At 42.2% G+C, this 144,179-nt stretch overlaps 2 protein-coding genes across 2 annotated transcripts; both read right to left on the bottom strand.

The window, feature by feature from the left end:
- Window positions 1-7,250: 7,250 nt before the first annotated feature.
- Window positions 7,251-21,074, bottom strand: LOC111953733 (nuclease EXOG, mitochondrial). Its single transcript, XM_023973193.2, has 6 exons — window positions 20,824-21,074; window positions 20,434-20,583; window positions 20,150-20,289; window positions 19,700-19,776; window positions 19,363-19,477; window positions 7,251-10,097 (listed from the first exon to the last, which is right to left on the bottom strand). Exons 1-6 carry the CDS (start codon window positions 21,068-21,070, stop codon window positions 9,612-9,614), a joined length of 1,215 nt encoding a protein of 404 aa, XP_023828961.1. The 5' UTR covers window positions 21,071-21,074; the 3' UTR covers window positions 7,251-9,611.
- Window positions 21,075-25,880: 4,806 nt separating this feature from the next.
- Window positions 25,881-94,715, bottom strand: LOC111953775 (activin receptor type-2B). Its single transcript, XM_023973265.1, has 11 exons — window positions 94,278-94,715; window positions 45,846-46,053; window positions 43,494-43,600; window positions 42,104-42,252; window positions 41,243-41,389; window positions 41,012-41,155; window positions 40,317-40,465; window positions 38,892-39,006; window positions 38,481-38,619; window positions 38,152-38,282; window positions 25,881-32,009 (listed from the first exon to the last, which is right to left on the bottom strand). Exons 1-11 carry the CDS (start codon window positions 94,324-94,326, stop codon window positions 31,815-31,817), a joined length of 1,533 nt encoding a protein of 510 aa, XP_023829033.1. The 5' UTR covers window positions 94,327-94,715; the 3' UTR covers window positions 25,881-31,814.
- Window positions 94,716-144,179: the final 49,464 nt, after the last annotated feature.

A 144,179-nucleotide genomic window follows, 5' to 3' on the forward strand; every position in this document is an offset into this window, starting at 1 on the left:
GGGCATCCCTTACTTTCAGAATCAAGGTTAGGAAAAGTAGCATTTCAAACTTCTGCAAACTGACTCATTGGTGACACCGTGATTGGCCTCGGACTCATTTGGGCTGACATTTTGACGATGCAAAAAAGCTGTGCAGTTGTCACAACAGACATCATCACTTCACTTCAGCATGGCTTATATTAAAAAATTCAACAGTTGTGCAAATACATTTTTGTGCATCAACTGTCAACTGTCACATTCTGAACCTAAATGAATGACTACCACTCTTGGAGTGAGTGACATCACAAGGAGTACTGTATTTTGAAATACCCTGCTACTGGTGCTTGAAGTGATAGATTCTATTTTAACGCTACCCCTTCCTTATTTAGCTAATACTGCTTATTTTGACGCTAACACTACTTATTTTGACGCTAACACTACTTATTTTGACGCTAACACTGCCTATTTTGACGCTAACACTGCCTATTTTGACGCTAACACTACTTATTTTGACGCTAACACTACTTATTTTGACGCTAACACTACTTATTTTGACGCTAACACTACTTATTTTGACGCTAACACTGCCTATTTTGACAGTAACACTGCTTATTATGGCACTAACACTGCCTATTTTGACAGTAACACTGCTTATTATGGCACTAACACTGCATATTTTGGTCTTAACACTACTTAATTGGGTTGTCAAAATGAGACCCTGGGTGATTGTTTCTGGAGGACCAAAACTTTAGGCCCGAAAGATGTGAAAAGAAGAGGGACAGTTTGATCATACACTCTGGGTGGATGGGACAGTCAGTCCACTTTGGTGCGCTTATCCTATGTGTTCTTCTCAGTGTTGAATAGTGTTCAAGTGTTGAATAGTGTTCAAGTGTTGAATAGTGTTCAAGTGTTGAATAGTGTTCAAGTGTTGAATAGTGTTCAAGTGCTGAATAGTATTCAAGTGTTGAATAGTATTCAAGTGTTGAATAGTATTCAAGTGTTGAATAGTATTCAAGTGTTGAATAGTGTTCAAGTGTTGAATAGTGTTCAAGTGCTGAATAGTATTCAAGTGTTGAATAGTATTCAAGTGTTGAATAGTGTTCAAGTGCTGAATAGTATTCAAGTGTTGAAAAGTATTCAAGTGTTGAATAGTATTCAAGTGTTGAATAGTGTTCACGTGTTGAAAAGTGTTCACGTGTTGAATAATCACCTTTCTCAAAGACCATCCCACATACCCCCCTGAAGTTTAACAAGATCTAGAGTAAACAATTCAAGCCGCTACCAAATCGTGTGGCAAGTGCCTCTCCTTGACGAGCTTCCAGGAAAGTCAAGCCAGCAAACAGTGAGTAGGGCCTAGGAGGGCCACAAATACAACAATACCGGAAGCCCCTCCGACAGCATATCGGCTGCAGCCCTCCTCAATCAGACTTAATGCGAGTGGTCCTTGGAGCCGAGCGTGTTGTGCTGTCCTCTAGAATGCCTGACCTCAGAGCGTCTCTGTGTTTTCCAAATCTTTCAGGGTGGCGTTGTCGTGCTAATTCAACGTGACAGCTCGTCAGGGGAAAGAGAGAAAGAAAGAGAGAAAGAGGAAGAGAGAAAGAGAGAGAGCAACTGAAGTTCATTATGTCGACTTGCAAGTGTCAAGGGAAAGAAAGAGAGAGGGAGAGAAAGATAGACAGAGAGAGAAAAAGAGAGAGAGACCGAGAGAGAGACTCTTCACGAAGTCCATTACGTTGACTATTATCAGCTGGCCTAAACTTCTACACAAAGCATAATATTATCCGGCCTACTTCACAGCACTTAAAAAAGTTAATTGTTTCTATTTTTGATAGGTCTAGTTTTAAGAATAAGACGAAGGAGGCAAAAGTGGCCTAAAAAAATTGAGATTCGTATTACAGTAAGCAGAACAAGTCCATTGTACAGGGCTAAGCTATAAATATTAATCAACTGTTTAAGTCTGTGTGGACAGACATGCCTGGGTCGTATTCATTAAGGCACCAAACAGAAGAAAACAGACTGAAACAGGGAGGGTCTAGATGAACTAGAAATGCTTGTTTTCGTTTTAAATTGCAAAACGTTTTTCTACAGTGCGCCCTAAACGACACTAACATTAGTAAACCAGGAACCAGTTATTCTTACCTATGTGGTTCTTGAAGCACCTTTAGGATGATGATATTAAGGAACAGGGCAAAGGTCAGTGTAATTTACATGAATGGGAGAAAAGGCTAGTCTTAATCACAGATCCTTTGACCTCAATCCCCTCAAGGAGTCTGGGCTTGTTCCCCCCTCTCTCTCCTTCTCTCCATCTCCCTCCATCTCTGCCACTCCTGTATCCTCTGTATCAACACATGCACGCACGCACAACACACACACTACTACACACACACCACACACACACACACACACACAATTCAAGACTTCTGTGCTCCAGAGCAAGATCCTAAACCTGCTGGTATTAAACTGCACTGTTAATACCATCAACTCTAAAGACGTGTGGTAATCAACTCACTAATAATATAGCACTGATACTGTCAGTGCATGGTCTAACATCTCCCCCTGCTGGCTTCTACAGGTAGGAACCAAGAGTGTCCTGAACACAGATGACCTGCTCTCGGCTGAAGGAGACACACCCTCGAAGGAATTACCAACAGTTTCCCTTATATCTGTTTTGACTGAGCGGAGATAGAGTCAGTAGTACTCATTGTCAGTATCCAGTGTTTACAGATCTGAGCAGATGATGGGAAGGAGATGAGGAGAGGAAGTTGTGTTGATGTCACATTCACAGCAACTTTGAGCTTGGTCTATGAAGGGACACAGAGGGAGTGAGGGACAATGTGAGAGTGAAATGTATTTTTTCCCTCCCAGAAGTGTGTAGGCCTACATACATAGCAATGTTGATTATAAGTCAACACAGTAGCCTTGTGCAAGCCAGATCAGCCCTCCTACTGTGCTGTAAACCAGAGGACGGGCAGAGCATAGATGGACTAATTGCTTACATGGCATGTTGTTCTGAGGGGGAATTCACTCCGACACCGTGGCAGACTGGGGCAGCTAATTACAGCCTTGGGTTGGCCAACGCAGCTGCTCCACACACAGTAACAGCACAGGTCTGCATGGGGAGGAGAAACACTGCAACATCACACATATATACACGCATGTGCATGTGTGCAAACACACACACATGCATGCATGAAAGCCTACACAGACACACACTTTCACATGCACGCAGGTACACACACTCACTTGCAGATATGACACACTCACAGGACTCACAGACGCTACTCAAAACCGCCCATGCCAGTCAAAACCGCCCATGCCAGTCAAAACCGCCCATGCCAGTCAAAACCGCCCATGCCACAGTCAAAACCGCCCATGCCAGTCAAAACCGCCCATGCCAGTCAAAACCGCCCATGCCAGTGCTCGCTCCCACTATTTCCTGCTTTTGGAGATTTGAAGTCCTGTGGAGGTCGTGGGCAGCAACTAGTAGTTTCTGCATTAACTTTCTGAATGCTCTCAAAGACACCCGATAGTGCTCGTGTCAGTAGTAGTTTCTGATGACTTAAGCTGCACTGTGAAAAATAGTTCATTTTATGTTTAATGCACACGTGCAAAAGTAACCTGCATGCCTTATGGGGGGTATGCCTTATGATTAACGAGAAGTGGTGTGACCATCATAATAACACACAAGAACTCAAGTCGTTCTGTTCACCTGATCTAGAACTCCTCACAATCAAATGTCGACCGCATTATCTACCAAGGGAATTCTCGTCAATCATAATCACAGCCGTATACATTCCCCCCCAAGCAGACACATCGATGGCCCTGAACGAACTTTATCTGACTCTTTGTAAACTGGAAACCACACACCCTGAGGCTGCATTCATCGTAGCTGGGGATTTTAACAAGGCTAATCTAAAAACAAAAATCCTAAATTCTATCAGCAATCGATGTTGCTACCAGGGCTGGAAAAACACTGGACCATTGCTACACTAATTTCCGACGACGCTTACAAGGCCCTCCCCCGCCCCTCCCTTTCGGAAAAGCTGACCACGACTCCATTTGTTGATTCCTGCTACAAACAGAAACTCAACAAACAAGCTCCCGCGCTAGGTCTTTCAACGCTGGTCCGACAATCTGAATCCACGCTTCAAGACTGCTTCGATCACGGGATGGAAATATAGTTCCGCATCGCGTCCAACAACAATATTGACGAATTGCTGATTCGGTGAGCGAGTTCATTAGAAGTGCATTGACGAGTCGTACCCACAGCAACGATAAAAACATCCCAAACCAGAAAACGGTGGATTGACGCAGCATTCGCGTGAAACTGAAAGCGCGAACCACTGCTTTTAACCGAGGCAAGGTGACCGGAAGCAATGACCATACAAACAGTGAGCTATCTCTCCGCAAGGCAATACAAACAGGCTAAGTCTCAGTACAGAGACAAAATCGAGTCGAAATTCAACAGCTTCAGACACAAGAGGTATGTGGCAGGGTCTACAGTCAATCACGGATTACAAAAAAAAACCAGCCCCGTCGAGGACCAGGATGTCTTGCTCCCAGACAGGCTAAACAACTTTTTTGCCCGCTTTGAGGACAACACAGTGCCACTGACACGCCCCCTACCAAAACCTGCGGGCTCTCCTTCACTGTCAGCCGAGGTGAGTAAAACATTTAAACGTGTTAACCCTCGCAAGGCTGCAGGCCCAGACGGCATTCCCAGCCGCGTCCTCAGACATGCGCAGACCAGCTGGCTGGTGTGTTTACGGACATATTCAATCAATCCTTATCCCAGTCTGCTGTTCCCACATGCTTCAAGAGGGCCACCATTGTTTCCTGTCCAAGAAAGCTAGTAAACTGAGCTAAACGACTATCCCCCGTAGCACTCACTTCCGTCATCATGAAGTGCTTTGAGAGACTAGCAAGGACCATATCACCTCCACCCTACCGGACACCCTAGCACCCATCCAATTGCTTACCGACCCAAATAGTCCACAGACGACGCAATCGCAACCACACTGCACACTGCCCTAACACCATCTGGACAAGAGGAATACCCATGTGAGAATGCTGTTCATCGATTACAGCTCAGCATTTAACACCATAGTACCCTCCAAACTCGTCATCAAGCTCGAGACCCTGGGTCTCGACCCCGCCCTGTGCAACTGGGTCCTGGACTTCCTGACGGCCGCCCCAGGTGGTGAGGGTAGTAACAACATCTCCAACCCGCTGATCCTCAACACTGGGCCCCACAAGGGTGCGTTCTGAGCCCTCCTGTACTCCCTGTTCACCCACGACTGCGTGGCATGCACGCCTCCAACTCGATCATCAAGTTTGCGATGACACTACAGTGGTAGGCTTGATCACCCAACAACGACGAGACGGCACAGGGAGGAGGTGAGGGCCTCGGAGTGGTGTCAGGAAAATACCTCATACTCAACGTCAACAAAACAAAGGAGATGATTGTGGACTTCAGGAAACAGCAGAGGAGCACCCCCCATACCACATCGACGGGTCAGTAGTGGAGAAGGTGGAAAGTTTTAAGTTCCTCGGTGTACACATCACGGACAACTGAATTGGTCCACCCACACAGACAGCGTTGTGAAGAAGGCGCAGCAGCGCCTCTTCAACCTCAGGAGGCTGAAGAAATTCGGCTTGTCACCAAAAGCACTCACAAACTTCTACAGATGCACAATCGAGAGCATCCTGTCGGGCTGTATCACCGCCTGGTACGGCAACTGCTCCGCCCACAACCGTAAGGCTCTCCAGAGGGTAGTGAGGTCTGCAGAACGCATCACCAGGGGCAAACTACCTGCCCTCCAGGACACCTACACCACCCGATGTCACAGAAGGCCATAAAGATCATCAAGGACAACAACCACCCAAGCCACTGCCTGTTCACCCCGCTATCATCCAGAAGGCGAGGTCAGTACAGGTGCATCAAGCAGGGACCGAGAGACTGAAAAACAGCTTCTATCTCAAGGCCATCAGACGTTAAACAGCCACCACTAACATTTAGCGGCCGCTGCCAACATACTGACTCAACTCCAGCCACTTTAAAAATGGGAATTGATGGAAATTATGAAAAATGTACCACTAGCCACTTTAAGCAATGCCACTTAATACAATGTTTACATACCCTACATTACCCATCTCATATGTATATACTGTACTCTATATCATCTACTGCATCTTGCCATCTTTATGCAATACATGTACCACTAGCCACTTTAAAACTATGCCACTTTATGTTTACATACCCTACAGTACTCATCTCATATGTATACCGTACTCTATACCATCTACTGCATCTGCCATGCCGTTCTGTACCACCACTCATCCATATATCTTTATGTACATATTCTTTATCCCTTCACACTTGTGTTGTGTGTGTAAGGTAGTAGCGTGGAATTGTTAGGTTAGATTACTGTTGTTATTACTGCATAGTCGGAACTAGAAGCACAAGCATTTCGCTACACTCGCATTAACATCTGCTAACCATGTGTATGTGACTAATAAAATTTGATTTGATTTGATTTGCAATGCTTGATAGAGCCCTGTGAGTTGTAAAATCTGGTCTAATATGGATAACAATGCCTCCAAACAGGGCAGTAATATATTTAAGCTTCATTTTTGGGCGGTGCAAATAGCAGGCCTACATGAATTCAGCCTAGCCTCAAATATTAGACGTAAAATAGTAAACGTAAGTCTGTGACACTCAAATTAGTATGATATGTTACGTTTGGTATGGTTACATAAGACAGAAGGTTACTTAAGCCAAAAACCAAAGGAGGGAGGTTGGTCAGGGAGGTGTAGAATGCAAAAGTCTAGCAACCCGAAGGTTGCGGGTTCGAATCACATCACAGACAACTTTAGCTAATTAGCAACTACTTACTACTTTTTTGCAACTACCTAGCATGCTAGCTAACCCTTCCCCTAACCCTAACGTTAAGCCTTAACCCTTAACCCTAACCCATAACCTTCACCTTAACCCCTAACCTAGCTAATGTTAGCCACCTAGCTAATGTTAAACACAACAAATTGCAATTAATAACATATCATACAAAATGGGTGATGGACATTCACAAATTAATACATACCATATGAAACATAACATTTCATACTAAATATAGGGAGACAAGAGTTACACTTGCTATGTTACATTTACCCCTGAGTCCAGCTTGGAATTAAACATACCCTTTTCCACGCCATGGTTCTTGTAACCATGCTGGAAAGGAGAATGTGAAATGAAAACAACCGAGCCAGCACAATACGGTTTGGATCTGCCTTTATTGTGTGTATCAAGTATTTCTCTTACTAGCCTATTCAGAGTCCATTCAAATTTTTAACACCTGTAGCCAACACCTTTGAAAATATTATGATATCTCCCAAAGGCCATGTGAAGGTATGAACTCTCTCATGTAATTTACAATGTAATGACCTGGATTACACAAAAAATTTGATTACATTTGAACCAGCTGCATTCAATTTCCTTTATGGTGTTTGCCTTAGTAAGGTTAAGAGGATGTAGGTGATAAAAAAGGTAAACACAGTAACATTCATCTCTCTCCATATAGATGTCCCATGCAAATTGATCAGTTTGTGTTAAGCACACATACAGTTCCTGAATCACTGTAAATGGGAAAGCCTCTCTTTACCTTCAGGGTCATTTACCTTGGAAGGTGAAAATGACAGCATTTTACCATATAGAGTAGGATTACAATTACAGTAAAAGCACCAATTTGCAGTGTGACTGGTTAGAAAATCATGTTCTCGGGTGAGGAAAATCTACTTTAAATGGGTCCCATATTCCAAATGAGAACTTCTCTGCTCTCCATATTTATTAGCTGTTGGGAGAAGTTGATATTAATGTACAGTTGATTATTAATAAAACCATGCCATACATTGGAAAAGTAACAACGTATTTCTACATAATATATCATCACATGGTTCCCAGTGCCACCCTTGCTCCTGACCTTCCCTGGCTGGTGATCCCTGACAAACACGGTGGCACAGTGGGACTCTAACCGGTAAAGCAGTGCCAGCTGAGCTCAGAGTGGATTACTGTCACCCCAACCTACTGTAAAGTGGCATCAAATCATTTAAGCTAGACGAATGACAAATATAGCAGCTCAATAGTTGAAAATGGCCACCTATCTAGCCCCTGTATCCTGTCATTCACCTTTAGTAATCTTTAAAAACATTTTTTTTTTTTTTACTTATACTCCCTTTTCTCCCCAATTTCATGGTATCCAATTGGTAGTTACAGTCTTGTCTCATCGCTGCATCTCCCATACGGACTCGGAAGAGGCGAAGGTCGAGAGCCATGCGTCCTCCGAAACACAACTCAGCCAAGCCGCACTGCTTCTTGACACAATGCCCACTTAACCCGGAAGCCAGCCACACCAATGTGTCGGAGGAAACACCGTGCACCGGGCGACCGTGTCAGCGTGCACTGCGCCCGGGCCGCCACAGGAGTCGCTAGTGTGCAATGGGACAAGGACATCCCTGCCAGCCAAACCCTCCCCTAACCCGGACGACGCTGGGCCAATTGTGCGCAGCCCCATGGGTCTCCCAGTCGCGGCCGGCTACGACAGAGGCTGCACCTTTAGTAATCTCACAAGACTGGAGAGGTCCAAGCAAATTCCTGGTAGGCATCAAGTATGAGAATTTCAAGGAGAGAACACAAGCAGAGGAAACTGCTTCGTAATATTGAGGTGCAGCTCTGGTCTGCCAGACAGTGTGTGTACAGTAGACAGAGTGTGTGTTCATGTGTTCTCATTTGTCAATTACACTGCATTAGGCCTAATAGTTCTCATCCTGATTCCAATAGGCTATGGTTGATAAAAATTTAAAAAAATCGCTGAGTAGGATCCTGTGTGTGTGTGTGTTTGTGTGTGTAAGGTGGATGATGGGTGAGTGATGGGGTCTAGGCTAGTCTTTAGTGATGTGATACTACTGTATATCTGATATCCGCCTGGTCCATTTGGCGGATGGCAGTGGTTGAGTGGTAATGTCCTGAAGTCAGCTATGAGGTAATACAAACAATAAAGCGACCCATAGTGCTTCTCGGTAACAAACTGATCCATTACACTGGTGATACATGTGCCCTTCTTTTCCTGCGGTCCAATTGAAATGTCTCAATGCAATTAGTAGGTACAGAAAACGCATGATTCCGCCTGGGTCTCTATTAACGATTAGTACCCATAAAAGCCTGATAAGCTGATTGAGTTAGACGGGGGGACAATACATTTATTTAAATTGACTGAAATCCTTATATGAACTGTAACTCAGTAAAATGCTGAAATTGTTGCATGTTGCGTTTATATTTTTGTTCAGGGCAAATAAAAAAACTATCACATTTTTAAAAAAACTTTTTTGAAATTCTGGCATGGGAAATACACTTTCCAATGGGAAAAAAAACATTAAGAAATATACAGAAAAATCTGTTCAATAAACAATCTAACAAACTATGTAACCCATAGCAAAACAGCCACTTGACCAGTTGCTCGTTTCACAGAGGTTGTGTTCATTAGGCACCAAACCAATGAAAACGGGAGGGACTATGTGGACTTGTCCAATTAGAAACCCTAATTTTCTTATTCTGCGACAAAACGTTTTCTCTTAATGCCCTAAGGAAGATGAGCCAGGTTATGCTCTTTGTTTTCCAGCTCCTTCTTCTTCTCCTGGTACAGTTTGAGTACGTAGTCGTCCGGGGCGATGCCCTGCTCTTTCAGCTCCGCCATGCTCTTCTCCAGCTTCACCGTGGTGCGGGCACTGCCCACCTTCCTGGCCGTGAGGTACAAGGTGAAATCCTTAAAGTCCATCAGCTGGCAGGAATCCCTATCGCACAAGTTGGGGAGGCTCGGAGTTGTCCGCTCCACTTTGGGAAAGAAGGTCAGGCCCGAGATTTTCTCTAGTTCCGATAGACTCACCTGGAAGTCCGTCAGTGGGCGCTTGAAGCCGATTGGCTGGTTGGGTACGACAAAGGCTCCGAGGGCCAAGGTTATTGATGCCGATTGGTTGTTAGTCAAATTGCCCGATGCCGATTGGTCCTTCCCGACGAGGATGACTTTGAAGAGGTGGGTGGGGACGGCCACGTCGTCTTTGCCTATGACCTGCACAAATAACGACACATTACGTTAAATCATGTTAAAACGCAATTTTTTGGCCATTTTGCATATTTTGGTCTATTCGTGCCTCGATAGATTGTGGACTAGGCGGTTCCGAGATACGACAGTGTTAGTTCATGGAGGCCTCGTAAAGAACAGATGGACTTATGCCTTCAGCGCCCTGAGATCTCAAGGAGAGGTCCACGCTGATTTATGGTAAAGGTTGTTTGATCTAGATTAAAGTAGCCTCTAATGGCCACATCAAATAATCCAGGAGCCAGGCAGATCCGCTTCAGCCGACATCCGCATATCTGTAGCGGTTGTTTTGATGGTGTCTGAGGTGGAACTGCATTAGAGCTGTCAAATCCACAAGCGGCACCTAAACAGGACAGTGCCATTGCTTTGTTAGAGGGGCAATAACCATTCAGTTAAAGGGAGAATCATTCACCACACCTGCCCAGTGCCCGGGGCTCCAACTAAGGCCTTGACAAATCAGGGAGACCTCTCAATCGGTTACATTACTCGAATAAACGGGAGTGCAGACTGTACACTAAGATCACATTTCCCTTCACAAGGTCATAAAATAAAATTGGGGTTGTGAAGGAAAGTACCGAAAATAGAACACATACAGTATATAGGCTTAGACATAGTATCAAGGGTGGCTACTTTGAAGAACCTAAAATATATTTGGATTTGTTTAACACTTTTTTCGTTACTACATGATTCCATATGTGTTATTTCATTGTTTTGATGTCTTCACTATTATTCTACAATGTAGAAAATAGTAAAATAAAGAAAAACCCTTTTAATGAGTAGCCGTGTCCAAACTTTCGTATATAAGTCGGAAGTTTACATACACTTAGGTTGGAGTCAACAAACTATGCAGTACCTGTCGAAAGTTTGGACACGGCTACTCATTAAAAGGGTTTTTCTTTATTTTACTATTTTCTACATTGTACAGTCAACAAACTATACTTTTGGCAAGTTGGTTAGGATATCTACCTTGAGCATGACACAATTTATTTTTTCAACAATTGTTTACAGACAGATTATTTCACTGTATCACAATTCCAGTGGGTCAGAAGTTTACATAAACTAAGTTGACTGTGCCTTTAAACAGTTTGGAAAATTCCAGAAAATTATGTCATGGCTTTAGAAGCTTCTGATAGGCTAATTGACATCATTAAGGTCAATTGGAGGTGTACCTGTGGATGTATTTCAAGGCCTACCTTCAAACTCAGTGCCTCTTTGCTTGACATCATGGAAAATTTTTAAGAAATCAGCCAAGACCTTAGAAACAAAATTGTAGACCTCCACAAGTCTGGTTCATCCTTGGGAGCAATTTCCAAACACCTGAAGGTACGACGTTCATCTGTACAAACAATAGTACACAAGCAGAAACACCATGGGACCACGCAGCCGTCATACCGCTCAGGAAGGAAACGCGTTCTGTCTCCTAGAGATGAACGTACTTTGGTGCGAAAAGTGCAAATCAATCCCAGAACAACAGCAAAGGAGCTTATGAAGATGCTGGAGGAAACAGGTACAAAAGTATCTATATCCACAGTAAAACGAGTCCTATATCGACATAACCTGAAAGGCCGCTCAGCAAGGAAGAAGCCAGTTCTCCAAAACGGCCATAAAAAAGCCAGACTACGGTTTGCAACTGCACATGGGGACAAAGATCGTACTTTTTGGAGAAATGTCCACTGGTCTGATGAAACAAAAATAGAACTGTTTGGCCATAATGACCATCGTTATGTTTGGAGGAAAAAGGGGAATGCTTGCAAGCCGAAGAACACCATCCCAACCGTGAAGCACGGGGGTGGCAGCATCATGTTGTGGGGGTGCTTTGCTGCAGGAGGGACTGGTGCACTTCACAAAATAGATGGCATCATGAGGTAGGAAAATTATGTGGATATATTGAAGCAACATCTCAAGACATCAGTCAGGAAGTTAAAGATTGGTCGCAAATGGGTCTTCCAAATGGGCAACGACCCCAAGCACACTTTCAAAGTTATGGCAAAATCCAGAAAATCACATTGTATGATTTTTAAGTAATTCATTTGCATTTTATTGCATGACATAAGTATTTGATCACCTACCAACCAGTAAGAATTCCAGCTCTCACAGACCTGTTAGTTTTTCTTTAAGAAGCCCTCCTGTTCTCCACTCATTACCTGTATTAACTGCACCTGTTTGAACTCGTTACCTGTATAAAAGACACCTGTCCACACACTCAATCAAATAGACTCCAACCTCTCCAAAATGGCCAAGACCAGAGAGCTATGTAAGGACATCAGGGATAAAATTGTAGACCTGCACAAGGCTGGGATGGGCTACAGGACAATAGGCAAGCAGCTTGGTGAGAAGGCTGATGGGGGGACAGTGTGTTGGCCCCTGATAAACCACAGGGAGACCCCACTCCAGGTGAGTTCATCTGGGATGAAGACACTGCACTCCAGGCCTCTCCACCGCGGATGTTAGAGGCTGGCACTACCAACCTAAGGCGGGCATCCCCGGAGGCCTCTAAACCTCTCAATCCCTCACAGGAAACAAGGACCGCCTGGCAATACCCAGGGGGCACTGCCATGGCAACTGGAGAGGTAGCAAAAGAAAATAATAAACTGTGGGTGTGTCGTGTGTGTTTAATCCCCACTGCTGCAGCTCAGGCCCCAGGTGGGTTTGGTGTTTCAATGGGTGGAACACGGCCCCTGTCGCAGATGATCTGGGTGTCTAGGTAACAGCCCTAGGGCTAGGTTCCCCAACTGGCGGGGAACCCATACACCTGTCACTGTGACTTTATTTGGCTCCCGAAAAAGTGTTATTTTATTTATTATCATTTTTTATTGGTAGACATAAGACTGTAAAAACACCAGCAAATCAGCTCCCAAGTTATTTTGATGTAAAAAATCTGTTCCAAAGTATTCCCACGAACAATAGAGATATGTGACCGTATACAAATGTAAGCAAGGTTTGAAATTATATTTTAGTTTTAGTCAAATACGATATTTGTTTGGGCGTCTTGCGGTCAATTTGCAGTCTACAAATTATTTGAAATGATGTTCTGGCCCCCTGACCATCGACTCAAGAAAAAATCTGCCTGCGGCTGAATCTAGTCGATGATCCCTGCCCTAGGGCAACCGTCTGTCCTTGTGGGTTTACACTCTGGGCCTCACTGGAGGACAAAGAAACACTCATAGCACACTTTCTCTGATAGAATAGCCACAGGGGGGCAAAGCTTCGATGCAAACGTAACTAACGCAGAGGAAAACAAACACTAACCTAACCAGCCGACAGCATCCAGATATTCACAAAAAAAAAAAAAATGGAGCTACTAAAAGGCCACTGTCAGAATCTAGCGAGTGTTGTTTGACGTTGAGTAAGACTAATATTACGAGAGAGTTGGCATATTTTATTAATGACAATATGGGCAGTGTACAAAAGTCTCCGTGAATAAATAACAACAGTACTTGTGTGCTTTGTGTGGGTTGGACTTGAAAAGAAGATGGGCTTCATCGACAAGAGGGATTTTTTGTGCAACAGTGACATCTAGTGGCCATGAGGCAGCACAGTGATATGTCCAGAAAATAACCATCATGTTACCTCCCTCATTGTATACGTAAGGGATAATCAACGAGGTGCTATGCGTTCTCGGGGAGACAAAATGTATGACGTGAAGGTGTGTTCCACGACGTGTTTGTTACATTATTTTCCAAAGAACTCATAGAGCCCCGAGTTCATTATCTATTTTATACCATGGCTACAATTTAACACATTTATAGCTGGAAATGTGTTCATTTGCAGGTAGAAAGAAATGTGTTCAACATCCACTGAAGTAGCTAACAAGTTCACTAGATAGCTACAGTAGTTGCCTTGGTAACCAAACAAACAGACTTACTAGTTTAGCTAACCAAACCATTAGTCCTATCTTGCTATTATGAAAGTCGAATTCAGTAATGCCAATAATGTTTTCAATTTGACTTTTGCTTTCAAAATCAGCTCAAACATAGAACATGTAAGAATTCAATGAACTATAGCCATTGAATTCTACTGCTGATATACTGTGCGTTACTTAAGCAATAAGGCTGATCTACCACGGTCTGATCTACCACTTTTAGCATTCTTGGCTCGAACTACCCAGTTTATAATTCCCTTTATAAACTGGGTGGTTCAAGCCCTAAATGCTGACTGGCTGATAGCCGCGGTAGACCAGACCATATACCACAGGTATGACAAAACATTTATTTTTACTGGTCTTATTAAGTTGGTAACAAGTTTATAATAGCAATAAGGCACCGAGGGGGTTTGTGGTAGCTGGCCAATAGACCACCGCTAAGGGCTGTATCCAGGCACTCCACATTGTGTCGTGCGAAGAGCAGCCCTTAGCAGTGGTATATTGGCCATATACCACACCCCCTCGTGCCTTATTGCTTAAATAATGCACAGTATATCAGCAATACAATTCATTGGCTATAGTTCATTGAATTCTTACATGTTCTATGTTTGAGCTGCATTTGGAAGCAAAGGTCAAATTGAAGTTATTGGCATTGCTGAATTCTATTTTCATAATAGCAAGCTAGGACTAATGGGTTGGTTAGCTAAACTAGTAAATCTGTTTGTTTGGTTACCAAGGCAACTACTGTAGCTATCTAGTGAACTTGCTAATTCCTTCAGTAGATGTTGAACACATTTCTTCCTGCAAATGAACACATTTCTAGCTGCAAATGTGTTAAATTATAGCCATGGTATAAAAAAGATAATCAACTTGGGGCTCTATGTGTTCTCTGGAAAATAATGTAACTCCTTGGAAGGTTAGTTCCACTCCCCTAGCGTGTCATGGAACACACCTTCCACATCATACATTTTTTCTCCAGAGAACGCATAGCTCCTCGTTGATTATCCCTTATTTATAAACTGGGTGGTTCGAGCCCTGAATGCTGATTGGCTGACAGCCGTGGTATATCAGACCGTACCACGGGTATGACAAAACATTTATTTTTACTGCTCTTATTAAGTTGCTAACAAGTTTATAATAGCAATAAGGTACCTAGGGGGTTTGTGGTAGATGGCCAATAGACCACAGCTACGGGCTGTATCCAGGCACTCCACGTTGTGTCGTGCTAAGAACAGCCCTTAGCCGTGGTATATTATCCATATACCACACACCCTCGTGCATTATTTCTTAAATAATGCACTCTAAAATGCCCTTCAAGCCAATTAGAAACGAGTATTCAACAATGTCATGGTATAATTAAGAGATGATGCCCGAGAAGCCGGTGTTTCGAGGATATATAACCAATTTCTAATAGCAATAAGGCACCTTGGGGGTTTGTGGTATATGCCATTGGAGAATATATTGGCACGGTTTGCCAATATATCCTATATCCCGGCTTCGAGGGCATTATCACTTTTATAGGTTAACAATAGGTTAACAACATATTCAAATAATGATTGACATATTTTCATTAAAAACATTATTTTGATGAATTTATTCATGCCTGTTCATCCTTCCACAAGATATAGTCCCGACACAAATCTAGGGTTAGGGTTGCTACACAAGCCGGCTGGTCGTTCGTTCTATCGGTTCGGTTGCCAGAGACGCAACCCAGTCGTTCAGTCTTTTTATTCTGTATCCAAATGTTCCATTGCCATACTGGCTGGCAACATTCTTATCCCTTGCTTGCTAGCTAGCCAACTACGGCTAACTTACTGTCACATCAAACAGTGCAGCCAGAATAACAATTTAGCATTTGCATTTGTTTAAGTTGTTTTGTAGTGACAGTCACTTGGATACATCCATAACAATGAGCTAATGCAGCGAGATTTCGCCTGGCATAGAAAACGTGCTCTCGTCAGGACACTGTTGTTCAGAGGAACTAGCCAACAACACAGCTAACACAATCACTTCAAACTGAAGCTGGAAAGACTGCAAACTAGCAGCATTTAGTTTCGTTTTACCTTTTTTTAATTGACATTTCTTTGTTTATATCCATAAGAATTATGTCAGCTKATTCATAATTTCGACTGGCTGAGAAACGCTGCCTGCCTGTCTGTCTCGTCCCGACTCCCGACACGTTCATTACTATGGGACAGCTGGAGATCAAATTTTAATATTGAAACAATGTTGCAAATGTCGGAGAGAGACGGCAAGGTTTATACAAATCTCCGCTGTTGAAAACGAAATGTTAGTCTAAAAGAAATGTGAAATAATGTCTAGATGCTTTTTATAGTGGAGATCAAGTTTAAAAATTGCCTGGCTGGGCTGATGAGACAGTGGATTGCTCAGTCAGATGGAACAGAGTAAATATGCATTTTAGCCGGTGGTGACCTGTGGAATAGACACCGGCTGGAATGCAATTTTAACCAATCAGCATTCAGGATTAGACCCACCCGTTGTATAATTAAGTGATAACGCCAGAGAAGCTGGTGTTTGGAGGATATATTGGCATGGGTGTTGTTAGGCCCGAAACAAACCGTGCCAATATATCCTACAAACACCGGCTTTGTCGGCATTATCACTTTTATACAACGGGTTGCCAACATATTCAAATAATGATTGACCTATTTTCATTAAAAACATAATTTATTCATACTTCCATATAGTTCAGACACAAATCTAGGGCTACCCAAGCCGGCTGGTTGCTCCTTCTCTCGGTTCTAAATCTATGGATTTAGAACTAAAATCTATGGATTTAGTCAAGTCAAACAGTACAGACAGAATAACAACAAAGTAGCTGCATTTGTTTATTTAAGCTGTTTTCCGGTGATTTTTTGGGGATACATCCATAACAATGAGCTAATGATGTGCGATTTAGCCTGGCATAGAACATTTGCTCGCTTGCCAGGCCACTGTTCAGAAGAGACAGCTAACACAATCACTTCAAACTAAAGCCGGAATGACAGCAAACTAGTTGCATTTCTTGTTTTTCTATTGACATATATTTGTATATATCCATAACAATTATGCTGATTCAGGATTGACTGGCTGAGAAAAACTGCCAGCCTGTCTGTCTCGTCCCGACAACCGGCATTACCATAGGACAGCTGGAGATTTAATTTCAACATTGAAACAATGTTGCAAATGTCGGAGAGACAGATCTAGTATATAAATAAGCTGAGCTGATGAGACAGTGGATTGCGCAGTCAGATGGAATAGAGTAAATAGTCATTTTAACATCATAGTTTTAGCCGGTGGTAACTCGTGGAATAGACACCGGCTGGAATGCTGTGTTTTAACCAATCAGCATCCAGGTTTAGACCCACCCGTTGTATAATGTACGGTAGTATATAGATCAGGGGTATTCAACTCTTACCCCACGAGGTCTGGAACCTGCTGGTTTTGTGTTCTACCTGATAATTAATTGCACCCACCTGGTGTCCCAGGTCTAAATCAGTCCCTGATTATAGGGGAACAATGACAAAATGCATTGGAACTGTCTTCGAGATCCAGAATTGAGTTAGAGGGGTATAGATTATAACAATTATACACAGTGCCTTCGGAAACTATTCAGACCCCTTGACTTTTCCCCCATTTTGTTACGTTACAGCCTTATTCTAAAATTGATTAAATTGATGTTTTTCCTCATCAATCTACACACAATACCCCATAACGATAAAGCGAAAATAGTTTTTTCAAATTTTTGGCTAATTTATAAAAACTGTAAATCTGAAATACCTTATTTACATAGGTATTCAGACCCTTTCCTATGAGACTCGAAATTGAGATCATGTGCATCCTGTTTACATTGATCATCCTTGAGATGTTTCTACAACTTGATTGGAGTCCACCTGTAGTAAATTAAATTGATTGGACATGATTTGGAAAAGCACACACCTGTCTATATAAGGTCCCACAGTTGACAGTGCATGTCAGAGAAAAAAATCAAGACACGAGGTCGAAGGAATTGTCGGTAGAGCTCCAAGACACGATTGTGTCGAAGCACAGATCTGGGGAAGGGTACTAAAAAAGTACACAGCATTGAAGGTCCCCAAGAACACAGTGGCCGCACTCCTTCTTAAATGTAAGAAGTTTGGAACCACCAACTCTTCCTAGAGCTGGCCTCCCGGCCAAACTGAGCAATCGGGGAAGAAGGGCCTTGGTCAGGGAGGTGACCAAGAACCCGATGGTCACTCTGATAGAGCTCCAGAGTTCCTCTGTGGAGATGGGAGAACCTTCCAGAAGGACAGGTTCTGCAGCACTCCACCAATCAGGTCTTTATGGTAGAGTGGCCAGACAGAAGCCAGTAAAAGGCACAGTAAAAGGCACATCACAGCCCACTTGGAGTTTGCAAAAAGGCACCTAAAGACTCTCAGACCACGAAAAACAAGATTCTCTGGTCTGATGAAACGAAGATTGAACTCTTTGGCCAAAATGCCAAGCGTCACATCTGGAGGAAACCTGGCACCATCCCTACTGTGAAGCATGGTGGTGGCAGCATCATCCTGTGGGGATGTCTTTCAGCGGCAGGGACTGGGAAACTAGTCTGGATCAAGGGAAAGATGAACAAAGCAAAGTACAGCGAGATCCTTGATGAAAACCTGCTCCAGAGCGCTCAGGACCTCAGACTCGAAGGTTCACCTTCCAACAGGACAATGACCCTAAGCACACAGCCAAGACAACGCAGGAGTGGCTTCATGGACAAGTCTCTGAATGTCCTTGAGTGACCCAGCCAGAGCCCGGACTTGAACCGGACGTCTCTGGAGAGACCTGAAAATAGCTGTGCAGCAACGCTCCCCATCCAACCTGACAAAGCTTGAGAGGATCTACAGAGAAGAATGGGAGAAGCTCCCAAAATATAGGTGTGCCAAGCTTGTAGCGTCATACCCAAGAAGACTCGAGGCTGTAATCATTGCCAAAGGTGCTTCAACAAAGTACTGAGCAAAGGGTCTGAATACTTATGGAAATGTGATATTTCCATATATTTTTTTATAAATTTGCAAACATTTCCCCCAAAAAAACAGTTTTTGATTTGTCATTATGGTGTATTGTGTGTAGATCGATGAGGATGTTTTCTTTTTAATCAATTTTAGAATAAGACTTTAACGTAACAATGTGGAAAAAGTCAAGGGGTCTAAATACTTTACGAGTGCATTTCTTTTTGGAGCTCTCAGACAAACCACTGACATTGAGTGAACACTGTACAGTTGCCCCTAGTCGCATTTCCCCCATTAATGGTTAAGGTTAGGATTTGGGGAGATCCTAGATCTGTACCTAGGGAAAACTTCACCCTGGACTGTACAGTGTGGTCCGCCTAACAGCTTCAGTTACCTGGTAGGACACTGTCTTTTTCCCATCAGCCCCCTCTTCAGAAAGGACCAGAGGTCCCGATATGACCCACACGTCATCAAAGCGCTTGGCTAGGTCCCTGCAGTACATCTCCAGTCTGAAATACAAAACAGTCTATTATACTGGGGCTGTTCACAGACTTCAAAATGATCATTCCATTGATCAGAAGTAAAGTTTGGCTTCAAGGTACAATAGCTTAGATTAAGAGAGAGTTTTATTTCAGCATAGGTCATTCCATGTATATACAGTACTAGGACCAAGTAGTATCACCTAACTTGTGGAACAAATGCAATGAATATCACTGGGGTTTCCCATATACCTGTTCCAGTATCCAGCGTTGTTTTCATAGTTCTGGGGCACAATGTTGGATAGGTAAAAGGTTTCAGCCATTGACTGCTGTTAATAGGAACAGAAAGGAGAGAATTCTGTAAGACCAGTTCACCTCACATACCATCAAAACAAGAAAAGGTCTTAACAAACCACTGGTGTAAACCACATCAACTAAGGACAAGACATTACCCCACCTCTTTAAGGAATACCTAGGATAAAGTAATCCTCCTAACCCCACCCCTCCCCCTTAAAAGAGTTAGATGCACTATTGTAAAGTGGTTGTTCCACTGGATTTCATAAGGTGAATGCACCAATTTGTAAGTCGCTCTGGATAAGAGCGTCTGCTAAATGACTTAAATGTAAATGTAAAATTACTCCAAGCTCAACCTACGAAACTAAATGTCACCAATATGTTGGATAGGTGTGATGTGCTGGGTACCTCTGAGGTCTTGTTGTCTCCTGCGGGGGCCATATGGCCCCTGGACCAGCCACTGCCAAGGTAGTCAGCATTGTGTGCAGTGAAGGGTTCTGGGATACTGGGGTCTGGCTTGAATTTACAGTGCTTTCTGTCGGCTTTCCCTGCGGCAGCAAGAAGAAGAGAATTAGCCTATATCTAGGATGTCTGTATAACAGCTGCCTATGACTATCCCAGTGAGCACAATACATTTTTGCTCATAGGGATATTATGACTACATTATTAGATTAACATTACAAAATTGTTACCCAATAGTTTCTCATGTGACAGGTGCTCTGCGACCCATCTTGGTGTTTTCATGGCTTGGTTGTAGGACAATGTGTGGTTGGCGTAGTATCGTATCTCAGCTCCTGTCAAGGGGAAGCCATACCGCCCTATGTCCTGCTGTGCCTGAGGAACTGTAACAAAGCATTGATGTTATTTACATAGGCAGAACTCACAAATATTGCAAAATTATACCACATTTGGCTTGCTTCTGAAGTGGTTAAGTTTAATATGAATCATTGGGTACTTGTGGATCAGCTTTGATAATTGTTCATTAAGTAATCATTACGTATCATCTGTGTATACTGGCTAATTTCATTACAGGTGATGGCTAACTTAAACTAAGCTAGCTAAATACTAACTTAAAAGCAAACCTTTCTCGGGCTCTCTCTGGTCCTCTGTGTCCTCATCCTTGTAAAGTTTCATCACTGCAACACATGATCCAGTGGTGACGGCGGCGCCGCACACAAAACCACCGACAAATCTAAAGAATTTAACATTCCCTGACATCTTTATAATATTCAACAGATAAAATACTTTGAAATAATGTGTCTTGTTGCTTTGTGTTTTTAGGTAGAAGTTATCACCAGCGTCTCGTGGGCAACACAAAGAAAAGTACATCCGGGTCACAAAATTTCGAAACTTTTCAAAATAAAAGTCCCCTACGTTCACGATATGTGAAAATGACTAGTCTAAATATGAACAATGATCCATATTTGTTTATATTTAAGTGACATTTGCACTTTTATGGGTGTCAAATAAATGCCCCAATGAAATACACTGTATATGCAATACAGTACATATTGGCTTATTATATTATTATGATGTTATTATATTGACTTACGTATTGGCTTAGAAAACTACTCCAGGTGCTGAAGTAAAAGTGGGGTTGAGGTTACTCACTAGAGAATGTAGAATCTATATATGTTATTTAATGGGGCACTGAGGTCTATGTGCCCAGCAGCACTTTCTACTCCCCCACTCCATTCGTCCCAATGTAGTCTCGTCTTGCCATACCTCCCAAATCACGTCGTTGTCATATCTCCCTTGGAAGTCTGGAGAACGTTCTATAGCAAAAACGGTTTGAATGGTCCGCTGGCTCCCAGCCGCAAGATTTTGATTGGATGTTACATTTCAAGAACCCTCCCCTTACACGCCCGTAGAAGGGGGTGCTGTATGTCATGTGAGTCAATGTTCCGTCCATGTAGTTGTTGCCTCTGCTAGATTCCAGCAGTGTTGCCATGTCCGCGGTTTTCCTGTTAAATGGGCTACTTTGAAAACGATGTCGCGTGTGAATGTTTTTTTGTCGCAGGTTTTTTGTTGTTTTCTCTTAAACATGTATATATTTCACTGTGACCTGCTGCTGACTGCCAGGCTGTTGTTGAGTGAGTGGTGGGGAGGGCCGGAGGGTGTTGAGAGAGCAGTAGAGCTATCGGCTGAGTAACGTGAGCGAGAGGAGAGAGCAGTACGCGGGCACGTTCTAAACTGCTCTGGTGACAAACACACATTTCTCCCCCCATTCCATTAGTCCACATTGCTGCGCTTTGCTGCCACCAAAAATATTGTGAAGGTTGAACATTATTTTGTTTTTGTAAGGACACAAAAACCAGGCAGTGGGAGAATGCATTTTTTAAAGTAAAAAAAACGGATGTATTATTAGCTAGCTGGCTACAGTAGGCCACGTCGTAGGCTAACTCAACTGAGCTGGTAGCTCTAAAATTTGCAAAGTGAATTAAGTGTCATCAGCTAGCTAACTTCTTATTAGCTAGCTATCTTGATGTAATCATTGTAAATTAAAAATACAGACTCCAAATGCATTTGTAGATAACAGCCATGGGAGAGGGTGAAATTGCAGCTCCATCTGTCAGTAAAGGGAGTGTACAGTAGACCTGGATAGGGTGAGTTAATTACGTTGGAGGACATTATGACAATATTCTCCAGTTCCAGTCTATGTAAAGTCTATGTCCTCAGATACGTAAAGCCTGATTGCAATGAAGAGAGAAGTCCCAATGAATGTCCTAAGAGATTAAGGGTATATCCTATATGCCATGTGTAGGCCTACCTATGTTAGCAAATATTGTATGCATAAATACAGTTAAACATCACACAAAATGTATAAACATATTGCAATTGGAGCAGGCCAACCCTGCTGGAGGTTTGCTGGATATGCAGGGTTTTCTTTCAGCCCAGCAATAATACACCTGATAATCAAGCAGGCTGTTGCTAGGCTGGAATATAAATCTGCTAACCCAGTAGATCAGGGAACAGTGGAGCAAGGTTAGCCACCACTGGTATGGAGTTTTTTTGGTTCACCTTAAATGATGCTTTTGTAATAATAGCCTACTTGTTACTACTCAAGTACCTATTGTTGTTTAGACTAAGATGTCTAATCTTTACATATGATCTTATTTGTACATGTTGAAATCATGAGAAGAATCATGAAGTGTTGATTCTTTGAAGATCTCCAATCTGTTTTATTTGATTGTCACTCTCTCTCTCAGTATATCTGTTATGTGAATACATTTTTCAGCTTTTCACATGGCATGCGTTGCCAATGCAGCCATAAACCTAGATAGAGTATGATGGCATTATTGACCTTATGGACATCTGTCATCTGAAGCAGAGAATAGCGAACCTCACACATTGTTTACATGTTGAGCTATATGCTCAATGTAAAATGATACCAGTAGACAATGAATATGAGGCAAAACATATACCAGATTTGGCCTTTTAAGTGCTGACATAAAATTGTTTAGTGCAAATCCATCCCTTGTAATTTAGGTACAGTGGGAAAATAAGGAGATGACAATTAAACTACATGAGATGGGCATTACAGGTAACATTTTATTTATTTCATTTTAGCAATGTTGCTAGTGTAACGGATGTGAAATGGCTAGTTAGTTAGCGGTGGTGTGCGCTAATAGCATTTCAATCGGTTACGTCACGTGCTCTGAGACTTGAAGTAGGGTTTCCGCTTGCTCTGCAAGGGCCGCGGCCTTTGTGGAGTGATGGGTAACGATGCTTCGTGGGCGACCGTTGTTGATGTGTGCAGAGAGTCCCTGGTTCGCGCCCGGGTCGGGGCGAGGGGACGGTCTAAAGTTATACTGTTACACTAGTAGCTAGCTAGCTAGCTAGTTATACCCTAGGTAGTTTAAAAGTTAACTGACTTCTCAAAATGAACGTCATTGTGGCTAGCTACTTATTGTCCCTCATATTTACCTTAACAGCCAAATATCAATTCAGAAATGTAAAAAAAAAAAAAAAATGTTGATATGGCCAGCATTGTTGACCATTTCTCCCCTCTTGTTGCAGCTTTAGCTCATCTCTAACAGAGTAATGCTTTGAAAACCAGCGCGCTGCAAACGTTCTAAAATGTTGTGTCACCAGTGCTTGTTTTGTTGAAATAAAAAGAGTTGAGGTCTATATTCCCAGCAACACTTTCTACTCCACCCACTCCATTGGTCCCAATGCAATACACTATAGGCCTATAAATTACATATTAGTTTATATATAGAACAAAAACACGTAACAATTTCAAAGATTTTACCGAGTTACAGTTTATAAGGAAATCAGTCAATTGAAATAAATTCATTAGGCCCTAATCTATGGATTTCACATGACTGGGCAGGGGTGCAGCCCTGGGTGGGCACAGGCCCACCCACTTGGCATCCAGGCCCACCCAATCAGAATGAGTTTTTCCCTACAAAAGGCCTTTATTAGACAGAAATACCCCCCCAGATGATCCCGCAGGTGAAGAAGCCGGATGTGGAGGTCCTGAGCTGGCGTGTTTCCATCCGGTCTGCAGTTGTCATGCCGGTTGGACGCACTGCCAAATTCTCTAAAACAACGTTGGAGGCGGCTTATGGTAGGTAAATGAACATTACATTTTCCTGCAGTCAGCATGCCAATTGCAGGCTCCCTCCAAACTTGAGAAATCTGTTGCATTGTTGTGTGACAAAACCACACATTTTAAAGTGGCCTTTTACTGTCCCCAGCGCAAGGTACACCTGTGTAATGATCATGTTGTTTAATCAGCTTCTTGATATGCCACACCTGTCAGGTGGACGGATTATCTTGGCAAAGGAAAAATGCTCACTAACAGGGATGTAAACAAATGTGTGCACCACATTTTAGAGAAATAAGCTCTTTGTGCGTATGGAACATTTCTGGAATCTTTTATTTCAGCTCATGAAACATGGGACCAACACTTTACATGTTGCATTTATATTTTTGTTCAGTGTAGAAAGAAAACTATTCTAGGTGCTGAAGTAAAAGTGGGGTTGGGATTACTCAATAGGGTCTGTAGAATCTTATGTTCTTTACATTCATTTAACCATTTATCAATGTATAATATTATATATATTTTATAAAGTAGTAATCTGTTTAGATTTTTAGTTTAGATTTTTCACGATGTAGTTATAATTTGGGGTAGTGCATAATATTAAAATGATGTTACAAAGCTGCAAAATATATTTTGTATCTAACACTTAAGGCAAAATAGGAAAACCGGAAGTCTATATGTTGCTGCCATGACGCTAATCAAGTTGCCGGTTGGTTTTGTTTTCCAATGAGCTTTCTTTGAAACTATTGAACTTGAAACACGTGTGGTCAACAACAACGTATGCTTAGTGAAGGAAGTACTAGAAATATAAACATTGCCCTCTGGTGGCAGGGGTATAAACAGAGTGGCAGTAAAGGAATTTACTGGTCTTGGATTTCTGGATAAAAGTTTATTGAATTTCTATCAACACGTTTTGCATTTCATTGAAACTACAATCAAGCACTAAAGAATGCCCTTTTCATCACCGATCAATAGATTTAGCCTATCACATAACCAAACCACAGGGTGTGTTTGTATGGAGCGCCTAGATTCAAAGTCAAAATAAAAAAATTATGTATAGATTTTCAGCGTATCATGACACAATAACATGTTATATTTATGTGGTAGCAACTGAGCCTGGGGACAAGGTTAGCACAAAGCACTTGAATAGGCTACACTACCTCAAGCAAGAACAAATTGAGAATAGTCAAAGAAATCACTAAATTGCTGCTGTGCTTTAATATAAAGTTCCTTTAGGACATTCCATAGAAGAGCCTTGGAGAGTTCACATATTTCATTTGCATATATGCTAGAATGTGCAGTAATCTTGTGTAAGTATCAATAGTTGAGGCATTTAGCCCACTCCTGCATGGTAGTTCACTGCAGGTAGAGCATTTTAGAATTCCAGAGAATAAACATTGTCAGCTCCCTTCAAGGCCACTGTGGCTACACAAACACACGCAACATTATCACAAACTTGTGATTGATAGAATGTCTCTTTCTATTATGGTGTGATGATTAACATCCTAGCACATTAGAAAACATCATTCTGATGAACGGTCATTCTAAATGGACAACACATATACAATAAAGTAGGAACATGCAATCAAATGCTTTAACAGTATTTTATTGTTTACTTTCATATACAAAAAGATACAATTGAAATAATCCATTCTAGTATTTTTTCTCTAACAGTCAGGGTGTAGTTGTTTCACACTGGGCAAATACTACATTCATACTGGTTTATTCTGGCACCAAGTGCAGAGTAGAAACAACCACACCCCAACAACTAGGCAAATCTACTTGGATAATGAGTTCTAAAATTACCACAGTAAAAAGGAACAATGATCCACTGCAAATTAAAGAACTATGTTACACTGATCGTTCAAAAATTCCTCATGTCATTACGGCAATACAATGGATGTTGGATTTTTCCAGGGCATTTCATATACATAAAACTTTTAAACATATTCTTCAATCCAAAAGAGGGGTTACAGCAACAATCTCAACTCTCCGTATACATTTTATCTTATACAGATTTATTTGAGTATATTTATGTTAAAATCAGTAGTACAAGCCATCTCTGTTCTACAATTTAGCTACAATAGTGAAACATAACCTACAACATTTACATTTCACGTATCCTGGTATAGAAACATCACTTTTAAATAAGACCCCTTGACAAAACAAGAAACCCCCCTTGACCCGTTTGCCGAATCCTGCACCCTTGTTTTGGTGGGTCTTGGAAGAAAGACATTGTGAATCAGGCCTTTGCAGTGGAATAGTTTTTCAGATTTGTTTGAACACTTCCATGTGCAAAGAGCCACTGATGAGCTCTTATGAGTGAGAAAAGAAAAAAAAATCCACATTGACATTGTTTACCAACAGCAATTCCACCTGGTTTTAAAGGAGCGAAAGAAACTGGCACTGTATGGAAGTGGCTTTTTAAAGCATAGAGTAGCAAGCTCTACTAACCCAGAGGCTACAAATATATTGGACGTTCTTAGCGTTTAGTCATTGGCATTTAGAATCAATAGTTCTCCCCTGCTGGGGAAGGTCTTAATACTTGAGGGTAAGTCGATTGCCCGGGCTCACAGCTCGCTGCTGCTGTTTGACACAAGACCTGAACACTGATCTCTTGGAAAACGAGGTAACGTTCACATGGCCTGAGTGACTGTCCATGCACAGTAAATAAGTAACGTAATAACACTAAAAGATGCTCATAGAGAGTTGGGTAAAGTAAAAAGAAGTAGACGTCTAAGAGGGATTGATGACCAATCTAAGGGTACAATGGTAATTAGTGTTGTTAGGGCTTTTTTAGTGAGCTAGACAGGACTATAATGAAATCTCAGCCAATTGAATGTTTTTTTCTTCTTCAGTTCTGTCAGATGACAGAGTGAGCTGTCAAACCAGTGTACACTAACAATTTCAGTTGGGAAAGTAGCAGAGGAAGCACTTGAACATGGTTTTCCATACAATACAATTTCTTTGCTGTTGAAAACTAGAGGCGAGAAGCTCGGAAAGGAAGAGGGTTTTCACATTGTCAAGGGGTGGATCATACATGTTACACCAGTACAAACGAGGTTTCCTGTTGGTATGACGAAAGTGTACATCATTTTTCTGTAGTATCGACGACTATCCAGCTAGCAACACTGTTTCACGTGAGGTCTGAGGTAATTGGTTCCTGAACAACCTGGATCTAAGACTGCATCCAGAATTACAGCTGGTCACTTTTTAAGATTTTTATATTAGATTATATATATATATATATATAGCATTTTTTTGTCAGGTACTAATAACAAATAAACAGAGGGGCGCCGCAGCAGTGGCTTCAGCAACGACGATGAGGAAAATAAAAGGCACAACATCAGAACACCTCAGGATTTTAGTCCAAAGCTCCAGCAATAGCAATGTTACTGATATTACATGCTGTTTGTATTCCAAGACTTCAGCTTTGTCATCATGAACCCAAATGTGAGTATTGGTAATAATAGATCACTGATTTTACCCTATGTCCAATGCACTAAAGCTAAAATATTCATTTGGAAAGATGTGTTAAGTCCTGCTCTCAGATAAAAGACTAAACTAGACTGACGTTAGAATCATTAAAATGGCACCAGAGTAAAAACCCAGACAATGATGAAAGACCAGAGTAATACTTGCCTTTCCCATTGTGGCTAAAACTTTAAAACCACCGATTGGTATTGCATAATTCATCATAAGTGACCCCAACATTTCTTAAAGAATTAAACCCTTAAGACCGCACGGCATATGTAATGCTGAGAGTGCAACGGGCCACTATTTGGAAAGAAACTTTAGAGCTTTCATTTTGGAAGTCTAACAACTCACTTTGTAGACCTTACTCCCTGCACTGACACTCCCTCCCCATCAAATGAATCCACTTAACTCTGGAAAAGGTTGCAAAAATCTCAAAGCAAGGAAAAAATGTCAGATTATTTTGTCTAGCGTCTCAAATCATCAAAGTCAAAGGATCATAGGACAGAAAGATTTTGTCTCCGCTGTTCCACATAAACAGAAAGTGAGAGTGGGGACACATTACAACTCTCTCAAATATAGAAAAAAATTAAGACTTTGGTTCCCCTTCTTTCAGACTTAGGTGCAAAGAATTTGGCTACATGTTTTTCATGGTCAAAGGTCTATAACAGAAGGTAAACCAATCATAACTCAACAAGCATTACGACCATGACTTGGGATCAGCAAACCCACCAACCTTCCTCTTGACAACAAAGCGCATCTTGAACAAGATGTTTTGGTTGGTCGCTAGCTCAAGGGCCTATTGCAGTACCTATGAGGTTATTCTGTCATACCAGAAACAATATGTAGGACTATTGCTGTAGATATTGCTTGCTACATTTATATCCAAACTTGCAATTTCTTGATCCCATTACATTTATAGCAGAAATACTGTAAACCATATTGTGTTACAATAAGCTTCCTGAAAAGATAGACATCAAACACTAACCTGATCATTTGACACAAACATAACCCTGATTTGCTAACAGGGCATTGAAATCAAAGCAAGAATAACTCCATCCTGGTTAATGATAAAATGGTGGGGAGTCAATCCAGAGACACTAAAAAGTGTTCATTCTACCTTGGCAGAATGAGAAATTATTTTCTTGCCATCTTGGCAAATATTACAGAAAAAGTGGGGCTCCTTGAAAAGTAGACCTAAATACATGTTAAAATTTCCTCAGCCCAAAAGCTCAAATAAAGCTAGSTGTGGTTTTCCTACTCAAAGCAGCTGGATCGCAGCGATCTGCAGGCCCACATCAATCACTGGGGTTCATGATGACAAGAGATTGAAGTCATGAGTGTCTCAATGCTCTCACTTCTCCATGGGTATCCCTAAAACACCCTGAAAGACTCTGCGCACATGGTTCCACTTACACTCATGTGGAACGCTGCTAAGCGATGTAGAACCTTAAAAGAACGTATGACACCGTGAATAATAACTTAAAGCTCTCGTCTGTAGGATGTAGTGTTAAGGTGCTGAAGCCGCCGCCACGGTGTCTCTTGTCAGTCAATGTGTGAGGAAAGGAGATGAAGGGATGAGAATCCAGGGACACTACCCCCCCCCCCCCCCCCCCNCCCCCCCGAAGGCGCTATCAAATCAATCATCAATTGAGAACAATTTCATAAAAATATGACTATGCTTTAAAAAGTTAGAACGCTATAAATCGAGAAACTAATTTGGAGATGCGTTGCTTTGTATAAGGAAATTCAATGGTATCTCATAGTTCTCAATTAGTCTTTTCTGTATAAATGCTTTCTTTTTTTTTAATAGAGGAATGGGATAAGTCATTAAAATACATTTTAAAAGCAATGACAAACCCAAGGTATATCATGGGATATGCAAAAATATTACAGGTGAGACACGGTGGTGGTGGTTGAATATTTGTTTTTTGGGAGAAAAACCAAATACAAGGTTCAATGTCCCTTTAGGTAACGGAGAGGGAAAAAATTGTTGGGGGGAGCCAGCACAAATCATGAATAATGCCTAGGTGTCATATATTGGGAGAATTCTACAACTGTATACAGCTATTTACACTATTTTCTTTCATTTATACAACATGTTGTGGTAGCACTATTTTTCCAAAACTCCCTAATCATAAAAGCCAAAAAAACTCACATTAAAATATACTTAATACAAGTCAACACAACTAACAAAATATATAACAGAACTCATACACATAGAAAAGTCTGAGGTATTTCTGGTTTGAGGTGGTCTGTGGTTCATTAATGTTTTTTGTTTTTTTTGCGTTTCGTTTTATGTTTTCTCTCTACTAGATGTTATTGTTCACCTCGGAAGCCTTGTACGTTGGTAGACATGACTTTTGCTGTTTTATGCATGTTTCCTTTACTACTGAGAGTTGCACGTGTAATGCACAGAAAAAAAGGAACAGACATATATCATCTTTGAGTTGAAACAGCAGCATTGTGGACATTCACTGTTACATTATGGCATACGGAAATGTGGTTTCTTGCGTGCCACTTTTAAGACAAAAAGAGTTCCATGTTCGTTTTCAGTTAATTTTTTTCCTTCTAATGAACGAGAATGTGTAACTAATCGTAATGAAGTTAAGTTTAAACCGCTTGTTACGCTCAGTGCCCTGTCGAAAACGGTTCTACAATGCAGGACCTACCCGGTCCAAACTAAGTTTGGTCCCTGTGTGAAAGAGGTAAATAACAAAGGGACCAGGCAGTGATGATTCAACTGTATTCCCTCCCGCTCAACACTAGTGAAGGATATAGGCTTTTGCTGAGGCCTAGGATGGGCCTCTGGAGAAGAGTGTAGGTCCTTAGCTCCCAATGTCCAATATACTGACTGAAATAAAGGAGAAGAAAAAAACGGAACAAAAATACATTTAACTCATTTTCAGATGTTTACGGCTGAAACTTTTTATGGTCTTAATCTCCATCCCTCTTCGCTACACACACACACTCAGTCACTCTCACTGCACAAGTAGTCACACGCAAACACACACACACCCAAAATGCATACATATCTTCACCAGGGTCTTGCACCGATTGTGTTTTTTGTAGTTGTTTGGGCACGTTCCGTGTTGACTCCATTTTGATCTCAGATAAAAAGGCTCTAAACCAAGTCAGAAAAGCCCCTCCCACTAAAGTTTGCCCCCTCCGATCACTCAAGGGCGGCGGTTGTGGCTCTCGCCCTACTTTATGGGACGCGTTGCGATATCACCTCAAATCAACATCTCCTGCCCCTTGAGACTGGTTACCTGAGAAGTAGTTCCATACCAAATGCACTATCCAGATGATGTGATGTCCAATCTCTGAATGTAAGCCATTTCCTTTTGAACTTTTCAACATTCACTCATAAGAATGCTGTAGCCAACCCCATCCATAGTCACCAGTCTGAACACAGAAAAAACCTAAAAGAAATGAGTCCAGTTGTTTCCCACTTTTCCCTGTGTTCTAGAGACACCCGTTAGTTCCGAAGGTTTGTATGGGACACGCTGTCGGAAAGGAAATGTTTTCTGAAAACTAAAATCCCTTGAGGAAGGTTAGTTGTGTGTAACAGTCTTAATGTTCCTACAAGGTTTTTGCAGCATTGTTGTATTGTCCAACGTGGTAGATGGTTGCTTGGTTGGTGGGTGAGTTGGTTGGTTCTGTCACAGGCAATCCTGTCCAGAAGACAGAAAAAGAGGAATAAACTAAACCCAAAGAAACTGAGAGCTGAAAACATCTGAGGTACCTGCACCGTGTCAGCATTCATAAGTCGGCACCTGAATGCGCTTTTGAGATGTCCATTTAGCTTTTTTTGTCCTTTATTGATAAAAAAAACCCAACAGTATCGAAGAAGTGTGCTGGTAATAGTGATCCGATCGGAAAAAAAATAAAATAATAATTAATAGAAAAAAAAATGTCAGGATAAAATAGCAGCTGCATTCATGTTTTTTTCTGAGATCCGCTGAGGCTTAAGAAGAAGACGACGACGGTGGTTTTGTATGCCTGCTTGTCGCTCTGCGTTGGGAGGGTTGGTGGTGGTCGGGTTGAGACTCAGATACTGGACTCTTTGGGTGGCAAGTCCACGTTGGTGACAGAGGTCACCATGGAGACCAGGCAGTCCGAGGTAGGGGGGCTGGTCAGCCGGCGGATCTGCGAGATCCGCTCCTCCACGCAGCCAGCAGAGAGGCGCGCCTCCGCGTCATGGTCCCAGCACTCCTCTATCGTCTCACACATCGACTCCAGGCCCTGGGAGACACATCAGTTAGGACAGGAACTCAGCACTTAGCAAAACCAATCTGCTTATTTAGTGTTATTTAAGTGTTTATTACATGTATTAACATCTTATTCAGTGTTTGTTAGATGTATTACATGTGTATTAACGGGACGGGGGCGTAGTTATGTCGTTGAACTGAGCGGACATGTTTTTAGTGCTCTCCTGCCAATTTCGGCTAAACTTCTTTTAATCTCTTATTTTAAATCCTCGTCACAAACAGCAATTTTCTTGGACAATGTCAGGCGTATCTACATCCATTATGAATTGACTTAAACACAGTCCTCCTAAAACAAGCAGAACATATCACATCGACAACGTGGTCCAGGTTAGACCAGTTAGCCCTGCTAATTCAGCCAGCTCTACTAACCCAGTTAGCCCTGCAAGCTCCTCACACCACGAGTCCGACATGACAACCAACAATGTAGACGACCTAAACCAGAACCAAGGGGTTTTGGAAGCAATCTTTGCCATGAGGGCAGACTTTTTAATCAAACTCGAAGGTGTCCTAACAGGGATTGGTGAGGTTAAACGTGACCATCAAGACTACTTCACGCGCATGGACGAATCAGAGGAACGCATTAGCATGGTGGAAGTTACTGTCGTCCCTTTCAAATCAATGACCGTAAAGTTGGATAAACAGGTCGCGTACCTTACTTCAAAACTAAGCTCACTCGAGAACAGGAGGTCTAATTTGAGACTGGTTAATCTACCCCAAAAAGTGGAAAAAGGTAACGTAGTTGCAAGAGAAAGAGAGAGAGAGAGAGATGGCTTACCGAGGCATTGGGGCCGGACAACTTTCCGGACCCCCTGCGCATTGAAAGAGCCCATCGCTTCAGGTTCCTACAGGCCCGAGAAACCACCCCTCTGAGTCCTTATCATTAAGTTTCTCAACTTTCAAGACAAACTCCAAGTGATGCAGAAAGCCAGGTCTATGTATGGGCAAGGTGATGTACGGGGACCAAGAGATCATGTTCTTCCCTGACCTATCCGCGGACCTGCACCAAAAAAGAAAAGGCTACGATGGGGTGAAACGCCAGCTCAGGTCCCTCAACATAGCCTTTGGAATAGCCTTCCCAGCTAAACTACGTCTGACTTACAATCGACGGTCACACGAGTTTGAATCTCCCTCTCAAGCCAAGGCGTTCATCTGTGGCATACAATGTGAATCTTCTTCCTAGTCATGTTGCCGCTGTGAAGTTTACCACCACTCTGGACTACGGAGAATTAAACCACCTTGGATTATGTCTGTTGGCAAGCTAACTAACATTAGCTAATCTATTAGTTGCTACTGTAGTACTGTAGCTAGCATAACATTTAAGTGAATAATATGGCGAGCTAGCCCACTCAGTCTACAAATAATATAAGGAAACTATGTGATCATCAGTTAGCTCAGTTTGTTCTATATGACAGGCGAGATAGCTGTCCATTGAGCATTGGACGTCATGTTAAGTTTAATTATGTTAATCACTCTCTTCCATTGGATTACATAAAACACTAAAATGTCAGACAAGATGCTTAGCTCCATGTCAACGGACACATCGGGACCTTATTCATCCTGGACCACAGAGAAGCATCGGGACTACTTTATATGATGACTTAAGTTTCAATCATATCCTTGGACTAAAATGATTGATGCTCACGTGCAAGCCTGACATCAACATCATGTGCAAGGGTCTTTTGGTAACGTAGCACATATTCAATGGTATCGCTTTATCTCAAGTATCCTGTTCATTTCTGATCTTTGATACTTTTTGGGGGTTTATAAACTTACTATGGCATACTACGTTAACGCTATATGTATGGGCCATTTTGCTACTTGGTAGCTACTAGCAGCAGACCCTACGTTGTGGATCATCTACAACTATTTTGGACTGTCCATATTGTAACGTTAGTTAGGGTTCACTAACTAGTGTTACTGTTTTAGGTGGAGCTATTTTTCGCTACTTTTCAAACAAATACTACGTGATATTTCACATATCTTCCTAGATATGCCTTTTTGTGTGATATTTCACACAACATCTTGCAAGATATGCCTTTTTTGTTCATGAGGAGTAATGGCCGAGAGAAGGCAGGAGACACTGTTTTGTTAAGCGTCACATTGGTTAGACCGCTCCCTGTAACGGATCAGTCGTCCGTTGGGTGTCTCGGTTAGGGAGACAAGGGAAGACAAGGGAATGGGGTTCAGTGTTTTCCTGTTAGGATATATTTATGTTCTTTCCAACAGATCTTTACATATTTTCCTCACTACAAAATATTAAGGTGGTCCTTGTGGTTACTAAACATATTTTAGATATGCCTTTATGCTATAGCTTTTTCCATGTTTACATCTTTGGTTAAATGACTTCAAATGTAAAACTGAAATGTACTTTGTGGAATGTCCATGGAGTAAACTATCCAAGCTTAAAAGGGTTATTACTAGGTTTAAACAACTTCATTCCTCTATTGTGTTTCTACAAGAAACTCACTTGTTGAAGGATGACCTATTTAAAGTACGCAGGAGGCGGCAAGGGCAGGTAATAGTATTCCGTTTCTCTTCTCATTCTCGTGGTGTTATGTTTTTTAAAATTCTGTTCCGTTTCAAGTGGATAATATTATAACTGATACAGCTTGTAGATACATTTTGATACAGGGAACTCTTTTGAATGATCGTATTAATCTGGTTAATGTTTATGGTCCTAATGATGATAATCCCAAATTCTTTGAGAATGTTTTTCTATTGATAGGACTTTACCAGGAAGGGAGTCTAATGGCAGGGGATTTTAATTGCACTTTTGATCATCATCTAGATCACTCCTCTTCACACTCGCAGAACTCAGAACCCGAGTAAAAAGGCGTATTCATGTTACTCGTTGACATTTAAATCATATTCTCGTATAAACAACTTTTATGTTTCTTGCTGATTGCTTCCCAATGTAGCAGGAAATGGATATGATGGTATTGTTCGGAGTGACCATTCCCCTGTGTCATTATTCTATAGGGATACAAAACTAGTAAAAGGATCTTCTAGATGACGTTTGCATCCCAGATGGTTACAGGACCAAGACTTTTACCAGTTTCAAATCAGATGGACAGCAAAATCTGAAAATTGGAGAGGGAAGCTCTTTTGGATAACTCAGAAGACGTGAACAAGCAATTATTTGTTCTTAAAGCTCAGTATGAAGAACTTCCCCCCCTCAAAGGCCACAAACAGCTTAACGAGGTTGAAGCAGTCCTATGATCAAGGTGGAAAACCTGGTAAATTGCTTGCCTGGTGCATTAAGAAGAAGTTAAATTCAGACAGAGCCATTAATGCAATTCATTATTTACAAGGACAATTATCAATGGAGCCTGTAGAAATAAACCAAACATTTGGTTCCTACTACGACACACTTTACAACTCTGAATCTCCTGAGAACTTAACTAATCAGACATAATTTTGGGATGGTCTTGATTTTCCCTCTATTTCAAAAGACACAAAATTGGATCTGGAAAAAGTAATTGGATGGTGTTGAAATATCTGATGCTATTTCAAATATGAATGGAGGTAAAATGGCAGGTCCAGATGGGCTCCCAATAGATATTTCGAAGATATTTAAGGACAAACTTCTAGGTCCACTTTTGGATATGTATGCTGAATCCTTTCAGCAAGGTTGTTTCACCTTTAATCACTCTTATGCTGAAGCGTGATAAAACCCAGACAAAACGTGAAAGTTAGACCAATTTCTCTTCTGAACTCCGACTCAAAAATGATTGCTAAAGCTTTAGCCAGGAGATTGGATAGAGTGCTCCCATATAATACACAAAGACCAAAATGGCTTCGTGAAAAACCATCAAGGTTTTCACAATGTGAGGAGAGTACTAAACATAGTGCAGTCCCCTGATACTGCCATACTCTACCTTGATGCAGAGAAGGCATTCGATAGAGTTGAGTGGTCTTATTTATTTGAAGTGCTTAAGAGATTTGGGTTTGGGAACTACTTCTGTAAATGGATTAAGATATGATATACAGACCCCACTGCAGAAGTTGACACTAACAACTTGATCTCACAACCTTTTAAGTTTTTTCAGGGGACGAGACAAGGATGTCCAGCCAGTCCAGGATTATTTCCTTTAGCTTTGAACCCTTTGCCATTGCAGTAAGGTCCCACCCGTCAATTAGTGGAATTATAAAATCGGATTTTGAACATCGAGTGGCCCTGTATGCTGATAATACTCTCTTATTCCTAGCAGATCTAAAGAATTCTCTCTTCTCTCTCCAATTTAATTTATAACTTTGGGCAGTTTTCTGGGTTGAAAGTTAGTAAAACCAAATCTTCTATCCTTTTCCTCAACAAGCAAGATAGACTGCATCCAGTTGTACAGCATCCTTTGGTGAATAGAGAACAAGGTTTCACTTATCTTGGTATTAAAATCACACCAGAAATAAGCTCCTTGAGTTCAACAAATGATGAACCCATGGTAATGAGTGCAACAGAACCCATCAACAGATGGACATCATTGCCTAGATCTATTATTGGTAGAATAAATATCATTAAGATGAATATCCTGCCCAAATGTTTTATCCATTTCAATAAATTCTTCTGGGTCCTCCACCTTTTTATTTCTCCCAAAGTTCAGAAAGATACTTCCAAATTGTATCTGGAGCAACAGAAAACCAAGGTTTAGACTTTCTCTTCTTTATTTGACCTATGACAGAGGGGGGTTGCAACTTCAAACCTACAGTGGTATTACTGGGCTGCAATGTTTTGGTTCTCCAAGAAACCATACTTACCCTGGCTGCAGACTGAAATGCTGTCCACAAAAGGCTTAACTTTGGATGGATATTTGTACTCTGCTCCATTTAAGAAGCTAAAGAAGAATACTACTAATCCCTTTTTAACAAACACCATAACTATATGGCACGAAGTACAGAAATATCTGGGCCAATCCCCTGTATTATCCAGTTTTACACCAATTTGGTGCAATGACAATTTTACACCTTAAAGAATGGGCAAGAAAAGGTATTGTTAAAGTAATGGATTTATACAATGAAAAGGGGCTCATGTTTGAAGAACTAAAAGGTAAGATTTAACTTAACACAAAAGCATTTTTTCAAATACTGACAATTGAGAAGCTTTATTCATTCCAGTCTACAACAATCTGCCCTACAACCTCCTTTGACCACTTTAGAAACGCTCTCTGTTAATATGTGTTATGGGAGAGGTCAGATGACATCATTATATGGGAAAATGGTAGCTACACATAAAGACAACTCTGATAGTAAGAGACTTCAGTGGATACAAGATATGCAGGAAGATATTTCAGCAGAGGACTGGGGTATGATATGCTCTAACGCTCAGATACAGAAACACCTGCCTGAGATTGCTGCAATACAATTGGATAATGACAACATATATCCCACCCATGTTAAGCTCCACAAAATGAACCCTAATACCCCAGACCTGTGTGTTAAATGTAACACGCATTTAGGCACCTTGTTTCATTGCCTGTGGGAATGTGCTGAGATACAAATGTTTGAGCTCAGTACTGCACTATATCTCTAAGGTTACTTCTACCCCAATACCATTAATCTCTCAACAACATCCTAAATCTTTACAGAGGGAATATCTCTTTACATAGGAGAGAGAAGAAAATGGTTGAACTCTGTCTATTACAAGCTAGATGTTCAATTTCTCTCCACTATGTCAGTTCCCCATCACTTGGTCATAATAATTAACGTCAAGCCTAGCTCTTAAAAAATGTACTTATATAGTAAAAAAGAAAGCACCAGAGTTTTTGCAAACTAGTGATATTGTAGAAGCATTGAATTATAAACCTGTATATTCTTTATTTTTTAGGTGAATATTGGCTATAGTCTAAGCGCATTCTGCGACTACATATTATACTTATGCATTTTTATTTTTGGAAATGTGATGACTTCATTTTTTTTATTTGTCTGAATGTTTGGTGGTTATGTTTTTGTCTCTTTGGGTTGGGGGGGTGTGTGTGGAAAAAAAGGCAACATGTTTACGCACTCAAGTCATGCCTTGGTGACATATTGTGGGAAATGTGAATCAAACTGTACTGCTTTAAGTACTGTACATCCCAGCATTGACCCACTGCTCTCTGCGTTGGAGACAGAGCTGGCATACTCACAGCGTGTTTGAGCCAGCAGTCCTTGAAGACCGGTCTCATCTTTTTGTGGACCACCACCTCCTGTAAGTCCTCCAGGGACGGGTGCTGGCCGATCTCCTCCTCAAACGGCAGCATGTACTCATCCACTGGGCCTGACCAATCAACACAACAGCAACGTGTCTTAGCACGGAACGCCTTATAGGCTATGCTACATCGTTACCCATAAGCTATGCGTTCTCATTTGTCTATTACACAGCATTAAAAGGTCTCATCCTGATTCCAATGTGGTATGGTTGCTGATAAATCGCAGAGTAGGATCCTGTGTGTGTGTTTGCGTGTATATGACTCACCGTCGGCCGCCTTGCAGCGCGACACCAGCTCCCACAGCACCAGGCCCATGGCGTACATGTCTATCCTGAGAAAGGCGTCCCGCTGGAAGTTGATGGCACCTTCCAGGACCTCCGGCGCCATGTAGCGCCTGGTACCCACCTGGACGACAGAGATAGACAGACAAGATACTGTCAGACTAGGTCCACTACGCACACAAACAAACAAGTGGACGTACACACACACACTTCCTTGTCGTGTGAGTATGTGGAGCTAACTTTAAAACAGTGTCTCCATGATGTTCCTTGTTCATAGTTAGTATGATACATTTTCACAGCTTAATTTTCACAGCTTAAATGGCTCCCTAATTCATGTACACTAGTCAAAAGCAGCTAACCCTTGGGACGCAACCAGACTGATGGTAGCCCACTCACCTGGCCGTGAGTGTCCCCTGGGGGCTTGCCCGGCTCGAACCGCACCGCCAGCCCAAAGTCCCCGATGATGGCCGTCAGGTCCGTCCGCAGCATCACGTTCTTACTCTTGAAGTCCCTGGAGGGGAGAAGGAAGAGAGGACGGGGGTTCATCGACAGTTTTCTTTTTTACCCAATCAATTAACATCGGTGATTGGCCTGAGAGTTTCCCCCCCTGACTTGGGATCAGTTTGCCCTTTGTCAAGCCTGAACTTATCCTGAACTACACACAAATAAAGCCCACCGAGAACGGTCCCGTCTAGACTTATGGCTCGGTTTGATTATAACTGAATTGAAGTGTATTCTCAATGGAATAAACTGTAAACAATTTTGATGTCCTGCAGAAAAATAAAATTGCAGTCCAGAGATTTGAGTGCAATAATAATAATAACAACAGACTCCCTCAGGGTTAGATGCCTCCAGATTGCAGAATGAAGACACAGGGGACCGCAGACAGAACAAAGATTCAGCATAAACATCAATACGCTATAGGATTAACCTCAACTTTACTTAGCCAGATAGGTCATTGAGAAAACAAAAAGCTGCTTGAACCAGGCCAAGTCTAATGTTTCTCTCTCTCTTTTACACACACAGATTTTTGAGTTCGGTTCAGTTTCGTTTTGATTCTTTAAAAAAGAAATCAAGTTTTCGATTTCAATTATTTGTTTAACATTAAATGCACAATGCATTATGTGGGTTGAATGCTGTAACACAGAATAAAACAATTAATGGAAGTCCCAAGATGGTAGTGACTGCTCATCCCTTATTAACCATAATTTATTCACATTACTTTAATAAAATATTTCAGTTTTGTATATTACATTTGTTTTACTTGACTATTTCATTCCAAGTCATCTCATCTCTATAGAGCTGCTGCCTATGCCGTCTGACAAAATACCCATTTTGTAGTTCTTCAACATGATTAAGGCATACTTTTTTTATGACAGCGGAATACCAACTATCAATCACTTGGATCATGTATTTTGAGATAGAGATGCCTCGAAGCAACAGCTGCTCTCTATATCCCCTCATAATCTTGCATTCTTCAGCAGCAGTCGTAAAAGAAACAGACCGGACAAGTATATGCGCAATGGATTATGGTCATTGTAGTTAATTATCACAATTTATGTGTTAAACTTCGTAGAATATTGGCCTGTTGGAAACTACAACTCCCTTCTACATCGAACAGTTCAGGCTGGATCTAATTTATCTCTAGAGAAACTGTGCAATGTCTGTATTGAGCTCACAGAAAAGTATCAAAATAAATCAAATTCAAATAATTGAGCCGACGTCGCTCAAGTAGTTAATTTTTTWAAATAAATAATCAACATTTCTGTTAATCGCTCAGCTCCAAAACACACACCTAAGTGCTGAACTCGTGTGCCTTACCTGTGAGCAATGGCCGGTTTGGGTCCCTCTCCTTTGTAGCGAGGCACGTCTTCGTGCAGGTAGGCCAGCCCGCAGGCCATGGTCTCAGCGATGTGGCACAGCTCAGTCCAGCTGATTGCATTTCCTTTCAGATAGTCCGTCAGGGAGCCCTGGAGCATAGACAGAGAGAGACACACACGCCGCGCGCATACACAGAAAAAGAGAAAGAGTGAGAAAGTGGCGCTGTTAACAACTAGCTACAGTAAGACATCCCCAGAGCACACTAAATAGCTTGTCAATGATTGAACTGGGAAAAATACAAGTGTACTCGACTGCAGAGACAGGGTTCACATCGTTTATTGTCCGAGAAATGCCAGCCAACCCACTGTGGTCAGTCAAATTGAGTGTTATTAAATTGTAGCAAACAACTTTCACGCTACTGAAAATTAAACAGCGAGGAAAATTAAAAGGCAATAGCTCTCGGAGCAACAAAACGCAGCTTCCTCCGTGCCAATAAATAAATAGTGGATCTCTGTAGAAAGCCTGATACGAAAGCCTAGAGAACATTGCTAAAGCTCAGTGGCGGGACCTTGTGAAGGCTAACTGATATAAACGTATGTCCCAGACCTACAGCTGGTTTAATACTTCTTATACCCCAAACCTAACCTCCCCACACCTCCTAACATCTCTCCCTCCACCCCAGTCTCGCTCCTCACCCTCTCGTGGAACTCAGAGATGAGCCACAGCTCCATCTCCAGGTTGGTCCCGCGCTTCTCGGCGGCGATGTAGCGCAGCAGGTTCACGTGCTTCATCCCCGGTGTTAGGAACACGTCCCGCTCGTTCGTCCACGACTGTTTATCCTGTTGGAGGACACACAAACAAAGAGGTGTTGTTACACCAAGGCTTCAGAGGACACAGACAGTTGAATCAACCTTTCAGCAACTTACCTGAATGGGGAAGACCTTGACAGCCACGTATTCGTTCATCATCTGGGCCTTCCACACACAGCCGAAGCGCCCCCTGGCCTTAATCTCCAGCAACTGCAGGGGTTTGAGACCCACCAGGGGGGAGGGAGGGAGAACTAGGCCAGGATCCTGGTAGATCAAGAGGTCAGAGGTCAGTACAGGTAAACACTGGGTCATTATATTCAACAAGGTTATGAGGATTGATTGCCACTCACAACATACTTACAACTTATATAATAACTGGATCTTTTATATCAATGTAAAATATGAATTATAATACTCCGTTTCAAAACAGTTAAAAAGAAAAACAGATAAGCCTTTATGCACAATGGCTTGTGTAAAGTAGATGTACAGATACTGACAACTGACAGTAGTAAACTAACAATGGTCCTATAGGTGGGACCTATATCACGCCAGTGGCACCCGACTACCTCTAGATGGAGCCAGTCGTTAACAGAGGTCCTGTGTGGCCTACTTGGCAGCTTTGGGGCTACTAACAAGATGGCCTCCGAAAAACAAGGGATGAAAACGGCAAGAGCGAGAGAATACAGGAGTGAGAAACCACAAACTGGAAAGAGGTAGCACCACAGAAGATAAGCAAACAGCTCTACAGACAAAGAGAGTCAACAATACTGACAGACAGGAGGACCACAGTAAGTAGTAACTTTACTTTGATTTTAATCCTCAATTATTTGTTTTCTGTGTGTATTGTTCCACTCAGCTGAGGGAAGTCTACATGCACTTTAAACATGTCAAATAAATTCAGTCATTCAAAGATGAAAACAGAAGAGTGATGGGAAGCAAAAGTGAAAGATACGTAGCTAGGGAGGGGAATTGGCCGACCTCATTGATGTCCACATGGCCATAGGGCGGCTTGCGGTGGCGGTACATCCAGAAGGCCAGCAGCAGGGCCATGGAGAGCATGGTGATGGGCAGCAGTGAGTAGACCAGCACATTGAGTAGTGTGGGCATGGGGGGAGGCGACTTGATCACTGGCGGTAGAGAGAGGGACAGAACACAGTGTTACCCAGCGGCCATCGAGGAGCAAGGGGGGGGGGGGGGGGGGGGGGGAAAAAAAAAGGGAGGGGGGGGGGGGGGAGAGCGGAGAACGGGGGGGGGGGGAAAAGAAGGGGGGGGGGGGGAAAGGGGGGGGGAGGGAGGGGGGGGGGGGGAAGGAGAGGGGGGGGGGGGAAGGGGGGAGGGAAGGATAGGGAGAGAGAGGTAGATTGAGGGAGGGTAGAAAGAGGAGAGGGAAGGATAGGGAGAGAGAGGTAGATTGAGGGAGGGTAGAAAGAGGAGAGGGGAAACTGGCAGAGATATAGGAATAGTTAGGCACACACACTATAGTTTTTTCCACCCTTCTAAGCCAAGCTTTGGCTTTAACACACACAAATACGTTTGCTGCCTGTCTGGATGTCTGTGTGCTCAAGAAAATCTGGAGAGGAAAGGGAGCTGTAAAATATAAGAGGTGCTATTCTCCTGGGCAGAATTGCCCCTAACTTTTGGAGCTTCAGTCTGCAAACAGGCGGTGTAATTCAATACTCGTGTGGCCTCTTGCACATTTCTGTCCATAGTGTTTAAGATCCTACAATACCCCACTGTGAGGACCTTTCGGGGAACAAAGTCAATACTTAACCCTGGGTGAGGCCCGTGGAGCTTCCAACTCGGTTTAAAGCTGGTATAGGTCTTACACGGATGTCAAATATAATATCAACTTACTGGGTTTCACGTCACACCAGGCAGGGTTAGAATACCAAGTTAACATACCACGATGTCACAGCAAAGCCGGTGATATTGGCTCGAGAAACAAATGGAGCGAGCAGTGATTGGGAAAACCAAATATTCCAAAATGACGACAAGCTAATTCAGATATGGGTCAATTTAACATCTACATTTGACTACCCCTTGACATCTGACCCCAGACAGAGAAGTACAGGAGTGATCAGGGGTGCGTTCCATAAACACAAATTCTACTCAGGTCTGCAAAAGACTATCAGATCTTAACAATGCCTTGAGGTGTTTTAACGTCTCAGGAACCCAATCATATATGGATCTTCTGATCTGCACAGGCTGGAGCAGAATTTGTGTAGAACATTGCAATCGAGGTGTAGCCATAGAAATGTAATTAGTAGCACAGACTTTTCCTTTCGTGCTCTGTGACGGTTGGACCTGCGGCCCCATCTACTTTCTATGGGTGTAAAACAAAGAGGTAGAGTCCTACAGGTTCACTTACTTGGTCCGTTGACATCAGGCAGGTGAGTGAACCTCTCGTTGCAGAAGTTCCCCTCGCAGCAACAGAAGAACACCTGAGGATTCTCCTCTGTCGCCACACACTCTTGCCTGAGAGAAAGAACGGGAGATTACATTTAATTGACCGTCAAAGGGGAAATGTTTTGGTCTAGGGTAGCGAAGGGAGCGCCTCCGCTTTCTATTGACTTCAGTAGTTCAGAGGGAATGTGGTTATACCCTATGACGGGTCGTGTTCAGAACGCCATGAAAAGCAGTGAAACAGGAAGGTTCTACCTGAAACTGTCCAATAAGAAACTGTTCTTAGATTTTCCATTGCCAGACGTTTTAGAAAGCTTGGCTACAGTGTGCCCTACTGAACATGACACCAGAGACAGAACTAGAGCCTATATGACCTGCTCAGACACCTAACTAACCCTTAGCTAACCACCCCCCTCTGTTCCCTTCCCTCGCCATGCAACGCTCACACTATTGGCCTTGGTCTCTGATGCGGGGCCCACAGCGAAACGACTTATTGACCTCTGTGGAGGACAGGACTGGAAGGAGGGAGAGGACTGGCGGTGTCGCCATGATTCTGCTGGCGCCAGGCACATCGGCAGCGTCGGGCCATGTCAGCAATGTGGCGGCCTGGCGGGACATTGGGCAGTGTCCTCTCTCCTCAGAGAGCCAGAGCCAATGGCGAGGCCAGCCAGTCGCCCCTGACAACACTGAAAGGAGGCCGGGATTAAGGGCTGCTTAGCCTTGTGAGAGTCTCCTCAAGCTGTCCCGATATGAACTCAAACTCCCACAAGAAACATGCTTGTAATCGTGATGGAATTTTAAGATTGACATTTGAAGACATCATTGTATGTCTAGAGAAGCAGGATCACACTGAGATAACTGTGGCCTCCAGGATCAACTTAAATGCTTTACCATTTCAATGCGTTTATATCAATACATTCGAGGAACCTGGATCTTCGATCCCGCAGGGTATTATGTACACAATTAATTCAGAGCAGGTCGGACCACCTCACTGGTGCCGGCAAAGTAACATCCCTTTACCTAAGTCTAATCTACAACAGTCGTGAGAGTTTAAAAAAAGCTTTCAGACTTAAGCCCGTCACTCAACACACTTCAGTGTTCGGTATTTCAAACATGCACCGGAGACCCTACTCGTCTGCTATTTTAACAAGTGGTGACCTCTAGTTTTAAGCAACCTCGGATTGCTGCCGTTGCGTTTCAAGATCAGTCATTGTTGCTGGCCCACTTTCACATGATGAGGGATCGGGGATTCATAGATAGCGTCCCACTATAATAAAGGCTAACACAGCTTTAGAATTGAGCTTTTAGAAAAAGGTCTGGTTAAATACCTCAAAACAAAAGCTCTTAATGCATTGGTACCTTGGCTGTTTTCATTCAACACTACAAAACGTTTTTCAGCTATTATACAAATATCCTGCCGAAACATTTTAGAGTTGATCATTCAAACCGTGTACACATCCACACAACATTTGTCTCACTCTGTAAACAATGCAGTGGATTGGTCCTAGTCAAAACTTAAGGCACTTTGCTCCTCTCTAATGTGTATCTGGGGAGAAGTGACTGTATTCAAGCTTCTTATCCGGATCCATTTATTCAATGATTTCTCTTGGTCTCGGGAGCAAGGCCGGAAATAGATTGCAATGGCAGCAGGCAAGTGGTAGAAAAATCTAACGCACCACTCCGCCTGACTTCTCCCGAGACGTTATCGAGCACCTACGGGACGCGCGCGCGGGATAATTGAATATTCCAGTTTGACGGAGAGACATTTAATATAGAGTCCAATAAAGCTTCCGATAAATGAAATGAAAACAAAAAAATGACGGTAATGCGAGCAAACGTCAGAGACAACCTTGTGTGAGTTTGCACACACATGCCAACTGTGAAGTCAATGCAGGAATGTGTGAGTGACAATTCCAACTGTGTTTTAATGTTTTATATATGGTGATATCTGATGTTTAGATTAACAGTCATTATCATACTCTAACATTTGTTGAGCCTTTGATCACACTGGGAAAATGAAAACATTTGATACCAACCATAGAGGACACAGATTCTACCTCAGCTCCACACCAGGGCCTGTTTTGATTAAGCGTCTCAGAGTAGGACTGCTGATGTAGGATCAGTTGCCACCTTTAGAACTTAATGAATACTGTTATATGGGCAGGGGGGACCTGATGCTAGATCAGCACTCCCATCCCGAGAAACTCTTTGTGAATACAAGGACCCCTAATATTTTAGGCGGAGGAAAGCAGTGTTTACCGAATGTACAATACAGATTTATTAAATAGTTGATAGGCACAATGGTAGGAGATTCTACCTGTCATAACAGTTGAAGTCATCCAGCCAGCAGCCCTTCTTCACCAGCTCTATGGTACCCGAGTTGTTTCGCCATGAGGCGTAGCAGTGCGACCGCTTGTCCTTCTCACCCTCGCAGCGCTCTACCCCACTCTGGTTGGTCTTCTCGATCTCATAGTTGATGTTATAGAACAAGCACTCCTGTGTGTCCACCTCTCCATGGCTTGGTCCTGTCACAGAGACAGAAAGACGAGGTGCGTTAGTTTGGTCAAGTATCATAGTGGCACTGTTAACCCAGGTTAAACACACCCTGTAACTAACTGATGGTTAAACACACCCTATAACTAACTGATGGTTAAACCACCCTATAATAACTGATGGTTAAACACACACCTATAATAACTTGATGGTTAAACACCCCTGAATAATAACTGATGGTTAAACACACCCTGTAACTAACTGATGGTTTAAACACACCCTGTAACTAACTGATGGTTAAACACACCCTGTAAACTGATGGTTAAACACACCCTGTAACTAACTGATGGTTAAACACACCCTGTAACTAACTGTGGTTAAACACACCTGTAACTAACTGATGGTTAAACCACCTGTAACTAACTGATGGTTAAACACACCCTGTAACTAACTGATGGTTAAACACACCCTGTAACTAACTGATGGTTAAACACACCCTGTACTAACTGATGGTTAAACACCCTGTAACTACGATGGTTAAACACACCTGTACTAACTGATGGTTAAACACCTGTAACTGATGGTTAAACACACCTGTAACTGATGGTTAAATACACCCCTGTAACTAACTGATGGTTATAATACACCCTGTAACTAACTGATGGTTAACACACCTGTAACTAACTGATGTTAAACACACCCTGTAACTAACTGATGGTTAAACACACCCTGTAACTAACTGATGGTTAAACACCCTGTAACTAACTGATGGTTAAACACACCCTGTAACTAACTGATGGTTAAACACACCTGTAACTAACTGATGGTTAAACACACCCTGTAACTAACTGATGGTTAAACACACCCTCTATGTGGTTAACACCCTGTAACTAACTGATGGTTAAACACACCTGTAACTAACTGATGGTTAAACACACGCCTGTAACTAACTGATGGTTAAACCACCCTGTAACTAACTGATGGTTAAACACCCCTGTAACTAACTGATGGTTAAACACACCTGTATAACTGATGGTTAAACACACCCTGTAACTAACTGATGGTTAACACACCCTGTAACTAACTGATGGTTAACACACCTGTAACTAACTGATGGTTAAACCAACCTGTAATAACTGATGGTTAAACACCCTGTAATAACTGATGGTTAACCACCTGTAACTAACTGATGGTTAACACACCTGTAACTACTGATGGTTAACACACCCTGTAACTAACTGATGGTTAAACACACCCTGTAACTAACTGATGGTTAAACACACCTGTACTAACTGATGGTTAAACACACCCTGTAACTAACTGATGGTTAACAACCCCTGTAACTAACTGATGGTTAAACACACCTGTAACTAACTGATGGTTAAACACACCCTGTACTAACTGATGGTTAAACACACCCTGTAACTACTGATGGTTAAAACACCCTGTACTAACTGATGGTTAAACACCCTGTAACTAACTGATGGTTAAACACACACCTGTAACTAACTGATGGTTAAACACACCCTGTAACTAACTGATGGTTAAACACACCCTGTAACTGAATGGTTTAAACACACCTGTAACTGATGGTTAAACACACCTGTAACTGATGGTTAAACACACCCTGTAACTGATGGTTAAACACACCTGTAACTGATGGTTAAACACACCTGTACTGTTAAAACTGAACTTGATGGTTAAATAACACCCTGTAACTAACTGATGGTTAACACACCTGTAACTGATGGTTAAACACACCCTGTAATGATGGTTAAACCACCCCCTGTAACTGATGGTTAACACACCCTGTAACTAACTGATGGTTAAACACACCCTGTAACTAACTGATGGTTAAACACACCCTGTACTAACTGATGGTTAAACCACCCTGTAACTAACTGATGGTTAAACACACCCTGTAACTAACTGATGGTTAAACACACCCTGTAACTAATGATGGTTAAACAACCCTGTAACTAAACTGATGGTTAAACACACCCTGTAACTAACTGATGGTTAAACACCCTGTAACTGAACTGATGGTTAAACACACCCTGTAACTAACTGATGGTTAAATACACCCTGTAACTAATGATGGTTAAATACCCCTATAACTAACTGATGGTTAACAACACCTGTAAACTGATGGTAACACCCTGTAACTAACTGATGGTTAAACCACACCTGTAACTAACTGATGGTTAAACACACCCTGTAACTAACTGATGGTTAAACACACCCTGTAACTAACTGATGGTTAAAACACAACCCTGTAAATAACTGATGGTTTAAACACACCCTGTACTAATGATGTAAACACACCTGTAACTATGATGGTTAACAACCTGTAACTAACTGATGTTAAACACACCTGTAACTAACTGATGGTTAACCACACCCTGTAACTAACTGATGGTTAACACACCCTGTAACTACTGATGGTTAAACACCCCTGTAACTAACTGATGGTTACACACCTGTAACTAACTGATGGTTAAACACACCCTGTAACTAACTGATGGTTAAAACCCCCTGTAACTAACTGATGGTTAAACACACCCTGTAACTAACTGATGGTTAAACACACCTGTAACTAACTGATGGTATAAACACACCCTGTAACTAACTGATGGTTAACACACCCTGTAACTAACTGATGGTTAAACACACCCTGTACTACTGATGGTTAAACCACCTGTAAACTGATGGTTAAACACACCCTGTACTGATGGTTAAACACACCTGTAACTGATGGTTAAACACACCCTGTAACTGATGGTTAAACACACCTGTAACTGATGGTTAACACACCCTGTAACTGATGGTTAAATACACCCTGTAACTAACTGATGGTTAAAACACCCTGTAACTACTGATGGTTAAACACATCCTGTAACTGATGGTTAAACACACCCTGTAACTGATGGTTAAACACACCCTGTAACTACTGATGGTTAAACACCTGTTAATAACTGATGGTTTAAACACACCCTGTAACTAACTGATGGTTAAACACACCCTGTAACTAACTGATGGTTTAAACACACCTGTAACTAACTGATGGTTAAACACACCCTGTAACTAACTGATGGTTAAACACACCCTGTAACTAACTGATGGTTAAACACACCTGTAACTACTGATGGTTAAACACCCCTGTAACTAACTGATGGTTAAAAACACCCTGTAACTACTATGTAACATCCTGTAATAATGATGGTTAAATACACCCTGTAACTAACTGATGGTTAAACACCCTAAACTAATGATGGTTAAACACACCCTGTAACTAACTGATGGTTAAACACACCCTGTAACTGATGTTAAACACCCTGTAACTGATGGTTAAAACACACCTGTAACTGATGGTTAACACACCTGTAACTGTGGTTAACACCTGTAACTGATGGTTAAACACTACCCTGTAACTACTGATGGTTAATACACCCTGTAACTAACTGATGGTTAAATACACCCTGTAACAACTGATGGTTAACACCCTGTAACTGATGGTTAAAACACCCTGTAATGATGGTAACATACGTGACTGATGGTTAAATACACCCTGTAACTAACTGATGGTTAAATACACCCTGTAACTAACTGATGGTTAAACACCCTGTAACTAACTGATGGTTAATACACCTGTAACTAACTGATGGTTAAAACACCCTGTAACTAATTGATGGTTAAATACAACCTGTAACTAACTGATGGTTAAACACCCTGTAACTAACTGATGGTTAAAACACACCTGTAACTAACTGATGGTTAAACACACCTGTAACTGATGGTTAACACACCTGTAACTGATGGTTAAACACACCCTGTAACTGATGGGTTAAAACACCCTGAACTACTGATGGTTAAACCACCTGTAACTAACTGATGGTTAAACACACCTGTAACTAACTGATGGTTAAACACACCTGTAACTAACTGATGGTTAACACACCCTGTAACTAACTGATGGTTAAACTGTAAACGTTAACACCCTGTAACTGATGGTTAAACACACCCTGTAACTGATGGTTACACAATCCTGTAACTGATGGTTAAACCACCTCTGTAACTGATGGTTAAACCCACCCTGTAACTGATGGTTAACACACCCTGTAACTGATGGTTAAACACACCCTGTAACTGATGGTTAAATACAACCCTGTAATAACTGATGGTTAAATACACCCTGTAAATGATGGTTAAATACACCCTGTAACTGATGGTTAAATACACCTGTAACTAACTGATGGTTAAATCCCTGTAACTATGAGGTTAAACACACCCTGTAACTACTGATGGTTAAACACACCTGTAACTAACTGATGGTTAAACACACCTGTAACTAACTGATGGTTAAACACACCCTGTAACTAACTGATGGTTAAACCCTGTATAACTGATGGTTAAATACACCTGTAACTGATGGTTAATACACTGTTAATGATGGTTACAACACCCTGTAACAACTGATGGTTAAACACCCTGTAACTAACTGATGGTTAAATACACCTGTAACTAACTGATGGTTAAATACACCTGTAACTAACTGATGGTTAATACACCTGTAACTAACTGATGGTTAAATACACCCTGTAACTAACTGATGGTTACATACACCCTGTAACTAACTGATGGTTAAAACACCCTGTAACTAACTGATGGTTAAACACACCCTGTAACTAACTGATGGTTAAACACACCCTGTAACTAGATGGTTAAACACACCCTGTAACTGATGTTAAACACACCTGTAACTGATGGTTAAACACACCCTGTAATACACTGATGTTAAAACACCCTGTAACTAACTGATGGTTAAACACACCTGTAACTAACTGATGGTTAAACACACACCTGTAACTAACTGATGGTTAAACACACCCTGTAACTAACTGATGGTTAACACACCCTGTAACTAACTGATGGTTAAACACACCCTGTAACTACTGATGTTAAACACACTGTAACTGATGGTTAAACACACCTGTACTGATGGTTAACACCCCTGTAACTGATGGTTAAACACACCCTGTAACTGATGGTTAAACACACCCTGTAACTGATGGTTAAACACACTGTAACTGATGGTTAAACACACCCTGTTAACTGATGTTAAATACACCCTGTAACTAACTGATGGTTAAATACACCCTGTAACAACTGATGTTAAATACACCCTGTAACTGATGGTTAAATACACCTGTAACTAACTGATGGTTAAATACACCCTGTAACTAACTGATGGTTAAACACACCCTGTAACTAACTGATGGTTAAACACACTGTAACTAACTGATGGTTAAAACAACCTGTAACTAACTGATGGTTAAACACACCTGTAACTAACTGATGGTTAAATACACCCATGTAACTAACTGATGTTCAATACCCCTGTAACTAACTGATGGTTAAATACACCCTGTAACTAACTGATGGTTAAATACACCCTGTAACTAACTGATGGTTAAATACACCCTGTAACTGATGGTTAAATACACCCTGTAACTGATGGTTAAATACACCCTGTAACAGGGGTAGGCCACTAGATTCAGCCGCGGGCTTATTTTTGTCAGAGAGGATGGTGGGGGGGGCATACTATAATTATAATAATTTGTACACTGCAAATTGACAACTAAACCCAAAAAGAAATCGAATTTGAAAATAATAATTTCATACTTTGATACACAACTCACTTTTGGCTGAATTCCTGGTTATTTTACAGTCCTTTTTTATACCAAAACACATTGCTGTGTTTGGTACAACCTTTTCCGAAGTTCCACATCCAGACATAAACAATCAAAAAGATGCTCTCCCTTTAAATACAACCAAATATGCAAGTCAGGATTCAGATATTATACAAAGATCAGTACCCATCAAAAATCACAGATGACCTGTAAAACCACTCAACCACTGTGTGTCAATGGGTTTTTGTTAAAAGAAAAGTTTGCTACTGAAGCACTCCAACCGAGGCAAGGGATTCTCCGGTATCACGTAGTGTGGTACAGTAGCGGTGATTTCTGTGGCGGTGGTGGGCGTGTTTGATGAGGACATGGCTCCCGGCACGGCGCCACAAATAGAAGCACTGGAGCCACCACCACCCTGCGGCGCACAGAAACTTGTCTCAATTTCCTCTTTTGTTAAAACAGCACTCGAGACGTTACTCACGCCTTATTTTCATAACGGGGCAGAGGGTTGACATTTTCTGATCATGAAAGCGGAGTACGTGCCGAAAGAGGTAACGAGAGAAGTAGAGTAGTTTAGGGGAGAGAGGAAAAGAAAGTGAGAGTACACAGTAGGCTGCAACAGACTGAAGGCAAGTGCAGCGTTTGCCAGCACACAAAGCAGCATCAACGCGCCTCAGAGAAGAGGGAGGGTTTCATCATCATCATCTAAAGCCACGGCTGTGATCATCAAAGAGCGTGGCCGGGGGAAGTGAAGGGACAGACCTTTGACCTCTGATATTCTCTGCTACCCAGAAAGTGAGGTCATTCAGATACCCTCGTCAGTACAGAAACACAGAGCTGCATTTTTCTTTGACAAAGAAACACCAGGAGAAAAGGGTCCATAATCAGGGGATATCTTTACATTACGTTTTTGATATTGTACAGGATGATTTTATGCATTTGAGTTTTTACCACATGCTCAATAATTTGACAAATATGAAATCCCTAGTTTTCTTTCATGCACTAATCATTTTTGTATTCCCTCCGGATATATTGAATCATTAGTATGTGGACATCTTATTTTCTCTATATAATGACAAATACTGACACTAAGCCTACAAGGTATAGTTTCTCAGCACATACAATGCATATGCACTTGACTGAGGTCCATATCAGGATCTTGATATGCATGTTAGAATATTCTACAAATATGTAAGAGGGTGAATGCGCATCAGGTGCGTATCTCACCCAAGATATATCCCTGCATGTAGAAACTGTCCCATTATAGAGCATATCCTAGCGCCGTATATAAAATGAAGGACATGAGTATCTGGAACATCCTTATATCCTTACTCCTTAGATCTAACAAAAGGCCAGATATCCAGACATATAAATTGAAGATACACCCTGATATTGGCCATTTACACCCAGTGAAAACTGAGCCGTTTTTCATTGATAGAAGAAACTTGCTGAAAGAAGAACACATTAAAAACCTGTTGCAAACCAAATGAGCTTGAGTGGTAAAAGCGACCTTTTTCAGCACCCAAAAGCCATTTTACCAACCTTTTGAGACCATTGTTGACAAATCTTCACTCAGCTCAAATGTTTAACAGCCAGTGGCATTAGCAGCCCATAGCAACAATTAGGGATGTGCATGAGTAATCGAGGACTCAAACAGACATCAAAGCTTGATCTTTAACCAGCAATCATATTTTTTTCACCAAATACTGTAAAACTATTTGGTGGATTGTGCTTTGAGGCTGCCTGAACGGGCAAGTGAAATTGTCTTGAAAACAACATTCCATTTGCTTGGACTCTAGTTTTCCGTTTGTATATGTGCATTTGAGGGGCACAACAAAAAAGAAACCAAGCATCACAGTTCTTCTCCCTAAATTCCCCTTTCCCCGTCTCGCATTCACGTCACTGTGTTCCGACCGTTTCCTCCACACACACACACACACGTGTGCTGATTGCGCACACAAGCTACCGTCAGGCCTACAAAAATAAATGCCTATAAAAACGTATCTGATGGGATACACAAGCTACATTCCTTGCCAAATGACGACAGTTTTATCACAAATTCAAAATGGACTGGTTGACTGAAGTAGGGAAATATGTGTTACAACAATGAGCTGCAGTTTTGGATTCATTGCGTCCGGTCTATTTTCCGCTGAAGCTACTTTGCGAACGGCTAGTGTCTTTTAGAATTGGTTAGCCTAGGCTATAACCCCCCTAAACATAGACATGCAAAAACATTAGTTTGATAAAGACAAAGAGCGTATTTTCATCAGAATCATTAAGCCTAGGCCTACTCACCAAACAGATGTCATGGTCGTAATTAATCCCCATGCAGTATTCAATGTGGAATTGTTCATCAATTTAGAAAATTCCCAGAATCAAATATCTGTATAATCGGAAAGACAGAGACTATGGTTTGTGACCCAGATTTATTTTTCTTTCAACTCGCCAAATTGAGCCCCAATTCAAAAGGTCACTGAGAATAACAGTTCCAGGCACGAGATGCTCATCACTTCTCACTGGTAACTTCTTTCATTTGGAAAACTATTCTGTTCCATTTTATTCTGTTATATTACTTATTTTAAACTATAAAATAGGTGTATCTTGACTGTGATAAGGGCTCAGAAAATGAGAGCGTCTTGTCTRCTAAATTAATAAAACAAGGCTATGCTATTGCACAGCCATAGGCTTCAACAAGCAAATGCCACTGCTGAGGTTACTACCAAATATATTTCTAACTAACCCATGATAGTTCATCTGTGTCGTTTACAGTGGGAGAAAATGAAGCATAGTGGACAGAACAAGCAAGGTGGGTAAAGCCAAGCATGAGCTCACAAGATCCTATTGGTGTGTTGTAGCATGTATTTGCATATTTCCATTTGGGAACGCCTACTCTGAAGTGCGTGTGTGCAAAAACTCAATTTGTCCTTGCACTCGATCTAAACAGAATTTTTTTTAACTCTGGCAAAGCGTCTGTGTTCGTAACAGATTTTAGTTTTGGGAAACAGAAAAATGTATTGAGATAAGATCTCAATGAGAAAATTAGCAGAATGTCGGCGCAGTGTCAACTAGGTCCATCCTCTCCCACTACCCGCAACTAGACTTATTTGGTGGTGAGAAAACATTCTAAAAGGATGCTTCAGGGCTTTGTTGCCCTTGTGATGTGTCTGGGTTACCCTTTGTCTGTGTTGCTACCTTTTTGAAGATTATATTCTATCATGGTTATACAACCAGTTGGATTTTACGGTTTCAATAAATGCACTTGCTTTTTTATTGACTGAATATATATGGCAATTTTACAATTAGGAATTGTTATCTGTACTAGTTATGATAAATTTGGCACTGTTGCGACCAGTAGGTGGGCTTGGCTCCCAAATGGGTGGGCCTATGCCCTCCCAGGCCCACCCACAGCTGTGCCCCTGCCCAGTCATGTGAAATCCATAGATTAGTGACACATTTATTTCAATTTGACTGATTTCCCTATATGAACTGTAACTCCGTAAAATCTTGAAATTATTGCGTTTATATATTTTTTCCATTATAGATAAATGTGCACATATTTGTTTCACGTGTCGGACTTGTGCTCTAAAAATATATGTATTTTTAATTTGAGTACTCAACCAAAATGTTAGTATTCAAACAGCCACAACATTTCAAATGCTCATCCCAGCAACAATCCCCACAGGCATAGAGGCCTCATCTCCGCATTTCCTGGAATATTACAATTGGCCGCTTGACAAGGGTGGCGTATCCTTGCCTTGGCAGAGGAGTGAAAGGTCATCAAGGAGACTACCCCGGTGGTGTGTGTGAATGGAGAGAAAAGAGAAAGAAAACAGTGCTCCTTCCAAAAGAAAACAGGCCAAAAGAACAGCAGGAAGGAGAGCTCCTCTTCCCCTTCCCGCTGGAGCGAGGGAGTGAGAGAGGGTGAACGAGAGAGAGGAGCAGTGTTTACTATACAACACAAATTTGGCAGCGCCGACCACGGCAGATGTTCTTGCCAATCTGTGCATTACTGTCGCTAGGCGACGGGAAATGTGGGAGCATACGACGTCGCCCCACTCCCCCAGACAAAGCCCTATTCAACCCCTCATTCACACACACACACACACAGAGAGAGAGAAACACACATACGGTGTACATAAACACTAACGGCAGAAACACACAAACCCCGGGATCAGTGTGAGACTGGAAATGGAGCTCGATGCCAATGTCCTGTTCGTGTTGCTGCACGACGGGTTGAATACTTAAAACCCCGCTGCCTCAGCAATGGACCCTCATCAACATTCAGGAGCTGAATTTACAGGGTTCCATGGGGATATTAAGGCTAATGGCAATAGCAGATGTCAGGAGCAACAAAAGGAAGTATGCACTCAAAATGCCGCTCCAGACACTGGGCCTTTGAGGTGCACGTTACAACCACTGATCTCCCCCTTTACATTATGTGGGCAATATAATTTTACTGTTACCAGTTTTTCTGGCCCGCGAACAGTGGGGCTGGCAACAGAGCTTTGAGCAGGCTAATTCACGACAGTATGACATAACCAAAAGCTAAAAAAAAACTATAATATTTAAAGTTAGTGCTGATAATCATTGGTGGTCTTAAAAAGAAGACACTGTAAAATTTGGACGCCGTAAAAGCAAAGTAAACTAAGCCCAGGCCTCACTAGAGAGAGATGCTAGAGAGAGATGCCTGCTGCTTCCTAGTCAATAGAAAAAGAACAGTGGAACATTAGAGCCAGCCAAACAGCTTCACCCTACTTCAGGAACAAAAGAGAAAACCATCTGTTCTAGCACATCTTCAAAACAGAACATCTTGTTCAGTACTGACTGCCTGAAATGGAGCGACTTAGCAAAAACAATCATTTTCCCCAGAAAGACGGTGCAATGTCAGTACAATGTTCAATCTTAGCTATACAGCAGCATTTTGAAGGGGGTTTGTGGCACCAATCTGAAATGGCCGAACCAAACACTGCTTTTTATCCACAGCAGTTGGCGAACTCTGGTGCGAAATAGCCACTGGTTATAGAGCAAAAACGCAATCAGAAACCAATTCACACTCAACTGAGGCAAATTCCCTTCAAATTCCACACAGTCATGAAGCCAAAGGAGAAGCTCTATATCCAGTTTCCCAGAACCACAGGGGACAATTGCAAAATTCTCTCAGTTAAATTCACTTATTTTCCAGTTCTCTTGTCCACATAACACACTATCAATCATCAAGGCTTGTTGAAACTTAACTACAATAACACAAACGGTTGACTCATTTATAGGTAGATGAGGCATGCCAAAAAATAGATACATAAGCTTAAATTCACCAAAGTGAATAGTGCCAAATTCAAAGATCACAGACCTAAACATTTGCCACCCATGCTTACTCGCCATCCAAAGAACTGTTAGAGGGTGAGAAGAACAGCTCAGTCTAGATATCACCACGTGAAATGAACCAAACGTGTTAATCGGAACCAAAATTCCCGAACTAAGCTGTTTCACATAGGGCTGGGAATTGCCAGGGAGACCTCACGATATTATCACGATACTTAGGCACTGATACGATATGTATTGCTATTCGATACTGTGATTTTGTTGCAATTCGATGTTCCAAACGTACTGCTCACCATATGTCTGCTGCAGAAGGACAAGTGGAGAGCCATGAGAAAACGATCATTCATGGAAATAAAAAAGTGCTGAAAACAAAATCGGCTACCTATTTAAAAAAAATGGAGAACAAGCTGACGGAAAAATACTAGAGTTTTGTTGCAGGTACAGCCAACTAACGCAAAAATAATATTGCGATAGAACGATACGATATAGAGCGTCAAAAATAATAATCCCGATATGTAACTTAAACATTTCTCTCTCATCACTAGTTTCTCAGCTACAGGCCTATTCCTAGGAACCCTGTACCATCACAGCAATTCAAAGGGGAAGAAAAAGCAGTGGGTCTCCAACGCAGACTTCCATAAAGACGACTGGGCGGTTTGTGGGGAGGAGGAAAAAAGAACAGGGAAAGTCAAACTCATTTCATATGGCTCATAAACGGCGTCATTCTGCACCACTGTGCACACACACGGGGTCAGAACAGAACGAGGCACCACTGTGCACACACACGGGGTCAGAACAGAACGAGGCACAACTGCGAGCAGTGCTCCCGCATTCCTTGCAAGTACCTCAGTGTGTAATTAGAAGCAGAATTTGGCAAACCACAAGGAGACAGCGGCAAACGCTTTATCACACAAAACATATTGAGGTCTTCTCAACTAGGCTCCGAGGCTTGTTTGCTGTATAAACAACAGAGGAATTATATTACGGTGCGTGTTCATTTTGTTGGGGACATCTGTAGCCCCGGAATGAGCTATGACTTGGACGTGGAATTTGTTGGGGGGGGGGGGTTACGATGGCTGGGTACTCGAAGCGTTCACCCTAACAGGATAGACTACATGAGTATCACAACACTTGAGACAGGGAGCTTAGGCCTACATTTCCCGAACCAACCAGATAACTTTGATAACAGACCTACAAAAAAAGATCATGCTGTATGAAAAATATACGTACAACAAAGCCTATACAAGACACTGACGCATGCTTCCAGGGAAATAGGTCTCAATATCTGTAGCAAAACAGTCATAAACACACCACTAGTTGCTACCACTAGTTGCTTCATTCTTACTTAAAATGTCAGTCTTGTTCAACAAGCAAATGTGAGTCATATGTACAAACATCTACAGTTGGACAATAAGCCTTGGGGAACTCAAACACGCTTTGGATGAAAATCTTTTATCAAGCCAATAAATTCCTACAAAGATGGTCATTACCTGCCGTTGAGTTGTTGACTGTGCTAATTGTCTTGCCTCTGGCTAATAGGGAGCCTTGTATGCAGGCCTAATCTTTACTTTTGCGAGAGAGCGAGCGAGAGAGCAGCCCTTTGAATTGAGAAAGAGAGAGAGAGAGAGACAGAGATTATGTTGGATACACAATCTGTCATCACTTCTCTTTCTCTGGCTTGGGGTTTGGCATGGTGGATGGGACCACATGAAAAGCCTGCGGTTCACCCACTATGGTTGAGACTCTTGTCTGCCCGAGTTCATTTCTAGGCCTTGAGCCCAGGCGCGTGGCTAGAGCATTGTCCTCTCACCAGCAGAACGCAAACATTCTTGCAGCTTCACTGAAATAACATTACATTACTCAACACTGTACAAGAGCCAAGGATAATAAAATGTACACAATATTGCTGAGCTAGAATATGAACAAGGTCCTGGGTATTTTGTAAATAAATAATGTATATGCCCAAATATACCCTTATAGTGCACAAGATTCCTCTACACTCTCCAATGGGCTTTAAATGTACAAATGAGGCACCTTGATTGATCTTATATAATTTCGGCAGCATTGAAGAGCACAGAATTTGCTTCTGAGGCACATTAGATTCTAACTAAAGTAGCTACAGTGGGACTAGCATAGCTCTACACAGGAATGCCTAGGGCAGGTTTATCACTAATAAGAATGCACATACGTCACAATAAGAATGAGACATTAACAAACCAAGGCGCATCCATATATTCTCATATATTCTCAGCTCAGAATTGAGCTGTGAAGCCTTGACAAAATCCTGGCAAATTCTTGGGTGCCAAAACATGACATTTATTCTCTAACACTATGCTCAAACCAGACGTTCGAAAAGCATTAAACATTTATGGCAATTTAGCTAGCTAGCTTGCAGTTGCTAACTCATTTGTCCTGGGATATAAACATTGAGTTTTTATTTTACCTGAAATGCACAGTTAATCCAAACATAAAACGTTAAACCGAATCGTTTCTAGTCATCTCTCCTCCTTCCAGGCTTTTTCTTCTTTGGACTTCATATGGCGATTGGCAACTAACTTTCATAATAAGGTGTATTACCACAACCTACCTCAGTTCATCTTTCAGTCACCCACGTGGGTATAACCAATGAGGAGATGGCACGTGGGTATATGCTTCTAAAAGCCAATGAGGAGTTGGGAGAGGCAGGACTTGCATCGCGTTCTGCGTCACAAATAGAAGCAACTTCTATTTTAGCGCCTGGCAACGCAGACGCTCGTTGGCACGCGCAAGCTGTGTGGGTGCAATGATTGAATAACATGTATGTGTACATTTATTTTGCAACGCACTTGACGCGTCTGGTTTGGGCAACATGTAAGGCAGTGGTTCCCAAACTGTGGGGCGTGCAAGTGGTATTAATACATTTGTATTAATACAACTCAGTCTGGCTTCAACTTACTCTTGAAAGTTGTAATAGTAAAATGCACAAGGTGCAATTTTGAAATTGGGTAGTGCGCATTATCAATTTCCCTCTTGTCAGTCATTGAATACCGTAGAGCAACATTTCCCAGGACTAAAAACTTGTAGACCCTATAAAACTAAAGCTCCTACTCAACTCTTACTGATAGCTTAGCCGAGGCCTAAATACCAAGGTCATGTTCAGAAGGACACACTTAAGCAAAACACACTTAAGCAAAAAAAAATCTGTGTTATTATGGAACAAGTTCAGTCATTTTCCATACTGAAAACAACAAAATTGTAAAACAGGGAGAGTTTCTGCATCAATCATTGGCTTTATCAAAAGCTGATCTGCATATATCATGGAGATTAAGATAAATTAGAAATGTGTTCAGACGAGAAAGCCACATCAATGCAATGCACTATCTGGATGAAAAATGTATACCAAACCAATACAAGCTTTGAACCTTAAAATAGATAATTTTTTGACTTTCATCAGCTTTCTTCGGCACTATTGAAGGCGTGTCAGAACAGTAAAGACTAAAACCTAAGATGTATAGCCTAGTTCCTCTGATCTATAAGGGTACCAGTTGAACGACTAATCAATTAGGACATATATTAAAAAGGATAGTAACCAAAATTATGACATTTACCATGAAAGGAGTTTGAACAAGGAGAGATGGTAATCCACGCTTTGGTTTTGCTTACCTAACCATGGTCACCAACTGCTAACTTTAGCTTTGTTAAGCCAAAGACCAATAAAAGTCAATGTACCCAAAATTAACATGTTTCTTAAGTAGGCCTATCTGAGAGGGATTGTGCAATGCAATGACTTGGTTAGAAGACACACTGAATTGTCTGAAATAGGCCTAGTATAATACTTAAGGCTTCCAAAGGGCAGGCATTGAAATCTAAGGACTCATAAAACAGATATTAACACATTGGCCGCTGTTCTATCCTGCCGAAAAAAGCAGAAATCCCGCTAGCTGCATGTTATTCATGTCGTTGTTCAGCCACGACTCGGTAAAACATAAGTAACTACAGTTTGTAATGTCCCGTTGGTAGGATAGACGTGATCGTAGTTTGTTTATTTTATTATCCATTGATTGTACGTTGGCTAATATGACCGATGGTAGATTACCCACTCGCCATCAGATCCTTACAAGGCACCCAGGCCTTCGTCCCCGATATCTCTGTCTCTTCCTCCTAAAAATGACTGGGATGAGGGCCTTGTGTCATGTGTCTGGAGTAAATCCTTCGTGCCCGACTCGTTAAAGGAAAAAATTAAGTATTCTTCCAGTATGGGGTGAGTAAGCTCTTTTCGGTCATAAGAGACGGCGGCAGAAACATTATGTACCAAATAAGTTACAAAAAACAATTGGCTAGAGGATCGTAAAATGGCAGCCATCTCCTCCGGCGCCATTACTGGACTTAACACCCTAAGTCGATGTCCATACCCAAACGGAAATCTAATTAGCATAATAAAATACCCATCAATAGCAGTCTGTTTAAGCTAGAGATACCATTGTATTTGCATAAGCTGCGTCTCAAGCCACCACATCCGCCAATGGTGGCCTTCCGGATCTGCGGTGGAAGGTGGCTGAGCTACAGCAGTGTTTGTCAGACAATGAGAAATCCAGAAATTCGGTCTTCTCATGAAAACGACTGTGGCGTCTTAACAGTTTGGCCTACACACTAATGAGCCCGCTATGGAATGACCACTCACAAACACAATGGTGTTCTCCGTTTTGCTCGGTACTGCCATCTTCTGTCTGTAGCGTCCAAACATTTTGGGCTACACACTAATAAGATCCCTCTATGGAAAGGTGAGACTCTCGCGACAACGTACACTACCGGTCAAAGGTTTTAGAAGACCTACTCATTCAAGGGTTTTTCTTTATTTTACTATTTTCTACATTGCAGAATAATAGTGAAGACATCACAAGTATGAAATAACACGTATGGAATCATGTAGTAACCAAAAAAAGTGTTAAACAAATCAAAATATATTCTATTTTTTGAGATTCTTCAAAATAGCCACCCTTTGCCTTGATGACAGCTTTGCACACTTGGCATTCTCTCATCCAGCTTCATGAGGTAGTCACCTGGAATGCATTTTAATTAACAAGTGTGCCTTGTTAAGTTAATTTGTGGAATTTATTTTTCTTAATGTGTTTGAGCCAATCAGTTCTCTTGTAACAAGGTAGGGATGGTATACAGAAGTTAGCCTTATTTGGTAAAAGTCCATATTATGGCAAGAACAGCTCAAATGAGCAAAGAGAAATGGCAGTCCATCATTACTTTAAGACATGAAGCTCAGTCAATACGGAACATTTCAAGAACTTTGAAAGTTTCTTCAAGTGCAGTCGCAAAAACCAAGCACTATGATGAAACTGACTCTCATGAGGACCGCCAAAGGAATGGAAGACCCAGAGTTACCTCTGCTGCAAATGACAAATTCATTAGAGTTACCAGCCTCAGAAATTGCAGCCCAAATAAATGCTTCACAGAGTTTAAGTAACAGGCAAATCAACTGTTCAGAGGAGACTGTGTGAAATCAGGCCTTCATGGCCAAATTGCTGCAACTAAAAGGACACCAATAAAAAGAAAAGACTTGCTTGGGCCAAGAAACACGAGCAATGGCCATTAGACCGGTCCAAATGTGAGATTTTTGTTCCCAACCGCCATGTCTTTGTGAGACGGTGAACGGATGATCGCTGTATGTGCGGTTCCCACCGTGAAGCATGGAGGAGGTGGTGTGATGGTGTTTGCTGGCAACACCATCATATTTAGAATTCAAGACACACTTAACCAGCATGGTTACCACAGCATTCTGCAGCGATACGCCATCCCATCTGGTTTGCGCTTAGTGGGACTATCATTTGTTTTTCAACAGGACAATGACCCAATATTTGACCAAGGAGAGCTGCATCAGATGACCTGCCCTCCACGATCACCCGACCTCAACCCAATTGAGATGGTTTGGGATGAGTTGGACCGCAGAGTGAAGGAAAAGCAGCCAACAAGTGCTCAGCATGTGGAAACTCTTTCAAGACCGTTGGAAAAGCATTCCAGGTCAAGCAGGTTGAGAATGCCAAGAATGTGCAAAGCTGTCATCAAGGCAAAGGATGGCTACTTTGAAGAATCAAAAATATATTTTGATTTGTTAAACACTTTTTTGGTTACTACATGATTTCATATGTTTTATTTCATAGTTTTGATGTCTTCACTATTATTCTACAATGTAGAAAATAGTACAAATAAATAAAAACCATTGAATGAGTAGGTGTGTCCAAACTTTCACTGGTACGTTACATACAGTATATCACAAAAGTTAGTACACCCTTCACATTTTTGTAAATATTTGAGTATATCTTTTCATGTGACAACACTGAAGAAATAACACTTTGCTACAATGTAAAGTAGTGAGTATACAGCTTGTATAACAGTGTAAATTTGCTGTCCCCTCAAAATAACTCAACACACAGCCATTAATGTCTAAACCGCTGGCAACAAAAGTGAGTACACCCCTAAGTGAAAATGTCCAAATTGGGCCCAAAGTGTCAATATTTTGTGTGGCCACCATCATTTTCCAGCACTGCCTTAACCCTCTTGGGCATGGAGTTCACCAGAGCCTCACAGGTTGCCACTGGAGTCCTCTTCCACTCCTCCATGACGACATCACGGAGCTGGAGGATGTTAGAGACCTTGCACTCCTCCACCTTCCGTTTGAGGATGCCCCACAGATGCTCAATAGGGTTTAGGTCTGGAGACATGCTTGGCCAGTCCATCACCTTTACCCTCAGCTTCTTTAGCAAGACAGTGGTCATCTTGGAGCTGTGTTTGGGGTCGTTATCATGTTGGAATACTGCCCTGCGGCCCAGTCTCCGAAGGGAGGGGATCATGCTCTGCTTCAGTATGTCACAGTACATGTTGGCATTCATGGTTCCCTCAATGAATTGTAGCTCCCCAGTGCCGGCAGCACTCATGCAGCCCCAGACCATGACACTCCCACCACCATGCTTGACTGTAGGCAAGACACACTTGTCTTTGTACTCCTCACCTGGTTGCCGCCACACACGCTTGGMACCATCTGAACCAAATAAGTTTATCTTGGTCTCATCAGACCACGGGACATGGTTCCAGTAATCCATGTSCTTAGTCTGCTTGTCTTCAGCAAACTGTTTGCGGGATTTCTTGTGCATCATCTTTAGAAGAGGCTTCCTTCTGGGATGACAGCCATGCAGACCAATTTGATGCAGTGTACAGCGTATGGTCTGAGCACTGACAGGCTGACCCCCCACCCCTTCAACCTCTGCAGCAATGCTGGCAGCACTCATACGTCTATTTCCCAAAGACAACCTCTGGATATGACGCTGAGAACGTGCACTCAACTTCTTTGGTCGACCATGGCGAGGCCTGTTCTGAGTGGAACCTGTCCAGTTAAACCGCTGTATGGTCTTGGCCACCGTGCTGCAGCTCAGTTTCAGGGTCTTGGCAATCTTCTTATAGCCCAGGCCATSTTTATGTAGAGHAACAATTMTTTTWTTCAGATCCTCAGAGAGTTCTTTGCCATGAGGTGCCATGTTGAACTTCCAGTGACCAGTCAGTATGAGGGAGTGTGAGAGCGATGACACCAAATTTAACACACCTGCTCCCCATTCACACCTGAGACCTTGTAACACTAACGAGTCACATGACACCGGGGAGGGAAAATGGCTAATTGGGCCCAATTTGGACATTTTCACTTAGGGGTGTACTCACTTTTGTTGCCAGCGGTTTAGACATTAATGGCTGTGTGTTGAGTTATTTTGAGGGGACAGAAAATTTACACTGTTATACAAGCTGTACACTCACTACTTTACATTGTAGCAAAGTGTCATTTCTTCAGTGTTGTCAAATGAAAAGATATACTCAAATATTTAGAAAAATGTGAGGGGTGTACTCACTTTTGTGATATACTGTATATATTTTATACCTAAAGGGTTCCATAAATTCCATATCAAATAGCTAAATTATCCTTGGTATGAGATTTTTTTTTTTAAATCCATATGTTAGTTTATATAGCTCCACAGAGCACAAAAAAAAACAAGCAGCTCAGAACGAGAGATGGCTCCCATAAGGAAGAGGTATCTGTGCCGTGAAATGCCGACAGGCTACATATTGAAATGCCTGCAGGCTACGTATTGACAAGCCTGAGAAGAGCATTTTTCCAAGCCATTTGCTTACTGTCAGACCATTGAAGAGCTTGGCGAAGTGGGTCTGTCACGTAAGCTGCGCGCTACTGTCATGTAGGTAAGTGCTATGTCCTTACAACCAATGTGACGTAGACATTCAGAATGGTGAAAGCTTATAGCCAGGCTATTATATAAATAAAGCACATATTGTTTGTGCTTATATAAAGCACAAATCGTAAAATGTGCCCTATATCAATCCTGTATATTCTTATTTCCATCCTAATGCTATTGTAAAGCAGGGGGTATGAGGTGCAATAACAAAGCAGTTTTGTCATGTAATCTGACATTGCCGCAGGGTCATATTTTCTAGGTCTACGAGGAGAAGCTCAGAGCTGTTTCAGGTGGCTTTTCACAAGGTGAGTTGCAGAAGGGGGGGGATCTTCCTGCTCCAGTTAGCGGGTCTGCAGGGCGTGATGGGGAGATCTTCCTCTCTCCGTCTTCCCTCCGGCAGTGTAAATAAAGCACTCCATAAACTCCCGGCCTGCCCTGGAATTCCACGCCCACTTAACTCAGCTGCCTCCCACGCCCACCACTCACTCCTTTGTGGTGTTCAGCCTTGCTTAACTGGTCCTGGCCAAGTCCCATCTCTCTCTCACACCAACACACCACACACACACACACAGGGTCTATTTCTCAGCCCTGTCTGAGCAACTGGAGAAGTCCAGTGTTGTTCTTGGCAGATGCAGCTACCTGAGCAGAGAACACTTCCTTCTCTGATCCCCACACTGAGCCAGTCACTTCCTGCAGAGGAAACTGGGCCACTGGATGAGGTCAAAGGGTACTCACTTGAGTTATGTTTACTTCTGGGTGCCTAGCTAATAAAACAAGACAAGCCTAAGGCAACAATTGCACAGACAAAAAAACAGTGCTGCAAATTGCGTCACTCGATGTATGACACGTCCTCAAAGCACTAACATACAGTTTACATGCGGAAAAGATCACCCACGTTGCAAAATAAATGTACACATACGTTATTCAACAATTTCACCCAAACTGCTCGCATCAGCGTACCCCGGCGCTAAAATACAACTTGGTTCTATTTTAGACGCTTGAAGCGTTGCATGTCCCACCTCTACCATCTACTCATTGGTGTGTAGCCACATGATGGGTGATTGAAAGATGAACGAGGTCCACACTCCTGTCCAGTCGGTGGCGGTAGTGCACGATAAAGTTGGTTGCCAACCACCATATAAAATTCACAGAAGAAGGACGGACAGATTCATCAAAAGAAAAAACTAACCAGGTTCCCCCTTTTGTATCTGTGGATTAAGTAGAGAACACACTATTTTGTATGACTCGACATGGGTCAAAATTCTAGAACTATCCAGCAAAATGTCAGGTAAAATAACAACCCAATGTTTATTTCCCAGGACAAATTAGCTAGCAACAGCAAGCTAGTTAAATGTCCATGTATGTTTCGACCTGTCCCCAAATTAATATATAGTTGGCTCACATTTGGTTTTAGTATTTTAACATGAGTGTCATGAACGCGTCTGGTCGGGATAGAAAAAAAATCAACATGTGCACGTGCAGAGCCAGTCTGGTCAGCGTGTTAGACTACACGGAGTGTACAAAAACTTTCACCTTGACTCACCTGGTCAGTCTGTGTCATGGAAAAAGCACAGAGTTTTTGAAACTCACTGTATATGGAAATCAGTAGGGCTTAGTTTCATTTTGCACAAGCAGCAATGCTTTTGGTTCACTTAATTGTAGTCCACTAAGGAGAGATGCAAGTGAAATACCTATTGATTTGATCCTTTAACATGCCAGTGGTCACAATTTAACATTAGGGGAGGATTGCATTAATACAGCTGTACAAAACTGCTGAAAAAAGGTGAGTGCTAACAGTTACTACACATTAATAGGACAATGCAAGGTAAGAGTGAAGCTAAAATGTAGGTCTACCTGAGAACCAAATGATTAAAATAGACATGGAAATCAGATACCATACCATGCTCACTCTACAATCAGCAGCCTTTGAATTAAACACAGCAAGCAATAAGAACCTGCTTGCATAAGAGTTTTGATAATCATTGACAGTTCCAGCTCTAGTCTTCCACTACAATGCCTTAACGGCATACAGCGAATCCATTCATCAGCACAGCAGGAGAAGTTCATTACAAACATCTGGCCTTTGAGGGCTGCTCAGAGGAACGACATGGAGCAGGGGAAAGCAAATGTGTAATTGATGAAGAAAAGCAAGAGGAGTTGTGTACACTGGACTGTATTGTCAGCTGGGCAGAAGAGGATGCCACTGTTGCATGGCCACTAGGCACATGCAACAGTCTAATTAGACACAGTCTAATTACTGTTGCAGAGCTGGACCTGTTGTGGTGCCTTCCACAAAAGATGCTGAGACATTCCATTGTTTTATTCTTGAATTTGCCATCAACACTTGTTGTGGGCCATGGTTTTATAGAGTATCCTTGAGCACCATAGGCTATGCATGAGGGACCATATCCATCTGCTGTAAGAACCTTAAGTCTGTGTACAATCAATGAAGAACCACCACTTGGAGACCGTTGTTCATATACAGTGCCTTCGGAAAGTATTCAGACCCCTTGATTTTTTCTACATTTTGTTACAGGCTTATTCTAAAATTTACACCATCTTCCCCCCCCCCCTCAATCTACACACAACACCCCATAACGACAGCATTATGCTACAAGCTTGGCACAGTTGTATTTGGGGAGTTTCTCCCATTCTTCTCTGCAGATCCTCTCAAGCTCTGTCAGGATGGATGGGGAGCGTTGCTGCACAGCTATTTTCAGGTCTCTCCAGAGATGGTCGATCGGGTTCAAGTCCGGGCTCTGGCTGGGCCACTCAAGGACATTCAGATACTTGTCCCAAAGCCACCCTTGTGATGTCTTGGCTGTGCTTAGGGTCATTGTCCTGTTGGAAGATGAACCTTCACCCCAGTCTGAGGACCCAAGTGCTCTAGAGCAGGTTTTCATCAAGGATCTCTCTGTACTTTGCTTCGTTCATCTTTGCCTTGATCCTGACTAGTCTCCCAGTCCCTGCCACTGAATAACATCCCCACAGCATGATGCTGCCACCACCATGCTTCACCGTAGGGATGGTGCCAGCTTTCCTCCAGACTTGACACTTGGCATTCAGATCAAAGAGTTTAATCTTGGTTTCATCAGACCAGAGAATATTGTTTCTCATGGTATGAGAGTCTTTAGGTGCCTTTTGGCAAACTCCAAGTGGGATGTCATGTGCCTTTTACTGAGGAGTGGCTTCCGTCTGGCCTGATTGGTGGAGTGCTGCTGAGATGGTTGTCCTTCTGCAAGATTCTCCCATCTCCACAGAAGAACTCTAGAACTCCTTCAGAGTGACCATCGGGTTCTTGGTCACCTCACTGACCAAGGCACCTTCTCCCCCAGATTGCTCAGTTTGGCCGGACGGCCAGCTCTAGGAAGGGTCTTGGTGGTTCCAAACTTCTTCCATTTAAGAATGATGGAGGCCACTGTGTTCTTGGGAACCTTCAATGCTGCGGAGACGTTTTTGGTACCCTTCCCCAGATCTGTGCCTCGACACAATCCTGTCGTCTTGGAGCTCTACGCACAATTCCACAGAATTCCTGTTTTTTGTTATGCACTGTCAACTGTGGGACCTTATATTAGACAGGTGTGTTATTTTCCAAATCATGTCCAAATCATGTCCAATCAATTGAATTTACCACAGGTGGATTCCAATCAAGTTGTAGAAAAATCAAGGATGATCAATAGAAACAGGATGCACCTGAGCTCAATTTCAAAACTCATAGCAAAGGGGCTGAATACTACTGTAAATAAAATTTCAAAAAAACTATTTTCACTTTGTCATTAAGGGGTATTGTGTGTACATTGCTGAGGATTTATATTTATTTAATCCATTTTAGAATAAGGCTGTAAGGTAACAAAATGTTTATAAGTCAAGGGGTCTGAACACTCCCCGAATGCACTGTACTTAGTACAGTATAGACAAGGAGCTCCCCTTGTCTCCCAAAAAATTATTCCAAATTGACTGATCCTCAGAAGCAAGGAAAGAAGACTTTCAGGGTCTTCAAAACTGCAGCACGAAACAAACAGGGAAGCATTCAAAACGGCATTACAGTGGGACTCATTGGGTTAAAGGCAGTGTAGCACTTATTTCTCAATGCCAGAAACACATGTAATAGTAACTTAGAGCACCCCAAAAAGAAATTGCCAAATTACAAATGTTTTAAATCAAATGTTATAATATGTTGTTTTAAAAGTAGGGTTCAAGGTTCTCCAAATCAACTCCACCCACAATGTCCCACATGATGAACAAAACACTTAAATACATTAATGAGAATGAGGCGGGCAAATTCTTATTTCGCCTTTATTTAACCAGGTAGGCCAGTTGAGAACAAGTTCTCATTTACAACTGCAACCTGGCCAAGATAAAGCAAAGCAGTGTGACAAAAACAGAGTAACACAGGCTAAACAAACGTACAGTCAATAACACAATAGAAAACTCTATATACAGTGTGTGCAAATGTAAGATTAGGGAGGCAAGGCAATAAATAGGCCATAGTGGCGAAATAATTACAATTTAGCATTAACACTGGAGGGATAGATGTGCAGATGATGTGCAAGTAGAGATGCTGGGGTGCAAAAGAGCAAAAATAAATAACAATATGGGGATGAGGTAGTTGGGTGGGTTATTTACAGATGGGCTGTGTACAGGTGCAATGATCAGTAAGCTGCTTTGACAGCTGGTGCTTAAAGTTAGTGAGGGAGATATAAGTCTTCAGCTTCAGTGATTTTTTCAGTTTGTTCCAGTCATTGGCAGCAGAGAACTGGAAGGAAAGGCGGCCAAAGTAGGAGTTGGCTTTGGCGATGACCAGTGAATTATACCTGCTGGAGCACGTGCTACGGGTGGGTGTTGCTAAGGTGACCAGTGAGCTGGGGGTAGAATTGGGTATCTACTCGATAATCTGCGAGGCACATTTCATCCCTGAGAACTTCGACTATCAATGGAAGGAGGGATTCAGCAATAAGTTGTTTCTCAAAGTGGATGCTGTCCCTACCATCAATGTGGCTTCTAAGAATCTCAAAAGAGCCAGTAGCACACCAACAGAGACCGTGAGATTGGAAGTGAAAGAGCCATTTTTCTACCTAACCTTAGCTAGCTATAGCACATTTAGCTCACATCTTCCATCTAAATAACACTGATAAAACTAACCAAATGTAAACATGTCTGACAGCTGTTGGTAGCCAACTGCTGATGCTTACATAATTTATTGGAAAGGAAATACAGAAATCTCATTTACATAAGTATTCACACACACACACACACACACACACACACACACACACACGAGTCAATACTTTGTAGAAGAACCTTTGGCGGTGATTACAGCTTTGAGTCGTCTTTGGTATGTCTGTACAAGCTTTGTACATCTGGATTTGAGGATTTTCTCCCATTCTTCCTTGCAGATTTTCTCAAGCGCTGTTCATTTAGATGGGAAGCAGCAGTGAACAGAAATCTTCAAGTCTTTCCACAGATTCAATGGGATTCAAGTCTGGGCTTTGGCTAGGCCAATCAAGGACATTCACATTCCTGTTCTGAAGCTATTCCAGTGTTGCTTTGGCTGTATGCTTGGGGTCATTGTACTGTTGGAACATAAATCTTCACCCCAGTGAAGGTTCTCATCAAGGATTTGCCTGTATTAGGCTCCATCCATTGTTCCCTCTATCTTTACCAGTCTTCCAGTCCCTGTCGCTGAAAAGCACTCCCATAGCATGATGCTGCCATCATCATGCTTTACGGTAGGGATGCGGTTAGATGGGTGATGCGCTGTACCTGTTTTTCTCCAGACATGGCGGTTTGCGTTCAGGCCAAAGAGTTACATTTTTGTCTCATCGGATCACAGAATCTTATGCTCTCAAGTCTTCCATGTGCCTTTTTGCAAACTCCAGGCGTGCGGTCATGTGCTTTGTTCCCAGGAGTGGCTTTAGTCTGGCCACTCTCCCATAAAGCCCAGATTGGTGAAGTGCTGTAAAGACTGTTGTCCTTCTGGAAGGTTCGCTCATCTCAGCCAAGGAATTGGTGTTGTTTTTCCAGTGGTCATTTGGGTTCTTGGTTACCTCCTTGAACAAGGTCATTCTTGCCTGGTTAATATGTTGGTTTCACAGGTCAATAGTATTTAATTAATAATGACTTGCTTTGTCTCTAAATCTGGGGGACTTACACAACAAGAAGCATAGTTTTTCCTACTTGTAGAAAAGCCTACCTGTACCAAAGGTGATTCGCTGAATACAAAACTTGAAAACATACAATATTAATTTAAAATATTAGAACGAGTGGATCTAACAAACACATCCAAATAAATACAAACTATAAAAGGAGAGGATGATGGTACAAATAGAAAACTATATTTCTAGAGGTTGATAGTTTTACAAAGCATTTCAAGTGAAATTAAAGACCATAACCTGGAAAGAAGTAACAAGAAACTGCCATCCATCCAAGTTTTCAAAATGCTAAGTAAGAGTAGTCTCTTGAGCTAGTTACCAGACACTGCAGAGCTAGGTGGTTAATTAAACTGACCAGAATTTATGCAACACACCTGCAGTGGTGTAAAGTGCTTGAGTAAAAATACTTTAAAGTGCTACTTAAGTAGTTTTTTGGGGTATCTGTAATTTACGGTTTATATTTTTGACAACTTTTACTCCACTACATTCCTGAGGAAAATATGTCATTCTTACTCAAGTACTTTTCCCCGACACCCAAAAGTACTCATGGAATTTTGAATGCTCAGGCAGGACAGCAATATGGTCCAATTCACACACCTATCAATATAACGCATTGTTATCCCTACTGCCACTGATCAGGCGGACTTACCTAACACAAATACTGTGTAAATTATGTCAGAGTGTTGGAGTGTGCCAGTCTGTCCTCACATTAAAAAAAGAACACTGTCGTTTGGTTTGCTTAATATAAGGAATTTGATGTATAGCGTTTACTTTAACTCAAGTATGTCAATGTAGTACTTATACCACCACTGTACATTTAAAACCAGATACTTTTAGACTTTTACTCAAGTGAAGTCATTTTCTATTAAGTTATCTTTACTTTTACTCAAGTATGACAATTTAGTACTTTTTCCACCACTGTAAGGTTCCATATAAGGCAAGGTATAAGAGCTTTTCATCAGGTAGAAGGTTGGCGTTTGTCATTGTGAAAGAAAAGCTAAAACTAGGTCTAGCCTACAACGTGGGCCCAGCAAATGTCAACTGCTTTCTGTACATTAATGTCAAGGCTAGAGTGCAACCTTTCCATGAGCTCCATAGAAAAGGTAAAAGGAGTAGCAAGAAACTACTTTCGACCGGTTTCTATAAATTGATGTCAGCAAGGACCAGTGGAAGGAAAAAGGCCAATGAAAAAGTCATGGGCTTAGGACTTATTGAGCGGGTTGTTTGCGTTGCCTAGAGAGTGCAGGTTTATACTGACATAAAAAAAGGTACAAATAGAACGTTGGAACACTTATCTTTTTGGACCCATTCTTGTCAGGGAAAGCAGGTGACCAAAACAACAGACCTTATAAGATTAAAAAATATCTTAAAGTGTTTCAACCTCATTCTTGCAACATTTGTTCTGAACATTACCAACAGCGCCAAACACATGTTCAACCAAACCATATCTTCATATTCTCTTTTCCAGAAAGATATCACGCAAGTTTTGTATAGGTGCAAGATCGAGTTGTTCTGCTGAGAGAAACTGAATAAGATTGTGAGGTTGGAAAATAACATTGTGGTTCATTTATGAAATAACTGAATCGAAAAGCCGATTTAAGCTCTGCTCACAAAAGCTCCATTCTGTTTTTCAATATCCTCCTAACAGAGAAGGCCTAGGCCCTTCTCATCACTATGGAGATAGGCTTACATTTAAAACACGCAATTTCCCTGAACGGAGGCTTGACTATACCCCTGAATGGAAGCCTATGGCTGTAGAGTTAGGCAAAGTCACCTTTCTCACACGGTGAATAGGCGGTGGTGACAATGACAAGCGATGCAGCTCCGATGTAGACATTAACTACGTGGAGGTTTTTCACACAGAAAAAACGAAGAAGAAAAAAAGGATTCTCCTAACCATGCTATACAAAACCCATCAACGTGTCTGATTCATCTTTGCCAGATGCATTCAAGTAAATAGTCTGAAAACTTGCATTCCTTTCCTTTAAAAAGACAGAGATGCTCTGTTCTGTCTCAAAAAACCCAGGCCCAGAACAAGGTTTGGGCAATGAGGTTCCATTGAGCAGTTCATCTTCAAATCCATATGATCAAATAGGGTCATTTGCATGTGTGTGTGACCCCACGTCTGATGACAGCAAAGTGTGTTAATGACATGAATATGGTCATTTTGCATGATAATATACACCTCAGACACATACATCTGGCAAACCTACCATACATCTCGACGTTACATGCACCCCAAAGGTTTATCCAAGTAAAATAGTCATGCTTCATATCTTAAACAAAAGTTTCAAGAGATTAAAACTTTGATAAGATATACATATATCTATAAATGGTATTTTCTGATATATTGAGAAGGTATTTTATCATTTTCTATAGCCCTAGTCCTGTGTACAAAAAATTATGAACACTTGCTCTTTCCATTACATAGACTGACCATGTGAAAACTTTGATGCCTTATTGATGTCACTTGTTAAATCCACTTCAAAATCAGTGTAGACGAAAGGGGAGAAGACAGGTTAAAGTATTTTTTATTTTAAAGAAGGATTGTGTATGTGTTACATTTAGAGGGTGAATGGGCAAGACAAAATATTTAAGTGCCTTTGAACGGGGTATGGTAGTAGGTAGAGGTTGACCGATTAAATCGGAATGGCCGATTAATTAGGGCCAATTTCAAGTTTTCATAACAATCGAAAATCGGTAATTTTGAACGCCAATTTTGCTGATTTTTTTTTATTTTTTACACCTTTATTTAACTAGGCAAGTTAGTTAAGAACACATTCTTATTTTCAATGATGGCCTAGGAATGGTGGGTTAACTGCCTTGTTCAGGGGCAGAACGACAGATTTTTACCTTGTCAGCTCAGGGATTCAATCTTGCAACCTTACGGTTAACTTGTCCAACGCTCTAACCACCTGCCTCACGAGGAGCCTGTCTGTTACGTGAATGCAGTAAGAAGCCAAGGTAAGTTGCTAGCTAGCATTAAACTTATCTTATAAAAAACAATCAATCATAATCACTAGTTATAACTACACATGGTTGATGATATTACTAGTTTATCTAGCGTGTCCTGCGTTGCATATAATTGATGTGGTGCGCATTCGCGAAAAAGGACTGTCGTTGCTCCAACGTGTACCTAACCATAAACATCAATGCCTTTCTTAAAATCAATATACAGAAGTATATATTTTTAAACCTGCATATTTAGCTAAAAGAAATCCAGGTTAGCAGGCAATATTAACCAGGTGAAATTGTGTCAGTTCTCTTGCATTCACTGCACGCAGAGTCAGGGTATATGCAACAGTTTGGGCCGCCTGGTTCATTGCAAACTAATTTGTCTGAATTTTACGTAATTATGACATAACATTGAAGGTTGTGCAATGTAACAGCAATATTTAGACTTAGGGATGCCATCCGTTAGATAAAATACGGAACGGTTCCGTATTTCACTGAAAGAATAAATGTTTTGTTTTCGAAATTATAGTTTCCGGATTCGACCATATTAATGACCTAAGGCTCGTATTTCTGTGTGTTATTATGTTATAATTAAGTCTATGATTTGATAGAGCAGTCTGAGCGATGGTAGGCACCAGCAGGCTCGTAAGCATTCATTTAAACAGCACTGTCGTGCGTTTTGCCAGCAGCTCTTCGCAATGCTTCAAGCGGTATTGGTGTTGAAAAATCATAGTCGGTCGACCTCTAGTAGTAGGTGCCAGGCGCACCGGTTTGAGTGTGTCAAGAACAGCAACGCTTCTGGGTTTTTCATGCTCAACAGTTTCCCGTGTGTATCAAGAATGGTCCACCACCCAAAAGACATCCAGCCAGCTTGACGACTGTGGGATCCACTGGTCAACATGGGCCAGCATCCCTGTGGAACGCATTTGCCACCTTGTAGTCCATGCCCCGACGAATTAGGCTGTTCGAAGGTTAAAAAAATACAATTTAAAAAAGGGTGGGGTGGTATCAATATTAGGAAGGTGTTAATGTTTTGTACACTCAGTGTATATGAATGGATGAAGGTTCTGAATTAAGCTCACATTGCTGCCTATAATTTTGAGGATACCAGAAGACATTTGTTCTAGCATTGAAGCCCGCCCTAATTTAACTCGCATAACCCTTGGCCTACTCGAGGAAACCCCAAATGATAGCAATTAGCAACCCCAACGTTACTCAATTGCGCTCCGACAATGACTACGCAGGCTAAGGATATACAAAAACAAGACAGCGCCTCTTCCCATTCATAATGCCCCCCCGTGTGGTTCAGTTGGTAGGGCACGGCGCTTGCAACGCCAGGGTTGTGGGTTCGATTCCTACAGGGGACCAGTACGAAAAAAGTACACACTCCCTACTGTCAGTCACTCTGGATAAGAGTGCCTGCTAAATGACTTAAATAAATATAATTTTTTWAAGAAAACAAGAAAAATGACCCCCCCTCCCCCCAAAAAGCAGCTCTTTACTACGCCACCTCCAAAAAAAAAACTCCCCCGCCACACTACACTCAGCCAGGCCCTGGCCGGCAGCCAGCTGGATGCCAAAAAGGACTTTTCCTTCTGCGCTGCGCTGCTCCCCCTCATTCAGATACTAACTCCAACACTCTGCTATTTATAGATGCTGGCAAGACACCAACCACAACTCGACCACATAACCACGGACCAAGGCAAAAATAATAATAATCGGGGTCAAGAATACATATTAAGAGAGAGGGACAGGGAACGGGAGTGGGCGGGAGGCCTGCCAATGGAGCAGTGGCACGAGGCGGTGTGAGGGAGACGGTAGGGGAGGGATTCTGAGGCCAGCCTGTTTCCAGAGAGAAGAGAGAGGGGGATACGGGCAGGCTGCAGCCATTGGACCGCACGGTTCCCTCATTCCCGTCAAAAACCAACAGGCATCATGGTCTTGCATTGAGCACCTTCCAGGTGGAATCTCACGTGTGAGTAGTGGGGCTCTGAAACTAGGTCAAGACCAGGCCTGAACCACATACCTTATGCAGAGGTGGCAGCATAGCATAGGTCTGAAGTCTCTGCACAGCACATTCAGTAGACTACAAGGTCTGTTTACAACGTCTGATCTTCTGAATTATGTTTTTGTCACAATATAAACCATTGATATTTCAAGGACAATTAATACAGCTGCCATTGTGTGTGTGTGTGTAATGTGGGAGGGTAAAACACTCAACTGATGTTGAGTTCACCGACAAGGTAAAAATCTGTCGTTCTGCCCCTGAACAAGGCAGTTAACCCACTGTTCCTAGGCCGTCATTGTAAATAAGAATTTGTTATTAACTGACTTGCCTAGTTAAATAAAGGCAAAATAAAATAAAAAAAACATAGCTCAAGGCAAGTCAGCTGCACAGTTTTCAAACGAGGATATGATTAACCTCAAAACCTCAATGTTTCAGACTCATTTTGGGTCTGCAAGGCTCTGAATACATTTCTGCCCATCTGACAGTGACGGCATAATATCAGCCTCTTGCGCAATGTGTGGCAATCAGTGTTTTCCCTCAGTGACAGTACAAAAGGACCCTAGACAATGGACCCACAATGCACCAACTGAGCCTCAGCAGCATCAGGGAGAGGGGGGGGGACAACTCCCAATGTTCCATTTCAAGGTGTCTCAACTGCTAGACAGAAACGTTAGGGGCTAAATCCTAACTAACTCAAAGGTTTGAGTTGTGTAAATATTTAGTTGTAGGATTTGGCCTTGGGGGACGTTTGCCAGACCTGAGAGTGATCCTAACAAATATAGACAATATGAAAATACTGAGCCCCCTATTGGCCAGCTTGTGGTAGTCTGGCCTACATTTTAGGCTAAATCACACGCACCTTGGAGCATGACCTTCGCTCACTATTTAGTTTTATTAAGCTCAGAGAAAATGTTAGCTCTGTAAATTTAAGCTTCTCAATTCCCCCAAAATAAGCCTCTAATCTTTACATTTCCCCTGGTGGTGTGATAAAGTTTTCAGAGTTAGTCTACATCCTCGGGGGCTGTCCATTTCCCATGCAGCTGTAGACATCTATTGTTGGGGCCTTATGCACAGCAGGTGGTCAAGTTGCTGGGTTTACCATGACAAAGACTCACCCCGTGACCTTCTCACTCTGTTGCTGCTGCCCTTCCCTCCCCGGGCGAGAATCTTGCCCATCAACATGTCTATGGTTCAGCCTGCTACCCTTCTCAGAGCTAGGGGGAATGTGACTCTCTCCCACACTCCTCGAAACCTCATTGTCCATCAATAGTGAATGGCAATTCTCTAGACAGTCGCGGTAGCCATCAATTAAAACAAGGGTAGACCAAAACCAAGGATTCATGCAACGTGTTGGCTGTTGCCTTGTCTTACAATATGATACATATGATGAAGTCGAGTCACAGGCAGCATCATAAGAGGAATCATTCTAAAGCCACAGAAAAATGGCTTCAAGGTCTGAAATGTTCCCTTTCTGTACAACCAAACATTCTCCACACAACACATGCAGCAGGGTTTGTCAATTTTGCTCACTCTGACCACATCAAGGGCATACTGGAACAGGATGCCGAAGACATCAGAGAAATTGCCAAACAGAAGTTTGTGTAAGTGTGTGTGTGTGTTGACGGTCCGCGACAGATGGGCCAGAGACGCGAGGGTCATCAGAGCAGCCTGGGAGTCAACATGAACCAGCGTACACCTCCATCTGGAGACGGCAGACCAGGAGGAAGCCAGATGAGCAGCTGCCGCCGTCATCTCCATCTCAAAAAAAAAACAAGTGCACGCAAGCAAGGTGAGCTAGCTCCACAGTCCACACACAGAACAGGCATGGGGCGTGAGGTTTGAGGGAGATGGGAGGGGTAGAAGAGTGTTGAACGAAACCAGTCTGCAGCCTGACCAAAGGCCTTCACTCGTCCATCTGAGAGAAAGAAACAACACTGTCTAGATCCAGAGAGCTAAAAGGGATAGGTCAGCCCAGAAAGTTAGTTACATGTTTTCAGAAGTGGTCCAAAAATTTAAAACTGAGCTCATAATAAAAAAACATTTAAATTGTCCAAATCCGCAGGCCTACACACCAACTGAATAGTAAGGATTGGCCCATCTAGATGATGGACACCTATTTTGAGATACAAAAAACAGGTGCGAGGATCTGGGGTGAACAAGCCTAACTGCTTAGGTAGTTGAAAAACGTAGGCCATACGTGGGACAAATGTTACATTTATGTTGCACTTCCGGTTCCCTGACAGAGAACATGTCAAAGGAGGTGTCGATGGAAAGCATTCACAGCAAAGGAGAATTGAAAAGGAAGTAGGCTATGTTGAATGAAACCTGAATGAGCATTGGATGTCATTTCAAGAAGCGGTGACACTTATCATTCATCTTTGAGGTGATTTTCCTAAATGTTTCGCATTCCCTTATTGTTTAAACCTTTGTGGTTTAAGTTAACATCCCTTATACACACACAATTACAGAACGGTCCTTCACGCGCCCTCTTCCTCCAGAGTCCAACACAGAAGTAAGAGGGAATGTTTGTTCTCTTCATTCCCCCCTGACAGGAACAACATGTGGATCTGAGAGAGGTGGTGTCAATATCCTGCTAAACTCAAAGGGGAGTGGGTGACCACCATGCCCCATTCCCCTTCTCCCAGTCCCACGCCCAGCCTCAAATCCCCCAGCATGGGGCACAGGGGCTTGACAAACAGGCCCCAGCAGCAGCCTGCCTGACACATCGCCACACAGAAGTGGGGGGTGGGTCAGAGGGGCCCTCCACAGGGGCTGGATCTAGAGTGGAGAGACACTGTGCAGGTCCTCTGGGGGAAAGGGAGGCTTCTTTCAGACACAGGAGCACGAGGGCCATCAATCCCACCGTGAAAGAAACTTCAAAACCAGTGCCCAACCCCCTTCCCCTCTAGCACTCAGTGAGTGAAAGTTGTTGCAACCACTGCTCTCTGAAATGGGGCGAATGGATGGAGCAGGAAATCAGAGGACAGAGGAAGAGAATTCTAACTAGTGCCGAAACTAACCCCTAGCCTATAGGGCTGGGAATTGCCAGGGACCTCACGATATGATATTATAATGATACTTAGGTGCCGATACAATATGAATTGCGATTCGATACTAAGGCTGTGACAATACCAGTATTGCAATATTTTTGATCAGTCAGGAAAATAAGTGTTGAAAACATGTTGGCTCACTATTTTCAAAAAGATGGAGAACAAGCTATAGGATGAAAAATACTGGAGTTTTGTCGCAGGTCCATCCGACTAGTGTTAGCTAACGCTACCTACATTAATATTTTTATTAACCCCCCCTTAATACTAGCTTCATCCTCTCTAGACACTTCCGGTAGCTCCAGATTAAGTTGGTGAAAGTACTATAAAAAGTACTATAAAAAAAATAGTTCCACCTAACCTCTCTGTTGCAGGCCAGGTTGAGTTAACCTTAATTGCTCCTGTAAGTCGCTCTGGATAAGAGCATCTGCTAAATGGCTTTTTAAAAYGAGTTTCCACCATATTGCTTACACCCATTTGATTCTTGCAGATCAAAGTGTCTAGCGGTTGGAGCTATAAGGTTGATGTCAGTCTGGCAACTTTAAATGGATAGCGACTGACATGGTACTCCTACTACAGAACAGTTCCAAGGCAGAGAAGACAGCGTCAGTCCTTACAATACATTACTTCAATAACTAGAGGCTTCTGCTGTGCCTCCTAATGGTCAAGCATATCCCATTGTTTWATATTAATGATTTGTTTACAATAAAATAAAAAAAAGAGGCCAAGAGTCAAATTGGAAACTCATTTACTTTCTGGAGAGAAAAACCATGAAAGTGGATATGGCACGAACATGCAACAATTTCACTGAGTTACAGTTTATACAAGGAAATCAGTCAATTTAAATAAATTCATTAGGACCTAATCTATGTATTTCACAACTGGTCAGGGGCACAACCACTGGGGAGCAAGGCCCAGCCAAAAAATGATTGGAGGCGGCCTTTGGTAGAGAAATGAACATTCAACTGTCTAGCAACAGCTCTGAAGTCAGCATGCCAATTGCACGCTCCCTCAACTTAACATCTGTGGCATTGTGTTGTGACAAAACTACACATTTTAGAGCKGMCTTTTTTTGTCCCCAGCACAAGGTGCACCTGTTTAAGGATCATGCTGTTTAAATCAGCKTCTTTATATGCCACACACCTGTCAGGTGGATGGATTATCTTGGCAAWGGAGAAATACTCACTAACAGGGATGTAAACAAATTTGWRCACRACAWTTTAGCGAAAAACTTTGTACATRTGGAACATTTTGGGGATATTTTATTTCAGCTCATGAAAYCAACACYTTACATGTCTAATTTATATTTTTGTTTAGCATAGATCATTGGATGTTGTCCATCCATTTCCCAAGAGGGATCTGGAATTTACTCTAAAAGCTTGATCTCTGCGTTTTGTGCTAAACAGTAAACATTGATAATGAATTACCATACTATGAAACGTGGCACGTATCTTCTGGAACTAAACGCTTGGCTAATCCCATCCCACCGCATGTTCAGCAGGACTTTGAGTGCTGCGTATAATGTACGACTCGGCCTACACCAAGATAAGGCCCTGCCGAATATCATTGTTTACGTACCGCATTCCACCCATGCAGCTTTGCCCAGATAAGTGTTATCGGCAAAGGTAAACAAACGCTGGGGCCAGAACAGTGTGGCTTCTCAGCAGCACGCGACTGAGCGGGTACGCTCACAAGCTTCCTCCCTTCCCACTTCAAAAGCTGGAGCTCACACTTAAGAAATAAGAGATTTGGGCATACAAGGATATAGCTATATTGGGACATTATCCAAGGCTTGGCAAGCAATGCCCATTTGTCAGCAAACTCGGCATGTTTCCCAGACCCAAGCAGAGGAAAATAGTTCACAAGGCCGTAGATACTGTGCAAATTAACCTCTTTCACTTAAAAGTAAACCAACATCATCGCTATAGGCTTAAGGGTTGCCCATCCCCAAGCATGAGCATAGTCAATGACAGTTTTCACTTGGTAAACAACTAAGCATGAGGCCTCATTATGGCAGTTAGCTATGGCAGTCAACAGCACCCCACCAGGGAAGGAAAGATAAAGATCTAGGAGCGTTAGGACAAGGTTTAACCTAAAAACTCTGAACCAGCCGGTTCACTTAAGATGACCCCAAACAACTGCAACCTGCTCTGGCTTATGCATTTCTGTTTCATTTAACAGCCTATATAAAGAATGGATAGGGGAGATTCTATTTATGCTTTAGCTTAGCAAACAGCTGAAACATCTGGCAGACTAACTGTAGTTACATTATCAATCAGTACTAGTGTGCTTTTTCCAATAGGCAGCGCATCATCCATTTACCCCTACGCAAATCATCAATTCGGCCGCTGTGTCAAAGCAAACATGCTCTATTTCCTTTCACACGGGGCATTTTCCTTGGGAAAGAAACTGGTATCGCTCACTGGACCACTGTGTCCCATTTATTTAGTGCCTTCAGAAAGTATTCACACCCCTTGACTTTTTCCACATTTCGTTATATTACAGCCTGAATTTAAAATGGACTAAATTGAGATTGTGTCACTGACCTACACACAATAACCACGTGGAATTTAGGTTTCGAACATTTTTACCAATTCATTTTAAAATGAAAAAGCACTGAGTTAATAAGGCAAGCCTAAATAAGTTCAGGGGTAAAAATGTGCTTAACAGGTCACAAGTTACATGGACTGTGTGAAACAGTGTTTAACATGATTTTTAAATGACTATTCCTTCTCTGTACCCTACACATAATTGTAAGGTTCCTCAGTTGAGCAGTGAATTTCAAGCACATATTCAACCACAAAGACCAGGGAGGTTTTCCAATGCCTTGCGAAGAGCACCTATTGGTAAAAACTAAGCAGACACTGAATATCCCTTTGAGCATGGTGAAGTTATTAATAACACTTTGGATGGTGTATCAATATATCCAGTCACTACAAAGATACAGGCGTCCTTCCTTACTCAGTTACCGGAGAGGAAGGAAACCACTCAGGGATTTCACCATGAGGCCAATGGTGACTTTAAAACAGTTACAGAGTTTAAATGGCTGTAATAGGAGAAAACTTAGGATGGATCAACAACATTGTAGTTACACCACAAGACTTACCTAAACTAGAATGAAAAKAAATAGAAATATTGCAAAACATCTGTTTGCAATAAGGCACTAAGGTAAAACTGAAAAAAGTGTGGCAAAGAAATGTACTTTATGTCCTGAATACAAGGCAGTATATATGGGGCAAATGCAACACAACATCACTGAGTACCACTTCATATAAGCATGGCGGTGGCTGCATCATGTTATGGCTATGCTTGTCAATGGCAAGGACTAGGGAGTTTTTTGGATGGATACAAATTAAACAGAATATAGCTAAGCATAGGCCTCGTCCTAGAGGAAACACTGGTTCAGTCTGCTATCCAACAGACTAGAGGTCGACCGATTATGATTTTTCAACGCCGATACCGATTATTGGAGGACAAAAAAAAAGTAAATACCGATTAATCGGCCGATTTTTTTAATGTATTTGTAATAATGACAATTACAACAATACTGAATGAACACTTATTTTAACTTAATACATCAATAAAATCAATTTAGCCTCAAATAAATAATGAAACATGTTCAATTTGGTTTAAATAATGCAAAAACAAAGTGTTGGAGAAGAAAGTAAAAGTGCAATATGTGCCATGTAAGAAAGCTAACGTTTAAGTTCCTTGCTCAGAACATGAGAACATATGAAAGCTGCTGGTTCCTTTTAACATKAGTCTTCAATATTCCCAGGTAAGAMGTTTTAGGTTGTAGTTATTATAGGAATTATAGGACTATTTCTCTCTATACCATTTGTATTTCATWWACCTTTGACTATTGGATGTTCTTAWAGGCACTTTAGTATTGCCAGTGTAACAGTATAGCTTCCGTCCCTCTCCTCGCTCCTACCTGGACTCGAACCAGGAACACATCGACAACAGCCACCCTCGAAGCAGCGTTACCCATGCAGAGCAAGGGGAACAACCACTCCAAGTCTCAGAGCGATTGACGTTTGAAACGCTATTAGCGTGCACCCCGCTAACTAGCTAGCCAATTAACATCGGTTACACCAGCCTAATCTCGGGAGTTGATAGGCTTGAAGTCATAAACAGCGCAATGCTTGAAGAGCTGCTGGCAAAACGTACGAAAGTGCTGTTTGAATGAATGCTTACGAGCATGCTGCTGCCTACCACCTCTCTGTCAGACTGCTCTATCAAATCATAGACTTAGTTATAACATAATAACACACAGAAATACTAATAAGACTTGAAAATGGCTGTCTAGCAATGATCAACAACCAACTTGACAGAGCTCTTAGAGACTTACACAGAAAGACTCACAGCAGTAAATCGCTGCCAAAGACAATTCTAAAAACATGTCCACTTTGTCATTATGGAGTATTGTGTGTAGATGAGTGAGATTATTATTTTTTAGCCCATTTTAATTCAGCTTGTAAAAACAAAATGTAGTGCAAATCAAGGGGTATAAATACTTTGAAGGCACGGTAACTTCGGTTCAAACCTTCCAAAAGGCGCAATTGGCGCCAAGCCGCAGCAGAGTCAAACATGGAAGGCTCATGCTTTCCATACACTGTGAGGGGAGATACAATGACATTCATGTTGCAACCAGTTTTTTTGATCTGCGTTTACCAAATTAGCCCGATTCATACTGTGGGTTTTTGAGATCTGCAGTTAATTAGGAAAGAATCCAGAGTAAAACCGACAGATTAATGGAAGCCACATTTCTCCACTTTCAGGGACCGACGCCAATTACATAATGCAAGCGACCGAGGCCTTGTATACATTTCTTCCTGTGTTTGCACAACATGTTCTGAAGGACCACGCCAAGTCTCACGTTGTGGGCAACATGAGAAGGAAATTTCACAGGCAGTGCTGATCGCACTCGCACCCAAACTATGTCTCTTTCACTCTTTCCCTGCTGGGTGTAATTTCCGATTCTGAACACCGCTATTAAAAAAATGAGACTTTTGCTTGCGAGTCACTGACAGAGGTGTTGATGACGAGAAGAAAGGTCCACCTTCAGCTATTTACATTGTACAGATGCTGAGTGTATTAATTCRGTCATGGTCACAGCCTATTTTGTACAATAGACCTACAGTGCATTTGGAAAGTATTCAGACCCCTTGACTTGTCCCACATTTTGTTAGTCTTATTTTAATCCATTTTAGAATGTTTTTTCCCCCTTATCAATCCACAAACAATACCCCATAATGAAAATAAATATTACATTAGTATTCAGAACCTTTACTCAGAACATTGTTGAAGCACCTTTGGCAGTGATTACAGCCTTAAGCTCGGTCAGGTCGGAAGGGTAGAGTCGCTGCACAGCTATTTTCACGTCTCTCTACCGAGAAGTTCGATCGGTTTCATGTCCAGGCTCTGGCTGGGTCACTCAAGGACATTCAGAGACTTGTCCCGAAGCCACTCCTGCGTTGTCTTGGCTGTGTGCTTAGGGTCGTTGTCCTGTTGGAAGGTGAACCTTCGCCCCAGTCTGAGCACTCTGGAGCAGGTTTTCATCAAGGATCTCAGTACTTTGCATTGTTTATCTTTCCCTCGATTCAGACTAGTCTCCATGTCCCAGCCTCTGAAAAACATCCCCACAGCATAATGCTGCCATCACCATGCGTCACCGTAGGGATGGTGCCAGGTTTCCTCCAGATGTGACGCTTGGCATTCAGGTTAAAGAGTTCAATCTTGGCTTCATCTCGAACAGAAAATGTTGTTTCTCATGGTCAGAGTCCTTTAGATGCCTTTTGGCAAACTCCAAACGGAATGTCATGTGCCTTTTACTGAGGAGTGGCTTCTGTCTGACCACTCTACCATATAGACCTGATTGGTTGAGTGCTGCAGAGATGGTTGACCTTCTGGAAGGTTCTCCCATCTCCACAGAGGAACTCTGGAGCTCTGTCAGMGTGACCATCGGGTTCTTGGTCACATCCCTGACCAAGGCCCTACTCCCCAGATTGCTCAGTTTAGCCGGGCGGACAGCTCTAGGAAGAGTCTTAGTGGTTCTAAACTTCTTCCATTTAAGAATGATGGAGGCCATTGTGTTCTCTGGGACCTTCAATGCTGCAGAAATGTTTTGGTACCCTTCCCCAGATCTGTCTCTTGACAATTCATGGCTTGGTTTTTGCTCTGACATGCACTGTCAACTGTGGTGTGTGCCCTTCCAAATCATGTCCAATCAGTTGTGGAAACAACTCAAGGGTGATCAATGGAAACAGGATGCACCTGAGCTCAATTTTGAGTCTAAAAGAAAATAGCCTGAATGCTTACGTAAATAAGGTCCATTTTATTTGTGATACGTTTGCCAATATTTCTAAAAATAAAAATAAAAAAAAGTTTTTGCTTTGTCATTATGGGGTATCGTGTAGATTGATGAAGGGGAAAATGTATTTAATACATTTTAAAATAAGGCTGTAACGTAACAAAATGTGGAAAAGGTCCAGGGGTCTGAATCATTTCAGAAAGAAGTGTGCATGTACTATAGGCTTGCTACTCGACCAATGTTCATTGGTCTCGATGACTCCTCTTCCAAGAACTGAACAATGTGAGATTCGCTTTCAAAACAATCATTGAGAATGATTTTGGGGCCCGATTTCTGTTTAAAAAAATTACCTTTCACCCCTTTTTCTCCCCAATTTCGTGACATCCAAATTGCTAGTTACAGTCTTGTCCCATCGCTGTAACTCCCGTACGGACTCGCGAGAGGCAAAGGTCGAGAGCCATGCATCCTCCGAAACACAACCCTGCCAAGCCACACTGCTTCTTGACACATTCCTCGCTTAACCTGGAAGCCAGCCGCACCAATGTGTCGGAAGAAACACCGTACAACTGGCGACCGGGTCAGCGTGCATGCGCCCGGCCCACAACAGGAGTCGCTACAGCGCAATGGGACAAGGACATCCCGGCCGGCCACACCCTCCCCTATACTATCATAGGCGACGCTGGGCCAATTGTGCGCCGCCTCATTGGTCTCCTGGTCACGACCGCCTGCGACACAGACTGGGATCGAACCCGGGTCTGTAGTGAGGCATCAAGCACTGATGCAGTGCCTTAGACCGCTGAGCTACTCGGGAGGCCGGGGGGGGGACCAGATTTCTATGCAATTTTCTGCTCGTTTTGCTCCATTCTAGGAAATGACTGCACAAACACGATATGAATAGAAGTGTTGATGAATGAAGAGCATGGAGTCAAGCAGAGGTTGGGGTTTTTAGGGAAGAATTCCAGCCTGTCTCTTGTTAAGTGCTCATTAAGTTATTGTAGAAAGCAAAGACATGCTACGGAACTTTGGTGACTAGTAAGTCTTTTTTTGAAACCTCTCACTTTGGGTTGGATGTGCCGATGTGTACCTCATACATGCATAATATATGAGCAGAATGACTGTCTTACCTCAATTAGCCACGTAATCCCTAGTTTGAAAGCGGCTGTTTTCTGGAAGCTGTGCCATGTTCATTTCCCCCCACGTGGACCATCCCCCTAGCAATTCACATTCCAGCCAATGAGCTTTAGTCCCTCGCCATTTGAGTGACAGCTAGCAAGATGCGAACACAGCAGAGTGAGAGAGAGTGCAATGACGTGGTGCACATATGCAACGTAGTAGCAATTTTCAGGGACCACCGTTGGCTYGGGAGTGCTACTTTCAGAACTACTGGATAAAAAGTACACTAAAGTACCAGATCATTTCTTTAAGAGCTTGGGGGAAACTAAGCAAAAACAAGATGGTGTCATTTTTATCAGAAAGATTGATTTATGGCTTTCGGTTTGAGGGAAAAGCTCAAAACAAAACCACACCCTTATCTATGGGTTCATACAGTCATTCTGCTTGAAAAAGCGTCTGAGTGAGATTTTAAAGATGGTATCCTTTGACAAAAGTAGGCCGATGCTGTATGCATGGTCCCAAAAATATGCAAAGAGCTCAAGAAGTCAAAATAGACTGCAATGGGAATGATGTACACCAAAACAAAGCTTATCATTTTAGCTAAATACACTAATATATATATTACACACAAAGGTATGTGGGGACAGCCCTTCAAATTACTGGATTTGGCTATTTCAGCCACACCCATTGCTGACAGATGTATAAATGAGATGTTCGACGAGCAGGTGTACACATACTTTTGGTCATGTAGTGTTTGTATATTACACAAAAAAAACATATATGTTTAATCTACTTCTGTGGAAAAACATCATGCTTCAATACTAGAGCTTAGAATTACAGTACCAGCTGTCCCGACAAACATATCTGGCCTATTCTCACCCAAACAACTATGCAATGAATCTCCTACAGCTCGACATCTTTAATCCACGGCAAGGGGGGAAATACACACTGTCACTTTAAATCCCTTCTCCTGCTAGAGGCTACCCATCCCCCATTTCCCACAGTGTTTTCCCCCCCTCCCCATTTCCTGTCCATGCACTATAGAATGTATCCATATGATAAATGCATTCACCGGTAAATATGGGGACGATATGCAGTAACTAGTAGATACGTTTCTAAGGTAGAGAACAGAGGAGCGGGTTAAGCAGTGGCCATTATAACTCAGGAGTAATCCATCCTAGCAGAGCCACCCCTCCCCCCATTTCCACTACACCATGTGGCCAAACCTTCGAAAATCCAGCACAGCACACACACCATTGTTACGGATTCAGTAAAGCTGCGATGAGAGAGCACTAACAGCATTCCAAGCCCTGCTCTCACAAACACACACACACTAACAGATCGGTGGGCAAGGCCAATCTGCACAGGGGGGGGGCAGCCCCTGCCTCAGCTGACACCGTGCTATCATAGGCGATACCGGGACAGTCGCAAACTCTCCTCCACTCAGCAAAAGCCAATGAATCGACAGGAGTGAGTGAGGAGAGATGCTATGAGTTGGGGTCAGCATCTCCTGCTAGTAGCGAGAGAGCAAGCGAGCCATGGGCAGGGATCCGACTTCCTTTGTCTCAACAGAGTGGATCATCAGCTGATATGAGCAGAGGACCAGAGCTGCATCCTACTACCTCTGCTGCTAGCCAGGGAGCCACAGAATGCACTCAGTGAGACCATTACACAATACATCCAGCACAGTCAAAACAGCTGGTTTTATGCCCCCCACCCCCCACCCCCCACCCTTGCAAAAGCATTTACTATTCTGGCTCCCAATGGTCTGGCAGCTGTTATTTGGCATGTTTCATTACAATGACTTGTCTCTTGTGATTGACTTGTGCAGAAGAGGGAGAATACATTTGAGTGTTCAATAGTAGCCGAAATGTTTTGGTTGTGTATTGACCATACAGCATAGGACTATAATGTTTTTGCTGCTTGCAAGAAACCAAGGGTATTGTCATTGAYCTATCAAATAGGGTTGGGCAGTACACCGTATCTCGGGGTATTTTGAAATAAGAGTTAAGACCCAGAGTTACCTCTGTTGCAGAGGATAAGTTCATTAGAGTTACCAGCCTCAGCTTGCAGCACAAATAAATGTTTCACAGAGTTCAATTAACAGACACATCAACATCAACTATTCAGAGGAGACCGCGTTAAAAATCAGGCCTTCATGGGCAAATTGTTGCAAAGAAACTAGAGGTCGACCGATTAAAATAGGAATGACCGATTATTTAGCGCCGATTTCAAGTTAAATAAAAATCGGAAATCAGTATTTTTGTACACCGATTTGGCCGTTTTTTTTACACCTTTATTTCACTAGGCAAGTCAGTTAAGAACATTCTTATTTTCAATGACGGCCTAGGAACGGTGGGTTAACTGCCTTGTTCAGGGGCAGAACGACAGATTTTTACCTTGTCAGCTCGGGGATTCGTTTTTGCAATCTTCCGGTTACTAGTCCAACGCTCTAACCACCTGCCTTACATTGCACTCCACGAGGAGCATGCGTGGCAGGCTGACTACCTGTTACGCGAGGGCAGCAAGAAGCCAAGGTAAGTTGCTAGCTAGCATTAAACTTATCTTATAAAAAAACAATCAATCTTAACATAATCACTAGTTAACTACACATGGTTGATGATATTACTAGTTTATCTAGTGTGTCCTGCGTTGCATATAATCGATGCCTGTTAATTTCTCATCGAATCACAGCCTACTTCGCCAAACGGGTGATGTTTTAGCACTGTCGTTGCACCAAACCTAACCATAAATATCAATGCATTTCTTTAAAATCAATACACAAGTATATATTTTTAAACCTGCATATTTAGTTAATATTGCCTGCTAACATGAATTTCTTATAATTAGGGAAATTGTGTCACTTCTCTTGCGTTCCGTGCAAGCAGTCAGGGTATATGCAGCAGTTTGGGCCGCCTGGCTCGTTGCGAACTGTGTGAAGTCCATTTATTCCTAACAAAGACCGTAATTAATTTGCCAGCATTGTACATAATTATGACATAACAGTGAAGGTTGTACAATGTAACAGCAATATTTAGACTTAGGGATGCCACCCGTTAGATGAAATACGGAACGGTTCCGTATTTCACTGAAAGAATAAATGTTTTGTTTTCGAAATGATAGTTACCGGGTTCGACCATATTAATGACCAAAGGCTCGTATTTCTGTGTTATTATGCTATAATTAAGTCTATGATTTGATAGAGCAGTCTGACTGAGCGATGGTAGGCAGCAGCAGGCTCGTACGAATTCATTCAAACAACACTTTTGTGCGTTTTGCCAGCAGCTCTTCGCAATGCTTCAAGCATTGAGCTGTTTATGACTTCAAGCCTATCAACTCCCGAGATTAGGCTGGTGTAACCGATGTGAAATGGCTAGCTAGTTAGCGGGGTGCRCGCTAATAGCGTTTCAATCGGTGACGTCACTCGCTCTGAGACTTGGAGTACTTGTTACCCTTCCTCTGCAAGGGCCGCGGCTTTTGTGGAGCGATGGGTAACGATGCTTCGAGGGTGGCTGTTGTCGATGTGTTCCTGGTTCGAGCCCAGGTAGGGGCGAGGAGAGGGACGGAAGCTATACTGTTACACTGGCAATACTAAAGTGCCTATAAGAACATCCAATAGTCAAAGGTTAATGAAATACAAATGGTATAGAGAGAAATAGTCCTATAATTCCTATAATAACTACAACCTAAAACGTCTTACCTGGGAATATTGAAGACTAATGTTAAAAGGAACCACCAGCTTTCATATGTTCTGAGCAAGGAACTTAAAACGTTAGCTTTCTTACATGGCACATATTGCACTTTTACTTTCTTCTCCAACACTTTGTTTTTGCATTATTTAAACCAAATTGAACATGTTTCATTATTTGTTTGAGGCTAAATTGATTTTATTGATGTATTATATTAAGTTAAAGTGTTCATTCAGTATTGTTGTAATTGTCATTATTACAAATTTTAACAAATGGGCTTTTTTTTTCCGGTATCGGCCTTTTTTGGTCCTCCAATAATCGGTATCGGTGTTGAAAAATCACAATGGGTCAACCTCTAAAAGAAACCACTACTAAAGGACACCAATAAGAAGCAGTAATGGACCAATAAGACTAAGACTTGCATGGACCAAGAAACACGAGCAATAGACATTAGACTGGTGGAAATCTGTTTGGTGTGATGAGTCCGAATTTGAGATTTTCGGTTGCAACCGCCGTGTCTTTGTGAGACGCAGAGCAGGTGAACGGATGATCTCCGCATGTATAGTTCCCACGTGAAGTATGGAGGTGGTGGTGTGATGGTGCTTTGTTGGTGACACTGATTTATTTAGAATTCAACGCACACTTAACCAGCATGGCTACCACAGCATTCTGCAGCAATACACCATCCCATCTGGTTTGCGCTTAGTGGGACTACCATTTGTTTTCAACAGCACAATGACCCAACACACCTCCAGGCTGTATAAGGGCTATTTGACCAAGGAGAGTGATGGAGTGCTGCATCAGATGACCTGGCCTCCATAATCACCCGACCTCAACCCAACTGAGATGGTTTGGGATGAGTTGGACCGCAGAGTGACGGAAGGGCGCAGCAGTCGAAGGCACTGCATCTCAGTGCAAGAGGCATCACTACAGTCCCTGGTTTAAATCCAGGCTGTATCACGTCGGCCCGTGATTGGGAGTCCCATAGGGTGGCGCATAATTGGCCCAGCGTCTTCCGAGTTTGGCCGTCATTGTAAATAAGAATTTGTTCTTATCCGACTTGCCTAGTTAAATAAAGGTTAAATGTAAATAAAATAAAATGTAAAAGCAGCCAACAACTGCTCAGCATACGTGGGAACTCCTTCAAGACCGTTGGAAAAGCATTCCATGTGAAGCTGGTTGAGAGACTGCCAAGAGTGTTTAAAGCTGTCATGAAGGCAAAGGGTGGCTACAAGCATTTTGCTACACCTGCAATAACATCGGCTAAACACGTGTATGTGCCAATAAAATTTGATTTGACTTTGAGGAATCTAAAATATATTTTGATTTGTTTAACACTTTTTTGGTTACTACATGATTCCATCTGTGTTATTTCATAGATTTGATGTCTTTACTATTATTCTACAATGTAGAACATAGTAACAATAAATAAAATCTATTTAAGTTGCGCCAGATAAAATTCTCTCCAGCTGGGTTTTGCTAACGTTAACTTTCCAGGATCACGCTTCTTGGTAAGAATGGCAGAGACAATCACCTCCTGGATTAAGATCCTTGCTCCCTCATTTTCTTTTTTGTGAGTGCTGCAAACTGAATTTTGAGATACATGCGCAACTTTATGAGCTGGGTTGTCATCCATCTTAGTAGTGAATGTTTGCATGCTAGCATTTACCTAGCATCCACTATGGGGATTCCATACTTGCTATCATTTTGTTATCGTTCTGGCAAGCAACGTTTTTTGGGCTGTTTTTGTTTTTCGTGYGGGAAAAAAAGGAAGCCCTGTGTGCAATGCCGGTAATACCGTCTATCCCAGGATGGCACAGGCACAGTATGAAAATCTGAATACTGCCCAACCCTTCTATCAAATAACTAGTGATCTTTACGATTAGATGGTTGAAGGGATTATGATTTTTGACTGGCTTTGCTTTCAGTGTGAAAACCATAGTAAGCAACAGGCGTAGAGGCATTTGAACTGGGTGAGTTAGAACCATATACAAAAATACATCCTTAATCAGTTCAAAGTTATTCAGAAAGAAATGGAACTGACTTCCTTGACTGTATTCAGCTGAAATGTCAAGGAGATACAAAATAGCTGGTCCCACGTGCTGAGAAAAGTCCTGTAGGTTTCCCACAACCACACTTATCAAACGCTCCTTGTATTAAATTGTAGGTTATTGAAAACCTCATGACATAACTGAATCTTGAAACTCATTCATGAATAGAAATAGTAACATTCTCGTTCAGCCGCTATTCTGTCKAATTCTATTTTTGTTTTTAAGCAATAAGCATTTTCCTTTTCAATCAAAGTCTGAAGAGTGCAACAACCATGGCAACATAATCAAATAGCGGACTAYGGTCATTCACAACAAATCTTTGAATTAGAAAATTCCAAGAACTACTAAGGTGAAGAGACGGAAAATTAAACATCAGCACTTCAATATGTAGGCTAACCAAGTCACTGTTGAATGCATTGGCTAAGTATCAAGAATTGCCACTTGAACCAATTACCAAAATATCAGAGATGTTAGGATAGTGTTTGACAACAATCATGCAGCCAAATGACAAATCATTTGTGTCTGATTGGGATGAATGATAACCATAACCATACGGATTCATTAACATGATTTCTACATTTCAGGTAAGAGAAATAAATCATTTTATTTCAGCAAAAGCGAAAATAAACACAAGAGCCATTTTCACCCCAACCCCATACGCACCCCTCCCCCAAAGTCGACTAAACAAGGAGGGAACACCACAACAAAGCAGCAGTGATAAACAAATTGCCAAAAACGAAATCTACGAGCCTACAGGTATATAGGCCTAAATGTATGCGTCACTGAACTAGATAATGAGGACATGAACAATCACATTTCGCGTGGAAATCCAGAGTAGAATGCTATATAGATATACACATACACACATACATAYATATATATATATATTTATTTGGAGTACTCGCTCATCCTACTGCTCTGAAAGAATACATGCCAAAGAATACATTAATTAACAATTACGCTACAAGTGATGTGGGCTGTGCGAAATAAGTGGAATTCTAACCATCATTCACATCAATTTCAACACCTCTGTCAGCGCGCTTCAATAGAGATAGATCTTCAATCATGTGGTTTAATTTAGTCTACACAGGTCAAAATACACTGATAAGTCTGATACACGTGTAAACACTTCCAAATGCATCACCTTGTGTCTCTCCATCTATGCATTTCCAAGAGTCACAAACACTTCTAAAGCAACGATATCTTTGCAACATATGAGGCCACATGACTTCATCGTAAGCTTAAAAAAACGGTCCTTCTTTCACATTTCGGCCAAATACGATAAGCTGTCATTCAAATAAATTTGACACTTATATTTTAATGACTAATCATTGAAGATTGTTATGGTAAATGTATCACACTCATTCGAAATTGTATGTTGTCGCTTATTACTTATTGATCTACAGTGAACCAATGCACCGAAAAGCCTAAATAACCTTTCGCATCAATACGCAAAATAACAAACATACAAAATGTTATCCATTTAATTATTGCCTTAGATATTTTMATGCCATTAAATGTCATTTTTGTACCATTCGATAGAGCCAATATCAATAGTCAAGTGACTACCTACAGCACGTTATCCCTGGTTTGGGTACATTAGAATATGTTACAGTGTGAAATCACTGAATACATTCCGATTGCCAATTCAAACCCTAAGAGTAAGCGATAGCCTATTACATAAATAGGGTGCTTACCTGCACAAAAAGTTCCCAGAAGTGCAAAAGTCAGCCAGGAAGCAAACATATTCCTTTAATTAAAAAGAAACACACCAGATGTTCTCCTTTTTAACCTATTTTCCTTTGCGAACATTTAAAAAGATGATAGCACAACACAACGAGCCAAATGTCCCAAGGCCTTCGATGTCCACCGCACCAAGAGTTTGCGTTGCTTTTGTGTGTACAGCCCCCCAATGCAACAAAATTGCACGGGCTAAAAACAAGTTTTAAATATAAACAAATCCATTGGGAAAGGATCGGTCGAATCCAGGATGTAAAATCGACAAGGTAAAATAAACTCGATGTTTCAAAGAAACAATTTTCTCGCTCCGCGGTGCGCGTTAACCTTTTCTACTGTGTAGTGGTGACTGGCTGAGGACAGGGTCCGATATTCACATGCAAGAAACTGAACTGAGTCCAAAATGGCTTCTGAGAGGGGGAGTAAGTCAGAGTAAGCACAGTCAGTGGGAAAACCCGGATGTTTAAATACAAAGACAGGAACACAATCAAAGAGGCATGGGTAGGGAGTGGAGTGCAGCAATGTTGGAGCTTTAACCAATGCTTTAATTTGAGTTAAAATACTAGACAAGAAGTACGACTTAGAAAGGGAATTAAATTGTACACATTGGTAATAAAGGTCAACAGGCAAAACAATAAAAGAATAATAATACTATTAATATTGCTGATGCCCACATCTAAACATAAGCCTATTTTGGGCTTTAGAACAACAGTGCTTGGAAAGAAAACCCTGGGTCTTTTTTCTGGAAAGGCTGTACACTTTTCGTTCTGCTATTAAGGTAAGTCTGCTTTCATTACATGCTTATTTATCTAAGAGATACAACATTCTGGAAAAAAAGGTTAAATTGCTAACAATGCCAGGTAATAATGTAGCCTATAATGTATGTTAGCATTTTAATTATATATAAAGCTATAGGCCTATAGCCTTATATAAAGTAATAGGCCTATAGCCTCAATAAAAGCCATGCATATCTTGATTAGTCTGTAGTTGTAAGAAAGTAGATCAGCTTTATCGAAATATGTCAACCCTTCAAAAAAGTATTGCACACATTAAAGGGTTTTATGTCATAACTTGGAAACGCATGTCTTTGTTTTTACACAGTGTACACATTGGAATTCATCCAAAGATAAATTGCATTCATTGTGAAATTGGTGTAGAAAAGCATTCCTGAACTAAGGAGAATATGTAGGCCAATCCCCAACAGTGGATCTGCTTGGGAGCCTTCTCTTATACACTGAGTGAGACATGGCATTTTAGTTAAAGTTACGCAATGGCATGTTATAAACATTTGCTACCTCAGCAACATATTTTTAACACCCACCGAAATATGTGACTGCCTGTTTTATTTTTATAGTGCATCTCTCTCTCTCATGCTCTCTTTCTCTCCCTCTCTTCCAATCTCTCTTTTCTCTCACTTGTCCATGGCTATTCTCTCTCTCTCTCTCTTTCTCTCTCTCTCTGCTCTCTCTCTCGTCTCTCTCTCTCTTCTCTCTCTCTCTTCTCTCTCTCTCTCTCGTCTCTCTCTCTCTCTGTCTCTGTCTCTGTTCTCTCGTCTGTCTCTCCTGTCCTGTCTGTCTCTGTCTCCTGTCCTCTCTGTCTCTCTCTCTCTCTCCTCTCCTTCCCCGTCTCTCTCTCTTCTCGTCTGCTCTCTCGTGTCTCTCTGTCTCTGTCTCTGTCTCTGTCTCTGTCTCTCTGAGAAAAGTGAAACTATTGATCTAGATCCTTTCTTGCCAGGAGCTGAAGATTTTGAGAACATTAAAGCCTAACAATGAAATATCTCCTCTTGTCTGGAGCTTCAGCGTGAAGCACTGTGTTTCCCAAACTCGGTCTTGGGGACCCCAAGGGGTGCACGATTCGTTTTTTTGCCCTAAAACCACACAGCTGATTCAAAGCTTGATGATTAATGGATTAATTGAATCCCTTGTCCCTTAACATATGGGCCTTGATAGATATTCTATCGCAGTCATTTTTTTTTATCTCAAAGAAACTTCAGTTTTGGACGTATCGGTAGATTTGTACTGAAGTCCCAGATTTAGTTCATTTCAATTCTACAACGAATTTAATRGAGAGAGAGAGGGAGAGAGGGAGAGACGGATCATGAAATAACACACTTTCAGTTTTAGACATATCCTTGACAAAAAGGATGTTTGGTGTCAAGAGTTAGTTGTATGAGATCAAACCAGTGGAAATTGCATTGGTGAYATCAGTAGATGAGATATTCACATGCACTGATTGACCGGCAGTAGTGTGTAAAATGCTCCCTCTTCACRTTTATGTACTTCATATATCCCTCCACCCTTAATGGTTGCCATGGGAACAGCAGAAAAGGTTAACATATCCTTAGGACAGTGGTTGATCCTAGCGACACTTTTTGTTTAACCTGCCGACAGATGCTTTTATAGCCAATGCATCCTTGTGGTTAAACACTATCAGTTTACTCTTTCATGTTTGTATGAAACATTCATCTCACTTAATCAAATGGCATGGTGCACAACAGCTAAGTTTGAAAAAACTCTGTAGCTTTTAGAAAAAGACAAACGGTGTGATACTATCATCAGTCAACACATAGTCCTGATGACCTCCCTCATACAACCCATCCACTACAATTGTAGTGTAATTACTCTGTTTGTTGTATGTCAGGTAGTGATGATGGACCACAAGGAAAGCGGAATAGCAACTGGCCATCAGGAACAATTGTATAGCAACCACTGCCAATATAGAACGACCTGTTCCGTTTAGTGCCAGATTTCATACAACAGTACGAATACAGTGCTTATCAGTTGACAGAAGGCCTATGGTGGCAGTGGGCTCCTTGTGTAGTGCAAAAGACTACTTCATGCACTCCTATGTATGAGCCAGGCAACACGTCTTACAAGGGCTCCTGGACAATGTGGAGTGAGTTATGTCGTTCTGAACATTGTATCAAATCTCAGAGCAGGCTTGTACATGCTACGCACAGGTAAAAAACTAGTCAATCAGCAGTGCACATCGCTGAAGGGCTTGTCAGACACACCAGTGAATGGCATGACAGTAGACTGTCTCCCTAACATAACTGTATGTAACTTGACATGTACAGGTTAACCACATGTCAACAGTAGCATACCATACAATGTGTCCTCAAGACCATATGTCCTCAAGACCATATGTCCTCAAGATGAGTGAGAGAGAAATGTATTCATATTTTAATATTTGTATTCAGAATTTTTCTTCCTGCGGCTATGCTCAAGACAGCATGTCACTGAGAGTCATTTTCACACACACAGCCTCAGGTGAATTACACCTAGTTCTTCTGTATGTACAGGACACACACTAATGATATGTATCAGCATACATTACAGAGGAACACCAACACGGCACACAAACGCACAAACACACACAGCCAAAAACACACACAGTCACACACAGGTGACTGGCGTGCTAGCAGTCCTTTCCGGTCAGAGTGTATCGATTTCATGGCGCCCTTGAGGGCAGACCATGACTCAACAGGCAGGACAGGTATTCCATGATTCAGTCATACCATACTGACATGCCGAGCTGGAGGAGGACGTACATGTTGAGCTCCCGAGTGGTGCAGTGGTCTAAGGCACTGCATCTCAGTGCTAGAGGTGTCACTACAGACCTTGGTTAAATTCCAGGCTGTATCACAACCAGCCGTGATTGGGAGTCCCATAGGGCGGCGCACAATTGGCCCAGCGTCGTCGGGGTAGGCTGTCATTGTAAATAAGAATATGTTCTTTACTGACTTGCCTAGTTAAATAAAGGTTACATTAAAAAAAAAATGGAAAAAAAAAATGTAACTGCCAAAATAAAGGAAACACCAACAAAGTGTCTTAATATGGTGTTGGGCTATACAAGTGTTTCCATTATTTTGGCAGTTACCAGTATCTGGTTATCAATTATGACTACGACAGTTAGCCATGAGATTAGCGGACGGCTAGCTTTCAGACATGGAAACGGGTATACTCATGAGAGGCCAACACGGCAGCGCTCTTTGAGTGGCATGTGGTGTGTGATTGCGTTCTGTTGAAGGAGAGACAATATGATAGAAGTGATGTGAATCTCTGTGTCAACATGTTGTTTGTTTCCTCTTGGTGTTGCTTGTATCACATTACACACGCACACACACACACACTACGGCACATTCAGTTAATGTACTGATAGACGTGTAGTATGTGCACGTAGGCACCAGCATTATGTCTCTGTGAGGCTGGAGGATTTGATGTACGGCCAGGGAACATCACATGACGGCCTTGCATAAGTGCCCCGTCATCAGACGAGCCTAATATATACAGTATATGGCTGTGATCTTAGCAGGCGAATATCATGATGTAAGTCCTCTATGGTCACAATGTGTTCCTAATGTCCATCAATGATTAACGCTCCCCATTATGTTTCATAATGAGAGGTGATCATCATATAGAAGATGGAACTCTCATCCACAGATCTATATGAATCCTTTACCCACATCAAAAATATGATATGTTTCTATACAAATATAGCTCTTGTTTAAGATCTAGGCCATTCTGTCCACTATGTGTTGGAATGATTGGTACATTTACATTTGCTGTGTGGTGATCTTGAGGGAAGCATCTCGTATGACTCACAGAGCTGGAACTGTGTCAATATTTGACGGAGTGGAGGAAATCATTTTCCAGCAAAACAATATCTCTGGCAAACATAAAATCAATCATAAGCAATTAAGTGGAGGTGAAACATATCCAGCTACTTAATAATGTCCAAAACCTCTTATCTGTAGGCCTATGCACCATTGATGAGACAAATGCATTTTCTTCAGGAAAATCTGTGGGCGAACTGTGAAATTATCTACTCACTCTTTTTAAATTCAGGACATAATTGTCACGCCCTGACCATAGAGAGCCTTTTTATTCTCTATTTTTGGTTAAGTCGGGGTGTGACTAGGGTGGATGATCTAATGTGTTTATTTCTATGTTGGCCTGGTATGGTTCCCAATCAGAGGCAGCTGTTTATCGTTGTCTCTGATTGGGGATCATATTTAGGCAGCCATTTCACCAGCCATTTTGTGGGATCTTGCTTCTGTGTAGTTGCCTGTGAGCACTGCATGACATCACGTTTCGGACATTCTTGATTGTTTTTTTTTTTTGTGCGTTTCACTCAATAAACATGTGGACCACATATCGCGCTGCACTTTGGTCCGAGTAAGCTTACGACGATCGTGACAATAATATTATTTTGACATTTTCGTGGTGCCAATAAGCCAAAATCTGGCAGCAGGATTTACATTGCACACAGTTGGAAAAAAAGTTAAAATAATATCACGCTGCCAGATTAAAATGGGGTTCACTGTATTTTTAGCACAGACGTCTGCTCTTTTGCACCACAAAAATGTTGCCTACAGCGCACGCCACATCCAGGTCTATGGGCACAAGCACTGTTCAAGACACAAACTGTTCACACCCCTCTTGTTGGTGGATACACAGTAAGTTTAAAACTTATTTCCTGCAATTCTACACATTTTGTGAAAGGTTGCAGATAACATTTTGCAGTTTTAAAGCACATTTTCTTGCAATTCTATACATTTTGGCATGTCTAATGTGTATTAATGTGATATTTGAGTGACTCAAAGATTACAACTAAATCTATGTGCTAAAAAACGTAGCTTAAAAACGTTAGCTGACATGGGCTAGTTGATCTGGATATTTCTGACAAGTTATAAGCATGTCAGTATGCAATGACTGACATGACAAGAGGAAAACTGATGATGCACTAACCAATTAAAACATTTGACCTTGTGCATTTTATTATTACAACTTTTAAGAGTAAGTTGAAAGCCGGACTAAGTTCCTTACTCCGCCCACCCTGCCGACCCTTCACGCCCCACAGTTTGGGAACGACTGACCTAGGGTATCGTGTTTTTGGAAAAGAGAAGGCATTCGTTTAGTAGAAATGGGTTGGTGCTTGTAGTTTAGATGAGGTAACCTGAAGACAAACTAGCAAGATGCACAGACAAAAACACAGTCAATTTAATTCCATTTAACTCATTCTACCATAGTGATATTTTTGGGCCATAAAAATGCATAAATTCACATCAATCACAATGAAATGGATAGCTGGTCTGAAGGGATCCACTACGCTACACCTGATTTACATAAATTCCCCTCAAACGAAAGGTCATGAATTTAAAAATCACACATGATTTATTTCACCATTTGTCAGTAGGTATGGGGCATTATGGAGATGAAGATAGAACAGCAATTATATGCAATAAATCTGTAAATGTAAGTATCCAGTCTGAAATGTACCGTAATAACCTTATGAATGATGGCCTCATGTGAACGCATATTTCTGATCGTATAATTTTGTTTGTAAATGTTGCTCGATATAATTGCATTTTGATATAAAATGATGGTCARTCAAACAAAAAACACAGTTGTTGATACTTCAGAGGATTGTCGTATGTCATCATTATTAACAGAAACATTTTAGTTGAAAACTATTGCCCTATTTGACAATTGATCATGTAAAGAAAGCCCAGAGCAGACATGGGATGGGTAAAGATGACAGCTGACAGAGAGCTGTGGTACTGGGGCTTGAAAACGTAGAGCCATTTCTTTCTGGCTGGGGAGTTTAGCAATAGAGAGTGAAAGGCACTTTGGGGTCAACTTCCTCATGAAAAATACTAAATGCTGTCCTGTGGCTACAATTACCAACTGCAGCATTCCTCCAGCGTGTGTGTGTGTGTGTGTGTGTGTGCATGCGCGCGTGTGTGTGTGTGTATTTGTAAATCAAATCCAATTGTATTGGTCACATACACATATTTAGCAGATGTTATTGCGGGTTTGGCTAAATGCTTGTGTTCCTAGCTTCAACAGTGCAGTAGTATCTAACAGTGCAGTAGTATAGAAAAACGATTCACAACAATACACACATCTGAAAGTAAAATAATGGGATTAAGAAATATATAAATATTAGATTGAGCAATGTCGGAGTGGCATTGACTAAAATGCAGTAGAATAGAATACAGTATATACATATGAGATGAGTAAAGCAGTATGTAAACATTATATAAGCATTATTAAAGTGACTAGTGTATGTACAGTTGAAATCGGAAGTTTACATACACTTAGGTTGGATTCATTAAAACTCGTTTTTCAACCACCACACTTTCTTGTTAACAAACTATAGTTTTGGCAAGTCGGTTAGGACATCTAATTTGTGCATGACACAAGTAATTTTTCCAACAATTGTTTACAGACAGATTATTTCACTTATAATTCAGTGTATCACAATTCCAGTGGGTCAGAAGTTTACATACACTAAGTTGACTGTGCCTTTAAACAGCTTGAAAATTCCAGAAAATTATGTCATGGCTTTAGAAGCTTCTGATAGGCTAACTGACATAATTTGAGTCAATTGGAGGTGTACCTGTGGATGTATTTCAAGGCCTACCTACAAACTCAGTGCCTCTTTGCTTGACATCATGGGAAAATCAAAAGAAATCAGTCAAGACCTCAGAAAGAAATTGTGGACCTCCACAAGTCTGGTTCATCCTTGGGAGCAATTTCCAAACGCCTGAAGGTACCACGTTCATCTGTACAAACAATAGTACGCAAGTTTAAACACCATGTGACCACGCAGCCGTCATGTCTCCTAGAGATGAACGCACTTTGATGCGAAAAGTGCAAATCAATCCCAGAACAACAGCAAAGGACCTTGTGAAGATGCTGGAGGAAACAGGTACAAAAGTATCTATATCCACAGTAAAACGAGTCCTATATCGACATAACCTGAAAGGCCGCTCAGCAAGAAAGAAGCCACTGCTCCAAAACTGCCATAAAAAAGTCAGACTACGGTTTGCAACTTCACATGGGGACCAAGATCGTACTTTTTGGAGAAATGTCCTCCGGTCTGATGAAACAAAAATAGAACTGTTTGGCCATGATGACCATTGTTATGTTTGGAGCAAAAAGGGTGAGGCTTGCAAGCAGAAGAACACCATCCCAACTGTGAAGCACGGGGGTGGCAGCATCATGTTGTGGGGGTGCTTTGCTGCAGGAGGGACTGGTGCACTTCACAAAATAGATGGCATCACGAGGCAGGAAAATTATGTGGATATATTGAAGCAACATCTCAAGACATCAGTCAGGAAGTTAAAGCTTGGTCGTAAATGGGTCTTCCAAATGGACAATGACCCCAAGCATACTTCCAAAGTTGTGGCAAAATGGCTTAAGGACAACAAAGTCAAGGTATTGGGGTGGCCATCACAACGCCCTGACCTCAATGTGTGGGCAGAACTGAAAAAGCATGTGCGAGCAAGGAGGCCTACAAAACCTGACTCGGTTACACGAGCTCTGTCAGGAAGAATGGGCCAAAATTTGCCCACAAAGAAGCTTGTGGAAGGCTACCCGAAACGTTTAACCTAAGTTAAATAATTTAAAGGCAATGCTACCAAATACTAATTTAGTGTATGTAAACTTCTGACCCACTGGGATTGTGATGATAGAACTAAAAGCTGAAATAAATCATTCTCTACTATTATTCTGACATTTCACATTCTTAAAATAAAGTTGTGATCCTAACTGACCTAAGAAAGGACATTTTTACTAGGATTACATGTCAGGAATTGTGAAAAACTGAGTTTAAATGTATTTGGCTAAGGTGTATGTAAACATCCGACTTCAACTTTATGTATGTGCTTGTTTGTGGCTGTGTGTATCAGTCAGCAAGTCATCAGTCTATTTGCTTCTGTATTAATGTGTGTGACTGTGAGCATGCGCGAGGGTTTGTGTGTATGTGGTTGTTTGTGTCATGGGACACCCAGTTTGCTGTCTGTACATCTATGCATGTGTGTGGGTGGGTGTTTGTGGAACTCCATGCAGGGGCACTGAACATGTTGGTTTATGATGTCTTGAGCCACTCCTCTAATCTTGCCCATAGTTCCTGCTCCCCGCTCAGCCCTTGTCGCTTAGCACTCCCTAGCCGAGGTGACTGTCTTCCAGGTCACCACCTGCATTCTTATGGGCCTGGAGGGGTGGAGAGGTCAGAGAGGGGAGGGCGACTCCGGCCCTTCCCCTCTTCCTTCCTGCAGAGTAGATCACCAGGCAGTGCAGCGACTGATTTATAACCCCACACACTCCTCTCCCATGTCACATCCTCTGGGGCCCACGTGCAGCGCCTCAACCGCCGCCTGTAATAGCCAAACCTGATGCCCCTCATCCCCTGCTGCCCTGATGCTCCCCATTCCCCTGCTGCCCCGCATGCCCCTCATCCTTTGCTGCCCCCGATCCCACCTGCATCCTTTGCTGCCCCGATGCCCCTCATCACTTTGCTGCCCCGATGCCCCTCATCCCCTGAGCTGGCCAGATGCTCCCCATCCCCTGCCATGCTCGCCGCATCGTCCCTCTCCCATCCTCCTGCACTTGCCCCGATGCCGTCTCTCACCTTTGGCTGCCGCCGATGCCCGCTCATCCCTTTGCTGCCGCGATGCCCCTCATCGCCCTGCTGCCCCGATGCTCCCCATCCCCTGCCATGCTGCCCGAGCTGCTCCGCACTGACATCCCGCTGCGCATGCCCCCACCGTTGCGCGCATCCCCTCATCCTGCCCGAGTGCTGGCCCCGATCTTTCACCGCCCCATCCCCTGCTGCCCAGAGCCCCTCCATCTCCCGTGCTCGGCGGCTGCCCCGATGCCCCTCATACCCCTGGCCTTGCCCCGATGCTCCCCAGCCCCTGCTGCCCAGATGCCCCCATCCCTTGCTGCCCTGAGCTCCCCATCGCCCTGCTGCCCCGATGCCGCCCCATCCTGCGCCCGAGCCCCTCATCCCCTGCTGCCCCGATGCCCCTCATCCCCTTGCTCCCCGATGCTCCCCATTCCCCTCCTGCCCCGATAGCTCCCCATCCTGCTGCCCCGCATGCCCTCATCCTTTGCTGCGCCCCTGATGCCCCTCATCCCCTGCTGCCACCACGATACCCCATCCCGCTGCCCATGCCCCGCACGCTGCCCATGCCTCATCCCCTGCTGCCCCGATGCTCCCCATCCCCTGCGTGCCCAGATGCCCTCATCCTTCTGCCCGCATGCCCCCACCTCCTTTGCTTGCCCCGATGCCCTCAATACCTTGCTGCCCCCATGCCCCTCGCACCTCTTTCGCTGCCCCGATGCCCCCGCTCATCCTGCTGCCCCGATGCTCCCCATCCCTGCTGCCCGATGCCCCTCATCCCTTGCTGCCCGATGCCCCTCATCCCCTGCTGCCCCGATGCCCCTCATCCTTTGCTGACCCGATGCCCTCATCCCCTGCTGCCCCGATGCTCCCAATCCCCTGCTGCCCCGATGCCCCTCATCCCCTCGCCCGCATTGCTCCCCCGATCCCCTGCTGCCCGATGCCCCTCATCCCTGCTGCCCCGATGCCGCCCTCCATCCTTTGCCTGCCCGATGCCCGCTCAATCCGTTTGCTGCCCGATGCCCCTCATCCCCTGCTGCCCCGATGCCCCCATCCCCTGCCTTCGCCCGATGTCCCCATCCCCTGCTGCCCCATGCCCCTCATCCTTTGCTGCCCCCGCGCCCTCATCCTTGCTGCCCGATGCCCCTCATCCCTTGCTGCCCCATGTCCCCCATCCCCTGCTGCCCCGATGCCCCTCATCCTTGCTGCCCGATGCCCCTCATCCCCTGCTGCCCCCGCATTGCCCCTCATCCTTTGCTGCCCCGATGCCCCTCATCCCTTGCTGCCCCGATGCCCCCATCCCTTTGCTGTGCCCCGATGCTCCCCATCCCCTGCTGCCCCGATGCTCCCCATGCATTGCTGCCTCTACCACAAAATAATCAACAGCTTACCAATTTATAGAACCCCCATTGAAACAGCAAAACAAGTTACTCAGGGGTTTCATGAATTATCATCAGTGCTTTGGTGTATAACACCCCATTAACCATTGGAAAGAGAAAGAGAGAGAGAAAGAGAGAGGACTGGGTCTGTATGCTGTATTTATAGAACACAGCTATAAGCTAAATGTGATAAGCACATAGTATATAACAAGTGGGCAAAACTGACGTCTTTTCCGACGTCACATGATGTATTTTGTGATGTAGACCTATTTCCCAGACACCTTTCATTACCTGGTTAAGATTTGAATTTGAATTTGTTTAGATTTTTACAGGGACAGTGCCCATTTAATCAATGTTTCAGTAAAAGTGACGGTTTTAGCCAGCCGGCAAATTTTCTACCGCAGTCCCTGGGCAGGATATTAGGTCTGTTTTTTAGTATGACGTCTAATGCCACATTTTCCTTATGGATACATACTGCACGTGTTAACAGGCATGCATTAGCAGCTGGTCTGTATGGAGTCGATGTCTATGTTCACGACAGGGACCAGGCCATTATGGTTGTGTTGTGGCAGTGGTTCCGCAGTCACACTTGTATGACACCTTGTAAATCAGAGGTAAGCTAAGGTGAGGCGAGGGCTTAGTGAAGGGCTAACTGCTGCTCTGGCATTTCAGCATGTCGCAGATGGTGTCATAAAATTGAATTAACGGATATTACGCTCATATGAAAGCTCTAAGTTCCTTGGCGTGCACATCACTGACAACCTGAAAKGRGTCCTTCACACACACAGTGTGGTGAAGAAGGTGCAACACCACCTCTTCAACCTCAGGAGGCGGAAGAAATTTGGCTTGGCCCTGAAGACCTTTACAAAGTTCTACAGATGCACCATTGAGAGCACCCTGTCGGGCTGTATCACCGCCTGGTAAGGTAATTGCATCGTCCGCAATCGCAGGGCTCTCCAGAGGGTGGTGCGGTCAGCCCATTGCATCACCAGGGACACTGCCTGCCCTCCAGGACATCTACAGCACCCGGTGTCACAGGAAGGCTGAGAAGATCATCGAGAATCTCAGCCATCCGAGCCGCGGCCTGTTCACCCCACTACCATCAAGAAGGCGGAGACAATACAGGTGCAACAAAGCTGAAGCCGAGAGACTGAGAAACAGCTTCTATCTCCAGGCCATCAAAATGTTAAACAGTCACTACTAGCCTTAGTCACTGTCCTAGTTGGCTACCACCCGGTACTCTACCCTGCAYCTTAGAGACTGCTGCCCTATGTACATAGTCCCTGAACACTGGTCACTTTATTAATGTTTACATGCTGTTTTACCTCTTCAAAAKAATATACTGTATTCTAGTCATGGCTCACCCTATATATATACTGATGTACACACCTTTTCTCTTCACGTACTGTCCATACTGTCTTTAAACACCACTTTTTGATATAGACACACATATATATATATATATATATATATATATATATATATATATATTATATATATATATATATATAGTGCCTCCGGAAAGTATTCAGACCCTTGACTTTCTCCCCATTTTGTTACTTTACAGCCTTATTCTAACATTGACTAAATCGTTTTTTTCATTATCAATCTACACACAATACAACATCATGACAAAACAAAACGTTTTTTGGAAATTTTTGCTAATTTGTAAATAAAAACATATAAAATTTCAAATTTAAATTTCAATCAAGTATTCAGACACTTTACTCAGGAATTTGTTGAAGCACCTTTGGCAGCAATTACAGCCTTGAGTCTTCTTGGGTATGACGCTACAAGGTTGGCACACCTGTATTTGGGGAGTTTCTCCCATTCTTCTCTGCAGATCCTCTCAAGCTCTGTCAGGTTGGATGGGAAGTGTTGCTGCACAGCTATTTTCAGGTCTCTCCAGAGATGTTCCGATCGGGTTTAAGTCCTGTCTCTGGCTGGGTCACTCAAGGACATCAGAGACTTGTCCCGATGCCCCTCCTGCATTGTCTTGGCTGTTGCTTAGGGTCGTTGTCCTGTGGAAGGTGAACCTTCGCTCTAGTCGGAGGTCCAGAGTGCGCTTTAGCAGGTTTTCATCAAGGATCTCTCTGTACTTTGCTTCGTTCATCGTTGCCTCACTACTGACTAGTGTCCCAGTCCCTACCGCTGAAAAACATCCCACAGCATGATGCTGCCACCACCATGCTTCACTGTAGGAATGGTGGCAGGTTTCCTCCAGACGTGACGCTTGGCATTCAGGCCAAAGAGTTCAATCTTGGATTCATCAGACCAGAGAATCTTTTTTAGGCGCCTGGCAAACTCCAAGCAGAATGCATGTGCCTTTTACTGAGGAGTGGCTTCTGTCTGGCCACTCTACCATAAAGGCCTGATTGGTGGAGTGCTGCAGAGATGGGAGAACTTTCCAGAAGGACAACCATCTCCACAGGGGAACTCTATAGCTCCGTCAGAGTGACCTTCGGGTTCTTGGTCACATCTTCGGGTTCTTGGTCACACATTTTTTCAGAAAGTACGATCTTTGTCCCCATGTGCAGTTGCAAACCGTAGTCTGGCTTTTTATAGCAGTTTTGGAGCAGATCGTACTTTTACTTCCTTGCTGAGCGCCTTTCAGGTCGATATAGGACTTGTTTTACTGTGGATATAGATACTTTTGTGCCTGTTTCCTCCAGCATCTTCACAAGGTCCTTTGCTGTTGTTCTGGGATTGATTTGCACTTTCGCACCAAAGTACGTATCTCTAGGAGACAGAACACGTCTCTTTCCTGAGCGGTATGACAGCTGCGTGGTCCCATGGTGTTTAACCTGTGTACTAGTGTTGTGTAACAGATGAACATGGTACCTTCAGGCATTTGGAAATTGCTCCCAATGATGAACCAGACTTGTGGAGGTCCATAACTTTTTTCTGAGGTCTTGACTGATTTCTTTTGATTTTCCCATGATGTCAAGCAAAGAGGCACTGAGTTTGAAGGTAGGCCTTGAAATACATCCACAGGTACACCTCCAATTGACTGAAATTATGTCAATTAGCCTATCAGAAGCTTCTAAAGCCATGACATCATTTTCTGGAATTTTCTAAGCTGTTTAAAGGCACAGCCAACTTAGTGTATGTAAACTTCTGTAATTGGAATTCTGGAATTGTGATACAGTCAATTATAAGTGAAATAATCTGTCTGTAAACAATTGTTGGAGAAATTACTTGTGTCATGTATAAAGTAGATGTCCTAACCGACTTGCCAAAACTATAGTTTGATAACAAGACATTTGTGGAGTGGTTGAAAAACAAATTTTAATGACTCTAACCTAAGTGTATGTAAACGTCCGACTTCAACTGTATATATTTATATTCCGGTCTCTGACATTGCTTATTGCTCATATTACTGCACTGTTGGAGCTAAAAACACAAGCATTTCGCTGCACCTGCGATAGCATCTGCAAATTTGTGCAAGCGACCAATCAACTTTGATTAGTACTTCATCAAATGAATCTGCAATTTGGCCCTGGAGGCAATATGTTATTACCCACTCCCTGATAGGATATGATTGACTCCTCACACCAAAGACTCATGCATATACATAGCTGGTGTTTCAACTTTTGTCCCAGTGTATGGCCTTTTTCCTAATTGTTCATGTTTATTTAATCTGATTCATCAGTTGAGGAAAGAGACCGGAACAGCAGACCAGAACGGTCGATAGCAACTGGGTGCATTTTCAGTGTATGGTGTGTGTGTGTATAGGGAGAGTGAGAGAGAGAAAGACAGAGAAAGAGGGAACAGAGGGAGAGCGAGGGAAAATAGGGAGAGCGAAAGAGAGAGCGGTAACAGACAAGAAGGAGAGCGAACAACAGAGAGACCAAAGGGAGAGCGAAGAAGAGATAAAGAGCGAGAGAGGGCAAGCGAGAGAGAGAGAGAGAGAGAGAGAGAAAGAGGGCGCATGAGCAAGCGACTGACAGAGGGAGAGAGAGATAATCGAGAGAGAAAGAAAAAGAGAGTGAGGGGAAGGAGGGAGGCAACACTACGTGTGGCTACTTTCAAAACTGCACGGCTTCTCCGGTGAGAGGAACAAAGGAGCACGAAGCACGAAGGAGAAAGATCTATACGCAGCTCAAGGATGACCTTCATATGGCGAGAAAATATCATAGACTCTTTAGAAAAGACAGCATACAAATGTCGGATCTTAATTTGATCACCCTGTTGTTGCAGGACACTCGTAGTGACTTCAAGGTTTAGAAAGGCTTATAAAGTTTGTGATTTCCATTTTAAAATTTCACTCTTGATTTGCCCTAACGAAAAATGTATCGACCCCGACAATGTCCATTAATTATAATCCACACAATAATTAACATTTCCTGTGGCTGCAGGATACTTTTTCCTGCTGTGAGAAACTTTACATTTCAAATTGAAATCCTGTATACAGTAGGTCACAATGGAGCCATTGTGTGAGGGTCCTTGTTGAAACAATGGAGAAATGTTTCACCTTTCAATTGTTTACCAGTCACAAACATTTTCTCAGTAATGTTTTCCCTATGAGCTAAAGGTCTTGTATATGACTCATATGAGCACACTTAATGTAGCAAAATGAAACCTGAGGGAAACAAAATAATGTAGCAAAATGAAACCTGAGGGAAACAAAATAATACAATTGAATTGCCTATATAGCCAGTATGGCTATCATAAATCATCCTGTCTTTACCTGGACATGCAAAGAGTCACAGACTCTACAGCCTTGACCTGACATTGCATTTGTATTGTCTTTGGGTTGGGGGGGGTTGTAGTTTAGAGAGAGGGAGAGCAACCCTGCCAAATTTGACAGCTGTGTGTGTGCGTGTGTGCGTGCGCATGTGTTTGTGTGCGTGTGTGAGTGTGTATTCCCCCAGGTGGCATAGCTCTGTTCTATCTGTCAACCCTGTGGCAGCAAATTAGCTCCCAAGCTGAGGCAGAGGGTTCCTCCAGCACTGCAGGTTTGTGTGCCTCCATCTTCATGCCTCCATTCCAGTAAACATATGCACACAAACAATGCATTCGCTTTTGATGAAGGTGATTCAGCCTCACAAACGCATCAGATGCATATCTCCTACAAGAAGTCTCACTCCTGCAGGAGGAACATGTATCACGGTGGCCTTTGTTAAAAAAAAAACTGTCTTGTTTTATTTATATCCRGAGCAGATTTTTATCTGGGTTAATTTGAGTTGGCTTTACACTTATAGGATCGTAAATCAGGGAGAAGAAAACGAAAACCGATAAAAACGACTTAATTCATCTTTAATTATATGATAGGGAAACATTTCAAACACTAAAAGATGTTATACTATACTGTAATATACTGTACTCTGACAAATTTGAGATAAGATCAGAACGGCGTTCGCACGGCGTTATCGGGTTGGTCTAAGAGATCCATTATTATGAGGAGTCAGAAGAGATTTGATCAAGCCCGCATCAATCTCCAATGGCAATTGGGGAAAAGTATTTACATTCTCTTACAGTAATATTAGTGTAATTTGACTTAAAACATCCACTGCAATACAGGCCGCAACACTTATTGTACATTTCATGAAAGTTGTTGAGTATGATGAAGTAATTTATAACTGTATCTGAAAGACCAGTGGTCTCCTGTGTGGATATGTATGTTTCTTTGTTGTCTGTTTTTGTGAGTGTACATGTGTAGGATCTTGATTTGACCTATATTGTCATAGCTAAATAATCCTGCAGCCACAGGATTTGAATATTTTAATGTTGCTTGATCGGTGGGTAGTCTATTAGCTGGCCAAAAGTAGGCTACATGAAAAGTGGAATACTGTTAATATAACCCTGTGTTATTGTCGGATTTCAGTGAATTTATGTAAATCACAAATCACATCTGCATTTCGTGAGGCTCAGGAAAATTCTCAGCAACTAAAGGTCAAATTATGATCCTAGACCTGTAGGTATAATCATCTGAGGTAAAATCAACACCACTGGCAAGGGAGAGGGAAAAATGGAGAGGGAGAGGGAGAGAGAGAGAGAAGCGTCTGTCCAGTCCAGTATGAAGCCTCTAATCTAACCCAGCAGTGTGGTGTGCCCGGGCAGAGGCAGATGTTCAAATACTGTTGCCGAGGCGATGGGAAGGGTAGGCATGCCAGCATGGAGACAAGGGTCATAAAAGCTGTGAGGGAAAAAAAATCCCACAAACTGGCAAATGCACAGAGGACAGAACATAGGAAAATAGTTAGGTAAACCAAAAAAACAGCTTCAATGAAGCAATTGTGAAGTCTGGTCTACTCTTGACTACACCTTTGACTGAACTGCAGGCCTATCAGGATCAGAACCGTAGAGATACAATATAATGTTCTACTGTAATTCTGTGATCAGAACGTTGCCGATCTCGCTTAAAAATGTAATATGTTCGAATCCGACCTTCATATTACTTATTAACAATCACATTCTCGAGGGGAACAGCTCAAATGAAGTGGATCCACAATGACACCATTCCACCACTGGCCATTTGAAAACGAGTAGAGCTAACAATAGAGGGTTAAAGTCGCTTGAGTGAAGTCAAGCAGTTCCAACGGCCCTTCTCTCTCCAACGAGGCAGCAGAAAAGGATGAATATCCTCAATCATCATTGTTTCTTTCACCACTTATTTTCCATTACCATTCCGCTTGGCCCGGTGTTGCCATTTCCTGAACTCCTAAATGACGGATGATCAGTACAGCTTCTCTCTCTCTCTCTCTCTCYCCCYCCCCCCCCCCYCCTGCCATCGAGAAGATGAACTCACAATTGGACTATGGTCGGTTGCTCCACTCTTCTCTGAAACCAAACAGGGTAATTAATTTGCAGTCCAGAAATAAAGGTGCATGCATAATTGACGCTGCTTTGTTAAAATGAACAAATTGGAGTCATCGGTATCATCTCAATAAATCATGGGCTAGCCGGCCATGCTACGGACCCAGCAGCCGTTTCATCACATCTTCAAGCCCAGGGAGAACAGAGGTTTGTTGGGCCAAGGGGAAGAAATGTATCATACTCTGACTTCTGATCCTCTACCCTACAAATCATTAGCCCATCCTTTACAATACCTTTTGATATACATTACCAGTCAAAGGTTTGGACACACCCATTCATTCAAGGGTGTTTATTTATTTGTACTATTTTCTAAATTGTAGAATAATAGTGAAGACATCAGAATGATGAAATAACACATATGGAATCATGTAGTTCCCAGTAACCAAAAAAAACAAAAAAGTGTAAAACAAATTAAAATACATTTTATATTTGAGTTTCTTCAAAGTAGCCACCCTTTGCCTTGATGACAGCTTTGCACCCTCTTGGCATTCTCTCAACCAGCTTCATTAGGTAGTCAACTGGAATGCATTTCAGTTAACAGGTGTGCCTTGTTAAAAGTTAATTTGTGGAATGTCTTTCCTTCTTAATGTGTTTGAGCCAATCAGTTGTGTTGTGACAAGGTAGGGGTGGTATACAGAAGATACCCCTATTTGGTAGAAGACCAAGTCCATATTATGGCAAGAACAGCTCAAATAAGCAAAGAGAAATGACAGTCCATCATTCATTTAAGACATGGATGTCAATCAATCCAGAAAATGTCAAGAACTTTGGCAGTCGCAAAAACCATCAAGAGCTATGATGAAAATGAGGACCGCCACAGAAAGGAAGACCCAGAGTTACCTCTGCTGCAGAAATTACCTCAGAAATTGCAGCCCAAAGAAATACTTCACAGAGTTCAAGTATCAGACACATCTCAACATCAACTGTTCAGAGGAGTCTGCGGGAATCAGGCCCAAAGAAACCACTACTAAAAGACACCAATAAGAAGAAGAAACTTGCTTTGCCCAAGAAACACGAGAAATGGACATTAGACCGGTGGAAATCTGTCCCTTGGTCTGATGAGTCCAAATTTGAGATGTCTTTGTGAGAGGGAGAGTAGAATAATGGATTATCTCCGCATGTGTGGTTCCCACCATGAAGCATGGAGGAGGAGGTGTGATGGTGTGGGGGTGCTTTGCTGGTGACACTGTCAGTGATTTATTTAGAATTCAAGGCACACTTAACCAGCATGGCTACCACAGCATTCTGCAGCGATACGCCATCCCATCTGGTTTGCGTTTAGTGGGACTATCATTTGTTTTTCAACAGGACAATGACCCARCACACCTCTAGGCTGTGTATGGGCTATTAGACCAAGAAGGAGAGTGATGGAGTGCTGCATCAGATGACCTGGCCTCCACAATCACCCGACCTCAACACAATTGAGATGGTTTGGGATATGTTGGACCGCAGAGTGAAAGAAAAGCAGCCAACAAGTGCTCAGAATATGTGGGAACTCCTTCAAGACTGTTGGAAAGCATTCCAGATGAAACTGGTTGAGAGAATTCCAAGATGGCGTAGCAGTCAGACATCTTTGTCCTCGTCTTTGTCGTGTCCCATTTATATATCTTTTATCTTCTATATTTTTTTCTTTGCATATCTTTTAATATTTTTTTCTAAACCTCAACTTCAAAATAATCACCTGTAACCCGCCTCACCCAATGTGGTGTGGATCTGCTTTTATCTAAAGTATTTTCTTTACTCCTGAATCGGTACCCCAACAGAAGCTAGCCAGCTGACTAGCTACTAGCTAGTAGTCAGCTAACCACTGCTAGAGGTCATCAGCTAACCTTTAGCTCAGAAAACTCTCGCCAGTTTGCACAACGCGATTCAAACCAGAGCATACCAGACCTATTTTCTCTCCATATCCCCGGACTCCCACCGCAAGCTCTGAACCTTTTCACCTGGATCATCGCAGCTGGCTAGCTGCAATCCGAGTGTCTACTCCTTGCTAACGTCTCTGTTCCGAAGCAAGCATCAACTAGCCCATGCTAGGCCCATCTCCTGGCTAGCTGAAGAGTTGCATCAGCTACTCCTGGGCTACTATACATATTTTGCCAATTGGCCTGGACCCATTTTACTGCCGGTGCAGAGCCGGTCCTTCACGACTGGACTACCGACGGAATCTGCCCGAGGGGGTTATTCAACAGGCCCCTCCGTCGAGACGTCCCCTGAATGCCCATCTGCTAGCCTGCTAGCTGTCTAGAACATATTGGCAGTTAGCTGAATAGGTCCATCGAACAATTTCTTGGGCCACTATACCTATTCTGCCAATTGGACTGGTCCCCTTTACCACACGGAACCCTACTAATCCATCACGACTGGTCTACCGACGTAAACGCACGAGGAGGCTATAAACAGACTTCCCCCGCCGCAACGTTCCTCTGAGGCCCTTCTGCTAGCTTGCTAGCCCCGGCCCGCTAGCTGTCTGAATCGCCGTGTCTCCAACCAGCCTCACTGCTCACTGGACCCTTATGAACACTCGGCTACACATGCCTCTCCTTAATGTCAATATGCCTTGCCCATTGCTGTTCTGGTTAGTGATATTGTCTTATTTCACTGTAGAGCCTCTAGCCCTGCTCAATATGCCTTAGCTAACCCTTCAGTTCCACCTCCCACACATGCGATGACATCACCTGGTTTAAATGATGTTTCTAGAGACAATATATCTCTCATCATCGCTCAATGCCTAGGCCTACCTCTACTGTATTCACATCCTACCATACCTTTGTCTGTACATTATGCCATGAATCTACTCTATCGCGCCCAGAAACCTGCTCCTTTTACTCTTTTGTTCCGGACGTACTAGACGACCAGTTCTTATAGCCTTTAGCCGTACCCTTATCCTACTCCTCCTCTGTTCTTCTGGTGATGTAGAGGTTAATCCAGGCCCTGCTGTACCTAGCTCCACTCCTATTCCCCAGGTGCTCTCATTTGTTGACTTCTGTAACTGTAAAAGCCTTCATGCATGTTAACATTAGAAGCCTCCTCCCTAAGTTTGTTTTATTCACTGCTTTAGCACAYTCTGCCAACCCGGATGTCCTAGCCGTGTCTGAATCCTGGCTTAGGAAGACCACCAAAAGCCCTGAAATTTCCATCCCTAACTATAACATTTTCCGACAAGATAGAACTGCAAAAGGGGGCGGTGTTGCAATCTACTGCAGAGATAGCCTGCAGAGTTCTGTCTTACTATCCAGGTCTGTACCTAAACAATTCRAGCTTCTACTTTTAAAAATCCACCTTTCCAGAAACAAGTCTCTCACTGTTGCCACTTGCTATAGACCACCCTCTGCCCCCAGCTGTGCTCTAGACACCATATGTGAACTGATTTCCCCCATCTATCTTCAGAGCTTGTGCTGCTAGGTGACATAAACAGGGACATGCTTAACACCCCAGCCATCCTACAATCTAAGCTTGATGCCCTCAATCTCACACAAATTATCAATGAACCTACCAGGTACAACCCCAAATCTGTAAACACGGGCACCCTCATAGATATCCTCCTAACCAACGTGCCCTCCAAATACACCTCTGCTGTTTTCAACCAAGATCTCAGCGATCACTGCCTCATTGCCTGCATCACTTCAGCGAGCAGGCCTTTCTAATCGACCTGGCCCGGGTATCCTGGAAGGATATTGACCTCATCCCGTCAGTAGAGGATGCCTGGTTATTCTTCAAAAAAGACTTCCTCACCATCTTAAATAAGCATGCCCCATTCAAAAAAATTGAACCAGGAACAGATGGTTCTCTCTAGACCTGACTGCCCTTGACCAGCACAAAAACATCCTGTGGCGTTCTGCATTAGCATCGAATAGCCCCTGTGATATGCAACTTTTCAGGGAAGTTAGGAACCAATATACACAGGCAGTTAGGAAAGCTAAGGCTAGCTTTTTCAAGCAGAAATTTGCACCCTGTAGCACAAACCCMAAAAAGTTCTGGGACACTGTAAAGTCAATGGAGAATAAGAGCACCTCCTCCCAGCTGCCCACTGCACTGAGGCTAGGAAACACTGTCACCACCGATAAATCCATTATAATTGAGAATTTCAATAAGCATTTTTTTACGGCTGGCCATGCTTTCCACCTGGCTTCCCCCGTCAACTGCCCTGCACCCCCACAGCAACTCGCTCAAGCCTCCCCCATTTCTCCTTCTCCCAAATCCAGTCAGCTGATGTTCTGAAAGAGCTCCAAAATTTGGACCCCTACAAATCAGCCGGGCTAGACAATCTGGACCCTCTCTTTCTAAAATGATCTGCCGAAATTGTTGCAGCCCCTATTACTAGCCTGTTCAACCTCTCTTTCGTATCGTCTGAGATTCCCAAAGATTGGAAAGCAGCCGTGGTCATCCCCCTCTTCAAAGGGGGAGACACTCTAGACCCAAACTGCTACAGACCTTTATATATCCTACCCTGCCTTTCTAAGGTCTTAGAAAGCCAAGTTAGCAAACAGATTACCGACCATTTCGAATCCCACTGTACCTTCTCCGCTATGCAATCTGGTTTCAGAGCTGGTCATGGATGCACCTCAGCCATGCTCAAGGTCCTAAACGATATCACAACCGCCATCGATAAGAGACAATAATGTGCAGCCGTATTCATCGACCTGGCCAAGGCTTTCGACGCTGTCATTCACCACATTCTTATCGGCAGACTCAACAGCCTTGGTTTCTCAAATGATTGCCTCGCCTGGTTCACCAACTACTTCTCAGATAGAGTTCAGTGTGTCAAATCGGAGGGCCTGTTGTCCGGACCTCTGGCAGTCTCTATTGGGGTGCCACAGGGTTCAATTCTCGGGCCGACTCTCTTCTCTGTATACATCAATGATGTCGCTCTTGCTGCTGGTGATTCTCTGATCCACCTCTACGCAGACGACGACACCATTCTGTACACTTCTGGACCGTCTTTGGACACTGTGCTAACTAACCTTCAGACGAGCTTCAATGCCATTACAACTCTCTTTCTGTGGCCTCCAACTGCTCTTAAATGCAAGTAAAACTAAATGCATGCTCTTCAACCGATCGCTGCCCGCACCTGCCCACCCTTCCAGCATCACTACTCTGGACGGTTCTGACTTAGAATATGTGGACAACTACAAATACCTAGGTGTCTGGTTAGACTGTAAACTCTCCTTCCAGACTCACATTAAGCATCTCCAATACAAAATTAAATCTAGAATCGGCTTCCTATTTCGCAACAAAGCATCCTTCACTCATGCTGTCAAATATACCCTCGTAAAACTGACCACCCTACTGATCCTCGACTTCGGCGATGTCATTTACAAAATAGCCTCCAACACTCTACTCAACAAATTGGACGCAGTCTATCACAGTGCCAACCGTTTTGTCACCAAAGCCCCATATACTACCCACCACTGCGACCTGTACGCTCTCGTTGGCTGGCCCTCACTTCATACTCGTCGCCAAACCCACTGGCTCCGGGTCATCTACAAGTCTTTGCTAGGTAAAGCCCCACCTTATCTCAGCTCACTGGTCACCATAGCAGCACCCACCCGTAGCACGCGCTCCAGCAGGTATATCTCACTGGTCACTCCCAAAGCCAGTTCCTCATTTGGCCACCTTTCCTTCTAGTTCTCTGCTRCCAATGACTGGAACGAACTGCAAAAATCACTGAAGCTGGAGACACATATCTCCCTCACTAGCTTTAAGCACCAGCTGTCAGAGCAGCTCACAGATCACTGCACCTGTACATAGCCCATCTGTAAATAGCCCATCCAACTACCTCATCCCCATACTGTATTTATTTATTTATCTTGCTCCTTTTCACCCCAGTATCTCTACTTGCACATTCATCTTCTGCACATCTACCATTCCAGTGTTTAATTGCTATATAGTAATTACTTCGCCACCATGGACTATTTATTGCCTTGCCTCCCTTATCTTACCTCATATGCACACACTGTATATAGACTTTTTCTACTGTATTATTGMCTGTATGTTTGTTTATTCCATGTGTAACTCTGTGTTGTTGTATGTGTCGAACTGCTGTGCTTTATCTTGCCCAGGTCGCAGTTGTAAATGAGAACTTGTTCTCAACTAGCCTACCTGGTTAAATAAAGGTGAAATAAAAAATGAATAAAKAAAGAAAGAATGCCAAGAGTGTAGAAAGCTGTCATCAAGGCAAAGGGTGGCTACTTTGAAGAATCTCAAATCTMAAATATATTTTTATTTGTTTAACACTTTTGTGTTATTTCATCGTTTTGATGTCTTCACTATTATTCTACGATATAGAAATGAGAAAAAATTAAGAAAACCCTTGAATGAGTGGGTGTGTCCAAACTTTTGACTGGTACTGTATATTTGATGTCCAGTTATATGTTATGCTGTCATTTCTCTCTCCACACTTATCTATTTTGGCAGACTGGGCTCTGGGAGTGAGGGTGTTGCAGGAGTTGTGAAGGTAGGTGTGGGGTCGGGCCAGGACGATACTAGTATCGTGATAATCATTAGTATTGTGGCAAGGAAACAAAGCACAAAGCAGATTTAACTTCTTTAGGAAAACAGACATGATGTTGGAAGCAAACATCATTATGTTGTCATCCAGAATCACATTTATATATTTTCCAAACTATAGCACACAATATTTGACCAAACAGTTTGGTCTGCTTTGTGTTTACATTGTTGCCATGGAAAAATATTGAAATACTGGTATCTTCACAGACCTAGTGTGGGGTGGTGCCTCTTCGTGTGTGTGTGTGTGTGTGTGTGTGTGTGTGTGTGTGTGTGTGTGTGTGTGTGTGTGTGTGTGTGTGTGTGTGTGTGTGTGTGTGATAAGAATAATACATCTGTATAGTCTGCTGCTCATCAATAACGTACACAGAAACACCTGGATGAGATGGTCATTCATTTCAGTGTATTAAATCAATGGTAGAATTACACCGCTGCTTATATCCCCATCTGACAGCCAAGGGACCCCTGTTTAGCCCGTCCAGCCTGCTTGACTGGGTAAAGTAGCCATGGTGAAGCCATCAAGCTATGTGACACAATATACTGAGAGGCATATTGAATGCGACGCTAACTGCTTACACAATTCGGGCAAGTTTCAGGGGAAATAAAGATTTTCACAATGGTACAATCAGTCCTGACTGGTATGAGAATGAATGGATAAAGCTCAATTAAGCGCAGCCCAAACTCCAAAGGATTAGGTTGCAGTGAGCGAAAGTAGTTGAAATAAATAATATACTTTTGAACCCAGGGCTGGTAGAATGGTTTCTGGTGTCCCTGCACAATTGCTTATGATATATTGGAGAAATACATTGATGACTTGATTTCCGGAAAACAATACTTCAACTGGTATTTTATTCCTGTTGTCACTGTTGAGCGTTATTTTATTATATTGATATGATATATTTAACCAATAAGGCCCGAGGGGGTGTGGTATTTGGCCAATATACCATGGCTAAGGATGTTCTTTAGCACAACGCAACGCGGAGTGCCTGGATTACAGCCCTTAGCCGTGGTATATTGGCCATATACCATAAACCCCCGAGGTGCCTTATTGCTATCATAAACATTTTGCCAACGTAATTAGAACAGTCCAAATAAATGTTTTGTCATACCCGTGGTATACGGTCTGATATACCATGGCTTTCAGCCAATCAGCATTCAGGGCTCGAACCACCCAGTTTATAATGAAGTTTATAGTGAACCAGGTTATATCTTGGAGCTATGCCAAGAGAGTCTTGAAAAAATAATAGCCCACTGGGCAAAAACTGGTTAAATTAATGTTGTTTCCACGAATTTCAATCATAAAATTCAATGTTATGACATTGAATCAACATGGAAAACTGATTGGATTTGAACAAAGTCATAATTTTAAGGGAATTTCACCCAAATTTAAACCTAAATCCAATGACATGGTGATTTAAAAAAAAATTGATTTCACATTGAATTCATGTTATTTGACGACTAAACCAAATGTAAATCAAAACTAGACGTTGAACGGACGTCTGTGCCCACCCAGTGGAAGATTATTCAGCCAGTTTCTTACTTGTTACATTTTCAGCTTGATTTGGTCCTTATTTCTGCAGTGGCAACAAAACACTCAACAACACTCCATCATGTGCAACGTTGATTTTATTTAACCTTTGTCTTAACAGGGAGTCATGCTGACACCAAGGTCTCTTATTAAAGATGAGCCCTGTAATTACAAAAACTATACACATCAATAGAAAAATGGTTCTCAATCAGCCGTCTGATGAATACGTATTGACAAGAATAAGTAACTTCCTTTCTTCCTACTGTCTGGTTGTCACAAACATCACCTTAAAGAATATTTGTGTTCATGATATTTTTTTATTCTCTAACACAATGGAATAAATATATATCTAATATCATAAATATCATTAATCAGGTAAATCTGATTTACTGATGATATTTTTATATTTTTGCGGGTGTCTTAGAGAATGAAAAAAGGTCCAAAAGGAAAAAAGAAAGTGAAAAAATGTATTGGATGAAGTATAAAAGAGAAGATATTCTGCTGTATAGCTTGGACGTCATCATCAGCATATCCTTTAGATTGAGTCAGTAATCATTCTTCTTTCAGGTGGTTTGTGACGACCAGACAGACTTGCCATGGCAGCAGTAGAAAGAAAAGCCAGTCATCTGTTCTTTTTCAGCTTGTCAATAAGTATTCATCCGTTCTTTCGCCAGAGCCAACGTTTCCTTTGTCAGGAGGAATGAGAAGACCTGTTATAGATGTTTATTAAAGGCCTCCTATGCACCCTGTTGTCCACATTCATCTGCTAAGGAGAACAAAAGGAGAAAGGGCTGCCAATCAATGATCCGTTGCTATGATAAATGCAATTATTTCGGTGGTATGACATTCTCTGGAGATGCAGTACGCTCCTTGTTCTCCTTTGGGGACAGTATCAGCCTCCGGCCTTTATTGATAAGATACCACAGCTACAAAGTCCCAAGGGCATGGTTGACAGGGAGACACAACCAATTCTTTAACTGATAGTTAGTTCTCAGAATCAGAGAATTGTGACATTCTTAAATAATTGATGCTGGATATTGTTGTTTAGTCCAATGTAGTTAGTTGTTTTTAAGAATGTTTGGCTATATGTATTACTTAAACGCTTACTAAAGAGATGTTTCTTTGAATATCCTTTCTTTGGTAATGGCAGTTAATGACCGAGGATGAATGTATATATCTTCATATGCAGTTTGCATGTTTTCCACAGCAGAGAAGGACTGAGATACACAGCGTTTTTGTGGTAAACACACACACACACACATCTGGCTCTCTCCCACCAGGCTGTCCAATCCATCTCTCCTCAGCAGAAGGTGGAAATCAGCTGAGACCGCTGCCAATACATCATCCATTTGGAGGCTGAGAGGAAGAGCGAGAGAGAGAGAGAGAGAGAGAGAGAGGGAGAGATAGTAAAGGATCTCCAGCAACCCACACAACAGTCATAATTTCACTAATCATCCATGTGTCCTCCATGACAGCTTATCTGGTAGGGGAGAGACCATTAGCTAGGAGAAATTGCCCGTCTGTCCTCAACGACAGTTCACCTCCTAGGTAACACCATCACCATCAGAACAGAGATAAACACACCACGCCACACACCATCCCTCCCATCTAAACCATTCTAACAGGGGAAAATGGTGTCCGATATATTGCTTCTTCCGCAATGTCAACGAGGAACACCACATGATGACAGAGTCATCTTTCATCCTTCCATGACTTATGTGACAGCTGTCGTCAAGGAGACTTGTCACATTTTATACTTTACGTAGGGCGGTGGCAGGAACGTTTGTGTATGTGTGTGTCCTAGCAGCCATATGCTCATATATCAATGCAAACACGAAATGATCATGCTCTGTGTGTGTGTGTGTGTGTGTGTGTGTGTGTGTGTGTGTGTGTGTGTGTGTGTGTGTGTATAATCTTGAGGAAATCATTTTAACATTCTTCCACATTCGATGAGACAGCTTCCTCATCCTTGTGAGAAGCTATGAAGCTTTGCAATTTTAATAAAAATCTGTCCTGAAACTCATATGGGAGTGTGTTTATTTGGCCTGGCCTGTCTTGTGAAATAATGCCTTCTCCAGTTCTCCTTGTCCTTCTCCTAATCCCGGTTGGGAGAACATACTTTCTGCCCGACTGCCTGATAGATTGAATCTTTAATAATACTGGGGAGGTTTAAGGAATTGGGAGCCGCTTTGCATCCTCCAGGCACCTTTTTAGTAGGCCTTTGAAACGGGGAAGAATAATTCTATATACACAAGGCCCTATTCAGTCAATCAGCGGTGCTGGACTTCGGGGGAAAAGTCCATGTCATACAGTCCTTCAGAAAGTATCCATACCCCTTGATTTTTCCACATTTTGTGGTGTTACAGCCTGAATTCAAAATGGATTAAATAGATTTTTTTCTCTCACCCATCTACACACTATACCCCATAATGACAAAGGGAAAATATGTTTTTAGAAATGTTTGGAAATGTATTAAAAATGAAATACAGAAATGTCTAATTTACATAAGTATTCACACCCCTGAGTCAATTATTTGTAGAAGCAGCTTTGGCGGAGATTACAGATGTGAGTCTTTTTGGGTAAGTCTCTAAGATACATCTGGATTGTACAATATTTGGCTATTATTATTTTTACAATTTTTCAAGCTCTGTCAAGTTGATTGTTGATCATTGCTAGACAACCATTTTCAAGTCTTGCCATAGATTTTCAAGCAAATTTAAGTCATAACTGTAACTAGGCCATTCAATGTCGTCTTGGTAAGCAATTCCAGTGGATTTGGCCTTGTGTTTTAGGTTATTGTCCTGCTGAAAGGTGAATTTGTCTACCGGTGTCTGTTGGAAAGCAGACTGAACCAGGTTTTCCTCTAGGATTTTGCTTATTTCGTTTMATTTTATCCTAAAAAAAACTCCCYAGTCCWTGCCGATGATAATCATACCCATAACATGATGCAGCCACAACCATAATTGAAAATATGAAGAGTGGTACTCAGTGATGTGTTATGTTGGATTGGCCACAAACATAACGCGTTGTATTCAGGACAAAAATGTCATTTCTTTGCCACATATTTTGCAGTATTACTTAAGTTCCTTGTTGCGAACAGGATGTATGTTTTGGAATATTTTTTATTCTGTACAGGCTTCCTTCTTTTCACTCTGTCATTTAGGCTAGCCTTGTGGAGTAACTACAATGTTGTTGTTTTAAAATCATTATTGGCCTCATGGTAAAATCCCTGAGTGGTACCTTCCTCTCCGTCAACTGAATTAGGAAGGACGCCTGTATCTTTGTAGTGACTGAGTGTATTGATACACCATTCAAAACCTAATGAATAACTTCACCATGTTCAAAGGGATATTCAGCATCTGTTTTTTTTGTTTTTTTTACACATCTACCAATCGGTGCCCTTCTTTGTGAGGCATTGAAAAACCTCCCTGGTCTTTTTGGTTGAATCTATGCTTAAAATGCACTACTTGATCAAGGGACCATACAGATAGTTGTATGTGTGGGGTACAGAGACGGGGTAGTTATTCAAAAATCTTGTTAACAACTGTTATTGAACACGGAATGAGTCCATTCAACTTATTATGCAATTTGTTAAGGACATTTTTACTCCACACAACAAAATGTGGAAAAAGTAAATGGGTGTGAATCCTTTCTGAGAGCACTGTATTTCTTCAAGCGCTGCAGGGGAGCGCTGGTTTGAATTCATGTTTTCTACAAAACAATGTTAACTCAACCTCATATCAATTCACACGAGTTCCCGCTGCACCGGGTAAATATTATTGTTGACTTAATCCTGCTTTTTATTGAATAGGGTCTATTGTATCCTAGCAACCATATAGGCTACTACTTTCGAACCCATCGTTTTGGTCATATATCAATGCAAATATGACATTATAGTTCTCTGTCGTCTGTGACACCTTGGGTTTAACTGTTCCAGTAAAATGTCATACCGATGCACCGACAAACACATGAACATATTGATATCACCTCGTTCATATTATGGCAGGGTCAGATATTCCCTACGCACTGGGCACAAACTGGTTGAATCAATGTTGTTTCAACATTATTTGTTAACGTATTTTGATGTGGAAAACACATTGGATTTGCAAAAAGACAGCAACGTCATCTCGTGACTTTGGGACTATAAAGTTTTATCTGCACAAAGCATAGTTCTGAGAACTTGAGCATCAAAGTTTTCAGATCTCAGAACTGCTTTGTAGTGAATTCTTCTTTCATAACCCAGTAAGGTCCTCACCTTAAAGGTACCTAAAGTGCAGATGATCAAAATACTGAGACATTTGTAAATTGTACATTTATTGGGGGCGGTGCAAACACAGATAGAACCTCGTGGTTCTGAAATGTCAATCTGGGTTCAGCCATAAGGTTCAATCTGGGTTCAGCCATAAGGTTCAATCTGGGTTCAGCCATAAGGTTCAATCTGGGTTCAGCCATAAGGTTCTATCTGGGTTCAGCCATAAAGTTCTATCTGGGTTCAGCCATAAGGTTCAATCTGGCACAGAAGTTTACAATGACTTCAATTTCAATAAAAAAGTACAAACATTTAATGATTAAATAAACCCGTCTTTCTAATCACATTATCAAATATATTAATTAATGTTCATCACACATTTGTTAAAGCGATAGTTAACTAAAATGACAAATACACTATATCCTATGGAGAACTAGCAACATTGCTAAAGCTTAGCTCTGGATGAGTAAACTGATATATTTTTCTGGTCTCTGACACCCAAAGTCAGTAAACTACCTGCTAGTTATCAATACAATCTGGTATGTTTGTAAATGTAGTGAAATACTTCTTCCATGAAGGTTTTCGAAATGATATAGAACAAGACAAAAACAGCAATTCCTCTCCAATGGGCCTAAGGCACCTGTATTTATTAGTTGTTACCATAAAGAGCTTAAGTGTGTGTGTGTGTGTGTGTGTGTGTACCACAGAGACGCTGTGTATCTCAAAAGTTGTGAGGACCAGAACCTATGATATGAATAATCAAAGATTTGGGACTATAAGGTTCTATCTGCAAAATGTATGGTTTTGAGATTACTATTTTCCAAGGTAAATTGACAGAGAACATATTCTAATTTCTCATGGGGATGATTAGGTGGCCATGAGGGCCAGATTGGGAATTTAGCCAGGACACCAGGGTTAACATCCCTACTCTTATTTATTTTATTTATTTAACCTTTTTTTAACTAGGCAAGTCAGTTAAGAACAAATTCTTACTTCACAATGACAGCCTACCCTGGCCAAACCCTAACCCGGACGACATTGGACCAATTGTGCGCCGCCCAATGGGACTCCCAATCAAGGCCTGTTGTGATAATGCCCGGGATCGAACCAGGGTCTGTAGTGACACCTCTAGCACTGAGAGGCAGTGCCTTAGACCACTGCACCTCTCGGGAACACATGGGATCTTTTAGTGACCACAGCGAGTCAGGACACCTGTTTAACATCCCATCCGAAAGACAGCACTCTACACAGAGCAATGTCTGTGCCTCCTACTGGCCCTCCAACACCACTTACAGCAGCATCTGGTCTCCCATCCAGGGACTGACCACAACCAACCCTGCTCAGCAGCAAGCCAGCAGTGGGATGCAGGGTGGTATGCTGCTTGCCAGATCTTAGAACTGTTTTGTGATGTCTTCCTCTTTCATGACTCAAGAGGTACATCGCCTTACATTCAGTACATTTTTATTGACAACCCAACATTGTATGATTGGATTGCAGATAGAATCTTATAGCGCCAAGTTCAAAGGTGTTTACACAGATAGAATTTTCCGATTGTTTTATTTACATGTTTTTTWATGGAATTTTTCACAAATTTGACATATATCACGTGAAGGACATCCTAAAGAGAAACTCTATGTGAATAACTCCTTTTCTACCAAAATGTCAGATAGAACCTCATAGTTCCAAGGTCTGAAACTGTTGTTTTTGAGGATAACATTTYGACCACAGGATTATGTCATCATGGTAACCAATTTTCAACATAGACAAACCTTGTATAGCATTTGATTAATTTGTACCTTTGAAAAAATGTCAGATCTTCAATGTTATATCCACTATCCGAAATAAAGGTAAGCTGGGCAGCACCTCCTACTGAAGAGTTGATCTATCGACAGCTATCCCTTCATTCTCCCATCCAGGTTTGTAACGAAGGCTAATCCTGCTTGGCTTTGATATTTGTCACTGACTACAACCAATGTGCTATCGCGATAATGATTATTGAGAAGTCTCTCATTAACTATGTATATAGATTCACTGTTGCGCTCGAAGTCATTCCAAAGGGAAGGTTTAACAGAACAAATAAAATTTAACCATACTTTATAAGTCACATATCATCAATTATACTATTTAGACCTACAGTATATAGCATTTGCAAGTCATCAACAGCTATTGTTTCAAATCAACCCAGGGTTCAACTAAACTTTGAAAATACATACAGTTGAAGTCGGAAGTTTACATACACTTAGGTTGGAGTCATTAAAACTCGTTCTTCAACCACTCCACACATTTCTTGTTGACAAACTATAGATTTGGCAAGTCAGTTAGGACATGTACTTTGTGCATGATACAAGTAATGTTTCCAACAATTGTTTACAGACAGATTATTTCACTTATAATTCACTGTATCACAATTCCAGTTGGTCAGAAGTTTACATACACTAAGTTGACTGTGCCTTTAAACAGCTTGGAAAATTCACGAAAATGATGTAATGGATTTAGAAGCTTCTGATAGGCTAATTGACATCATTTGAGTCACTTGGAGGTGTACCTGTGGATGTATTTCAAGGCCTACCTTCAAACTCAGTGCCTCTTTGCTTGACATCATGGGAARATCAGAAGAAATCAGCCAAGACCTCAGAAAAATAATTGTAGACCTCCACAAGTCTGGTTCATCCTTGGGAGCAATATCCAAACACCTGAAGGTACCACGTTCATCTGTACAAACAATAGTACGCAACACCATGGGACCACACAGCCGTCATACCTCTCAGGAAGGAGATGCGCTCTGTCTCCTAGAGATGAACGTAGTTTGGTGCGAATAGTGCAAATCAATCCCAGAACAACAGCAAAGGACCTTGTAAAAATGCTGGAGGAAACATGTACAAAAGTATCTATATCCACAGTAAAACGAGTCCTATATCGACATAACCTGAAAGGCCGCTCAGCAAGGAAGAAGCCATTGCTCCAAAACCGCCATAAAAAAGGCCAGACTACAGTTTGCAACTGCACATGGGGATAAAGATCGTACATTTTGGAGAAATGTCCTCTGGTCTGATGAAACAAAATAGAACTGTTTGGCCATAATGACCATCGTTGTGTTTGGAGGAAAAAGGGGGAGGCTTGCAAGCCGAAGAACACCATCCCAACCATGAAGCACGGGGGTGGCAGCATCATGTTGTGAGGGTGCTTTGCTGCAGGAGGGACTGGTGCACTTAACAAAATAGATGGCATCATGAGGCAGGAAAATGATTGGGATATATTGAAGCAACATCTCAAGACATCAGCCAGGAAGTTAAAGCTTGGTTGCAAATGGGTCTTTCAGATGGAAAATGACCTCAAGCATACTTCCAAAGTTGTGGCAAAATGGCTTAAGGACAACAAAGTCAAGGTATTGGAGTGGCCACAAAACCCTGACCTCAATCCTATAGAAAATTTGTGGGCAGAACTGAAAAAGTGTGTGCGAGCAAGGAGGCCTACAAACCTGACTCAGTTACACAATTTCTGTCAGGAGGAATGGGCCAAAATTTCCCCAACTTATTGTGGGAAGCTTGTGGAAGGCTACCCGAAACGTTTGACCCAAGTTAAACAATTTAAAGGCAATGCTACCAAATACAAATTGAGTGTATGTAAACTTCTGACCCACTGCAAATGTGATGAAAGAAATAAAAGCTGAAATAAATCATTCTCTCTACTATTATTCTGACATTTCACATTCTTAAAATAAAGTGTTGATCCTAACTGACCCAATACAGGGAATTGTTACTAGGATTAAATGTCAGGAATTGTGAAAAACTGAGTTTAAAAGTATTTGGCTAAGGTGTATGTAAACTTCCAACTTCAACTGTATATAAGGTTTCAAGCTTTTGTTGATTTCAAATGGAATCTTAAAGTGAATAAATAATTTATATGTTGGATTTCATCATGAGTCCATCTCAACCAAAAATACAAGTTAAAGAATAAGAGTAAAATCAAACATTTTTTTATTTTGTCGTTTTCTTTAACTTGATTTTTGGTTGAGGTGAAGACATGAACGCAACATGCAGGTAGCCTAGTGGTTAGAGCGTTGGGCCAGTAACTGAAAGGTTGCTGGATCAAATCCCCAAGGTGAAAATCTGTTGTTTTGCCCCTCAACAAGTTAACCCACTGTTTCCTGGTAGGCTGTCATTGTAAATAAGAATTTGTTCTTAACGTACTTGCCTAGTTAAATAAAGGTTAAAAAAATATTTATTTGCAAACAAACTGGATATTGTGTTTGGTTATCAACACAACCAAATATCACCAGATGTATTTTCTGCTTGGATAATTCCATGTGTGCCACTGACTTAGTCTGGCTTTAAATTAACTTTGTCTACAAATTAACAATTGATATGATGGATTCACATCTCCATTTCAACCAAAAATCGAACTTAAAGAAAAGGATTAAATCAAATCAAAGCACTTTAAAAGATAGCTGTGAGCAGCAATGAACGGGGTTCAGATGACAGATAGTTCCTACATGATAGAGTGCTTGATTTGTGTCCTATCTTCCTTTATGTGCAATCAGGGCTCCTGAGTGGCGCAGCGGTCTAATGCACTGCATCTCAGTGCTAGAGGCATCACTACAAACCCTGGTTTGATTCCAGGCTGTATCACAACCGGCCATGATTGGGAAACAAACCCAGCGTCGTTAGGGTTTGGCCGGGTTAGGCCATCATTGTAAATAAGATTACCATGTTTATCCCGCAATACCACACGGATGACACAAGTTTAGTCTAGTGCTGTAGATTGGTTATCTTTGAATGCAGCAGTTAATAATTCTTAAAGGTATTGCTTAATGTATTGAGTTTATATACCAATTCTAGTATTCATTTGACTAAAGGTTGATAACGCTTGTCGGATGTGTCAGGGCTTACAAACTATCGCGGATCATAAAGGGAAACCCAGCTGCGAGCTGCCCAGTGACGCAAGCCTACCAGACGAGCTAGATGCCTTCTATGATCACGTTGAGGCAAGMAACACCGAACCATGCATGAGAGCACCAGCTGTTACGGACAACTGTGTGATCATGCGTTTCGTAGCCGATGTGAGTAAAACCTTTAAACAAGTTAACATTCACAAGGTAGCAGGGCCAGACGGATTACCAAGACGCGTACTCAGAGCATATGCTGACCAAGTGGCAAGTGTCTTCACAGACATTTTCAAACTCTCCCTGACCTAGTCTGTAATACCTACATGTTTCAAGGAGACCACCATTGTTCCTGTGCTCAAGAACGCCAAGGTAACCTGTTTGACTATCGCCCCGTAGCACTCACAACTGAAGCCATGAAATGCTTTGAAAGGATGGTCATGGCTCATATCAACACCATCATCCCAGACACCCTGGACCCGCACCAATTCGCATATCACCCCAAAAGATCCACAAATGAAGCAATCTCTATTGCACTCCACACTGCCCTTTCCCACCTGGACAAAAATAACACCTACGTGAGAATGCTGTTCATTGACTACAGCTCAGTATTCAACACCATAGTGCCCTCCAAGCTCATCACTAAGCTAAGGACCCTGGGACTGAACACCTCCCTCTGCAACTGGAACCTGGACTTCCTGACGGGCCGCCCCCAGGTGGTGAGGGTAGTCAACAACACATCCACCGTGCTAACCCTCAACACGGGGGCCCCTCAGGGTTACGTGCTTAGTCCCCTCCTGTACTCCCTGTTCACCCACGACTGTGTGGCTGTGCACGACTCCAACACTATTATTAAGGTTGCCGACAACACGACAGGGATAGGCCTGATCACTAACAACGATAAGTGTGAATACTTTCTGAAGGCACTGTATTACCTCAATTAGCTCAACTACCTAATACCCCTATGTAACGGATGTGAAATGGCTAGCTAGTTAGCGGGTACGCGCTAATAGCGTTTCAATCGGTTACGTCACTTGCTCTGAGACTTGAAGTAGGGTTTCCCCTTGCTCTGCAAGGGCCGCGGCTTTTGTGGAGCGATGGGTAACGACGCTTCGTGGGNCTCTGCAAGGGCCGCGGCTTTTGTGGAGCGATGGGTAACGACGCTTCGTGGGTGACTGTTGTTGATGTGTGCAGAGAGTCCCTGGTTCGCGCCCGAGGTCGGGGCGAGGGGACGTACTAAAGTTATACTGTTACACCTACACATTGCCACGTTACCAGTACTCCTTGTATATTGTATAGCCTCGTTATTGTTATTTTATTGTGTTACTAATTCATTTTTTATTTAGCAAATGTGTCTTACTTTCTTAACTGTCCATTGTTGGGAAAGGGCATGTAAGTAAGCATTTCGCGGTAAGGTCTACACCTGTTGTATTCGGCGCATGTAACAAATACAATTTGATTTGAATTGTTAAGATTTGTGAAACATTTTCAGCGTTATTTTCACGATATTTCACATTGTTTGTCTGTATAATTCTTATCTAACATTAATTTGCATGAGACAAAGTCCACCTGGTCTGGTCCAGCCATCTAAGGTTGCAGTGACTTTATCTTCACAAAGCTTCTAAGGACATATACACCCTTATCTACCGGTTCAGTTCTTATAGCCCAGGTGTGATATAGTACCATCTAGTAGTGTAGTGTGGCCGACTTTGAATGCAGCATCTAACCATTCTCAAATTCATTAGAGGCTTAATCATTGAGTCTATATACCAAATCTGGAGTCAATCTGACTTATGGTTCATGAGAAGAACATTTGTTAAGTATGTTTAGCATTAGCATACTGTATGTACAGTACCAGTCAAACGTTTGGACACACCTATTCATTCCAGGATTTTTCAGAATTTGTTTCTATTTTCTAAATTGTAGAATAATAGTGAAGACATCAAAACTATGAAATAACACATATGGATTCATGTAGTAACCAAAAAAGTGTTAAACAAATATATCAAAATATATTTTATATTTGAGATGGTTCCAAGTAGCCACCCTTTGCCTTGATGACAGCTTTGCACACTCTTGGCCTTCTCTCAAACAACTTCATGAGGTAGTCACCTGGAATGCATTTCAATTAACAGGTGTGCCTTGGTAAAAGTGAATTTCTGAAATTTCTTTCCTTCTTAATATTTTTGAGCCAATCAGTTGTGTTRTGACAAGATAGGTGTGGTATACAGAAGATAGCCATATTTGGTAAAAGATCAAGTCCATATTATGGCAAGAACAGCTCAAATAAGGAAAGAGGAATGTCAGTCCATCATTCATTTAAGACAGGAAGGTCAGTCAATCCTGAAAATTTCAAGAACTTTGAAAGTTTCTTCAAGTGCAGTCGCGAAAACCATGAAGCGCTATGATGAAACTGACTCTCATGAGGATYGCCACAGGAAAGGAAGACTGAGAGTTACCTCTGCTGCAGAGGATAAGTTCATTAGAGTTACCTGTACCTCAGATTGCAGCCCAAATAAATGCTTTCCAGAGTTCAAGTAACAGACACATCTCAACATCAACTGTTCAGAGGAGACAGGCCTTCATGGTCGAATTGCTACAAAGAAACCACTACTAAAGGACACCAATAAGAAGAAGTGACTTGCTTGGGCCAAGAAACACGAGCAATGGACATTAGACCGGTGGAAATCTGTCCTTTGGTCTGATGAGTCCAAATTTGAGATTTTTGGTTCCAACCGCAGTGTCTTTGTTAGACGCAGTGTAGGTGAATGGATGATCTCCGCATGTGTGGGTCCCACCAAGAAGCATGGAGGAGGAGGTGTGATGGTGTGGAGGTGCTTTGCTGGTGACACTGTCAGTGATTTATTTAGAATTCAAAGCAGCGATACACTATCCCATCTGGTTTGCGCTTAGTGAGACTATCATTTGTTAACCAGCATGGCTACCACAGCATTCTGCAGCGATACACTATCCCATCTGGTTTGCGCTTAGTGGGACTATCATTTGTTTTTCAACAGGACAATGACCCAACACACCTCCAGGCTGTGTAAAGGCTATTAGACCAGGAAGGAGAGTGATGGAGTGCTGCATCAGATGACCTGGCCTCCACAATCACCCGACCAGCATGGCTACCACAGCATTCTGCAGCAATACACTATCCCATCTGGTTTGCGCTTAGTGGGACTATCATTTGTTTTTCAACAGGACAATGACCCAACACACCTCCAGGCTATGTAAAGGCTATTAGACCAGGAAGGAGAGTGATGGAGTGCTGCATCAGATGACCTGGCCTCCACAATCACCCGACCTCAACCCAATTGAGATGGTTTGGGATGTGTTGGACCGCAGAGTGAAGAATAAGCAGCCAACAAGTGCTCAGCATATGTGGGAACTCCTTCAAGACTGTTGGAAAAGCATTCCAGGTGAAACTGGTTGAGAGAATGCCAAGAGTGTGCAAAGCTGTCATCAAGGCAAAGGGTGGCTACTTTGAAGAATCTAAAATCTAAAAACACTTTTTGTTATTTCATAGTTTTAATCTCTTCACTATTATTCTACAATGTGGAAAATAGTAAAAATGAAGAAAAACCCTTGAATGAGTAGGTGTGTCCCAAACTTTTGACTGGTACTGTATGTGCTAACGTGCATCTATAGGTACAGTGTGGCCATATTTGAATGTAGCATCTATTTTTCTCAAAACCATTAAAGACTGATGAGTCTAAATACAAAATCTGGATTGAATCTGACGTATGGTTCATGAGAAGATTTCTGCAGATGATTAGCATTGCATTTGCAAAGAATCCGTTTCCTTGTTTTTGAGATATCGATACCAAATTCAGTGAGGCGATGACAAGTGATAGGACACTGTGGAGTGGATTTACAGTGGTTTAAATAGACACATAAAATCATATTTATTTTTCTCAAACTAAGTTAAAGGTCCCAATCAGTCATTCTGATTCCCATATAAAATAGCCTTTTGAATGACTCATATCACCCATTATATTTTTGGGAGATAGAAATGACTTTTTTTTGTTGCAAAAAATGCTTTTTCTCTCATAGCTAACTACCAGGAAGTTTGAAAAGACAGGCTCAGTGGGCTGGGATCTTATATTATATTCAACAAGTCAGTCACATATTTTATTTATGCAGATTTGAGAATATCCGCATGAAAATCTGTCACCAATTGGATGGAAACCTAGCTAATGATGTAAAAATGTTTTATGATGCAGTTCACAGCAGTACTGACAGATGTGTTGACATGACAACTGTGTCAGAGGGGAAACATATAAGTATCTTTGCCATAGATCAATAGTGTAAACTTTGAATTAAATKTGCTKACAACCTACAGTCAAATGTTGGCACCTGTAGAGTAACTATCTAGTTATATAAACTGTGCCCCTGTTGCAAACACACCTTCTCCGATGTTGCTAACAAGGCAGTACTTTTTAAAATTAGGTGAGAGAATTTCATGCTACCATTGGTGTATTAAAATGAGAGCTAGGGTGATGTCACCATATCCCCTTAATAATTCCGCCTCCTGAATCCAGGTGTTTGACATGGGGGAGGGGACCAGCAACTTTATGATCAAACTTTATCAATGTAGACGCAACATTCAGTTTTCATACTTTGGTCTTCATACTTTGATCTGGTTTCATCCAAACATCCTCAAATTTCATAAAAAAATATGATTTAGACTTTTCATGACCTTTTAAGGCCTACAATCCCGAATTTGGTGTCATTTGGTCCTATGGTTTATGAGAGCATATGTGCTAATATGCATATACTGGTATAGTGTGGCCATCTTTGAATGTATCAATGTTATTTTCTCAAACTTTAGGGACTATTGTGATGAGTCCAAAGACCAAATTTAGAGTGAATCTGACTTTTATGATTATTTTAATCATTAGCATTAAATAGTTAAACAAGTGAATTGTTACTAGTTTCATAATTTTTAAAAATATCAATGCCAAACAACATGGTTCATCATGGTAATGGCTTTGATGACCCTTAAAAAGTTGATAGGCCATTGTGGAGTGGATTTACGAAGGATTTAAAAGTACACGTAAAATCAGATTTCCTGATTTATCAATAACTCAGCCATCTCTTAACCAATATTTTAGCTTTTCTCAAACTAAGTTAACATATGTACAATCGGTGATTGACGAATACAGTATCTATTCTGGCGGACCTTATGGGTCCTTGAGGCAAATATGTTCGGAATAAGGAAAGACGCCTACATACAAAGTTTCAAGACTCTAAGTCAAAAGGGAAGACTGATATGAGGGTTTAAGTGAGACTGCTTATAACTGCGCCACCCATAGGCCAATCGATGACATTATTTTTGACCAAGTTACTCATGGCCTCTAGTTTGATTTCGTCCTAAACTTAACTTTGATTTTCGATTTGAAATGGAGATGTGAATCCACCATATAAATGATTAATTTGTAGACAAACTGGAATTAAAGCCAGACTCAGTCAGTGGTACAAAAGATACATCCCCTTCAAATGTTGATATTTGGTTGCGTTGACAACCAAACACAATTCAATAGCATTTTTGCAATACAGTAAATAGCCTATTAACTTGTCCACACGTTAACAAATGATATGTTGGATGCACGTCTCCAACTAAACCAAAAATTTAAGTTGAAGAATAGGATTAACCCAGTGGCTCAGATGAAACTATCCAAGCATTAGATACATCTCCTTTAAAGGGATACTTTGGGATTTTTCTCTACTTCCCCAGAGTCAGATGGACTTGGTGATACCAGTTCTATGTCTCTGTGTCCAGTATGAACGAAGTTAGAGGTAGTTATGCAAACCATTGTTCCATAGCGTTAGCACAATGACTGGAAGTCTATGGGTATCTACTAGCAGTGATAACACAGTTAGATGACAAAACACTCTGGCTGTCTTTTTGAGTGGGTGAAAAAAGGTTTATATCTCATTGATCAACGTCTCAACCAAATATTACCCACATTTAGACATTGAAATGAGGTAGTGTGCCCAGTGGGTATTCTTTATATATCCTGATGCATATAGTTTGCCCATATGGATTTACATGTGTTTACACCGCAGGGGTGGATCAGGATGCTTGATATTGTCTTCACTCCTTCCTTCCTCCTTCATACCAACGTATCAGAGATTCCCGGTAAGACCCAGATTGCCAGAGCATCGCATAGGGCTCTTAGATGGGCTGCAGCCGGAAACCCCTAAGTGCCACTTCTCTGAATTGTTACATAACCGCATTATTGTGTAACATGTTTAAGATGTATGCTAGGATGTAAGCGATGGAGAGTGGCCTACTTCCTGGGGCTATAAATACAATGTTAGCCATGCAGGTTCTGCCTTTTGCGACATCACGATGCTGGAGAAAACGGCGGTTGGCTTTTTCTGAGGCGTTTGTGTGTGGGTCTAGCTAGTCAAATATTCCCAGAGGTCTTCGAGCACTGACGATGTGAATATTTAGATTATAATTACCATTTCACTGCATTCATGTGACATAGAGCATTTTCTCACATTACAGGTTTATCCGACATACAATATGCGATTCCAATGGGCAAATAGTTTTGATACATATCATTAGGATTCAGTTAGGATGTCAAGAAGTGAAGAGACAGCAATATTCCTGTTACGAGATTTCTTGCCAGGTCTCTCTTAAAACATATGTTTTCAAGCTCAATTGACATGCCTGGTTAAATGCAAGATAAATACTGGCTAGAATAACATAAAACAAAAGGACATTCCTTACTCATTCCGTTTCCTCTATAAGCAATCCTCGGCCGTAATGGTTCCTAACAGGTTCTTGACAGGTTTATAAGGACACAAATGAGAACCATCCGTTAATCCATTAAACTAGCAAGGGCCCCTCTAATCCAACCTTTTACAAAGTGCTCCCTCCTCCCTCAATACACCTGCCTTTCAGATTACAACTTCAATAAAGGCATTATGTAAACAAGTGTGTGTGTGTGTGTGTGTGCGTGTGCGTGTGCGTGTGCGTGTGCGTGCGTGTGTGTGAGTACAGTGCACTTCATTAAGGTGCATTCCTCCCTCTGAGCAGATAAAGGTTTCAGGGGATGGCTTATCTTCCCATAGAGAGATAGCAACACTCCACCGAAATGAGCTAGAGTTGAGGAGTCTACGCGATAGCACTTCAGACGTGTAATGGAAGGGGGAAAAACTCCTTCAATATAGATATTGGAGTGGTACTAGGGATCAGAGAACTCATTCATGTTCATATCATCCTGGTTACATTTGTGACAGAAAAAAAAAATCCATCAGAGAAATATGAAATATTGGTACATATCATTCTCCCGGCTTCTAGTGAGACTTCAAGTAACAATAACAGCATGCCTGCCACAGATCAGTCGCAGTCAATCATGGCCACATTGTTATTATGCTTTTGAAATGTCATCCATTTTAATCGCTGTCCTCATTCGCTCAAAATTAACAATCAGGTTTTATGGGGAAGATCTCCGTTTCTCCTCCTCAGAAGAGAGGCCTAGAACAGCCCCTTAGGGAAATCATGGCCCTCCCATCATTCGCTTAAACCAAGCAGGAAACTATTGGTCATGTGCTTTTTCCTGCAAACCGCCTCTATTGTGACTGTATACATAATTAATAAGGCAGGGGGATAGGGCTTGCTTGGGTGTGTAAGTGCGGGCATGTGTGTGTGTGTGTGTGTGTGTGTGTGTGTGTGTGTGTGTGTGTGTGTGTGTGTGTGTGTGTGTGTGTGTGCACAAACCCACATGTGTGTGCTCCCTCTCCTTGGTTTGACACATGAAGGATCACGCGGTTGGGGGGCATGTGGAAAGCTATAAGACTGCAAACACAGGAACCGAGGCTGGCTCTATTAAGAGAAGGGGGTGATGTACTGTTGCTCTTGGCTATCTATAAGCCGCCGGACTTGTACACTAATGTGTTATCCAGGAGTACATAGACAGACCTTGAGAGCTCTCTTTCCTAATAGTGCTGCTGGATATGCCTCTGGCAACCACGGTCTGATGTCACCAAGGGCGACATGATGAAAAAAATCTGGAAAAAAGGATTCCCGACCCCGAGTTTCTCCGAGCAAAAGCCTAGTATATCGAATAGCTGTGGCAACACCCACATTTCAAGTCCAAACATGCAACCACTATTATAAATCCTATATAAATTCATAGGGGGTTTTCTCAGAATATGACTGGCATCCTACAACTGTGAAGTATATTGGATGTGTGTATTTTGAACACAGAAATATTGTCTAGGACCAGTGTTGGACAGATGAATGGGGTGGGGTGTGAATGGGGTGGGGTGTCATTGTGGAGGGTTGAGGTGGGTGTCTGTGGGGACATTTAATAAGCACAAACATTCTACACTTTCACTTCCACGTTCCCAGGCAACTTTACCATGGCAACAGGGGAACACGCCCACCACCATGGAGAGAAACTTCCTGCTAATATGTCATGGCAACGTGTCACCACACTCCTCCCCTCCGACCCAACACCTCCCCTCTCATCCACCAATCAATAACAACACTGCATGTGTTAAAGAGCAAGGGTGCCAAAACCATGGTCGTAGTCATTCGAGCATGCAATAGAAAACATTTTGCAACAGAAAACGTTTTGTGACAAATCTAGGTAGTACATTTGTGTTTTAGTGCATTTTCGTCCATCTGGGGCCTAATGAATAGCACCCAGATGTGCTGCTGGGGTCCAATGACAGTGACAGAGACATGGACAACATTTACAGTACAGTGTGCATTGAGCGCAGAGGCGAGGAGGAGGCACAGACAGATCTATGTTGTTAACAGCTCAGCTCATGCTGTATGTAAGGACTGGATGGAGGGTGGGGTGCATATCCCTGCATTCACGTTCGTCTCAAGCACATGATTGAAAATTCATTATTTATCCCGCCTTGAAGGGGAAAGGAAAACTTGTGAGTGGCTACAACATTCGCTGACGCAGGAAACCTAAATGGGGAGAATGTATATCGGGGCTAGTTTGCTGTTTCATAAGCATGGAGGAGCTACTTGACTTTCCCTCCTCCCACTCTTCATATGTAATAAAAATATTTATCTTTCTACCCACCTCTCTTTCTCCTCCCCTCTTCCTCTCTCTATCTTACTCTCTTTCTCTCTTTTACCTCTAATCTCCTACCTATGTCCAATCCCAAACCAACCCCTAACCCCTATCCTTTACTCACTTGTGGTGATCTGGGAGGAATGGATAGGTAATAGGTTAGGGGGACTTTTTACCATATTGCTTACACCTACAGTATGAAACCCTGTCAGATCTTCTAGGAGCTATAGGGGTTGCTTTGGGATTGGTCGGTAGAGTCTCCAAATGGGTTTTGCTCTCAAATATGGTCCTAGGATTCCTTTATAGATAGAACAACAGTGTCTACTGTCTATGAATGGTGCTCTTCCCCCAATCGGGTGCTTTAATTCAGCAGTCAAATATAAACTGAGTATTCAAAACATTAAGAACACCTGTTCCTTCCATGACAGAGACTGACCAGGTGAATCCAGGTGAAAGCTATGATCCCTTATTGATGTCAATTGTTAAATCCACTTCAATCAGTGTAGATGAAGGGGAGGAGACAAGAAGGATTGCTAATCATTGAGACATTTGAGACATGGATTGTGTGTGTGTGCCATTCAGAGGGTGAATGGGCAAGACAAAAAATGCCTTTGAACGGGGTATGTTAGTAGGTGCACCAGTTTGTGTAACGCTGCTATGCTGCAAGATTTTTCTCGCTCAACTGTTTCCCGTGTGTATCAAGAATGGTCCATCACCCAAATGACATCCAGCCAACTTGACACAACTGTGCGAAGCATTGGAGTGAACATGGGCCAGCATCCCTGTGGAATGCAGAGTCCGTGCCGCAATGAATTGAGGCTGTTCTGASGGTAAAAGGGAGGGGGATTGACTAACACAGATAGCCCTCAGGGATCGCTTTACTCTGGGGTGAGTGTGCGATGGAAACCTGATCATAGATTAATGCTGATGGCATGAAATTAAGTGCAATTCACTGGCGTTTCAGCTCCGGCGTGCCCGCTGCCCGAGAGTCACGACACAACATTGTTGACTCATAAAAAGAAGGAGCTACGGTGAAACACAGAACCGCAGACTGTAATGAAGAAGATTTAGATACACGACAATCGTTGGCGCGTTGGAGAACCAGCGGCCATTCCTACATGTTAAGGGCCCGTTATATGACAGGGGTGTCATGCCTGTACATATCAGCCAGGCGGCGGAGCCGTTCGACACGAGTGACAGACATGCTCCGTTAATGGGTGCAAATGATGAGGAATGAGCCATAGCTTCACTAAACCTGGGTCATCACTCATGGAAATGTCATTCGTAACTATTGTTGGTGTCTCTCCCCACATAAGAAGACCCCATAACTTCATATGATGTGATAGTCCATATGAGAAGCACATGGCTACTGGTTCATGGTCGATGACTCCACATCAGTCCCGTGTGTAATTATGGGTCCCGTGTGGCTTAGTTGGTAGCGCATGGTGCTTGCAATGCCAGGGTTGTGGGTTCAGTCCCATGTGGGACCAGTACAACAACAACAAAATGTATGAACTCATTACTGCATGTCACTCTGGATAAGAGGGTCTACTAAAATGTAAATTGGAGGAGGTGCTCAGGGGGTTGGGATAATGGCTCCAGTGTCCACCATTGCTATTATCTCCTCTGGAGGTTTTCCACACATACTTTCACAATACCACTCTGTCTTTTTATTAGGTGGCTTCAAATGATCGTTAATGAAGATGATCTATGAGATGGAGAGATTATATCACTGCTGTAAACCTGATATAATATTATGATTTATACAGATCAATGAGAAATTAATTAAAACAGAACCTGTTTAATAATTCGACTAAAAAGATGTTATTAGCGTTATTGTGTTATTTCTATCTTATGAGAAAATGCATTTGGACAAGGATTGCAGCACACAAAGAATGTTAATGTGACTTCCTATAACTTGTTGTTGATGACATGTATATTTAACTATGTCTGTGTTAAAGGCTTACATTCATTCTGTCAGAGTTGTGCTTCATATGCCATAAACATTGTTTGTATGACAATTCTCTCAATATTCACTTAGCATACAAAATACCAAATCATATACATTGTAAAATGGCTGAATGCACCGTCAACCCCAAACTGCTATTGAAATGTATAAGAGCAGCAGTTGAAGGGTTAGCATGCCATAAACACAAGACAAGACATGAATAAGGATTCATATTTAAACAAGTGGTAACAGAACACAATTAGCAAGCTGGGTGTAGCTGCTCTTACCGACATCATCACATGTCACGTATAAGAGCTGGGCAGTGTTCAGGCAAAGACATTTTGAAATGTCCTCCCCTACCACCTAAACATGTCCAATTAAAACACAGATGTTATTTTCCCATTGCAAACCATTTGACTATGACATGCCCTACTGAACAAGGTTCTGTTTGGGTGTGTTGTTGGATCTGTTATGGAGCCACCCTCCACTCCTGGTCAGTTTGACTGTCCTTTTGTCCTCCGGCATTTACAACCTGTTTTATGGCTCCTGTGGCCATGCCTCTTTATGAGCTCCTTCAAAGGAATCATTACAAACGCAGCCCACCTAAAGATCAGCCATTCAGAATCACATGCTAATAGCATCTCATCTCTGGCTCATAAAGCGATGATCCCAAAGCTGTGATACAGCGGATTGGTCTGCCTGCTCTGATCATGGCTATAACATTTATGTTAATGAGGTGAAGAGTTTTCAATGACACACGTGTTGACCTATCTGATTAAATTGGAATGTGTAATATGCTAATGTCATAGCAAGCATGATACCTTGTATTTATTTAACCTTTATTTTTTCTAGTTCAAGTCAGTTAAGAACAAATTCTTATTTACAATGACGGCCGACCCCGGCCATACCTGGATGACGCTGGACCAAGTGCGTCGCCGTATGGGACTTCCAATCACGGCCGGATGTGATACAGCCTGGATTCGAACCAAGGATTGTTGTGACACCTCTTGCACTGAGATGCAGTGCCTTAGACCGCTGCACCACTCAATAGCCCATGGGGGAGTATGGGGGTTTTGGTTCCGTAGCTTCAGTACACAATAACACAATGTTAACACAATATGAAGACGACAGGGACTTCCATAGCTGGGGCTATGGAAGTCCTCTAATGCTACAATACACATTTTTGTGCTCGCAGATTCTGAAACACCTCATGTCATGACAACAGACAACGGCAAAAACTTTATCGCTCCTCAATTCAAACTTTTCCATGAACTGTGTGTGAATCTTGTGCTTACCTCACAGTAATGGACACATAAATCAGAGAGGAAGCTCTACACTCCAACAACAAATGATAACATAATTATAACAGAGTATTAGAGTCAGTGACCGTAGTCACGTTGTCTGCATCGTCCTTGCATGATTTAGTCCTCCAGGCTCCCATGTTCGCTGCTGGAAACTGGCCTTGCGCCATCTCTACACTCTTTAATCTGCCGTGCCAAGTGTACAGACTTACGGGGATGTTAGGAGCAGGCATGGAGGCACCAATCGACCACGGCTTGACACCCACCATTCCAGGGTGTAAAATTAGACTGCAATCAATAGACACTCGTGGGCGGTGATAAGCATAAAGTGCCTTCAGAAAGTATTCACACCCCTTGACTTTTTCCACATTTTGTAGTTACAGCCTGAATTTAATACCCCATAATGTTTTTTAAAATGTTTACCAATTAATAAAAAATGTAAAGCTGAAATGTCTTGACTCAATACGTATTCAACCCMTTTGTTATGGCAAGCCTAAATAAGTTCAGGAGTAAACATTTGCTTAACAAGTCACATGATAAGTTGCATGGACTCACTCTGTGTGCAATAATAGTGTTTAACATGGTTTTTGAATTACTACCTCATCTCTGTACCCCACACATGCAATTATCTGTAAGGTCCCTCAGTCAAGCAGTGAATTTCAAACACCGATTCAACCACAAAGAGCAGGGAGGTTTTCAAATGTCTCGCAAAGACGGGCACCTATTGGTAGATGGGTAAAAATGTAAAAGCAGACAATAAATAGCCCTTTGAGCATAGTGAAGTTATTCATTACACTTTGGATGGTGTATCAATGAACCCAGTCACTACAAAGATACAGGTGTCCTTCCTAATTCAGTTGAAGGAGAGGAAGGAAACAGCTCAGGGATTTCACCATGAGACCAATGGTGACTTTAAAACAGTTATAGAGTTTAATGGCTGTGATAAGAGAAAGCTGAGGATGGATCAATAGCATTACAGTTACTCCACAATACTAACCTAAATGACAGAGTGAAAAGAAGGAAGCCTGTACAGAATAAAAATATTCCAAAACGTTCATCCTGTTTGCCACAAGGCACAAAAGTAATACTGCAAAAGAATTGGCAAAAGAATTAACTTTTTCTCCTGAATAGAAAGTGTTATGTTTGGAGCAAATCCAATACAACACATTACTGAGTACCACTCTCCATATTTTCAAGCATAGTGGTGGCTGCATCATGTTATGGGTATGCTTGTAATCGTTAAGGACTGGGGAGATTTTCAGGATAAAAWWWTTTACGGAATGGAGCTAAGCACAGGCAAAATCCGAGTGGAAAATCTGGTTCAGTCTGCTTTCCACCAAACACTGGGAGATGAATTCACCTTTCAGCAGGACAAATAACCTAAAACACAAGGCCAAATCTACACTGGAGTTCAAATCAAATTGTTTTTGTCATATGCAACGAATACAACAGGTATACCTTACCATGAAATGTTTACTTACAAGCCCTTAACCAATAATGCAGTTTTAAGAAAATAGAGTTAAGAAAATATTTACTAAATAAACTAAAGTTGAAAAAGTAACACAATAAAATAATAAAAACAAGGCTATATACAGTGGGTACTTGTAAGTTGAGGTAATTGACGTCATTTGTACATGTAGGTAGGGGTAAAGTGACTATGCATAGATAATAAACAGCGAGGGGGGGTCAATGCAAATAGTCTGTGTGACCATTTGATTAATTGTTCAGCAGTCTTATGGCTTGGGTGTAGAAGCTTATGAGGGGCCTTTTGAACCCAGACTTGGTGCTCCGGTACCGCTTGCCGTGCAGTAGCAGATAGAACAGTCTATGACTTGGGTGACTGGAGTCCTTGACTATTTTTTGGGCATTCCTCTGACACCACCTTGTATAGAGGTCGGGATGCTCTCGATGGTGCAGCTGTAGAACTTTGTGAGGATCTGGGGACCCATGCCAAATCTTTTCAGTCTCCTTTAGGGAGAAGAGGCTTTGTCATGCCCTTTTCACGACTGTCTTAGTGTGTTTGGACCATGATAGTTTGTTGATGATGTGGACACCAAGGAACTTGAAGCTCTTGACCCGCTCCACTACAACCCACGTCGATGTGAATGGGGACATGTTCGGCCCTCCTTTTCCTGTAGTCCACGATCAGCTCCTTAGTCTTGCTCATGTTGTGGGAGARGTTGTTGTCCTGGCACCACACTGCCAGGTCTCTGACCTCCTCCCTATAGGCTGTCTCATTGTTGTCGTGATTAGGCCTACCACTGTTGTGTCGTCAGCAAACTTAATGATGCTTGGCCACACAGTCATGGGTGAACAGGGAGGACAGGAGGGGACAATGCACGCACCCCTGAGGAAAAGGGAAAGGGGGATACTTAGTCAGTTGTACAACTGAATGCATTCAACTGAAATGTGTCTTCCACATTTAACCCAACTGCTATGAATCAGAGAGGTGTGGGGGGCTGCCATAATCGACATCCTCGTCTTTGGCTCCCGGGGAACAGTGGGTTAACTGCCTTGCTTAGGGGCAGAATGACAGATTTTTACCTTGTCAGCTCGGGGATTTGATCCAGAAACCTTTTGGTTACTTGGCCCCCGTGTTGAGGATCAGCATGGCAGATATGTTGTTGCCTACCCTTGAAGTCCAGGATACAGTTGCAGAGGGAGGTGTTTAGTTACAGGGTCCTTAACTTAGTGGTGAACACTGAGCTGTAGTCAATGAGCAGCGTTCTCACATAGGTGTTCATTTTGTCCAGGTGGGAAAGGGCAGTGTGGAGTGCAAATGAGA

The sequence above is a fragment of the Salvelinus sp. IW2-2015 genome, linkage group LG27 (genome assembly GCF_002910315.2).
Source record: "Salvelinus sp. IW2-2015 linkage group LG27, ASM291031v2, whole genome shotgun sequence".
NCBI lineage: Eukaryota > Metazoa > Chordata > Actinopteri > Salmoniformes > Salmonidae > Salvelinus > Salvelinus sp. IW2-2015.

Excerpts from the sequence above, each read along its gene's own strand:
- LOC111953775 (XM_023973265.1), bottom strand. The coding sequence starts at position 94,326 with ATGTTTGCTTCCTGGCTGACTTTTGCACTTCTGGGAACTTTTTGTGCA. Across the intron at positions 46,054-94,277 it reads TCTGGGAACTTTTTGTGCAG|GACCAAGCCATGGAGAGGTG; the intron begins GTAAGCACCCTA and ends TCTCTGTGACAG. Across the intron at positions 40,466-41,011 it reads TCTCTGAGTTCCACGAGAGG|GGCTCCCTGACGGACTATCT; the intron begins GTGAGGAGCGAG and ends TCTATGCTCCAG.
- LOC111953733 (XM_023973193.2), bottom strand. The coding sequence starts at position 21,070 with ATGTACTTTTCTTTGTGTTGCCCACGAGACGCTGGTGATAACTTCTAC. Across the intron at positions 19,478-19,699 it reads AACGCTGGATACTGGAACAG|ACTGGAGATGTACTGCAGGG; the intron begins GTATATGGGAAA and ends TTTGTATTTCAG. Across the intron at positions 10,098-19,362 it reads AAAAGACAGTGTCCTACCAG|GTCATAGGCAAAGACGACGT; the intron begins GTAACTGAAGCT and ends TTATTTGTGCAG.